At 53.4% G+C, this 133823-nt stretch overlaps 1 protein-coding gene across 1 annotated transcript; it reads left to right on the plus strand.

Annotated features, from left to right (window-relative positions):
• The first annotated feature begins 36596 nt into the window (after positions 1-36596).
• Positions 36597-94124, plus strand: LOC139254650 (putative uncharacterized protein DDB_G0290521). Its single transcript, XM_070873772.1, has 8 exons — positions 36597-36654; positions 53696-53745; positions 84670-84814; positions 85033-85109; positions 85793-85885; positions 88269-88364; positions 88612-88707; positions 94054-94124. The coding sequence occupies exons 1-8, from the start codon at positions 36650-36652 to the stop codon at positions 94122-94124; spliced, it is 633 nt and encodes a 210-aa protein (XP_070729873.1). The 5' UTR covers positions 36597-36649.
• The last annotated feature ends 39699 nt before the right edge of the window (positions 94125-133823 follow it).

The following is a 133823-nucleotide window of genomic DNA, read 5'->3' on the forward strand; positions in this document are numbered from 1 at the left end:
TTGGACTACTTCACTTTCCATCTCAATAAAGAATTCAATCATGTTATAGTCACTCTTCCTGAAAGGACCCCGCACAACAAGACTGTTAATTAACCCCTTCGCATTGCACAATACCCAATCCAGGATAGCCTGTTCCCTAGTAGGCTCCTCAACATACTGGTCTAAAAAAACATCTCGTACACACTCCAGGAATTCATCTGCCACAGTATTATTACTAATTTGGTTTAGCCAGTCTATATGTAGATTAAAGTCACCTACGATTACTGTAGTAGCCTTGCTACATGCATCTTTACCTTCCTGTTTGATGCCATCCCCTACACTACCAGTATTGTTTGGAGGCCTATAGAAAACTCCCACCAATGTCTTCAGTCCCTTGGTGCTCCATAGCTCCATCCAGACTGATTCTACATCATGATTTTCTGAGCCAATATCCTTTAAGAACATAAGAAATAGGAACAGGAGTAGGCCATACGGCCCCTCGAGCCTGCTCCACCATTTAATACGATCATAGCTGATCCGATCATGGACTCAGCTCCACTTCCCCGATAACATGGACTCAGCTCCACTTCCCCGCTCGCTCCCCATAACCCCTTATCATTTAAGAAACTGTCTTAAATTTATTCAATAGCCCAGCTTCCACAGCTCTCTGGGGCAGCGTATTCCACAGATTTACAACCCTCTGAGAGAAGAAATTCCTCCTCATCTCTGTTTTAAATGGGCGGCCCCTTATTCTAAGACCATGTCCTCTAGTTCTAGTCTCCCCCATCAGTGGGAACATCCTCTCTGCATCCACCTTGTCGAGCCCCCTCATATTCTGATACGTTTCCATAAGATCACCTCTCATTCTTCTGAATTCCAATGAGTTAGAGGCCCAACCTCCTCAACCTTTCCTCATAAGTCAACCCCCTCATCCCCGGAATCAACCGAGTGAACATTCTCTGAACTGCCTCCAAAGCAAGTATCTCCTTTCGTAAATATGGAAACCAAAACTGCACGCAGTATTCCAGGTGTGGCCTCACCAATACCCTGTATAACTGGAGCAAGACTTCCCTGCTTTTATACTCCATCCCCTTTGCAATAAAGGCCAAGATACCATTGGCCTTCCTGATCACTTGCTGTACCTGCATACTCTCTGTTGTGTATGTAAACCTTTAAATACCATGTCTAACCACTAGAGGGCTTATCCCTTGGAGTCCCAAGGGATCCCACAATCTCTTGGGAGCACCTGTATATATGGAGGCCTCACAGGCTGGAAAGGCATCCTGAGATCTGTAATAAAGGGCTACGATCATACCTTACTTTGAGCTTGCAGTATCTAGTCTGACTCTTTATTCAAGACATAACACTATCCTTTTGTGTTTCATGCACAAGTACCCCCAGGTCCCGCTGTACTGCGGCACTTTGCAATCTTTCTCCATTTAAATAATAACTTGCTTTTCGATTTTTTTCTGCCAAAGTGCATGACCTCACACTTTCCAACATTATACTCCAGCTGCCAAATGTTTGCCCACTCACTTAGCCTGTCTATGTCCATTTGCAGATTTTGTGTCCTCCTCACACATTGCTTTTCCTCCCATCTTTATATCATCAGCAAACTTGGCTACGTTACACTCAGTCCCTTCTTCCAAGTCGTTAATATAGATTGTAAATACTGATCCATTGTACATTGTACATTAATGATTTAGACGAGGGGATTAAAGGTAGTATCTCCAAATTTGCGGATGACACTAAGTTGGGTGGCAGTGTGAGCTGCGAAGAGGATGCTATGAGGCTGCAGAGTAACTTGGATAGATTAGGTGAGTGGGCAAATGCATGGCAGATGAAGTATAATGTGGATAAATGTGAGATTATCCACTTTGGTGGTAAAAACAGAGAGACAGACTATTATCTGAATGGTGACAGATTAGGAAAAGGGGAGGTGCAATGAGACCTGGGTGTCATGGTACATCAATCATTGAAGGTTGGCATGCAGGTACAGCAGGTGATTAAGAAAGCAAATGGCATGTTGGCCTTCATAGTGAGGGGATTTGAGTACAGGGGCAGGGAGGTGAGGCCACACCTGGAGTATTGTGTACAGTTTTGGTCTCCTAACTTGAGGAAAGACATTCTTCCTATTGAGGGAGTGCAACGAAGGTTCACCAGACTGATTTCCGGGATGGCGGGACTGAAATATCAAGAAAGACTGGATCAACTGGGCTTGTATTCACTGGAGTTCAGAAGAATGAGAGGGGATCTCATAGAAACATTTAAAATTCTGATGGGTTTAGACAGGTTAGATGCAGGAAGAATATTTCCAATGTTGGGGAAGTCCAGAACCAGAGGTCACAGTCTAAGGATAAGGGGTAAGCCATTTAGGACTGAGATGAGGAGAAACTTCTTCACCCAGAGAGTGGTGAACCTGTGGAATTCTCTACCACAGAAAGTTGTTGAGGCCAATTCACTAAATATATTCAAAAAAGTTAGATGTAGTCCTTACTACTAGGAGGATTAAGGGGTATGGCGAGAAAGCAGGAATGGGGTACTGAAGTTGCATGTTCAGCCATTAACTCATTGAACGGCGGTGCAGGCTAGAAGGGCCGAATGGCCTACTCCTGCACCTATTTTCTATGTTTCTATCCCTGCGGCACCTCACTAGTTACTGATTGCCAACCCGAGAATGACCCTTTTATCCCTAATCTCTGTTTTCTGTTAGTTAGCCAATCCTCTATCCATGCTAATATATTACCTCCAAACCCGGGAACTTTTATTTTGTGCAGTAACCTTTTATGTGGCACCTTGTCAAATGCTTTCTGGAAATCCAACTGCATCACATCCACTGGTTCCCCTTTATCCACCCTGTTCGTTACATCCTCAAAGAACTCCAGCAAATTTGTCAAACATGACTTCCCCTTCATAAATCCATGCTGACTCTGCCTGACCGAATTTTGCTTTACCAAATGTCCTGCTACTGTTTCTTTACTAATGGACTCTAACATTTTCCCAACCACAGATGTTAGGCTAACTGGTCTATAGTTTCCTGCTTTTTGTCTGCCTCCTTTTGTAAATAGGGGTGTTACATTTGCAGTTTTCCAATCTGCTGGGACCTCCCCAAAATCCAGGGAATTTTGGTAAATTGCAACCAATGCATCCACAATCCCTGCCGCTACTTCTCTTAAGACCCTAGGATACAAGCTATCAGGTCCAGGGGATTTCTCTGCCTTTAGTCCCATTATCTTCCTGAGTACCACCTCCTTAGTGATTGTGATTGTGTTAAGTTCCTCCCCCCTATAGCCCCTTGACTATCCACTGTCGTAATATTGTTAGTGTCCTCTACCGTAAAGCCTGATACAAGATTTTTGTTCAGAGTTTCTGCCATCTCCATGTTCCCTATTACTAATTCCCCGGTCTTGTCCTCTAAGGGACCAACATTTACTTTGGCCACTCTTTTCCTTTTTATATACCTATAGAAACTCTTGCTATTTCTCACTATTGCTCTGATTTCATCCTTTACTAACAACGCCACACCACTCCCTCATCCTTTTTGCCTGTCCTTCCTAAATATCGAATATCTTTGGATATTCAGTTCCCAACCCTGGTCACCCTGCAACCATGTCTCCGTAATTGCAACTATATCATATCCGTTTACATCTATTTGCACTGTTAATTCATCTACCTTATTAAAGATGCTTCATGCATTCAGATACAATTCTTTTAAATTTGTCTTTTTAACATTATTAGATATCTTAACATTATTTTGTACGAAAGCCCTATTTGTCTTATCACTATTTTTTATTATCTGGACCCTATTTGTTAATGCACACTTTTGTTTGCATGCTCTGTCCCTTCCTGACACAATCTGCTTATCCTTATCACAATCACTTTCCTTTACTTTTCTCTTTAGCATTCTAGATTGCTCGCGACTGCGACCGTCCTCCTCCCATCCCCCCATGCCCTCTCCCCCTTATTTAGTTTAAAGTCCTGTCTACCTCCCTAGTTATTCGGTTTGCTAGAACTCTGGTCCCAGCATAGTTCAGGTGTAGTCCGTCCCCATGGAACAGCTCTCTTTCCCGCGTGTTGGTGCCAATGCCCCACTTCTGCGCCACGCATTCATCTCCCTGATTTTATTGACCCTATGCCAATTTTCTCGTGGCTCAGGTAATAATGCAGAGATTATTACCTTTGTGGTTCAGCTTTTCAATTTAGTCTCTAGCTGTTCAAACAGAACCTCTGTCTTAGTCCTACCTATGTCATTAGTACCTACGTATACCCTGGCACTGGATAGGTAACACAGTCTTTGGGAGCACACACTCTCGGCTGCAGAAAACCCGATCTATCCCCCTAACTATACTCTTCCCTACTACAACCACCTGCCTCTTTACTCGCCCCACTTGAATGGCTTACTGTGCCACGGTGCCTTGGTCAGTCTGCTCATCCACCCCGCAGTCTGCACACTTGTCCTCAAGGGTTGCAAGAACCTCAAATCTATTGGACAAGTGCAGGGACTGAGGTTCCTGCAATACTACCTCCTGGATCCCCGTATCTGCCTCACTTGCCACACCCTCCTGTCCCTGACCACGTGTCAACTCTACAGCACTGGAGAACTAGAGAACTGGAGAACAGGAGCACCGGAGAACAGGAGCACCGGAGAACAGGAGCACCGGAGAACAGGAGCACCGGAGAACAGGAGCACTGGAGAACTGGAGACCATGAGAGCTGGAGAATAGGAAAATTGGAGAACAGGAGTGTTGTGTATGCAATAACTGTTAGACTGAGTACTGTTTAACTCCAAGAGGTATGACCTTGGCTGTGCTTTGTTAAGGTCCAAAATGACTAATATACAAAATGGCTGGCCTTTTATACTTGGCCTGCATACACGTGAGTGCAGCCCAATGGCCTCCAACAGTGACGCCATCTAGTGGCTAGTGATCTCAAAAGTACATACATGACAATGAGCACTGGGGAACTGGAGCACTGGAGAACTAGAGAACTGGAGAAACGAACTGGACAACAGGATAACTGAAGAACTGGAGAACAAGAGAACTGGAGCACTGGAGAACTGTAGCACTGAGGAACAGGAGCACTGGAGAACAGGAGCACTGGAGAACTGCAGAACTGGAGAACTGGAGAACTGTAGCACTGAGGAACAGGAGCACTGGAGAACAGGAGCACTGGAGAACTGGGGAACTGGAGCACTGGAGAACTGGAGAACAGGAGCACTGAGGAACAGGAGCACTGGAGAACAGGAGCACTAGAGCACTGCAGAACTGGGGAACTGGGGAACTGGAGCACTGGAGAACTGTAGCACTGAGGAACAGGAGCACTGGAGAACAGGAGCACTGGAGCACTGCAGAACTGGAGAACTGGGGAACTGGAGAACTGTAGCACTGAGGAACAGGAGCACTGGAGAACAGGAGCACTGGAGCACTGCAGAACTGGGGAACTGGAGCACTGGAGCACTGGAGAACAGTAGCATTGGAGCACTGGAGAACTGGAGTACTTGAGCAATGGAGCACTGGAGCACTGGAGAACAGGAGGACAGGAGAACTGGAGGACTGTAGAACTGGAGCACTGGAGAGTTATAGAACTGAAGCACTGGAGAACAGTAGCACTGGAGAACTGGACCACATGGAGAACTGGAGAACAGAAGAACTGGGCACTGGAGAACTGGACCACATGGAGAACTGGAGAACAGAAGAACTGGGCACTGGAGCACTGGAGAACTTGAGCACTGGCGAACAGGAGAACTGGAGCGCAGGAGAATTGGAGATCTGTAGAACAGGAGCACTGCAGAATTGGAGCAATAGAGAACGTGAGCACTGGAGAACGAGCTTGGAGAACTGGAGTACTGGAGAAGAGGAGCAGATGAGAACTAAAGCACTGGAGAACTAGACCACTGGAGAACATGAGAACAGGAGCACTGGAGAACGGGAGCACGGGAGAACTAACTGAGGAACAGGAGAATTGGACCACTGGAGAACTGGAGCACTGGAGAACTGGAGAACTGGAGCACTGGTGAACTTTAGAACAGGACCACTGGAGAACTGTAGCACTGAAGAACTGGATCACTGGAGAACTGTAGCACTGGTGAACTGGAGCATTCGAGAACAGGAGCACTGGTGCACCGGAGAACTGGAGAAATGGGGCAAAGGAACACAGCAGAACTGGAGCACTGGAGAACTGGAGAACTTGAGCAATGGAGACTAGAGCACTGGAGCACTGGAGAACATGAGAACTGCAGGACTGTAGAACTACAGCATGGGAGCACTCGAGTGCTGGAGCACTGGAGAACTGGACCACTGGAGCACTGGAGAACTGGACCACTGGAGAACTGGAGCACTGGAGAACTGGGGAACAGGAAAACTGGACCACTGGAGACCTGGAACACTGGAGATCAGGACCACTGGAGAATTGGAGCACTGGATTACTGAAGATCTGGAGAACAAGAGACGTAGAGTACTTGAGCATTGGACAACTGGAGCACTGGAAAAAAAGGAGCATTGGTGAACTGGATAACTGTTGAACTGGAGAACTGGAGAACAGGAGAACTGGAGCACTGGAGAACTGGAGCATTGGAGCTTTCGCGAACAGGAGCACTGGTGCACTGGAGAACGGGAGCACTGGAGAATAGGATCACTGGTGAACTTCAGAACAGGAGCACTGGTGCACTGGAGAACTGAAGAAATGGGGCACAGAACACAGCAGAACTGGAGCACTGGAGAACGGGAGAACTTGGGCAATGGCGAACTAGAGCACTGGAGCACTGAACAACATGAGAACAGGAGGATTGGAGAACAGGAGAACTGGAGGACTGTAGAACTAGAGCACGGGAGCACTGGAGCATTGGAGAATTGGTGAACAGGAGAACTGGAGCACTGGAGAGTTACAGAACTGGAGAACAGTAGCACTGGAGAATTGGACTACTGGTGAACTGGAGAACAGGAGAAATGGAGCACTGGAGCACTGCAGAACTGGACCACATGGAGAACTGGAGCACTGGCGAACTGGAGCATTGGAAAACTGGGGAACAGGATCACTGGTGCACTGGAGAACTAGAGCACTGGGCAATTGGGGCACTACAGAACTGAAGCATTAGAGAACTGGAGCACTGGAGCACTTGAGCACTGGGGCATTGGAGAACTGGAGAATATGATAGCTGGATAATAGGAAAACTGGAGAAGAAGTGCACTGGAGCACTGGAGAACAGGGACACTGGAGAACTGGAGCACTCTGGAACTGGAGCACTGGAGAACTTGAGCACTGGAGCACTGTGTTACTGGAGCACTTGAGAACGTGAGCACTGGTGAACAGAGTTGGAGCACTGGAGCTTCCCCTGTCTGTCTGTCTGTCTCTCTCTTACCCCCACCCCCTCTCTCTCGCTCTCTCTCTCTTCCTCCCACCTCTCTCTCTCTTCGCCCCTCTCTCCCACTCTCTCCCCCTTCTGTATCTCTCTACCCCCGTCTCTCTCTTCCCTCTCTCTCTCTCTCTATTCTCCTCTCTCTCATTCTTTCTCTCTTCCCCCTCTCTCTCATCCCCTCTCTCTCTTCCCTCCCCTCGCTCTCTCTCTATTCTCCTCTCTCTCTCTCTTGCTCTCTTCCCCCTCTCTCTTCTCTCTCTCTTGCTCTCTTCCCCCTCTCTCTTCTCTCTCTCTTCCCCTTCGCTCTCATCCCCACCCCATCTTTCTTTCTCTCTTTATTTCCTTCTCTCTCTTCTCCACCTCTCTCTTTCTCTCCCTCCCCCCTCTCGCGCTCTCTCCCTCTCTCTGTCTTGCCCCCTCTCTCTCTCTCTTCCCCCCTCTCTCCCTCTCAATCCCCTCTCTCTCTCTTCTCTTCTCTTCTCTTTTTCTCTCTTCCCCCTGTCTCTCTCTCTTCCCCCTCACTCTATCGCTCTCTTCCCCCCTCTCTCCCTCTCTACCCCTCTCTCTCTCTCTCTCCCCTCTCTCTCTCCCTCTTTCTCTCTTCCCTCCCTCTCTCTCTCTCTCTCTTCCCCTCATTTTCTCTCTCTCTCTCTCTTCCCTCCCTCTCTCTTCTCCTCTCTCTCTCTCTCTGTTCCACCCATCTTTCTCTCTCTCTCTCTCTCTCTCTGCCACCCCTCCCTCGCTTTCTCTCTCTTCCTCCTCTCTCTCTCTCTTCCTGTCGAGGAAATTTTAGCTTAAATTAACTCAGGCGGAGTCTTTCAGAGCCGTGCTTCGAGAGAATTTTATTTCCTAACAAGATATCTCGGAGAGTCCGCTCAGTTCGCACTGAGGCAAAACTCTGAATTTTACAAGAATACCCCCTCTCTCTTTATACAGTTGAAACAGGAATTTTATCTAAAACACACCACACAAGTACATTAATCATATATTCTTGTAAATTCAATCAAAGCAAGAACTTTATCTAAAACACACCACACAAGTACATTAATCATATATTCTTGTAAATTCAATCAAAGCAAGAACTTTATCTAAAACACCTCATATGAGCATTAATCATACATCCTGTAAATACAATGGTCATTTCATGAGGCAGACTTTTATCTTGTCCTTGCATAGTTTCTCCCTGTCCGCATTCTGATAAGCGGGGTATCTGGAAACTCATGTAAACACGAGACAGTCATGTATTTACAACATTCTTTGTTCCAAGATCTGAGGGGTTTGGGTGTTTTCTTTTCTAGCTCCACTAATTTAATTAACTCAGCAAGAAGTGAACTTAACCCTTTCCTTAAAAATAGGGCTTAGATCATTTTCTTCCACAATTCCCTTCTTGTTGATCTTTTACCAGATCAACACAGTTTCTTATATATTCTTTTCTTGTTCAAAAGGGGGTTCATACCCCTCAGGGTAGGGTCGCATTTTAAGACATTCCTCTTCATTGTAATCATCTACTTTTCCCTCTATGCGATTTAACCTTCCTTTTATGGACACACTTTTCCTTTCTACTTGGGATACCGGGCTCATTACTTGACTAATTAATTTTTTCAACTTTATCCATATTCCACAAATGATTATTAATAATGTAAGCATCACTACACCCATGATTATTATGGGGTGTACAGCTAGTTTCAGTACTGCGGAAGCTTTTGGGGACCATCCGAAAAACACATCCCACCAGTGGTGTACTGTCAAAAGGTAACTTCATCTGCGATTCTCACTAGTTGCCCCTTCTTGTAACTCATTTCGACTCTAAATTGGTGGATGTCTCTGCCTTGCTTTGACAGAGCTTCCTCAATTTGCTTGTCATTATGTATCAAATTGTGCAGTCTGGTCAAATTAATTGCAGGGGGTAAGGGTTCAATCTTGTGCACAGACAGATATTTTTCTACATTTTGCCATTGCCCAAAGGTATAAGTTCTTTTTTCTTCAGGGTCATACAGGGTGTAGACTCCTCTCACGCATTTATTAATGGAGGGCCTATACAAAATTCCATCCAGATAGACAGGTTTATTTCCTGTCATACAGATCTCATTCTGTCCAATTTCCGTAATATCAGTGTCATTTGTTGGCTTCAGTTCCCACTTACATACTCCAATGGAGTGCTGGTAGTGAGCATGGTTTGTGTATGGCAGTTTGATAGGGACATACCATTCCGAATGGCCACCTAGCACATCCCCTCTGGTGATGTGTCAAATTCTTCTCATCAACCCAATCTCCTTTAAACTCTGGGTACCAAAAGTTCTGTCCAAATAACTGGGGCATTACTTGGAACTGACACCAAATTTCTTGTCTCGTCTTATTTACTATTTCCATAGTTATGTTACATCCCTTTGAATCACAACTGGTATATCTTTCTTGGGGTTTAATGGTCAAATTAAGAAGCCTATCCTTCTGATTGATTTTCAGCAACCCTTCCCACGTGTCAGCATGGAAGGATAATATCTTCCTTTCTAGCTCGGCTCTCAATAGCTGTCTGATCGTTTCTTTAAACATGCAATGGGTGTACCTGTTTACTCCCTGTTGTTCCTTCATCAGGTTCTCTATTTCCTTTTCGATCCTTTCGTTCTGCTCCCAGGTCATTACGTCCGTGACGTAACCTGATACCTGCAACTGCTGTAATCCTTCATCCCAGGCATTTCCCTACCAGTCCTCCGATGACCTGGATTTTATTTTGTAGGGTTTCGATATCCATGGAGTTCAATGCTCCTATTCCTGCTCCCACTCCATTTAACACAGTCCCTAACACATCCCGTTTCCTTTTCGGGGGTCTTTCTTTTCTAAAAGATACCTCAACACTGGTTGTGTTGCAGCCGCCTTTCTCCTTCGGGGGATATTTAATTTGTATTGTTAAATTTAATACGCCTGGGGACTTTACCACTGGGATTCAGGTGGTCAATATCCGTTTCAGGTGTCCCGGATCTCACGGGGAATGCTTATTTTTATTATGGGTCCATTGTTTAGTATAGGTTATTCCATTTATTATTTTCGTGAGGTTCATACACTTTACCCATTCTCTGTTTCCTAATTCAAAGGAGCAATTCTCTTCCGGTCCACACAATGTTCCATTGGTCTCCCGACTCCCACCCTGGTCCGTGCTGGTCAGGCAAGTCATATCCCCCTTCCAGTTCAGGGATATATTAAATCCTTCCTCACTGGTCACTTTCACTTCTCCTGATCGCTGATCTATTCCTACTCCACAAGCTTTACACATCACTGTGAAATTCCCTATCTTACAATTTTTTCCCTCTGGGCATGTAAAGTTACCTTGCTGCGTTGCCTTATCAATTTTCTCCCACTTTACATCTCCCTTCCATACTTTTCCTTCTTCAAGTAATTCTTCCTCCTGTCTGATTCTCCTTACTGCTAAAATGATCAGAACACCCAATGTCCATTTATAGTTTTTCCAAAAGTCCCACCTCATCTTCTCTTTTCTGTTTACTTCTATAACACTCTTGAACTAATTTGTTACAATAACAACACGCAAGCGCGATGGTAACCGTAACCAAAATAATAAATGCCCAGGCTGGCGCACAAATGAGTTCTGACATTCGTCCCTGGATTTTTTTAGTAACTATAGATACTTTTAAGTCCAAAATACCCAAAATAAGTGAACACAAAATAAGGGCAGGTACAGTTCTTTAGCGAGAAGATGGCTGTTTTCTTAGTCGGGCGAATGTAGTAAGTCCTGGTTCAATGTCTTTTCTCTCGGCTGTGATTCGTCGGGGAAATAATATTTACAGCGGGTCGCATGCACCCAGTTCGGGTGTTTTTCCAACTTCAAAGCGGTTCGTGTTGTGAGGATTATCTGATATGGTCCTTTCCACCTAGGAGAAAAGGATTCTTTGTTTAATGTTTTTACTAACACTTGATCTCCAGGCCTGAAAGGTGCATATTTCCTTCTGACGGGGGCACCTGTGTCTGCTTTATTTGTTCATGCAGACTCCTCGCTATTTCACACATGGCCTGAGCATACTTTAGTGATTTTTCATCATTCCAAATTAATGCTATTTCTTCAGCCACCAGTGGTGGTTTTACACCGGTAGGCATTGGTCTTCCCAACAAGGCTTCATGTGGTGTCAACCCAGTGTTTCGGTTTTTTTGGTTTCTAATTTTATACAGTACCAATGGTAAGGCATCTGGCCACTTTAGTCCTGTCTCCTGACATACCTTGGTGAGGGTAGATTTTATTATCCCATTTACTCTCTCTACCATTCCCGAGGACTGTGGTTGATATGGTATATCTAACTTCCACTGGAATCCTAATGCTTCTGCAAGATTTTGCACTATTTTTCCTGTGAAATGTGTTCCCCTGTCACTGTTGATTCCCATAGGTATCCCATATCTTGGTACTATTTCTTTAAATAGAATTTTTACTACTGTTCGGGCATCGTCTCTCCTAGTGGCGTACGCTTCTACCCAACTTGTGAACATATCTACTATAACTAATAGATACTTGAGACCTGATACTGAAAATTTTCAAAGGGCATACTTGGCTGTGGTAGATGATCATATTCAGCAGGTGTTTTACCTCTGTTGTTTTGTTGACAAATTTGGCATGTTCTAGCAATTTTTTCAATTACTACTGTTATTCCTGGTGCATACCACTGTGCATTAATAGCATGTATCATCCCTCCTTTGCCCATGTGAGCCTGACCGTGTGCTAGGCGAGACAGGGGCAAAAATAGAGACCTAGGGCAAACAGTTCGCCCATCAGGGTGATACCAAATGTCATTTTTTAGAAAACAACCCTGGTGTTCCCAAGTCCTTCTTTCTTGTATAGTAACTTGTTGTTGGGCTGTTTTAAGTTGTTGGATGTCAAGTACCTGTGGAGGGGAGACTGAGACTGCTTGAAGGCAGTCTGCCTGTGCCGAAGCGGCCTGTTTTGCTGCTGCGTCAGCCCTCCTATTTCCTACTGATACTTCATCCTCACCGGTTGTGTGAGCTGCACATTTGATAACGGCTACCTTACTTGGCAACTGAATGGCGTCTAATAGACTAAGCACCAGTTGAGAGTGCTTAATATGCTTTCCACCAGAGGTGATAAAGCCTCTGTTTTTCCAAGTTGTCCAAAATCATGGACCACACCGAATGCATATCTAGAATCAGTATAGATATTAGCAGTATGGTCTTTAGCTATTATACAAGCTCTAGTGAGGGCAAACAATTCAGCAGCCTGAGCCGAGGTTCCGGGAGGCAGGGCGAATGCTTCAACAGTTTCGTGGGGATTTACAATAGCATAGCCTGCCAACAGCAAGTCATCCGACGGCCTGTGTGATGATCCATCCGTATAGAGAATAAGATCAGGATTGTCCATGGGCTCTGTGAGCAAATCGGGTCTTGGTAAGGTGGCTACTTCCACCGTTAACAGACAATCATGCTGGTCTGGATCCTCTACTTCTTTAGTAGGAAGAAAGGTGGCTGGGTTTACTACCGGTGCACGTCGAAAGGTATAGTTAGGGTGTGACAGCAGTAATACTTCATAACCTGTTCTTCTAGACGCTGTAAAGTGTTGTGTGGCAGCTGAATTCTAAAGTAATAACACAGCATGGGCTGTAATGACAGTACATGGATGATCCAAAACAATAGGTACCGACTTCTCCACCATGACCGCAGTAGCAGCTACAGCACGTAGACATGCTGGCATTCCCCTTACTACTGGAGGCAGCAAAACCGAATAATAAGCAACTGGTCTATTTCCCCCACCATGTTCTTGGGTTAGTACTGCTGTTGCAAATCCTTCTTTCTCATTCACATACATCTGAAAAGGTTTACCATAATTCGGAAGTCCCAACGCCGGACCATTAGTAATGACTTTCTTTAACTGTTTAAATGCCTCCTCTCTCTCTGGGGTCCACTCCACCTTGGGTGGGGCATCATTTAGGGCAGCTGATCTTAGGACCGCATCCCATTCTCGATAATTCTTTCTGGTCCTAGCTGCCTCTGCCCTTGAGATATGTGAAAACTCAGGTACTGGACTTGAGTCTGACAAAATTGTAACTTTGGTAACGACACTCGGTGCCCTCTCTCACATAGGTGCTGTAACAGTTTCAGGGAATCTTGCATGCACCTGTATCCGTGGCTAGAAGCCACAAGCAAATCGTCCGCACACTGCAGCAGTACAGACTGGTCTGATAATGAACAGTCTTCTAGGTCTCTTTTTACTGCTGCTGCATATACTGCGGGGCTTTCGGTGTATCCTTGGGGCAATCTGGTCCATGTGTACTGCTGCTTCTTGTGGGTGAAAGCAAACAGATACTGACTTTCTTGATTTAGTGGGATGGAGAAAAAAGCTGAACACATGTCTATTACAGTAAAGACAGTTTCTGTTGGTGGTTTAGCAGATAGTATAATGTTGGTGTCCGGTACCACAGGGGTGATAGGGACTACTATCTTATTAATAGCTCTCAGATCTTGCACAAATCTCCACTCATTCGGCCGATGAACCTTTGGTATGGGCAGTATCAATTGTACCCGATGGGGTACTGCAGAATGTACTTGCCCAACATGATTCTTATGCTTTGCCCAAAGTTCAGAAGATACTTGATTCAATGCCATTGTCAGCTTAGGGCTTGGTTGTTCCGGGGGTTGCTGTTTTTCAAAAGTGGAGGCCTGATTTTTACCTTTCCACTGGAGAATCCCCCTGTTGTGGGTGATAAAGTCTATCTGAACATTTTGCAGTTTTATTACTGCCCAAGGTTGATAGCCGTGTTGGTGTTTTTCTTTTTCTATTCCTACAATCATCGGACCCATATCTTTAGGTTTCGCTGGCGGTTTTACAGCCAAGGTCAGATGGGGTGTCGAGTTCACTTCTCTAAACCGCTGTTGCTGTAAGGGTGTCAAATCGATGGCTACCCCCAATCCTTCTGGTCCAAAATAAATGCGGGGCGTAGCTTCTACTATTTCTTCTCTATTTAAAAAGGAATGTACCAAACACTGGTAAGTTTCAGCTTTTTGTCGAGTGTACCAGGCTGTACAGTGAAGCTGAACTGCCTCAAAGCTTGTCAAAATTATATACATCAATTCTTCAGTATTAAAGTCAAATTTAGCTTTTAAGTTTTGTATAACTTCATGTATCAAGGGGGAATAGAAGTTGCCAATCAATTGCCAACAATAGAGGGCAGCCTTTTCTTTGTTATCTTCCCTTTTCTCTTCTTCAATCCTCTTAAAGAACTGATGGATTTTATTTTTCCATCTGCCTGCAAAATCTATCATCGATTCTTCTGCTTTCTGCAAGCAGCGGGTGACTTCCCCTATATCCCCATGCTTTTTAGCTCCCTTTAGTATGGCATCCTTGCCCCTGTGCTGCAACCAATATTCCCGGGACTCATTTCCTTCTTCCTCATTATCTTCCCGCCAATCTCCGTTTTCGCCGGCGGGGATAGGGAACATATCTTTTACCCCCTGCCAAGAGGACCCATATGCTGCCTGCAGTAATAATTTCACATCTCCGGGGAGGGGGTTATATATGGTACAGGTTTGCTCAAGCCAGTTGTGAAAGGCTACTGGCTTCTGAACAGGATTAGGGGCGGCTGATATCATATCCCGAGCTTCCCCCGGTGTCCAGGGCTTTAGGACAGCCGTTGTTCCGATCATTACACGGGGGGCCTGTAACGGGGGGGTAATGGTGGAATCGGCCTGTCTTACAGTTGCCCTGGTATTCATTCCTGGGGCAGGGGTTGTGCCATCATCCTCGACTCCTCCCCCAGCCCCCCCCGTCTCCATTCCCATCTTCTGGTGGGTCTTGTGGATGGACTCATCGCCCAGAGGCCTGATCCAGCTGAGCGGCCACTATTTCTATAATCTCCTGCCAATCATCCGGCTTGGTGGTTGGAAGAGGGGGATATAAGCCGACAGGGGAAGCGGTCATAACCGGGGCACTCGGGGGGGCTGTAAGAGGGAGGGGGCTTTTCCTTACCCTCCTCCTCTTTCTTTTTATTTTTAGGGGGCTGGTGCCTCTTTGCCACCTCTGTCCATTTTTTAAAACAATTCTCCATATAATCTTTATCCCAAGTGGCGTCCCCCGCCCCATCTTTGGTGGTCTGTCTCCATTCCTCAATTAAGGACAATTTAAAACTTCCTCCATATGGCCAATCCCCATCAGACCAACCGTACAAATCACTCCTAAACATTACCGTGTATCTGTCGTCTCCTGTTTCTTTAATTACAGTGTCCGCCGGCGAGCCGGGCGCCACAATGGGATCTCCTACCTTCTCTCGTTGCTTTACTACCTTATGGATTCTTTTCTCAGTCTTAGGATGTGCTTTCATTCTTTCAGTTGAGAGGTCGTCTTTCTTTCCTTTTCTAGGAGCTGGGCGCGAGCGCCCTGCTCGACTCGAGCCGTTTCCCATTCTTCCGGGTGCAACGTCTCGCGATCTTTTCTGAAATGAGAGTTAGGACAATCCTACAAAATATACAATAATTTACAAAGCGCTCACCGGTGTTCTCTTTTCCGCTCAGCTCGGGGTCTCCTTTTGCCTTTTTGTTATTTTAGCTTCTTTGCGGTAGCTACCTTAAATGCCTCACCCCCTCCAGGGGATCTCGGCGGCACTTTCCTCCTTCCAGCTAGGAAGGTCCTTAAAATTCCTCTTTTCTCTTTAAAAGTTACATTTAGTTCTTTTGGATCTCGTTTTTTAGAGATCCTGCCGGACTACGCCAGAATCTGTCGAGGAAATATTCAGCTCAAATTAACTCAGGCGGAGACTTTCAGAATCGTGCTTCGAGAGAATTTTATTTTAAAAAAGCGAGATATCTCGGAGAGCCTGCTTGGACTGTACCAAGGCAAAAACTCTCCTGTACAAGCAAATTGTCCCTATCTTTATACAGAAATAGAATACAGAAATAGAAAAGGAATCTTATTCATTAGTTCCGTGAGTACAAAGGTCGTCTCGGGAGGTACACACTCTATCTGTCCTGGCATAGTTTCTCCCTGTTCACAGTCTGATAAGCAGAATATCAGGAGACTCCCTTTTAATACCAGATAGTCATTTAATTACATTTCTAAGTTTCAAGGCTAAAAAGTGTGGGTGTTGTTCTAGTCCTATTATTTCTTCAAATATAGCAAAAACAGAATTTAACCCTTCCCTTTACGGTAAGCCATAGATTCATAGATTCTTTCTTCCACAGTCTGCGTATGTCTCGGTATCTCTATCAGTGTGTGTGCCTATGTCTGTCTCTCTCTCTCTCTCTCTCTCTCTTTAAGATTATTAATATTTAATTAATGGCTTTGGCTCCTGATGCAGACCCGGGAGGCCGGGGATTGACTGGATTATTTCTGAGTGGCAGTCGGTGAGATGAGGCTGAGGGACTGGGACCTGGGTGGCTGGGATAGTGAGGGTGCAGTCCAAGCTGGGAGCAAGGAGAGAGTCCTGGGGGGTGGGTGAGTGTCTCAGGCCAGAGAGGCCGCAGGTCCCGGTCAAAGTTGGGACTGATGCAGTGTTGCACGAGTTTCCATTGAGATTTAAACCCTCTGGGTGGAATTTTTCTGTCATGTATTCAACCAGCATTGTAACCCATGTATAATCTGACCTAAGTTGTACACTATGAGAACACTGACCACTAGGTGGGAGACACTCCTAACCTGGACCTTCAGGTACAAAAGGGGAAGCTCCACCCACCTTCATCACTTGAGTGCTAAGGAATAAAGGACAGGTCACAGACTGACCTTCTCTCAAGCATGGGCCTCGTGTGCATTTATACTGTATAGTAAGGACGTATCAATGGCGACAAGAAACTGGGATTTAAACCACGTGAGCATGGCCACTAGCAGAACAGACGAGAGGTACTGTGTTAAGGAATGGTTGGGACAGAGATTCAACATTGTTAAAGCAGCACACAGTTCTCCAGGCAGACAAGGGCAGTCGGGCATGCCCCAACATGTAGTCGAACCCAGAGGGGGAGTTCGACAGAGACAACGGCAAGCTGAACAGCGATTTACGCCATTGCAAGGGACAATGCGGCCAGTAATGGGGCCATCAACACCTGTTAATGACGCATTCAAGGACAGTCACAGGGGCCGTCAGGGACGATCGACTGGCAAGGGACCTTTTGTTTCCAACAACAGCTCATGCTGGAGGCGTGGAGTCACTCACTCAGCCGGAGTTTGCAGAGATGAGCAAAATACCTGCAGAAATTGCGTGGGCCCACCAGCCGGTGGCGGTCTTTGTGGAGGACTCCATGGACCTGCAGTGCCAGCGCCCAGCAGACGGTGGCGATGTTTGAGGAGGACTCCATGGACCGACAGTGTGGGCGCCCATCAGCAGGTGGCGGTGTTTGTGGAAGACTCCATGGACCTGCAATGTGGAGCCCCACCAGCTGGTGGCGGTGTATTTGGAGGACTCTATGTGGACCTGCAGTGCGAGGGCCCACCAGAAGGTGGCGATGTTTGTGGAGGACTCCCTGTGGACCTGCAGTGCGGGGGCCCACCAGCGGGTGGCGGTGTCGGTGTGTGTCTGTAACTGTGTGTGTGTGTGTGAGAGAGAGAATGTTTCTGTCTCTATCTGCCCTCCCTCTGCCCCTGTGTGTGTGTGTCTCTGTGTGTATGTGACTCTCTGCCTATGTCTGTGTGTGTCTGCCTCAGCCTTCGGTCGCTTGAGAGTGTTTGAAGACCAGGACTTCAAATCTGGCACCAAGCTCATGGTCTACAGGGCTGTAGTAATACCCGCCCTGCTGTATGGCTCAGAGACTTGGACTATATACAGCAGACATCTCAAAACACTGGAGAAATACCACCAACGCACACTCCGCACCAACATTAGTGTTCTCGCTCAGGCCAACATCCCCAGCATCGAAGCATTGACCACACTCGACCAGCTCCGCTGGGCAGGGCCACATCATCCGCATGCCCGACACGAGACTCACAAAACAAGCGCTCTACTCGGAGCTTCGACATGGCATGCGAGCCAAAGGTGGGCAGAGGAAATATTACAGGGACACCCTCAAAGCCTCCCTGATAAAGTGCAACATCCCCACCGACACCTGGGAGTCCCTGGACAAAGACCAGTCCGTCCTAAGTGGAGGAAGTGCATCCGGGAGGGCGCTGAGCACCTCGAGTCTCGTCACCGAGAGCATGCAGAAAACAAGCGCAGACAGAGGAAGGAGCGTGTGGCAAACCAGGCCACCTTTACCTTCAACCACCATCTGCCCCACCAGTGACAGAGACTGTAGGTCCCGCATTGGTCTCATCAGTCACCTGAGAACTCACTTTTAGAGTGGAAGCAAGTCATCCGCGCCTCCGAGGGACTGCCTATGATGATGGTGATGTGTGTGTGTGTATCTTTTTGTGTCTCTGCATCTGTGTGTGTCTCTGTACGTGTCTCTGTCTCTCTCTGTGTGGCTGTCTCTGTATCTGTGTGTGGGTGGGTGGGTGTGTGTGTGTGTGTGTCTCTCTCTGTATCTCTGTGTGTATGTGTGTGTGTTTATCTCTCTCTCTGTCTGTGTGTGTATGTATGTGTCTCTATCTCTGCGTGTGTGTGTGTTTATCTTTGTGTATGTGTATCTGTGTGGGAGTGTGTGTGTGTCTATCTCTCTCTGTGTGTATGTATGGGTCTATGTATCTCTGTGTGTGTGTTTATCTGTATGTGTATGCGTCTCTGTATTTGTGTGTGTGTCTCTCTCTGTATATGTGTGTGTGTCTCTCTGTATATGTGTGTGTGTCTCTCTCTGTATATGTGTGTGTGTCTCTCTCTGTATATGTGTGTGTGTCTCTCTCTGTATATGTGTGTGTGTCTCTCTCTGTATATGTGTGTGTGTCTCTCTGTATATGTGTGTGTGTCTCTCTCTGTATATGTGTGTGTGTCTCTCTCTGTATATGTGTGTGTGTCTCTCTCTGTATATGTGTGTGTCTCTCTCTGTATATGTGTGTGTGTCTCTCTCTGTATATGTGTGTGTCTCTCTCTGTATATGTGTGTGTGTCTCTCTCTGTATATGTGTGTGTGTCTCTCTGTGTAAGCGAGAGAGAGAATCTGTGTCTCTGACTGTCTCTGGATGTGTCTCTCCCTTTGCCCGTGAGTGCACGTGTGTGCGAGAGTCTGTGTGTGTCTCGGTTTCTCTATCAGTGTGTGTGCCTATGTCTGTCTCTCTCTCGCTCTGCCTTTGTCTCTCTCTCTCTCTCTCTCTTTAAGATTATTAATATTTAATTAATGGCTCTCGCTCCTGATGCAGACCCGGGAGGCTGGGGATTGACTGGATTATTTCTGAGTGGCAGTCGGTGAGATGATGCTGAGGGACTGGGACCTGGGTGGCTGGGATAGTGAGGGTGCATCCAAGCTGGGAGCAAGGAGAGAGTCCTGGGGGGTGGGTGAGTGTCTCAGGCCAGAGAGGCCGCAGGTCCCGGTCAAAGTTGGAACTGATGCAGTGTTGCACGAGTTTCCATTGAGATTTAAACCCTCTGGGTGGAGTTTTTCCACTGCGGAGATGCTGTTTAAAGGCAATCGTTTGAGAATGAATGCATTTTTAACACACAGCTGGGGTGAGGAATCTGGGTGGGAATTGTGCCTACATATTTATAAATTATCTCTTTTTCAGTGTGAGTCAGTGAGAATAATCTCCTCCAGCCTTGGCTCAATGGGCTGCACTCCCTCCGCTCTGACTCAAATGTTGCGAGTTCCAGTCCCACTCCAGAGACTTGAACACAGAAATCTAGGCCGACATTCCCAACGTTAGTACTGAGGGAGCGCCGCACTGTCGGAGGGGCAGTACTGAGGGAGCACCGCACTGTCGGAGGGGCAGTACTGAGGGAGTGCCGCACTGTCGGAGGGGCAGTACTGAGGGAGCGCCGCACTGTCGGAGGGGCAGTACTGAGGGAGCGCCGCACTGTCGGAGGGTCAGTACTGAGGGAGTGCCGCACTGTCGGAGGGGCAGTACTGAGGGAGTGCCGCACTGTCGGAGGGGCAGTACTGAGGGAGTGCCGCACTGTCGGAGGGGCAGTACTGAGGGAGTGCCGCACTGTCGGAGGGGCAGTACTGAGGGAGTGCCGCACTGTCGGAGGGGCAGTACTGAGGGAGTGCCGCACTGTCGGAGGGGCAGTACTGAGGGAGCACCGCACTGTCGGAGGGTCAGTACTGAGGGAGTGCCGCACTGTCGGAGGGGCAGTACTGAGGGAGCGCCGCACTGTCGGAGGGGCAGTACTGAGGGAGCACCGCACTGTCGGAGGGTCAGTACTGAGGGAGTGCCGCACTGTCGGAGGGGCAGTACTGAGGGAGCGCCGCACTGTCGGAGGGGCAGTACTGAGGGAGCGGCGCACTGTCGGAGGGGCAGTACTGAGGGAGTGCCGCACTGTCAGAGGGTCAGTACTGAGGGAGCGCCGCACTGTCGGAGGGGCAGTACTGAGGGAGTGCCGCACTGTCGTAAGGTCAGTACTGAGGGAGCGCCGCACTGTCGGAGGGGCAGTACTGAGGGAGCGGCGCACTGTCGGAGGGGCAGTACTGAGGGAGTGCCGCACTGTCGGAGGGGCAGTACTGAGGGAGCGCCGCACTGTCGGAGGGGCAGTACTGAGGGAGCGGCGCACTGTCGGAGGGGCAGTACTGAGGGAGTGCCGCACTGTCGTAAGGTCAGTACTGAGGGAGCGGCGCACTGTCGGAGGGGCAGTACTGAGGGAGTGCCGCACTGTCGGAGGGGCAGTACTGAGGGAGCGCCGCACTGTCGGAGGGGCAGTACTGAGGGAGCGGCGCACTGTCGGAGGGGCAGTACTGAGGGAGTGCCGCACTGTCGGAGGGGCAGTACTGAGGGAGCGCCGCACTGTCGGAGGGGCAGTACTGAGGGAGTGCCGCACTGTCGTAAGGTCAGTACTGAGGGAGCGGCGCACTGTCGGAGGGGCAGTACTGAGGGAGTGCCGCACTGTCGGAGGGGCAGTACTGAGGGAGCGCCGCACTGTCGGAGGGGCAGTACTGAGGGAGCGGCGCACTGTCGGAGGGGCAATACTGAGGGAGCGGCGCACTGTCGGAGGGGCAGTACTGAGGGAGTGCCGCACTGTCGGAGGGGCAGTACTGAGGGAGCGCCGCACTGTCGGAGGGGCGGTACTGAGGGAGTGCCGCACTGTCGGAGGGGCAGTACTGAGGGAGCGGCGCACTGTCGGAGGGGCAGTACTGATGGAGTGCCGCACTGTCGTAAGGTCAGTACTGAGGGAGTGCCGCACTGTCGGAGGGTCAGTACTGAGGGAGTGCCGCACTGTCGGAGGGTCAGTACTGAGGGAGTGCCGCACTGTCGGAGGGGCAGTACTGAGGGAGTGCCGCACTATCGGAGGGGCAGTACTGAGGGAGCGGCGTACTGTCGGAGGGGCAGTACTGAGGGAGTGCCGCACTGTCGTAAGGTCAGTACTGAGGGAGTGCCGCACTGTCGGAGGGTCAGTACTGAGGGAGTGCCGCACTGTCGGAGGGGCAGTACTGAGGGAGTGCCGCACTGTCGGAGGGTCAGTACTGAGGGAGTGCCGCACTGTCGGAGGGGCAGTACTGAGGGAGTGCCGCACTATCGGAGGGACAGTAATAAGGGAGTGCCGCACTGTTGGAGGGGCAGTACTGAGGGAGCGCCGCACTGTCGGAGGGGCAGTACTGAGGGAGTGCCGCACTGTCGGAGGGGCAATACTGAGGGAGTACTGCACTGTCGGAGGGGCAGTACTGAGGGAGTGCCACACTGTCAGAGGAGCGGTACTGAGGGAACGCCGCACGGTCGGAGGGGCAGTACTGAGGGAGCGCCGCACTATCAGATATTTTTAGTATAAGGGGTGTTGCACAGGTGTGGGGCAGACTGGTTGGGCTGGGTGCTCTTTGCCTTTCCGTCATTGTTCATGGGTTGGTATGTAACCTTTCGGCCTGCTGACCGAGGGCCGTGCGGCTCTTTGTCGGCCGGTGCAGACACGATGGGCCGGAATGGCCTCCTTCTGCCCTGTAAATTTCTATGTTTCTATGTTTCTATCTCTGTAACCTCCTCCAGCTCCTCCATCCCTCCCTAACCTCCTCCAGCCCCAAACCCCTCCCTATCTCTGTAACCTCCTCCAGCCCCAAACCCCTCCCTATCTCTGTAACCTCCTCCAGCCCCTACACCTCTCCCTATCTCTGTAACCTCCTCCAGCCCCGACACCCCTCCCTATCTCTGTAACCTCCTCCAGCCCCAAACCCCTCCCTATCTCTGTAACCCCCTCCTGCCCCTACACCCCTCCCTATCTCTGTAACCCCCTCCAGCCCCAAACCCCTCCCTATCTCTGTAACCTCCTCCAGCTCCTCCATCCCTCCCTAACCTCCTCCAGCCCCAAACCCCTCCCTATCTCTGTAACCTCCTCCAGCCCCAAACCCCTCCCTATCTCTGTAACCTCCTCCAGCCCCTACACCCTCCCTATCTCTGTAACCTCCTCCAGCCCCAAACCCCTCCCTATCTCTGTAACCCCCTCCTGCCCCTACACCCCTCCCTATCTCTGTAACCCCCTCCAGCCCCAAACCCCTCCCTATCTCTGTAACCTCCTCCAGCTCCTCCATCCCTCCCTAACCTCCTCCAGCCCCAAACCCCTCCCTATCTCTGTAACCTCCAGCCCCTACACCCCTCCCTATCTCTGTAACCTCCTCCAGCTCCTCCATCCCTCCCTAACCTCCTCCAGCCCCAAACCCCTCCCTATCTCTGTAACCTCCTCCAGCCCCAAACCCCTCCCTATCTCTGTAACCTCCTCCAGCCCCTACACCCTCCCTATCTCTGTAACCTCCTCCAGCCCCAAACCCCTCCCTATCTCTGTAACCCCCTCCTGCCCCTACACCCCTCCCTATCTCTGTAACCCCCTCCAGCCCCAAACCCCTCCCTATCTCTGTAACCTCCTCCAGCTCCTCCATCCCTCCCTAACCTCCTCCAGCCCCTACACCCCTCCCTATCTCTGTAACCCCCTCCAGCCCCAAACCCCTCCCTATCTCTGTAACCTCCTCCAGCTCCTCCATCCCTCCCTAACCTCCTCCAGCCCCAAACCCCTCCCTATCTCTGTAACCCCCTCCAGCCCCAAACCCCTCCCTATCTCTGTAACCCCCTCCTGCCCCTACACCCCTCCCTATCTCTGTAACCTCCTCCAGCCCCAAACCCCTCCCTATCTCTGTAACCCCCTCCTGCCCCTACACCCCTCCCTATATCTGTAACCCCCTCCAGCCCCAAACCCCTCCCTATCTCTGTAACCTCCTCCAGCTCCTCCATCCCTCCCTAACCTCCTCCAGCCCCTACACCTCTCCCTATCTCTGTAACCTCCTCCAGTCCCTACACCCCTCCCTATCTCTGTAACCTCCTCCAGCTCCTCCATCCCTCCCTAACCTCCTCCAGCCCCTACACCTCTCCCTATCTCTGTAACCTCCTCCAGCTCCTCCATCCCTCCCAAACCTCCTCCAGCCCCTACACCTCTCCCTATCTCTGTAACCTCCTCCAGCCTCAAGTCCCTCCCTATCTCTGTAACCTCCTCCAGCTCCTCCATCCCTCCCTATCTCTGTAACCCCCTCCAGCCCAAAACCCCTCCCTATCTCTGTAACCTCCTCCAGCCCCAAGTCCCTCCCTATCTCTGTAACCTCCTGCAGCTCCTCCATCCCTCCCTAACCTCCTCCAGCCCCTACACCCCTCCCTATCTCTGTAACCCCCTCCAGCCCCTACATCCCTCCCTATCTCTGTAACCCCCTCCAGCCCCTACACCCCTCCCTATCTCTGTAACCCCCTCCAGCCCCTACACCCCTCCCTATCTCTGTAACCTCCTCCAGCCCCTAACCCCTCCCTATCTCAGTAACCCCCTCCAGCCCCTACACCCCTCCCTATCTCTGTAACCTCCTCCAGCCCCTAACCCCTCCCTATCTCTGTAACCCCCTCCTGCCCCTACACCCCTCTCTATCTCTGTAACCCCCTCCAGCCCCTACACCCCTCCCTATCTCTGTAACCTCCTTCAGCCCCTACACCCCTCCCTATCTCTGTAACCTCCTCCAGCCCCTACACCCCTCCCCATCTCTGTAACCTCCTCCAGCCCCAAACCCCGCCCTATCTCTGTAACCTCCTCCAGCTCCTCCATCCCTCCCTAACCTCCTCCAGCCCCTACACCTCTCCCTATCTCTGTAACCTCCTCCAGCCCGGACACCCCTCCCTATCTCTGTAACCTCCTCCAGCCCCAAACCCCTCCCTATCTCTGTAACCCCCTCCAGCCCCTACACCACTCCCTATCTCTGTAACCCCCTCCAGCCCCTACATCCCTCCCTATCTCTGTAACCCCCTCCAGCCCCTACATCCCTCCCTATCTCTGTAACCCCCTCCAGCCCCAACACCCCTCCCTATCTCTGTAACCCCCTCCAGCCCCTACACCCCTCCACATCTCTGTAACCACCTCCAGCCTCTACACCCCTCCTCATCTCTGTAACCCCCTCCAGCCCCAAACCCCTCCCTATCTATGTAACCTCCTCCAGCCCCAAACCCCTCCCTATCTCTGTAACCTCCTGCAGCTCCTCCATCCCTCCCTAACCTCCTCCAGCCCCAAACCCCTCCCTATCTCTGTAACCTCCTCCAGCTCCTCCATCCCTCCCTAACCTCCTCCAGCCCGGACACCCCTCCCTATCGCTGTAACCTCCTCCAGCCCCAAACCCCTCCCTATCTCTGTAACCCGCTCCAGCCCCGACACCCCTCCCTATCTCTGTAACCTCCTCCAGCCCCAAACCCCTCCCTATCACTGTAACCCCCTCCAGCCCCAAACCCCTCCCTATCTCTGTAACCCCCTCCAGCCCCTACATCCCTCCCTATCTCTGTAACCCCCTCCAGCCCCAACACCCTTCCCTATCTCTGTAACCCCCTCCAGCCCCTACACCCCTCCCTATCTCTGTAACCCCCTCCAGCCCCTACACCCCTCCCTATCTCTGTAACCTCCTCCAGCCCCTAACCCCTCCCTATCTCAGTAACCCCCTCCAGCCCCTACACCCCTCCCTATCTCTGTAACCTCCTCCAGCCCCTAACCCCTCCCTATCTCTGTAACCCCCTCCAGCCCCTACACCCCTCTCTATCTCTGTAACCCCCTCCAGCCCCTACACCCCTCCCTATCTCTGTAACCTCCTCCAGCCCCTACACCCCTCCCTATCTCTGTAACCTCCTCCAGCCCCTACACCCCTCCCCATCTCTGTAACCTCCTCCAGCCCCAACACCCCTCCCTATCTCTGTAACCTCCAGCCCCTACACCCCTCCCTATCTCTGTAACCTCCTCCAGGTCCTCCATCCCTCCCTAACCTCCTCCAGCCCCAAACCCCTCCCTATCTCTGTAACCTCCTCCAGCCCCAAACCGCTCCCTATCTCTGTAACCTCCAGCCCCTACACCCCTCCCTATCTCTGTAACCTCCTCCAGCCCCAAACCCCTACCTATCTCTGTAACCTCCAGCCCCTACACCCCTCCCTATCTCTGTAACCTCCTCCAGGTCCTCCATCCCTCCCTAACCTCCTCCAGCCCCAAACCCCTCCCTATCTCTGTAACCTCCTCTAGCCCCTACACCCCTCCCTATCTCTGTAACCTCCTCCAGCCCCTACACCCCTCCCTATCTCTGTAACCTCCTCCAGCCCCTACACCCCTCCCCATCTCTGTAACCTCCTCCAGCCCCAACACCCCTCCCTATCTCTGTAACCTACACCCCTCCCTATCTCTGTAACCTCCTCCAGGTCCTCCATCCCTCCCTAACCTCCTCCAGCCCCAAACCCCTCCCTATCTCTGTAACCTCCTCCAGCCCCAAACCGCTCCCTATCTCTGTAACCTCCAGCCCCTACACCCCTCCCTATCTCTGTAACCTCCTCCAGCCCCAAACCCCTACCTATCTCTGTAACCTCCAGCCCCTACACCCCTCCCTATCTCTGTAACCTCCTCCAGGTCCTCCATCCCTCCCTAACCTCCTCCAGCCCCAAACCCCTCCCTATCTCTGTAACCTCCTCCAGCCCCTACACCCCTCCCTATCTCTGTAACCCCCTCCAGCCCCTACATCCCTCCCTATCTCTGTAACCCCCTCCAGCCCCTACACCCCTCCCTATCTCTGTAACCCCCTCCAGCCCCTACACCCCTCCCCATCTCTGTAACCACCTCCAGCCTCTACACCCCTCCCTATCTCTGTAACCACCTCCAGCCCCTACACCCCTCCCTATCTCTGTAACCTCCTCCAGCCCCAAACCCCTCCCTATCTCTGTAACCTCCTGCAGCTCCTCCATCCCTCCCTAACCTCCTCCAGCCCCAAACCCCTCCCTATCTCTGTAACCTCCTCCAGCTCCTCCATCCCTCCCTAACCTCCTCCAGCCCCTACACCTCTCCCTATCTCTGTAACCTCCTCCAGCCCGGACACCCCTCCCTATCGCTGTAACCTCCTCCAGCCCCAAACCCCTCCCTATCTCTGTAACCCGCTCCAGCTCCGACACCCCTCCCTATCTCTGTAACCTCCTCCAGCCCCAAACCCCTCCCTATCTCTGTAACCCCCTCCAGCCCCAACACCCTTCCCTATCTCTGTAACTCCCTCCAGCCCCTACACCCCTCCCTATCTCTGTAACCCCCTCCAGCCCCTACACCCCTCCCTATCTCTGTAACCTCCTCCAGCCCCTAACCCCTCCCTATCTCTGTAACCCCCTCCAGCCCCGACACCCCTCTCTATCTCTGTAACCCCCTCCAGCCCCTACACCCCTCCCTATCTCTGTAACCTCCTCCAGCCCCTACATCCCTCCCTATCTCTGTAACCTCCTCCAGCCCCGACACCCCTCCCCATCTCTGTAACCTCCTCCAGCCCCAACACCCCTCCCTATCTCTGTAACCTCCAGCCCCTACACCCCTACCTATCTATAACCTCCTCCAGGTCCTCCATCCCTCCCTAACCTCCTCCAGCCCCAAACCCCTCCCTATCTCTGTAACCTCCTCCAGCCCCAAACCGCTCCCTATCTCTGTAACCTCCAGCCCCTACACCCCTCCCTATCTCTGTAACCTCCTCCAGCCCCAAACCCCTACCTATCTCTGTAACCTCCAGCCCCGACACCCCTCCCTATCTCTGTAACCTCCTCCAGGTCCTCCATCCCTCCCTAACCTCCTCCAGCCCCAAACCCCTCCCTATCTCTGTAACCTCCTCCAGCCCCTACACCCCTCCCTATCTCTGTAACCTCCTCCAGCCCCTACACCCCTCGCTATCTCTGTAACCTCCTCCAGCCCCTACACCCCTCCCCATCTCTGTAACCTCCTCCAGCCCCTACACCCCTCCCTATCTCTGTAACCTCCTCCAGCCCTACACCCCTCCCTATCTCTGTAACCCCCTCCAGCCCCGACACCCCTCCCCATCTCTGAAACCACCTCCAGCCCCTACACCCCTCCCTATCTCTGTAACCTCCTCCAGCCCCAAACCCCTCCCTATCTCTGTAACCCCCTCCAGCCCCAAACCCCTCCCTATCTCTGTAACCTCCTCCAGCCCCAAACCCCTTCCTATCTCTGTAACCTCCTCCAGCCCCAAACCCCTCCCTATCTCTGTAACCCCCTCCAGCCCCAAACCCCTCCCTATCTCTGTAACCACCTCCAGCCCCTACACCCCTCCCCATCTCTGTAACCACCTCCAGCCCCTACACCCCTCCCCATCTCTGTAACCTCCTCCAGCCCCAAACCCCTCCCTAGCTCTGTAACCCCCTCCAGCCCCAAACCCCTCCCTATCTCTGTAACCTCCTCCAGCCCCAAACCCCTCCCTATCTCTGTAACCTCCTCCAGCCCCAAACCCCTCCCTATCTCTGTAACCCCCTCGAGCCCCAAACCCCTCCCTGTCTCTGTAACCTCCTCCAGCCCCAAACCCCTCCCTATCTCTGTAACCTCCTCCAGCTCCTCCATCCCTCCCTAACCTCCTCCAGCCCCAAACCCCTCCCTATCTCTGTAACCTCCTCCAGCTCCTCCATCCCTCCCTAACCTGCTCCAGCCCCTACACCTCTCCCTATCTCTGTAACCTCCTCCCGCCCGGACACCCCTACCTATCTCTGTAACCTCCTCCAGCCCCAAACCCCTCCCTATCTCTGTAACCCCCTCCAGCCCCGACACCCCTCCCTATCTCTGTAACCTCCTCCAGCCCCAAACCCCTCCCTATCTCTGTAACCCCCTGCAGCCCCTACACCCCTCCCTATCTCTGTAACCCCCTCCAGCCACTACACCCCTCCCTATCTCTGTAACCTCCTCCAGCCCCTACACCCCTCACTATCTCTGTAACCCCCTCAAGCCCCTACACCCCTCCCTATCTCTGTAACCCCCTCCAGCCCCGACACCCCTCCCTATCTCTGTAACCCCCTCCAGCCCCTACACCCCTCCCTATCTCTGTAACCTCCAGCCCCTACACCCCTCCCTATCTCTGTAACCTCCTCCAGCCCCGACACCCCTCCCTATCTCTGGAACCCCCTCCAGCCCGGACACCCCTCTCTATCTCTGTAACCCCCTCCAGCCCCTACACCCATCCCTATCTCTGTAACCCCCTCCAGCCCCTACACCCCTCTCTATCTCTGTAACCCACTCCAGCCCCTACACCCATCCCTATCTCTGTAACCCCCTCCAGCCCCTACACCCCTCCCTATCTCTGTAACCCCCTCCAGCCCCTACAGCCCTCCCTATCTCTGTAACCTCCTCCAGCTCCTCCATCCCTCCCTAACCGCCTCCAGCCCCTACACCTCTCCCTATCTCTGTAACCTCCTCCAGCTCCTCCATCCCTCCCTAACCTCCTCCTGCCCCTACACCTCTCCCTATCTCTGTAACCTCCTCCAGCCTCAAGTCCCTCCCTATCTCTGTAACCTCCTCCAGCTCCTCCATCCCTCCCTATCTCTGTAACCCCCTCCAGCCCAAAACCCCTCCCTATCTCTGTAACCTCCTCCAGCCCCAAGTCCCTCCCTATCTCTGTAACCTCCTGCAGCTCCTCCATCCCTCCCTAACCTCCTCCAGCCCCTACACCCCTCCCTATCTCTGTAACCCCCTCCAGCCCCTACATCCCTCCCTATCTCTGTAACCCCCTCCAGCCCCTACACCCCTCCCTATCTCTGTAACCCCCTCCAGCCCCTACACCCCTCCCTATCTCTGTAACCTCCTCCAGCCCCTACACCCCTCCCTATCTCTGTAACCCCCTCCAGCCCCTACACCCCTCCCTATCTCTGTAACCTCCTCCAGCCCCTAACCCCTCCCTATCTCTGTAACCCCCTCCTGCCCCTACACCCCTCTCTATCTCTGTAACCCCCTCCAGCCCCTACACCCCTCCCTATCTCTGTAACCTCCTTCAGCCCCTACACCCCTCCCTATCTCTGTAACCTCCTCCAGCCCCTACCCCCCTCCCCATCTCTGTAACCTCCTCCAGCCCCAAACCCCGCCCTATCTCTGTAACCTCCTCCAGCTCCTCCATCCCTCCCTAACCTCCTCCAGCCCCTACACCTCTCCCTATCTCTGTAACCTCCTCCAGCCCGGACACCCCTCCCTATCTCTGTAACCTCCTCCAGCCCCAAACCCCTCCCTATCTCTGTAACCCCCTCCAGCCCCTACACCCCTCCCTATCTCTGTAACCCCCTCCAGCCCCTACATCCCTCCCTATCTCTGTAACCCCCTCCAGCCCCTACATCCCTCCCTATCTCTGTAACCCCCTCCAGCCCCAACACCCCTCCCTATCTCTGTAACCCCCTCCAGCCCCTACACCCCTCCACATCTCTGTAACCACCTCCAGCCTCTACACCCCTCCTCATCTCTGTAACCCCCTCCAGCCCCAAACCCCTCCCTATCTATGTAACCTCCTCCAGCCCCAAACCCCTCCCTATCTCTGTAACCTCCTGCAGCTCCTCCATCCCTCCCTAACCTCCTCCAGCCCCAAACCCCTCCCTATCTCTGTAACCTCCTCCAGCTCCTCCATCCCTCCCTAACCTCCTCCAGCCCGGACACCCCTCCCTATCGCTGTAACCTCCTCCAGCCCCAAACCCCTCCCTATCTCTGTAACCCGCTCCAGCCCCGACACCCCTCCCTATCTCTGTAACCTCCTCCAGCCCCAAACCCCTCCCTATCACTGTAACCCCCTCCAGCCCCAAACCCCTCCCTATCTCTGTAACCCCCTCCAGCCCCTACATCCCTCCCTATCTCTGTAACCCCCTCCAGCCCCAACACCCTTCCCTATCTCTGTAACCCCCTCCAGCCCCTACACCCCTCCCTATCTCTGTAACCCCCTCCAGCCCCTACACCCCTCCCTATCTCTGTAACCTCCTCCAGCCCCTAACCCCTCCCTATCTCAGTAACCCCCTCCAGCCCCTACACCCCTCCCTATCTCTGTAACCTCCTCCAGCCCCTAACCCCTCCCTATCTCTGTAACCCCCTCCAGCCCCTACACCCCTCTCTATCTCTGTAACCCCCTCCAGCCCCTACACCCCTCCCTATCTCTGTAACCTCCTCCAGCCCCTACACCCCTCCCTATCTCTGTAACCTCCTCCAGCCCCTACACCCCTCCCCATCTCTGTAACCTCCTCCAGCCCCAACACCCTTCCCTATCTCTGTAACCTCCAGCCCCTACACCCCTCCCTATCTCTGTAACCTCCTCCAGGTCCTCCATCCCTCCCTAACCTCCTCCAGCCCCAAACCCCTCCCTATCTCTGTAACCTCCTCCAGCCCCAAACCGCTCCCTATCTCTGTAACCTCCAGCCCCTACACCCCTCCCTATCTCTGTAACCTCCTCCAGCCCCAAACCCCTACCTATCTCTGTAACCTCCAGCCCCTACACCCCTCCCTATCTCTGTAACCTCCTCCAGGTCCTCCATCCCTCCCTAACCTCCTCCAGCCCCAAACCCCTCCCTATCTCTGTAACCTCCTCTAGCCCCTACACCCCTCCCTATCTCTGTAACCTCCTCCAGCCCCTACACCCCTCCCTATCTCTGTAACCTCCTCCAGCCCCTACACCCCTCCCCATCTCTGTAACCTCCTCCAGCCCCAACACCCCTCCCTATCTCTGTAACCTCCAGCCCCTACACCCCTCCCTATCTCTGTAACCTCCTCCAGGTCCTCCATCCCTCCCTAACCTCCTCCAGCCCCAAACCCCTCCCTATCTCTGTAACCTCCTCCAGCCCCAAACCGCTCCCTATCTCTGTAACCTCCAGCCCCTACACCCCTCCCTATCACTGTAACCTCCTCCAGCCCCAAACCCCTACCTATCTCTGTAACCTCCAGCCCCTACACCCCTCCCTATCTCTGTAACCTCCTCCAGGTCCTCCATCCCTCCCTAACCTCCTCCAGCCCCAAACCCCTCCCTATCTCTGTAACCTCCTCCAGCCCCTACACCCCTCCCTATCTCTGTAACCCCCTCCAGCCCCTACACCCCTCCCTATCTCTGTAACCCCCTCCAGCCCCTACATCCCTCCCTATCTCTGTAACCCCCTCCAGCCCCTACACCCCTCCCTATCTCTGTAACCCCCTCCAGCCCCTACACCCCTCCCCATCTCTGTAACCACCTCCAGCCTCTACACCCCTCCCTATCTCTGTAACCACCTCCAGCCCCTACACCCCTCCCTATCTCTGTAACCTCCTCCAGCCCCAAACCCCTCCCTATCTCTGTAACCTCCTGCAGCTCCTCCATCCCTCCCTAACCTCCTCCAGCCCCAAACCCCTCCCTATCTCTGTAACCTCCTCCAGCTCCTCCATCCCTTCCTAACCTCCTCCAGCCCCTACACCTCTCCCTATCTCTGTAACCTCCTCCAGCCCGGACACCCCTCCCTATCGCTGTAACCTCCTCCAGCCCCAAACCCCTCCCTATCTCTGTAACCCGCTCCAGCTCCGACACCCCTCCCTATCTCTGTAACCTCCTCCAGCCCCAAACCCCTCCCTATCTCTGTAACCCCCTCCAGCCCCAACACCCTTCCCTATCTCTGTAACCCCCTCCAGCCCCTACACCCCTCCCTATCTCTGTAACCCCCTCCAGCTCCTACACCCCTCCCTATCTCTGTAACCTCCTCCAGCCCCTAACCCCTCCCTATCTCTGTAACCCCCTCCAGCCCCGACACCCCTCTCTATCTCTGTAACCCCCTCCAGCCCCTACACCCCTCCCTATCTCTGTAACCTCCTCCAGCCCCTACATCCCTCCCTATCTCTGTAACCTCCTCCAGCCCCGACACCCCTCCCCATCTCTGTAACCTCCTCCAGCCCCAACACCCCTCCCTATCTCTGTAACCTCCAGCCCCTACACCCCTACCTATCTCTGTAACCTCCTCCAGGTCCTCCATCCCTCCCTAACCTCCTCCAGCCCCAAACCCCTCCCTATCTCTGTAACCTCCTCCAGCCCCAAACCGCTCCCTATCTCTGTAACCTCCAGCCCCTACACCCCTCCCTATCTCTGTAACCTCCTCCAGCCCCAAACCCCTACCTATCTCTGTAACCTCCAGCCCCGACACCCCTCCCTATCTCTGTAACCTCCTCCAGGTCCTCCATCCCTCCCTAACCTCCTCCAGCCCCAAACCCCTCCCTATCTCTGTAACCTCCTCCAGCCCCTACAACCCTCCCTATCTCTGTAACCTCCTCCAGCCCCTACACCCCTCGCTATCTCTGTAACCTCCTCCAGCCCCTACACCCCTCCCCATCTCTGTAACCTCCTCCAGCCCCTACACCCCTCCCTATCTCTGTAACCTCCTCCAGCCCTACACCCCTCCCTATCTCTGTAACCCCCTCCAGCCCCGACACCCCTCCCCATCTCTGAAACCACCTCCAGCCCCTACACCCCTCCCTATCTCTGTAACCTCCTCCAGCCCCAAACCCCTCCCTATCTCTGTAACCCCCTCCAGCCCCAAACCCCTCCCTATCTCTGTAACCTCCTCCAGCCCCAAACCCCTTCCTATCTCTGTAACCTCCTCCAGCCCCAAACCCCTCCCTATCTCTGTAACCCCCTCCAGCCCCAAACCCCTCCCTATCTCTGTAACCACCTCCAGCCCCTACACCCCTCCCCATCTCTGTAACCACCTCCAGCCCCTACACCCCTCCCCATCTCTGTAACCTCCTCCAGCCCCAAACCCCTCCCTAGCTCTGTAACCCCCTCCAGCCCCAAACCCCTCCCTATCTCTGTAACCTCCTCCAGCCCCAAACCCCTCCCTATCTCTGTAACCTCCTCCAGCCCCAAACCCCTCCCTATCTCTGTAACCCCCTCGAGCCCCAAACCCCTTCCTGTCTCTGTAACCTCCTCCAGCCCCAAACCCCTCCCTATCTCTGTAACCCCCTCCAGCCCCGACACCCCTCCCTATCTCTGTAACCCCCTCCAGCCCCTACACCCCTTCCTATCTCTGTAACCTCCAGCCCCTACATCCCTCCCTATCTCTGTAACCTCCTCCAGCCCCGACACCCCTCCCTATCTCTGTAACCCCCTCCAGCCCCGACACCCCTCCCTATCTCTGTAACCCCCTCCAGCCCCTACACCCCTCCCTATCTCTGTAACCTCCTCCAGCCCCTACACCCCTCCCTATCTCTGTAACCTCCTCCAGCCCCTACACCCCTCCCTATCTCTGTAACCCCCTCCAGCCCCGACACCCCTCCCTATCTCTGGAACCCCCTCCAGCCCGGACACCCCTCTCTATCTCTGTAACCCCCTCCAGCCCCTACACCCATCCCTATCTCTGTAACCCCCTCCAGCCCCTACACCCCTCTCTATCTCTGTAACCCCCTCCAGCCCCTACACCCATCCCTATCTCTGTAACCCCCTCCAGCCCCTACACCCCTCCCTATCTCTGTAACCCCCTCCAGCCCCTACACCCCTCCCTATCTCTGTAACCCCCTCCAGCCCCTACACCCCTCCCTATCTCTGTGATCTCCTCCAGGCCCACAATCTACCCCGAGATCTCTGCACTCCTCTAATTCTGCCCTTGACCAGGGACACCCTCAAAGCCTCCCTGATAAAGTGCAACATCCCATTCTATTAAGCTCCACCCCTTCCGTCCAGGCTTGCTAAATACATTATATTCTGATGCAATTTGATGCCAGTGGAGTGGGCTGATTCTCTGAGAGTTAGATCTTTACTTCAATGATCACAGATCGACTGCAGTAAGCGGGAAATAAACTCCGCCCCCCACCTCCCCCCAAGCTCTGGAATTCACTCCCTAAACCTCTCCTGTCTCTCTCTCTCTCGCTCTCCTCCTTTAAGACGCTCCTTAAAAGCGACCCCTTTGAGCAGGTTGTTGGACACCTGCGCCAATATCTCCACATGTGGCTCGGTGGGTGAGGATAGGGGGCACTTGGGGTTCCGGTTTGAAGTCAGGATTAGGGTTTGCTCTCAGGGTTGGGAGCAGACTTTGTGATTTGCATGTTAGGGTTAGGATAACGTTTGTGAATATGATTCTGACTACTCGATTAGAGTGGAGTTTAAAAGCTGGGATAAAGAGACCAGAACTGTAACCAGTGCTCCAGATGTGGCCTCAACAGAGCCCTGTATAGTTGGAGTAACATTTCTTTGCTCTTATACTCCAATCCCTTTGTAACACAAGCTAACATACCATTTGCCTTTCTCATTGCTTGCTGTAACAAACGCTTGTGTTCGAAGATCAGGCCCTGAAATCTGACACCAAGCTCGGTCTACAGGACTGTAGTGATACCCGCCCTCCTGTATGGCTCAGAGACGTGGACCATATACAGCTGACATCTCAAATCGCTGGATAAATACCATCAACGATGCTCCACAAGATCCTACAAATCCCCTGGGAGGACAGATGTGCCAAGGTTAGCGTCCTCGACCAGGCCAACATCCCCAGAATCGAAGCACTGACCACACTCGACCAGCTCCGCTGGGCAGGGCCACATTGTCCGCATGCCCGACATGTGACTCCCAAAACAAGCGCTCTACTCGGAGCTTCGACACGGCATGCGAGCCAAAGGTGGTCAGAGGAAACGTTACAGGGACACCCTCAAAGCCTCCCTGATAAAGTGCAACATCCCCACCGACACCTGGGAGCCCCTGGCCAAAGACCAGTCTGCCCTAAGTGGAGGAAGTACAACCGGGAGGGCGCTGAGCACCTTGAGTCTTGTCGCCGAGAGCGTGCAGAAACCAAGTGCAGGCAGCGGAAGGAGCGTGCTGCAAACCAGTCCCACCCTCCCCTTCCATCAACCACTGTCTGTCCCACCTGTGACAGGGTCTGTGGTTCCCAAATTGGACTGTTCAGTCACCTGAGAACTCACTTTTGGAGTGGAAGCAAGTCTTCCTCAATACTGAGGGACTGCCTATGATGATGGCTTGCTGTAACAGCATGTTAACTTTCTGTGATTGGTGTACAAGTACATCCAGGTCCCTCCGAACACCAATATATTTTCCAATCTCTCACCATTCAATAAATATCTCACTCCCCCTCCTGGTGTCTCCCTGTATTACAGCTCATTCCTAAATCCATTGAGACAGAGAGAGAGGGAGGGAGGGAGGGAGAGAGAGAGAGAGAGAGAGGGAGAGAGGGTGGGATGGAGAGAGACAAAGAGAGAGTGAGAGAGGGAGGGAGGGAGGGAGAGAGGGTGGGATGGAGAGAGACAAAGAGAGAGTGAGGGAGAGAGAGGGAGGGAGAGAGGGTGGGATGGAGAGAGACAAAGAGAGAGTGAGGGAGAGAGAGGGAGGGACAGACAGAGAGAGAGAGAGAGAGGGAGCGACAGAGAGAGGGAGAGAGAGGGAGGGACAGACAGAGAGAGAGAGAGAGAGACAGAGCGAGGGAGGGAGGGAGAGAGAGAGGGGGACGGACAGAGAGAGGGAGAGAGGGAAAAAGAGAGAGAGGGAGGGACAGAGAGAGAGGCAGAGAGAGGGAGGGAGAGAGAGAGAGAGAGGGAGGGAGGGAGAGAGAGAGAGAGAGACAGAGAGAGGGAGGGAGGGAGAGAGAGAGAGAGGGACGGACAGACAGAGAGAGACAGAGAGAGGGAGGGAGGGAAAAAGAGAGAGAGGGAGGGACAGAGAGAGAGGCAGAGAGAGGGAGGGAGGGAGAGAGAGAGAGAGAGAGAGAGGGAGGGAGGGAGAGAGAGAGAGAGAGGGAGCGACAGAGAGAGGGAGAGAGAGGGAGGGACAGACAGAGAAAGAGAGAGAGAGACAGAGAGAGGGAGGGAGGGAGAGAGAGAGAGAGGGACGGACAGAGAGAGACAGAGAGAGGGAGGGAGGGAAAAAGAGAGAGAGGGAGGGACAGAGAGAGGCAGAGAGAGGGAGGGAGGGAGAGAGAGAGAGAGAGAGAGAGGGAGGGACAGAGAGAGAGAGAGAGAGGGAGGGACAGAGAGAGAGAGAGAGAGAGAGGACACAGAGAGACAGACTGTGTCCCTGAGAGGACGAAGACTTGGATAAGAGGCTTTGATCGATGCAGTGAGTTTTATTTCTCAGCAATGCCAATTAAGCGGACAGAGGTTTTACAGGGTCGGGGGTCGCGGGGCCTGCACAATCAAACGGAGCCTGAATTCTGAATTGCAGAGTGATTACAGACTGTTCTACAGAAGTAACATAGGAACAGGAGGAGGCCATTCAGCCCCTCGAGCCTGTTACACAGGAACAGGAGGAGGCCCATTCAGTCCCTCGAGCCTGTTACACAGGAACAGGAGAAGGCCATTCAGCCCCTCGAGCCTGTTACACAGGAACAGGAGGAGGCCATTCAGCCCCTCGAGTCTGTTACATTAGGAACAGGAGGAGGCCGTTCAGCCCCTCGAGCCTGTTACATTAGGGACAGGAGGAGGCCGTTCAGCCCCTCGAGCCTGTTTCATTAGGAACAGGAGGGGACCATTCAGCCCCTCGAGCCTGTTACATTAGGAACAGGAGGAGGCCATTCAGCCCCTCGAGCCTGTTACATTAGGAACAGGAGGAGGCCGTTCAGCCCCTCGAGCCTGTTACATTAGGAACAGGAGGAGGCCATTCAGCCCCTCGAGCCTGTTACATTAGGAACAGCAGGAGGCCATTCAGCCCCTCGAGCCTGGTACATTAGGAACAGGAGGAGACCATTCAGCCCCTCGAGCCTGTTACACAGGAACAGGAGGAGGCCATTCAGCCCCTCGGGCCTGTTACATTAGGAACAGGAGGAGGCCGTTCAGCCCCTCGAGCCTGTTACACAGGAACAGGAGGAGGCCATTCAGCCCCTCGAGCCTGTTACATTAGGAACAGGAGGAGGCCATTCAGCCCCTCGATCCTGTTACATTAGGAACAGGAGGCCATTCAGCCCCTCGAGCCTGGTACATTAGGAACAGGAGGAGGCCATTCAGCCCCTCGAGCCTGGTACATTAGGAACAGGAGGAGGCCATTCAGCCCCTCGAGCCTGGTACATTAGGAACAGGAGGAGGCCATTCAGCCCCTCGAGCCTGTTACACAGGAACAGGAGGAGGCCATTCAGCCCCTCGAGCCTGTTACATTAGGGACAGGAGGAGGCCGTTCAGCCCCTCGAGCCTGTTACATTAGGGACAGGAGGAGGCCGTTCAGCCCCTCGAGCCTGTTACACAGGAACAGGAGGAGGCCATTCAGCCCCTCGAGCCTGTTACATTAGGAACAGGAGGAGGCCGTTCAGCCCCTCGAGCCTGTTACATTAGGAACAGGAGGAGGCCATTCAGCCTCTCGAGCCTGTTACATTAGGGACAGGAGGAGGCCATTCAGCCCCTCGAGCCTGTTACATTAGGAACAGGAGGAGGCCATTCAGCCCCTCGAGCCTGTTACATTAGGAACAGGAGGAGGCCATTCAGCCCCTCGAGCCTGTTACATTAGGAACAGGAGGAGGCCATTCAGCCCCTCGAGCCTGTTACACAGGAACAGGAGGAGGCCGTTCAGCCCCTCGAGCCTGTTACATTAGGAACAGGAGGCCATTCAGCCCCTCGAGCCTGTTACATTAGGAACAGGAGGAGGCCGTTCAGCCCCTCGAGCCTGTTACATTAGGAACAGGAGGAGGCCCATTCAGCCCCTCGATCCTGTTACATTAGGAACAGGAGGAGGCCGTTCAGCCCCTCGATCCCCTTACCCAGGAACAGGAGGAGGCCCATTCAGCCCCTCGAGCCTGTTACATTAGGATAGGAGGAGGCCATTCAGCCCCTCGAGCCTGTTACATTAGGATAGGAGGAGGCCATTCAGCCTCTCGAGCCTGTTCCGCCTTTCAATCCCACCATGGATGATCTGTGACCTCAGATTCCCTGCAGTCGAGGGATATTTTTGAGGCTGCACTTCAATGTGAGTTTGTTAAAGGGGAAGTGACGAGGATATTTCTCCCCCTGACAGCCCAAATTCACCCCCTCTTCCCCCCCGTCCCCCCCCCCACAAACCCCACCGCTCTTCCACCTTCCATCACAAAGTTGTCCAACAAATGTAGCTGAATTTAGCAACTTTCTCCGAGGGACAGGGGAAGCTAATGTTGCCCCTCCCTGGGGTAAAGATTGGAGGGGGGGATGGGGAGGTGGGGTTGGAGGAGGGAGAAATCAGTCAAGGTATTCCACTCCGAACCGCCTACTCGTGCCGCAATGTGCACATTAGGGTGGGGCAGGTGTCCGAGGGAGGGTCTCCGGTGATCAGCGAGGCCTCGCACAGTCAAATAGTGCAAAGCTTTCCCCCCTATGCCTTGAGCTCGCGGGCCGGGGGGGTGGTGGGGTCTGTCGAGGGGCAGAGGGGGAGAATGTCTGGTGAAGGGTTAGTCCCCGCACCGTGGGGCCCCGAGCCGTTCCCTGGTGTCCTGTGCCAAGCGGTTTATCCGGGTTTGGGGGGTTGTGTGAGTGTGTCAGCAGTGGCTCAGTGGGCAGCACCTCGCAGGGAGCCCCTCGCTGCCGGAGGGGCGGTACTGAGGGAGTGTCACACTGTCGGAGGGGCGGTACTGAGGGAGAGCCGCACTGTCGGAGGGGCAGCACCTCGCAGGGAGCCCCTCACTGTCGGAGGGGCGGTACTGAGGGAGTGCCGCACTGTCGGAGGGGCAGTACTGAGGGAGTGTCACACTGTCGGAGGGGCAGTACTGAGGGAGTGCCTCACTGTCAGAGGGGCAGTACTGAGGGAGCGCCGCACTGTCGGAGGGGCAGTACTGAGGGAGTGCCGCACTGTCGGAGGGGCAGTACTGAGGGAGAGCCGCACTGTCGGAGGGGCAGTACTGAGGGAGTGCCGCACTGTCGGAGGGGCAGTACTGAGGGAGTGCCGCACTGTCGGAGGGGCAGTACTGAGGGAGCGCTGCACTGTCGGAGGGGCAGTACTGAGGGAGTGCCGCACTGTCGGAGGGGCAGTACTGAGGGAGTGCCACACTGTCAGAGGGGCAGCACTGAGGGAGCGCCTCACTGTCAGAGGGGCAGTACTGAGGGAGTGCCGCACTGTCAGAGGGGCAGTACTGAGGGAGCCCCGCACTGTCGGAGGGGCAGTACTGAGGGAGAGCCGCACTGTCGGAGGGGCAGTATTGAGGGAGTGCCGCACTGTCAGAGGGGCAGCACTGAGGGAGCGCCTCACTGTCAGAGGGGCAGTACTGAGGGAGTGCCGCACTGTCAGAGGGGCAGTACTGAGGGAGCCCCGCACTGTCGGAGGGGCAGTACTGAGGGAGTGCCGCACTGTCGGAGGGGCAGTACTGAGGGAGTGCCGCACTGTCGGAGGGGCAGTACTGAGGGAGTGCCGCACTGTCGGAGGGGCAGTACTGAGGGAACGCCGCACTGTCGGAGGGGCAGTAGTGAGGGAACGCCGCACTGTCGGAGGGGCAGTACTGAGGGAGTGCCGCACTGTCGGAGGGGCAGTACTGAGGGACCGCCTCACTGTCGGAGGGGCAGTACTGAGGGAGCGCCGCACTGTCGGAGGGGCAGTACTGAGGGAGCGCCGCACTATCAGATATTTTTAGTATAAGGGGTGTTGCACAGGTGTGGGGCAGACTGGTTGGGCTGGGTGCTCTTTGCCTTTCCGTCATTGTTCATGGGTTGGTATGTAACCTTTCGGCCTGCTGACCGAGGGCCGTGCGGCTCTTTGTCGGCCGGTGCAGACACGATGGGCCGGAATGGCCTCCTTCTGCCCTGTAAATTTCTATGTTTCTATGTTTCTATCTCTGTAACCTCCTCCAGCTCCTCCATCCCTCCCTAACCTCCTCCAGCCCCAAACCCCTCCCTATCTCTGTAACCTCCTCCAGCCCCAAACCCCTCCCTATCTCTGTAACCTCCTCCAGCCCCTACACCCCTCCCTATCTCTGTAACCTCCTCCAGCCCCTACACCCCTCCCTATCTCTGTAACCTCCTCCAGCCCCTACACCCCTCCCTATCTCTGTAACCCCCTCCAGCCCCTACACCTCTCCCTATCTCTGTAACCTCCTCCAGCCCCAACACCCCTCCCTATCTCTGTAACCTCCAGCCCCAACACCCCTCCCTATCTCTGTAACCTCCTCCAGCCCCAAACCCCTCCCTATCTCTGTAACCTCCTCCAGCCCCTACACCCCTCCCCATCTCTGTAACCACCTCCAGCCCCTACACCCCTCCCTATCTCTGTAACCTCCTCCAGCCCCAAACCCCTCCCTATCTCTGTAACCCCCTCCAGCCCCAAACCCCTCCCTATCTCTGTAACCTCCTCCAGCCCCAAACCCCTCCCTATCTCTGTAACCTCCTCCAACTCTTCCATCCCTCCCTAACCTCCTCCAGCCCCAAACCCCTCCCTATCTCTGTAACCTCCTCCAGCTCCTCCATCCCTCCCTAACCTCATCCAGCCCCTACACCTCTCCCTATCTCTGTAACCTCCTCCCGCCCGGACACCCCTCCCTATCTCTGTAACCTCCTCCAGCCCCAAACCCCTCCCTATCTCTGGAACCCCCTCCAGCCCCGACACCCCTCCCTATCTCTGTAACCTCCACCAGCCCCAAACCCCTCCCTATCTCTGTAACCCCCTCCAGCCCCTACATCCCTCCCTATCTCTGTAACCCCCTCCAGCCCCTACACCCCTCCCTATCTCTGTAACCTCCTCCAGCCCCTACACCCCTCCCTATCTCTGTAACCCCCTCCAGCCCCTACACCCCTCCCCATCTCTGTAACCACCTCCAGCCCCTACACCCCTCCCTATCTCTGTAACCTCCTCCAGCCCCAAACCCCTCCCTATCTCTGTAACCCCCTCCAGCCCCAAACCCCTCCCTATCTCTGTAACCTCCTCCAGCCCCAAACCCCTCCCTATCTCTGTAACCTCCTCCAGCTCCTCCATCCCTCCCTAAGCTCCTCCAGCCCCTACACCCCTCCCTATCTCTGTAACCCCCTCCAGCCCCTACACCCCTCCCTATCTCTGTAACCTCCAGCCCCTACACCCCTCCCTATCTCTGTAACCCCCTCCAGCCCCTACACCCCTCCCTATCTCTGTAATCTCCTCCAGGCCCACAACCTACCCCGAGATCTCTGCACTCCTCTAATTCTGCCCTTGACCAGGGACACCCCCAAAGCCTCCCTGATAAAGTGCAACATCCCATTCTATTAAGCTCCACCCCTTCCGTCCAGGCTTGCTAAATACATTATATTCTGATGCAATTTGATGCCAGTGGAGTGGGCTGATTCTCTGAGAGTTAGATCTTTACTTCAATGATCACAGATCGACTGCAGTAAGCGGGAAATAAACTCCGCCCCCCACCCCCCCCCCTCCAAGCTCTGGAATTCACTCCCTAAACCTCTCCTGTCTCTCTCTCTCTCGCTCTCCTCCTTTAAGACGCTCCTTAAAAGCGACCCCTTTGAGCAGGTTGTTAGACACCTGCGCCAATATCTCCACATGTGGCTCGGTGGGTGAGGATAGGGGGCACTTGGGGTTCCGGTTTGAAGTCAGGATTAGGGTTTGCTCTCAGGGTTGGGAGCAGACTTTGTGATTTGCATGTTAGGGTTAGGATAACGTTTGTGAATATGATTCTGACTACTCGATTAGAGTGGAGTTTAAAAGCTGGGATAAAGAGACCAGAACTGTAACCAGTACTCCAGATGTGGCCTCGACAGAGCCCTGTATAGTTGGAGTAACATTTCTTTGCTCTTATGTTCCAATCCCTTTGTAACACAAGCTAACATACCATTTGCCTTTCTCATTGCTTGCTGTAATAAACGCTTGTGTTCGAAGACCAGGCCCTGAAATCTGGCACCAAGCTCATGGTCTACAGGACTGTAGTGATACCCGCCCTCCTGTATGGCTCAGAGACGTGGACCATATACAGCTGACATCTCAAATCGCTGGATAAATACCATCAACGATGCTCCACAAGATCCTACAAATCCCCTGGGAGGACAGATGTGCCAAGGTTAGCGTCCTCGACCAGGCCAACATCCCCAGAATCGAAGCACTGACCACACTCGACCAGCTCCGCTGGGCAGGGCCACATTGTCCGCATGCCCGACATGTGACTCCCAAAACAAGCGCTCTACTCGGAGCTTCGACACGGCATGCGAGCCAAAGGTGGTCAGAGGAAACGTTACAGGGACACCCTCAAAGCCTCCCTGATAAAGTGCAACATCCCCACCGACACCTGGGAGCCCCTGGCCAAAGACCAGTCTGCCCTAAGTGGAGGAAGTGCATCCGGGAGGGCGCTGAGCACCTTGAGTCTTGTCGCCGAGAGCATGCAGAAACCAAGTGCAGGCAGCGGAAGGAGCGTGCGGCAAACCAGTCCCACCCTCCCCTTCCCTCAACCACTGTCTGTCCCACCTGTGACAGGGACTGTGGTTCCCATATTGGACTGTTCAGTCACCTGAGAACTCACTGTTAGAGTGGAGGCAAGTCTTCCTCAATACTGAGGGACTGCCTATGATGATGGCTTGCTGTACCTGCATGTGAACTTTCTGTGATTGGTGTACAAGTACATCCAGGTCCCTCCGAACACCAATATTTTCCAATCTCTCACCATTCAACAAATATCTCACTCCCCCTCCTGGTGTCTCCCTGTATTACAGCTCATTCCTAAATCCATTGAGACAGAGAGAGAGGGAGGGAGGGAGGGAGAGAGAGAGAGAGAGGGAGGGAGAGAGGGTGGGATGGAGAGAGACAAAGAGAGAGTGAGGGAGAGAGAGAGAGAGAGGGAGGGACAGAGAGAGAGAGAGAGAGAGGGAGGGACAGAGAGAGGGAGAGAGAGGGAGGGACAGACAGAGAGAGAGAGAGAGAGACAGAGAGAGGGAGGGAGGGAGAGAGAGAGAGAGGGACGGACAGAGAGAGACAGAGAGAGGGAGGGAGGGAAAAAGAGAGAGAGGGAGGGACAGAGAGAGAGAGGCAGAGGGAGGGAGGGAGAGAGAGAGAGAGAGGGAGGGGGGGACAGAGAGAGAGAGAGGCAGAGAGAGGGAGGGAGGGAGAGAGAGAGAGAGAGAGGGAGGGACAGAGAGAGAGAGAGGCAGAGAGAGGGAGGGAGGGAGGGACAGAGAGAGAGAGAGAGGACACAGAGAGACAGATAGTGTCCCTGAGAGGACGAAAACTTGGATAAGAGGCTTTGATCGATGCAGTGAGTTTTATTTCTCAGCAATGCCAATTATTCGGACAGAGGTTTTACAGGGTCGGGGGTCGCGGGGCCTGCACAATCAAACGGAGCCTGAATTCTGAATTGCAGAGTGATTACAGACTGTTCTACAGAAGTAACATAGGAACAGGAGGAGGCCATTCAGCCCCTCGAGCCTGTTACATTAGGGACAGGAGGAGGCCGTTCAGCCCCTCGAGCCTGTTACATTAGGAACAGGAGGAGGCCGTTCAGCCCCTCGAGCCTGTTACACAGGAACAGGAGGCCCATTCAGCCCCTCGAGCCTGTTACATTAGGGACAGGAGGAGTCCATTCAGCCCCTCGAGCCTGTTACATTAGGGACAGGAGGAGTCCATTCAGCCCCTCGAGCCTGTTACATTAGGAACAGGAGGAGGCCGTTCAGCCCCTCGAGCCTGTTACATTAGGAACAGGAGGAGGCCATTCAGCCCCTCGAGCCTGTTACATTAGGAACAGGAGAAGGCCATTCAGCCCCTCGAGCCTGTTACATTAGGAACAGGAGGAGGCCATTCAGCCCCTCGAGCCTGTTACATTAGGAACAGGAGGAGGCCGTTCAGCCCCTCGAGCCTGTTACATTAGGAACAGGAGGAGGCCATTCAGCCCCTCGAGCCTGTTACATTAGGAACAGGAGAAGGCCATTCAGCCCCTCGAGCCTGTTACATTAGGAACAGGAGGAGGCCATTCAGCCCCTCGAGCCTGTTACATTAGGAACAGGAGGCCATTCAGCCCCTTGAGCCTGTTACATTAGGAACAGGAGGAGGCCATTCAGCCCCTCGAGCCTGGTACATTAGGAACAGGAGGAGGCCGTTCAGCCCCTCGAGCCTGTTACATTAGGAACAGGAGGAGGCCATTCAGCCCCTCGAGCCTGTTACATTAGGAACAGGAGGAGGCCGTTCAGCCCCTCGAGCCTGTTACATTAGGAACAGGAGGAGGCCATTCAGCCCCTCGATCCTGTTACATTAGGGACAGGAGGAGGCCGTTCAGCCCCTCGAGCCTGTTACATTAGGGACAGGAGGAGTCCATTCAGCCCCTCGATCCTGTTACATTAGGGACAGGAGGAGGCCGTTCAGCCCCTCGAGCCTGTTACATTAGGGACAGGAGGAGTCCATTCAGCCCCTCGATCCTGTTACATTAGGGACAGGAGGAGGCCATTCAGCCCCTCGAGTCTGTTACATTAGGGACAGGAGGAGGCCGTTCAGCCCCTCGAGTCTGTTACCCAGGAACAGGAGGAGGCCATTCAGCCCCTCGAGCCTGGTACATTAGGGACAGGAGGAGGCCCATTCAGCCCCTCGAGCCTGTTACACAGGAACAGGAGGAGGCCATTCAGCCCCTCGAGCCTGTTACACAGGAACAGGAGGAGGCCCATTCAGCCCCTCGAGCCTGGTACATTAGGGACAGGAGGCCATTCAGCCCCTCGAGCCTGTTACATTAGGGACAGGAGGAGTCCATTCAGCCCCTCGATCCTGTTACATTAGGGACAGGAGGGGGCAGTTCAGCCCCTCGAGCCTGTTACATTAGGAACAGGAGGAGGCCATTCAGCCCCTCGAACCTGTTACATTAGGGACAGGAGGAGTCCATTCAGCCCCTCGATCCTGTTACATTAGGGACAGGAGGAGGCCATTCAGCCCCTCGAGTCTGTTACACAGGAACAGGAGGAGGCCCATTCAGCCCCTCGAGCCTGTTACACAGGAACAGGAGGAGGCCCATTCAGCCCCTCGAGCCTGTTACATTAGGGACAGGAGGAGTCCATTCAGCCCCTCGATCCTGTTACACAGGAACAGGAGGAGGCCCATTCAGCCCCTCGAGCCTGTTACATTAGGGACAGGAGGAGTCCATTCAGCCCCTCGAGCCTGTTACATTAGGGACAGGAGGAGTCCATTCAGCCCCTCGAGCCTGTTACACAGGAACAGGAGGAGGCCATTCAGCCCCTCGAGCCTGTTACATTAGGGACAGGAGGAGTCCATTCAGCCCCTCGAGCCTGTTACACAGGAACAAGAGGCCATTCAGCCCCTCGAGCCTGTTACACAGGAACAGGAGGAGGCCATTCAGCCCCTCGAGCCTGTTGCACAGGAACAGGAGGAGGCCCATTCAGCCCCTCGAGCCTGTTACATTAGGAACAGGAGGAGGCCATTCAGCCCCTCGAGCCTGTTACACAGGAACAAGAGGCCATTCAGCCCCTCGAGCCTGTTACATTAGGGACAGGAGGAGTCCATTCAGCCCCTCGAGCCCCTTACCCAGGAACAAGAGGAGGCCATTCAGCCTCTCGAGCCTGTTCCGCCTTTCAATCCCACCATGGATGATCTGTGACCTCAGATTCCCTGCAGTCGAGGGATATTTTTGAGGCTGCACTTCAATGTGAGTTTGTTAAAGGGGAAGTGACGAGGATATTTCTCCCCCTGACAGCCCAAATTCACCCCCTCTTCCCCCCCGTCCCCCCCCCACAACCCCCACCGCTCTTCCACCTTCCATCACAAAGTTGTCCAACAAATGCAGCTGAATTTAGCAACTTTCTCCGAGGGACAGGGGAAGCTAATGTTGCCCCTCCCTGGGGTAAAGATTGGAGGGGGGGGGACGGGGAGGTGGGGTTGGAGGAGGGAGAAATCAGTCAAGGTATTCCACTCCGAACCGCCTACTCGTGCCGCAATGTGCACATTAGGGTGGGGCAGGTGTCCGAGGGAGGGTCTCCGGTGATCAGCGAGGCCTCGCACAGTCAAATAGTGCAAAGCTTTCCCCCTTATGCCTTGAGCTCGCGGGCCGGGGGGGAGGTGGGGTCTGTCGAGGGGCAGAGGGGGAGAATGTCTGGTGAAGGGTTAGTCCCCGCACCGTGGGGCCCCGAGCTGTTCCCTGGTGTCCTGTGCCAAGCGGTTTATCCGGGTTTGGGGGGATGTGTGAGTGTGTCAGCAATGGCTCAGTGGGCAGCACCTCGCAGGGAGCCCCTCGCTGTCGGACGGTCAGTACTGAGGGAGTGCCGCACTGTCGGAGGGACAGTACTGAGGGAGTGCCGTACTGTCGGAGGGGCAGTACTGAGGGAGCACCTCACTGTCGGACGGTCAGTACTGAGGGAGTGCCGCACTGTCGGAGGGACAGTACTGAGGGAGTGCCGCACTGTCGGAGGGGCAGTACTGAGGGAGCCCCTCACTGTCGGACGGTCAGTACTGAGGGAGTGCCGCACTGTCGGAGGGACAGTACTGAGGGAGTGCCGCACTGTCGGAGGGGCAGTACTGAGGGAGTGCCGCACTGTCGGAGGGGCAGTACTGAGGGAGCGCCGCACTGTCGGAGGGGCAGCACCTCGCAGGGAGCCCCTCACTGTCGGAGGGGCGGTACTGAGGGAGCACCTCACTGTCGGAGGGGCAACACTGAGGGAGAGCCGCACTGTCGGAGGGGCAGTACTGAGGGAGCGCCGCACTGTCGGAGGGGCGGTACTGAGGGAGAGCCGCACTGTCGGAGGGGCAGTACTGAGGGAGCACCTCACTGTCGGAGGGGCGGTACTGAGGGAGAGCCGCACTGTCGGAGGGGCAGTACTGAGGGAGAGCCGCACTGTCGGAGGGGCAGTACTGAGGGAATGCCGCACTGTCGGAGGGGCGGTACTGAGGGAGTGCTGCACTGTCGGAGGGGCGGTACTGAGGGAACCCCTCACTGTCGGAGGGTCAGTACTGAGGGAGTGCTGCACTGTCGGAGGGGCGGTACTGAGGGAACCCCTCACTGTCGGAGGGTCAGTACTGAGGGAGTGCTGCACTGTCGGAGGGGCGGTACTGAGGGAACCCCTCACTGTCGGAGGGGCAGTACTGAGAGAGCCCCTCACTGTCGGAGGGGCAGTACTGAGGGAACCCCTCACTGTCGGAGGGGCAGTACTGAGGGAGTGCCGCACTGTCGGAGGGGCAGTACTGAGGGAGCGCCGCACTGTCGGAGGGTCAGTACTGAGGGAGTGCTGCACTGTCGGAGGGGCGGTACTGAGGGAACCCCTCACTGTCGGAGGGGCAGTACTGAGGGAGCAACTCACTGTCGGAGGGGCGGTACTGAGGGAGTGCTGCACTGTCGGAGGGGCAGTACTGAGGGAGTGCCGCACTGTCGGAGGGGCAGAACTGAGGGAGCGCCTCGCTGTCGGAGGGGCAGTACTGAGGGAGCGCCTCACTGTCGGAGGGGCAGTACTGAGGGAGTGCCGCACTGTCGGAGGGGCGGTACTGAGGGAGTGCCGCACTGTCGGAGGGGCAGTACTGAGGGAGCGCCTCACTGTCGGAGGGGCAGTACTGAGGGAGCAACTCACTGTCGGAGGGGCGGTACTGAGGGAGTGCTGCACTGTCGGACGGTCAGTACTGAGGGAGCACCTCACTGTTGGAGGAGCAGTATTGAGGGAGCGCCTCACTGTTGGAGGGGCAGTACTGAGGGAGCGCCTCACTGTCGGAGGGGCGGTACTGAGGGAGAGCCACACTGTCAGAGGGGCAGTACTGAGGGAGTGCCGCACTGTCGGAGGGGCAGTACTGAGGGAGCGCCGCACTGTCGGAGGGGCAGTATTGCGGGAGCGCCTCACTTTTGGAGGGGCGGTACTGAGGGAGCGCCGCACTGTCGGAGGGGCAGTACTGAGGGAGTGCCGCACTGTCGGAGGGGCAGTACTGAGGGAGAGCCGCACTGTCGGAGGAGCCGTCTTTCAGATGAGGTGTTAAACCGAGGCCCCGTCCTGGATCAATCTGAAACTAATCCCACTGCCCCGCTCTCTCGCCATAGCTCTTCCAACAGTGCGGCGCTTCCTCAGTACTGCTCCTCTGACAGCGCGGGGGAAGTCTAGAACCAGGGGCACAGTCTAAGGATAAGGGGTAAGCCATTTAGTACTGAGATGAGGAGAAACTTCTTCACTCAGAGAGTTGTTAACCTGTGGAATTCCCTGCCGCAGAGAGTTGTTGATGCCAGTTAGATGTGGCCCTTACGGCTAAAGGGATCAAGGGGTATGGAGAGAAAGCAGGAAAGGGGTACTGAGGTGAATGATCAGCCATGATCATATTGAATGGTGGTGCAGGCTCCAAGGGCAGAATGGCCTCCTCCTGCACCTATTTTTGATGTTCCTATGTTTCTATGCTCCCTCAGTACTGCCCCTCTGACTGTGTGGCACTCCCTCAGTACCGCCCCTCCGACAGTGCGGCACTCCCTCAGCACTGCCCCTCCGACAGTGCGGCGCTCCCTCAGTACTGCCCCTCCGACAGTGCGGCGCTCTCTCAGCACTGCCCCTCCGACAGTGCGGCGCTGCCTCAGTACTGCCCCTCCGACAGTGAGGGGCTCCCTCAGTACTGCCCCTCCGACAGTGCGGCACTCCCTCAGTACTGCCCCTCCGACAGTGCGGCACTCCCTCAGTACTGCCCCTCCGACAGTGCGGCTCTCCCTCAGTACCGCCCCTCTGACAGTGCAGCGCTCTCTCAGTACTGCCCCTCTGACAGTGCGGTGCTCTCTCAGTACTGCCCCTCTGACAGTGCGGTGCTCTCTCAGTACTGCCCCTCCGACAGTGCGGCTCTCCCTCAGTACCGCCCCTCTGACAGTGCAGCGCTCCCTCAGTACTGCCCCTCCGACAGTGCGGCTCTCCCTCAGTACTGCCCCTCTGACAGTGCGGTGCTCTCTCAGTACTGCCCCTCTGACAGTGCGGCACTCCCTCAGTACTGCCCCTCCGACAGTGTGGCGCTCTCTCAGCACTGCCCCTCTGACAGTGCGGCTCTCCCTCAGTACTGCCCCTCTGACAGTGCGGTGCTCTCTCAGTACTGCCCCTCTGACAGTGCGGCACTCCCTCAGTACTGCCCCTCCGACAGTGTGGCGCTCTCTCAGCACTGCCCCTCTGACAGTGCGGCTCTCCCTCAGTACTGCACAGGGAGTGTCAGCCTAGATTTTTGTGCCCGAGTTCCTGGAGTGGGACTTGAACCCACAACCTTCTGACTCAGAGGCGAGTGCTGCCCACTGAGCCACGGCTGACAGTTGTAGCTGGTAATCAGCAGGAGGTTTCCTTGCCCGTGCTTGACCTGAAGCCATGAGACGTCGTGGGGTCTGGAGTCAATGTTGGGGACTCCCAGGGTCACTCCCTCCCGACTGTACCGACTGTATACCACTGTGCCCCACCCCTGGTGGGTCTGTCCTGCCGGTGGGACAGGATGTACCCAGGGATGGTGATGGAGGAGTCTGGGACATTGGTGGAAAGGTCTGATTCTGTGAGTATGACTGTGTCAGGCTGTGGTTTGACTAGTCTGTGGGATATCTCTCCCAATTTTGACACAAGTCCCAAGATCTCCCATTCTCTGGACCAATAGTGCAGTGACATGAGCACTGTGCTACCCTCCCTCAATGGTCTCAGTCCCTCTGTAACACCTGCTTGCTCAGTGTTACAGTGTGTGTGTGCAAAGGCCCAGCCCACAATAAACTCCACAACCTCCTTTCTCCCCAGATTGCCGAAGCTGGCAATCCCCGTGCGTGAGCACCAGTGTACAAGGAAGTTACTCGAAGCGACTATCGACCCATTGTCTATTCTGTGTCGGGCTGATCTTTGCATCCCTGTGGCTAACGGATTTGAATGTTGCGTGCTGTGTTGCAGGTAGGACAATGCCTGGCTTCAAAAAGGTGGGAGCTTGTTGTTTGTCAGAGGATGCTGAGAGACTGAGAACAATGCACTGTTCAAGTCAGAAGCACGGATATGTTCTGCTAATGGCCACAGGAGCACATTTCACAACTAATGCAAAGTAGAGTGTAGAGAGAGAATTCTGAGAGTCATAGCAACACGGAAACAAGGGAACAGGAAGGGGCAACTTAACCCTTCCAGCTTACTCCAGCATTCAATTCGACCATGGCCCATCTGTACCTTTTACCCATCGACCCGCCTAGTTCCATAACCTTTTATTTCCTTACCCAACAAAAAGCTATCAATCCCACATTTGACTATTTTCCATTGAACCCCAGCCTCAGCAGCATGGCGAGGGATAGAGAGGTCCAGATTCCCACTTTGTGTGAAGAAGTGCTTCCTGACATCACCCCTGAACAGCCGGGCTCTAATTCTGAGCTCCTGCTCCCTTGTCCTGGTCTCCCTCACGAGAGGAAACAGTTTCTCTCTGCCTACCCCAAACTCATTCAATCATCTTACACACCTCAATTCGTTAATCGTTTAATCTTCTAGAGACTACAAGGTCAGTCTATGGAACCTACCAGAAGCAAAATATTTTTTGTAAATGTTGGTATTCAGAGGAACCTGGGGGTCCTTGCACATGAATCATAGAAACTTAACATGCAGGTACAGCAAGTAATTGGGAAGGCAAAGGGTATGTTGGGTTTTATTGCAAAGGGGTTGGAGTGTAATAGTAAGCAAATCCTGCTCCAATTATACAGGGCTTTCGTGAGACCACACTGGAGCACTGTTCGATCTCCTTACTAAGGAAGGATATACTTCCCTTGGAAGGAGTGCAATGAAGGTTTGCTAGATTGATCCCTGGGTTGAGAAATTGAGTAGATTGGGCCAATATTCTTTGGAGTTTAGAAGAATGAAATTTGATCTCGTTGAAACATATAAACTTCTTCGAGGACTTGACAGGGTTAATGCTGAGAGGTTGTTTCCTCTGGCTGAGGAGTCCAGAACTAGGTGTTGGACAATTAGGACTGAGATGAGGAGAAATTTCTTCACAGGGGGTGGTGAATCTTTGGAATGTTCTACCCCAGAGGGCTGTGGATCTTCAGTTGTTGAGTATATTCAAGGCTGATATTGATTGATCTTTGGGCACGAAGGGACCCAACATATTAGGGGATGGTGCGGGAAGGTGGAGTTGAGGTAGAAGATCAGCCAAGATCTTACTGAAGGGCGGAGCAGGCTCAGGGGCCCTATTTTTTTAAATTCGTTCCAGAATGTGGGTATCTCTGGCAAGGCCGGCATTTATTGCCCATCCCTAATTGCCCCTTGAGAAGGTGGTGGTGAGCCGCCTTCTTGAACCGCTGCAGTCCGTGTGGTGAAGGTGCTCCCACAGTGCTGTTAGGGAGGGAGTTCCCGGATCGTGACCCAGCGACGATGAAGGAACGGCCGATATATTTCCAAGTTGGGATGGTGTGTGACTGGGAGGGGAACGTGGAGGTGATGGTGCTCCCATGCACCTGCTGCCCTTGTCCTTCTAGGTGGTAGAGGTCGCGGGTTTGGGAGGTGCTGCCGAAGAAGCCTTGGCGAGTTGCCGCAGTGCATCTTGTAGATGGTACACACTGCAGCCACGGTGCGCCGGTGGTGGAGGGAGTGAGTGTTGAAGGTGGTGGATGGGGAGCCGAGCAAGCGGCTGCTTTGTCCTGGAAGGTGTCGAGCTTTTTCAGTGTTTTTGGAGCTACACTCATCGAGGCAAGTGGAGAGTGTTCCATCACACTCCTGACTTGTGCCTTGTAGATGGTGGAAAGGCTTTGGGGAGTCAGGAGGTGAGACACTGGCCCTCCAGTAATGGAGGGGGTCTACACAGGGAGACTGGACCTAGAGACAAGGTATTGGTGTTTATCAAGGACATGTAAGGAGGTGGAGCTCAGCTCTGTCTGTTAGGTCCCAGTGAGGGAGAGATAGAGCTCACCTCTGTCTGTAGGGACCCAGTGAGGGAGAGATAGAACTCACCTCTGTCTGTAGGGTCCCAGTGAGGGAGAGATAGAGCTCACCTCTGTCTGTAGGGTCCCAGTGAGGGAGAGATAGAACTCACCTCTGTCTGTAGGGTCCCAGTGAGGGAGAGATAGAGCTCACCTCTGTCTGTAGGGACCCAGTGAGGGAGAGATAGAACTCACCTCTGTCTGTAGGGTCCCAGTGAGGGAGAGATAGAGCTCACCTCTGTCTGTAGCGTCCCAGTGAGGGAGAGAGATAGAGCTCACCTCTGTCTGTAGGGTCCCAGTGAGGGAGAGAGGGAGAGCTCACCTCTGTCTGTAGGGTCCCAGTGAGGGAGAGAGGGAGAGCTCACCTCTGTCTGTCGGGTCCCAGTGAGGGAGAGAGGGAGAGCTCACCTCTGTCTGTAGGGTCCCAGTGAGGGAGAGAGGGAGAGCTCACCTCTGTCTGTAGGGTCCCAGTGAGGGAGAGAGGGAGAGCTCACCTCTGTCTGTAGGGTCCCAGTGAGGGAGAGAGGGAGAGCTCACCTCTGTCTGTAGGGTCCCAGTGAGGGAGAGAGGGAGAGCTCACCTCTGTCTATTAGGTCCCAGTGAGGGAGAGAGATCGAGCTCACCTCTGTCTGTAGGGTCCCAGTGAGGGAGGGAGGAAGAGCTCACCTCTGTCTGTAGGGTCCCAGTGAGGGAGAGAGATAGAGCTCACCTCTGTCTGTAGGGTCCCAGTGAGGGAGAGAGGGAGAGCTCACCTCTGTCTGTAGGGTCCCAGTGAGGGAGAGAGGGAGAGCTCACCTCTGTCTGTAGGGCCCCAGTGAGGGAGAGAGGGAGAGCTCACCTCTGTGTGTAGGGTCCCAGTGAGGGAGCGAAGGAGGGCTCAGTTCTGTCTGTAAGGACCCAGTGAGGGAGAGAGGGAGAGCTCACCGCTGTCTGTAGGGTCCCAGTGAGGGAGGGAGGGAGAGCTCACCTCTGTCTGTAGGGCCCCAGTGAGGGAGAGAGGGAGAGCTCACCTCTGTGTGTAGGGTCCCAGTGAGGGAGAGAGTGAGAGCTCACCTCTGTCTGTAGGGTCCCAGTGAGGGAGAGAGGGAGAGCTCACCTCTGCACTGTGAGTGTGAGTCTGGATTTATTTCTCGAGTCCCTGGAGTTGGGCTTGAACCCAGCACCTACTGACTGAGAGGCGAGTGCTAGTCACCGAGACGTGGCGGGCAATGCCTTCGGGCAGTTTGAGGGCTGTGGTGGGGCGGAATATGGAGTTTATGTCGAAAGTATGTCGGTGTCCCAGTGAGGGAGAGAGGTGTAGTTCCCCGATTGTAAATTGATTTACCCACCTGTCCAACTCCCTGTTTAAAGTTCCCTCTGATCTCCCAACTCTCTCTAATAATAATTCCTTGTGTTCACTTCCAGAATATCCCCCAGTACGATGAGGACTCTGCTGCAGATTCTGGGTTACCTGAGTAAGTCATTTTCATTATAAACAAACTGCACTGTGCTTATTTAATGTCTTTATGTAGAAAAACTTCCCAAGGCACTTCTGGTTTGTGACTTGCATCAGGACAGTTTCAGGGCTGTGGCAGGGGCGGAAATCTGAGTGGGAAGGTTCAAACATGGAGTTTAAAGTGAAATTCTTACACTTATTATTTATACTTTTAATTACTGATCAGATTGAAAACCTTTGGATTTGTGATAGGTATTCCATGATTTGGTCTCCATATTACACAAAAAGGATGTCGAGGCAATGGAGAGGGTGCGATGAAGGATTGCCAAGATGATACCAGAACTGAGATGTTATAACTCTCAGCAAAGACTGAACTGGTGGGGGCTCTTTTCTCTGGTAAGGAGAAGGCTGAAGGGGGGGAACATGATACAGGTCTTTAAAGTGATGGCGGTAAACGTATAGGAGATGTTTCCACTTAGGGGCGAGACGAGATCTCGGGAGCCACCAATATAAGATCAGCACTGATAAATCCAGTGGGGAATTTGGGAGAAACTTCTTTACCCAGAGAGGGGTGAGAATGTGGAGCTCGCCACCACACAGAGAGGCTGAGGCGAGAGGCAGAGATTATTCATGGCTGAGCTCCATGAACACACAGAGGGAAAGGAATAGAAGGAGATGTTGATAGGGTTCGATGTAGACGGATGGGAGGAGGCTCGTGGGGAACATAAACAGCGTTAGGACCAGTTCGGTAAAATGTTCTCTTTCTGTGCTGCAAATTCATCGTAATTCCATGCTGTACATAATTACACAATATTATACATGTATTCTTAATTACTGAACAGATGTAAACATTCAGCATTTGTAATATAGCATTAATATTTGCATTATTGATATTCCTTATTATGCATTTGTTACAGATATTTAATATTTGCATTATTGATTGTCAGACTGCTTGTCTGACATCCAGTACTGGATGAGCAGAAATTTTCGCCAATTATATATTGGGAGGACCAAAGCCATTGTCTTCTGTCCCCGCCACAAACTCCCTTGCCACTGACTTCACCCTTCTCCCGAGCATCTGTCTGAGGCTGAACCAGACTCTTCGCAACTTTGGTCATTTTTGACCCTGAAATGAGCTTTCGACCACATACCCGCGGAATAACTAAAAGCCCCATTTCCACCTCCGTAACATCGCCCGCCTCCGCCCCTGCCTCAGCTTATCTGCTGCTGAAACCCTCATCCATGCCTTTGTTAAATCTAGACCTGACTGCTCCAAAGCACTCCTGGCTGGCCTCCCACATTTTACCCCACGTAAACTAGAGGTGATCCAAAACTCGGCTGCCCCGCCGTGCAGCAAACAAACCTGAGCACTGGGAGACATTCAGAATTCAGCAGAGGACTAAGGGTTTAATTAGGAAAGGGAAAATAGAGTATGAAAGAGTAAGCTTGCAGGGAACATAAAAACTGACTGCAAAAGCTTCTATAAATATGTGAAGAGAAAAAGATCAGTGAAGACTAATGTCGGTCCTTTGCAGTCAGAATCAGGTGAATTTATAATGGAGAACAAAGAAATGGCAGACTAATTGAACAAATACTTTGCTTCTGCCTTCACTAAGGAAGACACAAATAACCTCCCGAAAATACTAGGGGACCAAGGGTCTAGCGAGAAGGGGGAACTGAGGGAAATCTTTATTTGTCAGGAAATGGTGTTAGGAAAATTGAAGAGACTGAAGGCCTATAAATCCCCAGGGCCTGATAGTCTGCATTCCAGAATACTTAAGGAAGTGGCCCTAGAAATAGTGGATGCATTGGTGGTAATTTTCCAACATTCCATGGACTCTGGATCAGTTCCTATGGACTGGAGGGTAGCTAATGTAACCCCACTTTTTAAAAAAGGAGGGAGAGAGAAAATGGGTAATTATAGACCAGTTAGCCTGACATCAGTGGTGGGGAAAATGTTGCAATCAATTATTAAAGATGAAATAGCAGCACATTTGGAAAGCAGTGACAGGATCAGTCCAGGTCAGCATGGACTTATAAAAGGGAAATCATGCTTGACAAATCTTCTAGAATTTTTTGAGGATGTAACTAGTAGAGTGGATAAAGCAGAACCAGTGGGTGTGGTGTATTTGGACTTTCAAAAGGCTATTGACAAGGTCCTACACAAGAGATTGGTGTGCAAAATCAAAGCACATGGTATTGGGGGTAATGTATTGACGTGGATAGAGAACTGGTTGGCAGACAGAAAGCAAAGAGTGGGAATAAACGGGACCTTTTCAGAATGGCAGGCAGTGATGCAGGGTTCAGTGCTGGGACCCCAGCTATTTACAATATACATTCATGATTTAGACGAAGGAATTGAATATAATATCTCCAAGTTTGCAGATGACACTAAGCTGGGTGGCAGTGCGAGCTGAGAGGAGGATGCTAAGAGGCTGCAGGGGGACTTGGACAGGTTAGGTGAATGGGCAAATGCATGGCAGATGTGAGGTTATCCACTTTGGTGGCAAAAACACGAAGGCAGATTATTATCTGAATGGTGACTGATTAGTAAAAGGGGAGATGCAACGAGACCTGGGTGTCATGGTACATCAGTCATTGAAGGTAGGCTTGCAGGTACAGCAGGCGGTGAAGAAAACAAATGGATGCTGGCCTTCATAGCGAGAGGATTTGAGTACAGGAGCAGGGAGGTGTTGCTGCAGTTGTACAGGGCCTTGGTGAGATCACACCTGAAATATTGGCCCCAAGTTTCGGCCCGTGCCGAAAACGGCGCACCTCCGAGCTGGACGCCTGTTCTTCGCGCCTAAAAGTGCGCTCGAAAAAACTTCGATATTCTCCGCCTCCTCGGAGCTCGATCTCAGCTTGGCGCGTCGCGCTCTTCACAGCGGGGGGCGGAGCCAAACACTCGCACCGATTCTGTAAGTAGTGGGGGGCGGGTCACATTTAAATGAGCCAACGTGGTGCCGGCAACCCTGCGTGTGTGCGTTGGAGTGTGTGTGTTGGACCGTGTGTGTTGGAGTGTGCGCGTTGGAGTGTGCGCGTTGGAGCGTGCGTGTTGGAGCGTGTGCGTTGGAGTATGTGTTGGAGCGTGTGCGTTGGAGCGTGCGCGTTGGAGCGTGCGTGTTGGAGCGTGCGTGTTGGAGCGTGCGCGTTGGAGCGTGCGTGTTGGAGCGTGTGTGTTGGAGTGTGCGCGTTGGAGCGTGCGTGTTGGAGCGTGCGCGTTGGAGCGTGCGCGTTGGAGCGTGGGCGTTGGAGCGTGCGCGTTGGAGCGTGCGTGTTGGAGCGTGCGTGTTGAAGAGTACGTGTTGGAGCGTGCGCGTTGGAGCGTGCGCGTTGGGGCGTGTGCATTGCGGCGTGCGCGTTGGAGCGTGTGTGTTGGAGAGTGCGCGTTGGAGTGTGTGCGTTGGAGCGTGTGCGCGTTGGAGTGTGTGCGTTGGAGCGTGCGCGTTGGAGCGTGCGTTGGAGCGTGTGCGTTGGAGCGTGTGCGATGGAGCGTGCGCGTTGGAGCGTGCGTTGGAGCGTGCGCGTTGGAGCGTGCGTTGGAACGTGTGCGTTGGAGCGTGCGTTGGAGCGCGTGCTTTGGAGCGTGTGCGTTGGAGCGTGTGCGTTGGAGCGTGCGCGTTGGAGCGTGTGCGTTGGAGCGTGCGTTGGAACATGCGCATTGGAGCGTGCGCGTTGGAGCGTGCGTTGGAGCGTGCGCGTTGGAGCGTGCGTTGGAGCGTGTGCGTTGGAGCATGTGCGTTGGAGCGTGCGTTGGAGCGTGTGCGTTGGAGCGTGCGTTGGAGCGTGCGCGTTGGAGCGTGCGCGTTGGAGCGTGCGCGTTGGAGCGTGGGCGTTGGAGCGTGCGCGTTGGAGCGTGCGTGTTGGAGCGTGCGTGTTGAAGAGTACGTGTTGGAGCGTGCGCGTTGGAGCGTGCGCGTTGGGGCGTGCGCGTTGGGGCGTGTGCATTGCGGCGTGCGCGTTGGAGCGTGTGTGTTGGAGAGTGTGCGTTGGAGCGTGCGCGCGTTGGAGCGTGTGCGTTGGAGCGTGTGCGTTGGAGCGTGCGTTGGAGCGTGTGCGTTGGAGCGTGTGCGTTGGAGCGTGTGCGATGGAGCGTGCGCGTTGGAGCGTGCGTTGGAGCGTGCGCGTTGGAGCGTGCGTTGGAACGTGTGCGTTGGAGCGTGCGTTGGAGCGCGTGCTTTGGAGCGTGCGCGTTGGAGCGTGTGCGTTGGAGCGTGCGCGTTGGAGCGTGTGCGTTGGAGCGTGCGTTGGAGCATGCGCATTGGAGCGTGCGCGTTGGAGCGTGCGTTGGAGCGTGCGCGTTGGAGCGTGCGTTGGAGCGTGTGCGTTGGAGCATGTGCGTTGGAGCGTGCGTTGGAGCGTGTGCGTTGGAGCGTGCGTTGGAGCGTGTGCGTTGGAGCGTGTGCGTTGGAGCGTGCATTGGAGCTTGTGCGTTGGAGCGTGCGCGTTGGAGCGTGCGTTGGAGCGTGTGCGTTGGAGCGTGCGTTGGAGCGTGTGCGTTGGAGCGTGCGCGTTGGCGCGTGCGCGTTGGAGTGTGCGCGTTGGAGCGTGCGTTGGAGCGTGTGCGTTGGAGCGTGCGTTGGAGCGTGTGCGTTGGAGCGTGCGCGTTGGAGTGTGCGCGTTGGAGCGTGCATTGGAGCGTGTGCGCGTTGGAGTGTGTGCGTTGGAGCGTGCGCGTTGGAGCGTGCTGCGTTGGAGCGTGCTGCGTTGGAGCGTGTGCGTTGGAGCGTTCGCGTTGGAGCGTGCGTTGGAGCGTGCGCGTTGGAGCGTGCGTTGGAGCGTGTGCGTTGGAGCGTGCACGTTGGAGCGTGCGTTGGAGCGTGCGCGTTGGAGCGTGCGTTGGAGCGTGCGCGTTGGAGCGTGCGCGTTGGAGCGTGCGCTTTGGAGCGTGCGTTGGAGCGTGCGCGTTGGAGCGTGCGCGTTGGAGCGTGTGCGTTGGAGCGTGCGTTGGAGCGTGTGCGTTGGAGCGTGCGTTAGAGCGTGCGTTGGAGCGTGAGTTGGAGCGTGTGAGTTGGAGCGTGTGAGTTGGAGCGTGCGTTGGAGCGTGTGTTGGAGCGTGTGCGTTGGAGCGTGAGTTGGAGCGTGTGAGTTGGAGCGTGCGTTGGAGCGTGTGCGTTGGAGCGTGAGTTGGAGCGTGTGAGTTGGAGCGTGTGTGTTGGAGCGTGCGTTGGCGTGCGTTGGAGCATGTGCGTTGGAGCGTGTGCGTTGGAGCGTGCGCGTTGGAGCGTGAGTTGGAGCGTGTGCGTTGGAGCGTGCGCGTTGGAGCGTGAGTTGGAGCGTGTGCGTTGGAGCGTGTGCGTTGGAGCGTGCGTTGGAGCGTGTGCGTTGGAGCGTGCGCGTTGGAGCGTGCGTGTTGGAGCGTGCGTGTTGGAGCGTGCGCGTTGGAGCGTGCGTGTTGGAGCGTGTGTGTTGGAGTGTGCGCGTTGGAGCGTGCGTGTTGGAGCGTGCGCGTTGGAGCGTGCGCGTTGGAGCGTGGGCGTTGGAGCGTGCGCGTTGGAGCGTGCGTGTTGGAGCGTGCGTGTTGAAGAGTACGTGTTGGAGCGTGCGCGTTGGAGCGTGCGCGTTGGGGCGTGTGCATTGCGGCGTGCGCGTTGGAGCGTGTGTGTTGGAGAGTGCGCGTTGGAGTGTGTGCGTTGGAGCGTGTGCGCGTTGGAGTGTGTGCGTTGGAGCGTGCGCGTTGGAGCGTGCGTTGGAGCGTGTGCGTTGGAGCGTGTGCGTTGGAGCGTGTGCGTTGGAGCGTGTGCGATGGAGCGTGCGCGTTGGAGCGTGCGTTGGAGCGTGCGCGTTGGAGCGTGCGTTGGAACGTGTGCGTTGGAGCGTGCGTTGGAGCGCGTGCTTTGGAGCGTGTGCGTTGGAGCGTGTGCGTTGGAGCGTGCGCGTTGGAGCGTGTGCGTTGGAGCGTGCGTTGGAACATGCGCATTGGAGCGTGCGCGTTGGAGCGTGCGTTGGAGCGTGCGCGTTGGAGCGTGCGTTGGAGCGTGTGCGTTGGAGCATGTGCGTTGGAGCGTGCGTTGGAGCGTGTGCGTTGGAGCGTGCGTTGGAGCGTGCGTGTTGGAGCGTGCGCGTTGGAGCGTGCGCGTTGGAGCGTGGGCGTTGGAGCGTGCGCGTTGGAGCGTGCGTGTTGGAGCGTGCGTGTTGAAGAGTACGTGTTGGAGCGTGCGCGTTGGAGCGTGCGCGTTGGGGCGTGCGCGTTGGGGCGTGTGCATTGCGGCGTGCGCGTTGGAGCGTGTGTGTTGGAGAGTGTGCGTTGGAGCGTGCGCGCGTTGGAGCGTGTGCGTTGGAGCGTGTGCGTTGGAGCGTGCGTTGGAGCGTGTGCGTTGGAGCGTGTGCGTTGGAGCGTGTGCGATGGAGCGTGCGCGTTGGAGCGTGCGTTGGAGCGTGCGCGTTGGAGCGTGCGTTGGAACGTGTGCGTTGGAGCGTGCGTTGGAGCGCGTGCTTTGGAGCGTGCGCGTTGGAGCGTGTGCGTTGGAGCGTGCGCGTTGGAGCGTGTGCGTTGGAGCGTGCGTTGGAGCATGCGCATTGGAGCGTGCGCGTTGGAGCGTGCGTTGGAGCGTGCGCGTTGGAGCGTGCGTTGGAGCGTGTGCGTTGGAGCATGTGCGTTGGAGCGTGCGTTGGAGCGTGTGCGTTGGAGCGTGCGTTGGAGCGTGTGCGTTGGAGCGTGTGCGTTGGAGCGTGCATTGGAGCTTGTGCGTTGGAGCGTGCGCGTTGGAGCGTGCGTTGGAGCGTGTGCGTTGGAGCGTGCGTTGGAGCGTGTGCGTTGGAGCGTGCGCGTTGGCGCGTGCGCGTTGGAGTGTGCGCGTTGGAGCGTGCGTTGGAGCGTGTGCGTTGGAGCGTGCGTTGGAGCGTGTGCGTTGGAGCGTGCGCGTTGGAGTGTGCGCGTTGGAGCGTGCATTGGAGCGTGTGCGCGTTGGAGTGTGTGCGTTGGAGCGTGCGCGTTGGAGCGTGCTGCGTTGGAGCGTGCTGCGTTGGAGCGTGTGCGTTGGAGCGTTCGCGTTGGAGCGTGCGCGTTGGAGCGTGCGTTGGAGCGTGTGCGTTGGAGCGTGCACGTTGGAGCGTGCGTTGGAGCGTGCGCGTTGGAGCGTGCGTTGGAGCGTGCGCGTTGGAGCGTGCGCTTTGGAGCGTGCGTTGGAGCGTGCGCGTTGGAGCGTGCGCGTTGGAGCGTGTGCGTTGGAGCGTGCGTTGGAGCGTGTGCGTTGGAGCGTGCGTTAGAGCGTGCGTTGGAGCGTGAGTTGGAGCGTGTGAGTTGGAGCGTGTGAGTTGGAGCGTGCGTTGGAGCGTGTGTTGGAGCGTGTGCGTTGGAGCGTGAGTTGGAGCGTGTGAGTTGGAGCGTGCGTTGGAGCGTGTGCGTTGGAGCGTGAGTTGGAGCGTGTGAGTTGGAGCGTGTGTGTTGGAGCGTGCGTTGGCGTGCGTTGGAGCATGTGCGTTGGAGCGTGTGCGTTGGAGCGTGCGCGTTGGAGCGTGAGTTGGAGCGTGTGCGTTGGAGCGTGCGCGTTGGAGCGTGAGTTGGAGCGTGTGCGTTGGAGCGTGTGCGTTGGAGCGTGCGTTGGAGCGTGTGCGTTGGAGCGTGTGCGTTGGAGCGTGCGCGCACGCGCAGTGTCAAACAAACATTGGCACTCGGCCATTTTTTAAAGGACTGGAGAAAAAGTGAAGATTTGTCTCTTGGACCCCTGGAAAGGCTTGTAATTTAATTTTTGTGATATTTCTGTGTGTGAGGGAGTGCTTTTAGCAGCACTGTTGAATAAATCACCTGCTGAAATCAGTGAGTTCAGCTTTTCACTGCTAAACTTGCAGAACCGGTGCTGCATTGGTGCATGCAAATTAAGGACTGTGTGTTTTGAGAAATAAGAGTGCCAATTCAACTTTGCAATGGATCAACGTCCACCAAGAACAAAGAATTTCTTGCATGAGGAAGTAGAGATATTAGTCAACGTAATTGAGCAGAGATGGCAGGAGCTAGATACAAGCAACAGAGGTCGCATAAAAGTGCCACCAAAAGAAATGAAGAAACACTGGAACCAAGTTGCAGAAGATTACTGCGCAGTGGTACATACCATGAGATCTGGAAGCCAGTGTAAAAAGAAATGGCACGACCTTGGTCAAGTAGTTAGTGTAAGTAATATTTCCCATTTTTAATTCAATCGTAATTGTAACCTGGCTATCTGTATGTCCCACCTTGCAGACTGACACACTCTGTAAAAAGTTATATTTTACTCTTTGCAGAAGAAATTGGCCCACAACAAAAGGGAGGCAACTCGGACAGGAGGAGGCACGCCCAATCTGCATCCACTGACACCCTTGGAACAAAGGGTAGCTGCTATGATGAGTCGTACATGGAGAAAAGCAATCGGTACAGCACAAGCTGGGCCCGCACGCGAGGAAGAGGGTAAGTCCTGAAAATGCATCATGGCCCTTTAAATCAACCTGCTGCCTGGCCTGCTATGTGTGAGAGTACTCATGTCACCCATCCGGCCCCCTCCCTCGCTGTTAAACATTTGACTGTTCTGATGCATTTTGCAGAACATGGTGATGATGATGATGATGATGACGATGATGATGATGACGATGATGATGATGATGATGATGATGATGATGATGACGATGACGATGATGATGATGGTGATGATGGTGGTGATGATGGTGATGATGATGATGATGATGGTGGTGATGATGATGATGGTGATGATGATGATGATGGTGGTGATGATGATGATGGTGATGATGATGATGATGATGATGACGATGATGATGATGACGATGATGATGATGTTGATGATGACGATGATGATGATGATGATGATGATGATGGTGGTGGTGGTGATGATGATGGTGGTGATGGTGATGATGATGATGATGGTGATGATGATGATGATGATGACGATGATGATGGTGATGGTGATGGTGATGATGGTGATGGTGATGATGATGATGATGATGATGATGATGATGACGATGGTGATGGTGATGGTGATGATGATGATGATGATGATGATGCTGCTGCTGCCAACCCTGAGGATCCTGAGGGTACAGAACAAGAACCAGTACAACCAGCTGCAGATGATCCAGACTGGATGATGGCAGTGATGACTGAAATGTCTGCAGGGGAGAGCTTCCAAATCAATGTTTATGAGCCCCCATCAAGGGTCATCAGAGTTTCAACCCCGAGCATAGGTCTTGGTTCCACCTTCCATGCTTTCGCTTCCGATGTTGCGGGTCCCAGTGGTGCTGCTGGTATAATGCAGCATTCTACAGTCAGTGCACTACCATCCGATCCTGCGCCTCCCTCTCGCATAGGTTCTGGTTCCACCTACTATGGTTTTGATTCCGACGCTTCGGGTCCCAGTGCTGCTGCTGATATCATGGAGCAGTTTACACCCATTCGTCCAACATCCCAGCCCATGGCTCGCACTCGAGTGCTGTCGTCTGGAACACCGAGCGCCCCACCATCCCAGCCCTAGCCTCCCTCTCTTGTACTGCCGTCTGCAACACAGAGCGTCCCACCGTTCCAGCCCAAGCCTCTCACTCTAGTTCTGCCGTCTGCAACACAGAGCATCCCACCGTTCCAGCCCAAGCCTCTCCCTCTAGTTCTGCCGTCTGGAACACAGAGCATCCCACCATTCCAGCCCAAGCCTCTCCCTCCAGTTCAGCCGTCTGGAACACAGAGCATCCCACAGTCCCAGCCCGCGCCTCCCAGTGTAGTGGTTACACGAGGCAGACCCAGGCAGAGGAGAAGGAGATTGGAGACACGCTCTCCTGAGATGCAGCGTGCAACAGATGCGGATCAGGTTGTGGCATTGGGTATGGAGACCAATGAGCTTACCCGATCACTCATCGGTGTCATCAGTGCAGTGGGTGAAGAGGTGACGGTCCTGACGGGAGAAATAGCAGTAATGACACGGGAACTTAGGGAGGGAATGTCCGAGGGAGTGCAATCGATGGCACAGGCCGTCAGGGAGGGCCTGGTTGAGGTAGCTGCTGCAATAAGGGCACACAGCCCAGCCAATCAAATGACACCCCCATGAGGAAGTGAACATTCACTGAGATGTGGATGAGACATGGTTGCAGCCTTTCTTTGCTGCTTTTGTTCTTGTTCTTGGTGTAACTGCAGTAGAGTTTTTCAAATTGAAATTGTTTTGTAAGTTTTGTAACTTTACAACTTATAAGTGATCTTATGGTTTTTAAGTGATCTTATAGTGTAAATGCTCTCACATTTTTTTGTATCTTATTTAATTTTGCACCTAAAAAGTGATCCTGAAGTTTAAGTGTTCTTCAGAGTGTAAGATTTTTCACAATGAAACTGTTTTGTAAGTTTTGTAACTTAACAACATATAAGTGATCTCAGGGTTTTCAAGTGATCTTATAGTGTAAATGCTCTCACATTCTGTAAATTATTTAATTTTGCATCTAAAAAGTGATCTTGAAATGTAAGTGATCTTAGAGTGTAAAACTTTTCACATAGAAAGTGTTTTGTAACTTTTGAAACTTTACAAGTTTATAAGTGATCTTCAAGAGTCATATTAAAAAGTATAGTTTGATACAACAAATATTTTATTAGAGTGACGTTAACTTTTCAATAAAATATTTTTTCATTAAAACTGTTTCATGTTCCATTAACACAACACAACGTAGGAACAACTGCAAAGAATAAACATGTCCATTTGCAAAAGTGGTTGCAGAGCCCTCAGGCATCAGTAGTTGAAGCGTTCATGGATGAGCTGTTGGCGCAAGGCTCAAGCAATCATTAAAGGGGCACGATGGACGGCCCTCCTCCGACCTCGTGCTCCGGCATCAGGCACTTGCATGCTTTCCTGATCGTCGTTATCATCCACATCCTGCTCTTCCATAATACTATCATCATGCACTGGACCCTCACGTAGGTCTTCTGGTTCCACTACCAGCTCCTGCTGCCTCATGATGGCTAAGTTATGAAGCATGCAGCACACAACAGTGAAGTGACCGACAATCTGAGGAGAGTATAGCAACTGTCCTCCGGAATGGTCCAGGCATCGGAATCGCTGTTTCAATATGCCAATGGACCCCTCAATGATGCTGCGTGTCGCAATGTGCGCCATGTTGTACTGACGGTCAGCTTCTGTCCGTGTCAGGCGTAGGGGCGACATGAGCCAGGTGGTCAGGCCGTACCCTTTGTCTCCCAGTAGCCAGCTCTGCCCTTCTGGCTGCTGCTCAAACATGTCAGATAGAACGCTGTCGCGTATGATGAACGCATCGTGGGTGCTGCCAGGGTATCTCGCATTGACTGACATGATGTGCTGCTTGTCGTCACACACGAGCTGCACACTGATAAAGTGGAAACCTTTTCTATTTCAGTACTGCTCAGAATCCTCCACAGGTGCTCGCAAGGCTATGTGGGTACAATCAATGCAGCCCTGTACCTTTGGGAAGCCGGCAATCCTGAAGAAGCCCACAGCCCTCTCATGGGTCGTTTGTGCAGTCATTGGGAAATTGATGAAGTCATTCCTTCGTGCATACAGTGCAGCCGTGACCTGGTAAACGCAGGCATGTATTGCACGTTGAGAGATGGCACACACATCTCCAGTTGTAGCCTGAAACGATCCCGAGGCATAGAAAGAAAGTGCAGCTGTTACCTTCACTGCAACAGACAGGGCAGTTGGTGTTCTGCTTCTGGGCTGCAAATCTGCTCTCACCATATCACAGATCTCAGTGACAACTTCTCTGCGAAAATGCAGCCTTTTCACACAATCAGCCTCGCTCATGTCCAGGTACGAGCGCCTGGCTCGATATTGTCGACGTGGGTAAGGTCTCCTGCCCATCAACCTACGGGCTACGACATTCCTGGTGCGGTGAGCTCTAATCAATTCTCTCCTATGCAGTGAATTGATGGCGAACCATTGCATAATACGTGGTGTTGACAATGCAGCACCCATTCTGCAAATTTAAGTATAAAACTGTCGATGTGGCCGACTCTCCCTGTCCAAATGGCCTCAGTCCCCCTCACAGCTCGAAGGCTGCTGCTGTATCTTCGGCTGCCGGCCAGCCACTGACGCCGCCCCTAAAGCGTGGCCGAATGGCCTCAAGCACCTTAAAGAGCTGCGTGTGTCCTGTGTTGATCCTTCGGCTGCCAGCCAGCCACTGACGCCGCTGCTATCCCATGGCCGAATGGCCTCACGTCGGTCCGGTGCTGTATCTTCGGCTGCCGGCCAGCCACTGACGCCGCTGCTATCCCATGGCCGAATGGCCTCAAGCACCATAAAGAGCTGCGTGCGTCCAGTGTTGATCCTTCGGCTGCCGGCCAGCCACTAACAGAATGAAGGCCTGCCTGCAGCACCGCAGCTCAGCTCGAAGGCTGCTTGCTGCCGCTGTTGGGGTTGCCGTCGAGACACTGACGCCACACCCCTGCCTGTCTCCAACATGAAAGGCCTGCCTGAAGCACAGCAGCTCGAAGGCTGCTGCTGTTTCACACAGGTAGGAACATGGTTTATTTAATCTTTTCTTTGCTTATAAATTTTTATTCAGGTTGGATCTATTTGTATAATATTTGTATAAGTATAACTCAGGATTGATTGTAAAATTTAATGACTTCCCTTCCCCCCCCCCATTCCCTACGCCTAATTTGTAACCTACGCCTGATTTTCTAAAGTGTAGACAAGGTTTTTTCGAGCGGACAAAAATCTTCACTTACTCCATTCTAAGTTAGTTTGGAGTAAGTTTTCACTGCCGAAATTTTGAAAACAGGTGTAAGTGGCCGGACACGCCCCCTTTTGGAAAAAAAAATTCTGTTCCAAAGTGAAACTGTTCTAACTGACTAGAACTGGAGCAAACTAAATGCCGAGAATTTGAATTTCTAAGATACTCCGTTCCACACCAGTTGCTCCAAAAAATCAGGAGCAACTGAGGCCGAAACTTGGGCCCATTGTGTGCAGTTTTAGTCTCCTAATCTGAGGAAGGACGTTCTTGCTATTGAGGGAGTGCAGCGAAGGTTCACCAGACTGATTCCCGGGATGGCAGGACTGACATATGAGGAGAGACTGGATCGACTGGAGTTTAGAAGGATAAGAGGGGATCTCATAGAAAAGTATAAAATTCTGACGGGGCTGGACAGGTTAGATGCAGGAAGAATGTTCCCGATGTTGGGGAAGTCCAGAACCACGGGACACAGTCTAAGGATAAGGGATAAGCCATTTAGGACCAAGTTGAAGAGAAACTTTTTCACTCAGAGAGTTGTGAACCTGTGGAATTCCCTGCCACAGAAAGTTGTTGAGTCCAGTTTGTTAGATATATTCAAAAGGGAGTTAGATGTGGTCCTTATGGCTAAAGAGATCAAGGGGTATGGAGAGAAGGCTGGGGTGGGGTACTGAGGTTGAATGATCAGCCATGATCATATTGAATGGCGGTGCAGGCTCGAAGGGCCGAATGGCCTACTCCTGCACCCATTTTCTATGTTTCTATGTTTCTAACTGGCACCAAGTCCCGTTCACTCATCACCCCCTGTGCTCGCTGACCTACATTGGCTTCCGGTTAAGCAACGGCTCAATTTCAAAATTCACATCCTTATTTTCAAATCCCTCCATGGCCCCTCCCTATCTCTGTATCCCCTCCAGCTCCTACACCCCTCCCTATCTCTGTAACCTCCTCCAGCCCCTACACCCCTCCCTATCTCTGTAACTCCTCCAGCCCCTACACCCCTCCCTATCTCTGTAACCTCCTCCAGCCCCTACACCCCTCCCTATCTCTATGACCCCCTCCAGCCCCTACACCCCTCCCTATCTCTGTAACCCCTCCAGCCCCTAACCCCTCCCTATCTCTGTAACCCCCTCCAGCCCCTACACCCCTCCCTATCTCTGTAACCTCCTCCAGCCCCAACACCCCTCCCTATCTCTGTAACCTCCTCCAGCCCCTAACCCCTCCCTATCTCTGTAACCCCTCCAGCCCCTAACCCCTCCCTATCTCTGTAACCCCTCCAGCCCCTACACCCCTCCCTATCTCTGTAACCTCCTCCAGCCCCTAACTCCTCCCTATCTCTGCAACCTCCAGCCCCTACACCCCTCTCTATCTCTGTAACCCCCTCCAGCCCCAACACCCCTCCCTATCTCTGTAACCTCCTGCAGCCGCTACACCCCTCCCTATCTCTGTAACCCCCTCCAGGCCCAACACCCCTCCCTATCTCTGTAACCCCTCCAGCCCCTAACCCCTCCCTATCTCTGTAACCCCTCCAGCCCCAACACCCCTCCCTATCTCTCTAACCCCTCCAGCCCCTACACCCCTCCCTATCTCTGTAACCCCCTCCAGCCCCGACACCCCTCCCTATCTCTGTAACCTCCAGCCCCTACACCCCTCCCTATCTCTGTAACCTCCTCCAGCCCCTACACCCCTCCCTATCTCTGTAACCCCCTCCAGCCCCTACACCCCTCCCTATCTCTGTAACCCCTCCAGCCCCTAACCCCTTCCTATCTCTGTAACCTCCTCCAGCCCCTACACCCCTCCCTATCTCTGTAACCCCCTCCAGCCCCTACACCCCTCCCTATCTCTGTAACCCCTCCAGCCCCTAACCCCTCCCTATCTCTGTAACCCCCTCCAGCCCCTAACCCCTCCCTATCTCTGTAACCTCCTCCAGCCCCTAACCCCTCCCTATCTGTGTAACCCCCTCCAGCCCCTACACTCCTCCCTATCTCTGTAACCTCCTCCAGCCCCACAACGCCCCGAGATGTCTGCACCCCTCTAATTCTGCCCTTGACCATTCCTGATTATAATCGCTCCACCATGGATGACCGTGCCTTCAGCTGCTTGGGCCCCAGCTCTAAATCCCCTCCCTAAAGCTCTCCACCTCTGTTGCTCTTTTTCCTTCTTTAAAACTGACCTCTCTGACCAAGCTTTTGGTCACCTGGTTATTTGGTGTCGAATTGTTGTCTTATAACAACTTGTGAAACATCCTGGGAGGTTTTACTCTATTAAAGGCGCTGGATAAATACAGGCTGTAGTTGTAGTTGTTGATATTTATTATTGATTTGTAATCGATATTTAATATTTGCATTACTGATTCATATTATATAATATGCATTTTTAATACATCATTAATTTTGGCTTTACTGATTGATATAATTTATTAATCCTTTGTAATATATCTTTAATATTTTTATGACTGATTTATGTTATTTATTATGCATTTGTAATCTACCTTTAATTTTGGCATTCCTAATTCATGGTATTTATTATACATTTGTCATAGAAATGTTTTATTTGCAATTCTGATTGGTATTATTTATTATGCATTTATAAAACTTTATTCCTTGCATTATTGATTCATGTTATATAATAAGCATTTTAAATATATCTTTAATATTTGCATTATTGATTTATATTATTTATTTATTATGCATTTGTGATAGACATTTAACACTTGCATTGTTGATTTATATTAATTATTGTGCACCTGTAATAGTATTTAAGATTTGCATTACTGATTAATATTAATTATTATGCATTTGTAACATATCTTTAACTTTTGCATTTCAGGTTGATATAATTGATTATACATTTGTTATATATCTTTATTTTTTTCATTACTAATTCATATTATGCATTTGTAATGATTCTTGAATATGTTCAGCATTGATTCATATTATTTATAATGCATGTGTGATAGATGTTTCACATTTTCATCTTTGATTTATATTAATTATGATGCATTTGCTATAGTATTTAATATTTGCAATACTGTGACATTATTTATTATGCATTTGTGATCTATCTTTAATTTTTGCATAACTAATTCATGGTATTTTATGCATTTGTAATAGATATTTAATATTTGCAATTCTGATTGATATTATTCATTATACATTGATAATAAAGCTGAAATATTGCATTATTGATTGATATAATTGATTATTCCTTTGTAATATATCTTTACTATTTGCATTGTTGATTTATTTTATTCATTATGCATTTGTAATATATCGTTAATATTTAGATTATCAATTCATATTATTTATTATGCAGTTGTAATAGAACATAAGAACATAAGAAATAGGAGCAGGAGTAGGCCATACGACCTCTCGAGCCTGCTCCGCCATTTAATACGATCATGGCCGGTCTGATCATGGACTCAGCTCCACTTCCCCGCCCGCTCCCCAGATCCCTTCACTCCCTTATCGCTCAAAAATCTGTCTATCTCCGCCTTAAATATATTCAATGACCCGGCCCCCACAGCTCTCTGGGGCAGAGAATTCCACAGATTTACAACCCTCTGAGAGAAGAAATTCCTCCTCATCTCAGTTCTAAATGGCGACCCCTTATTCTGAGACTATGCCCCCATGATTGATATTATTTATTATGGATTTGCAATAGATAGTTAATATTTGTATTATCGATTCATATTATGTATAATGTATTTATGATGGATATGTAATATTTGCATTGTTGATCGATATTATTTATTCCCCTCCTTCCTGGAGTCTGTTTACACCTCAAGAGATTTGAGAATGTTTTCTGTCTTTAAGATGCCCTTAAATCATTGATCTTTATTTGCACAGAAACGGATATTTACTGTAAATATTATAGTTATATTGACACAATTCTTTCTAATATTTAGACAGTTGCATTTGTTTTTTTTAATGTAATACTGATACTTAAGTATTGTGTACGTTTAAATTCTCATTTACATCCGTATGTTTGTTTATATTTTCCATTGTCATTAATTTGTCATCTTTACATTCAGTTCTTAAATTTATCTTAAAATTTAGATTTCAAATTCATGAGTTGCGTCCCAGCTGAAGAATTGTGTCCAATTCTGGGCAGCACACTTTAGGAAGCACGTGAAGGCTTTGGAGAGGGTGCAGAGAGATTTACTCGAATGGGTACCGAGATGTGGGATTGTCATTACGTTGATAGACTGAAGAAACTGGGGTTCGTCTTAGAGTAAAGAAGGCGAAGAGGAGATTTGAGAGAGGTGCTTAAAATCATGAAGGATTTCGATAGAACGATTTAAACATTCTCTCCCTCCACCACCGGCGCACCATGGCTGCAATGTGCACCATCTCATCATCACAGGCAGTCCCTCGGAATCGAGGAGGACTTGCTTCCACTCCCAAAGTGAGTTCTTTGATGGCTGAACAGTCCGATATGAGAGCCACAGACCCTGTTACAGGTGGGACAGACATTGGTCAGGGGAAGGGGTGGGTGAGGCTGGTTTGCCGTGTGCTCCTTCCGCTGCCTGTGCCTGTCCTCTTCATGCTCCTTGCGTCTAGACTCGAAGAGCTCAACACCCTCCCGGATGGACTTTCTCCACCTCGGGCGGTCTGCGGCCAGGGTCTCCCAGGTGTCAGTGGTGATGTCACACTTTACCAGAGAGGCTTTGAGGGCGTCATTATAACATTTCCGCTGTCCTCCTTTGGCTCGTTTACCATGAAGGAGCTTCGTATAAAGCATTTGTTTAGGGAGTCTCGTATCTGGCATGTGAACTCTGTGGCCTGCCCAGCGAAGCTGATCGAGTGTGGTCAGTGCTTCAATACTGGGGATGTTGGCCTGGTCGAGGACACTGATGTTGGTGCACCTGTCCTCCCAGGAGATTTGCAGGATCTTGTGGAGACATCGTTGGTGATATATCTCCAGCGACTTGAGGTGCCTTCTGTACATCGTCCATGCCTCAGACCCATACAGGAGGGCGGGTATTACTACAGCCCTGTAGACCATGAGTTTGGTGGTAGATTTGAGGGCCTGGTCTTCAAACACACTTTTCCGCAGACGGCCGAGGGTTGCACTGGCGCACTGGAGGCGATGCAGAATCTCCGCATCAATGTCTGCCTTTGTTGATAAGAGGCTCCCGAGGTATGGGAAATGGTCCACGTTGTCCAGGGCCGTGCCGTGAATCTTGATGATTGGAGGGCAGTGCTGTGCAGCGATGACAGGCTGGTGAAGGACCTTTGTCTTACGGATGTTAAGCGTAAGGCCCATGCTTTCATATGCCTCAGTGAATACATTGACTATATCCTGGAGTTCAGTCTCTGAATGTGCACAGATACAAGCATCGCCCGCATACTGCAGCTCAACGCCAGAGGTTGGAGTGATCCTGGAGGCGGTGTAGGTTAAACAGCTTCCCACTGGTTCTGTAGTTTAATTCCACTCCAACGGGGAGCTTGTTGATTGTGAGGTGGAGCATGGCGGTGAGGAAGATTGAGAAGAGGGTTGGAGCGATAACGCAGCCCTGTTTGACCCCGGTCCGGACGTGGATTGGGTCTGTAATGGATCCGCTGGTAAGGATCACGGCCTGCATGTCATCGTGAAGCAGGCGAAGGATGTTGACAAACTTTTGGGGGCATCCGAAACGGAGGAGGACGCTCCATAGACCCTCACGGTTGACAGTGTCAAAGGCCTTTGTAAGATCGAAGGCCATTTATAAGGGCTGGCGCTGCTCCCTGCAATTTTCCTGCAGCTGTCGCGCTGCAAAGATCATGTCCGTTGTGCCCGTAGGGGACGAAATCCGCACTGTGATTCCGGGAGGAGCTCCTTGGCCACAGGGAGAAGACGATTGAGGAGAACTCTAGCGACAACTTTCCCAGTGGCTGAAAGCAGGGAGATTCCCCTGTAGTTGCCGCAGTCGGACTTGTCCCCCTTTTTAAAGATGGTCACGATCACTGCATCTCTGAGATCTCCCGCCATGCTCTCCTCCCTCCAGATGAGAGAGATGAGGTCATGTATCCGCGCCAACAGTGCCTCTCCGCCATACTTTAGCGCCTCAGCAGGGATTCCATCAGCACCCGTAGCCTTGTTATTCTTAAGCTGTTTTATGGCTTTGCCTACTTCGTGCAACGTTGGAGTTTCACTGAGTTGTGGCGGATGGCATGCTGCGGGATGGAGTCGAGAACACTCAAGTCAAAGGCAGAGTCTCGATTGAGGAGATCTTCAAAGTGCTCCTTCCATTGGACACTGACAGCCTCGGTGTCCTTGATGAGTGTTTCCCCATTCTTGGCCAGGAGTGGGGTGAGGCCTTGGGAGTTTGGACCGTAGGTGGCCTTGACTGCAGTGAAGAATCCTCACATATCGTGGCAGTCGACCAGTTGTTGTATCTCCTGTGCTTTCACCATCCACCACCTGTTCTTTAGGTCTCAAGTTTTTTGTTGGACCTGAGCCTTGAGCTGTCTGTAATGTTGTTTTGCAGCTCCCGAGTTGGGCTGTTGCTTGAGGCTCAGAAATGCTTTGCGCTTGCGATCTATTAGATGCACTGCAGCAACTCGCCAAGGCTTCTTCAGCAGCACCTCACAAACCCGCGACCTCTACCACCTATAAGGACAAGGGCAGCAGGCGCATGGGAACACCACCACCTTCACGATCCCCTCCAAGTCACACACCATCCTGACTTGGAACTATAATCGGTCGTTCCTTCATTGTCGCTGGGTCAAAATCCTGGAACTCCCACCTTAGCAGCACTGTGGGAGCACCTTCACCACACGGACCACGGACTGCAGCAGTTCAAGAAGGCGGCTCACCAGCACCTTCTCGAGCGCAATTAGGGATGGTCAATAAATGCCGGCCTTGGCTGTGACGCCACATCCCAGGAACGAATAATAGAAAAGTTGGAATGCACTGCCCGATAGGATGATGGAAACAGATTCAATAGTAACCTTCAAAAGGGAATTGGATGAAAAGTGGAAGGAGTGATGTGGGGAAAGAGCGGGGAGTGAGACTGACGGGATTTCGGTTTAAAAGAGCAAGCACAGATTCGATGGGCCGAATGGCCTCCTGTGTGTACTATTCTATGATTCTATGATTCATATACTCAAAAATTCTATCAGTATATTTATCAGGCAATTTGTAGAATATATTATGAAAATACTTTTGATCGTCAGCCACCAATTGATTTATATATTCAGTATTAATATTCACATATATACAAAAATATAGTTTTATCAATGAAGAACCAAGAACAGCAAATTATTTCTAATCTAATTTCACCCCAGGACTGAGCCACTGATCATTGAGTGTCCCCACCATCTACACTCAGTGTTCACCCGGGGACTGAGATACCCCATGGTATCCCCCACTGATGATCGAATGTCCCCACCCTCTACACTCAGTGTTCACCCAGGGACTGAGATACCCATGGTATCTCTCACTGACCATCCAGTGTCCCCACCCTCTACACTCAGTGTTCACCCAGGGACTGAGATACCCCATGGTATCGCCCACTGACCATCCAGTGACCCACCCTCTACACTCAGTGTTCACCCAGGGACTGAGATACCCATGGTATCTCTCACTGATCATCCAGTGTCCTCACCCTCTACACTCAGTGTTCACCCAGGGACTGAGATACCCATGGTATCTCTCACTGATCATCCAGTGTCCTCACCCTCTACACTCAGTGTTCACCCAGGGACTGAGATACCCATGGTATCTCTCACTGACCATCCAGTGTCCCCACCCTCTACACTCAGTGTTCACCCAGGGACTGAGATACCCCATGGTATCTCCCACTGACCATCCAATGTCCCCACCATCTACACTCAGTGTTCACCTGGGGACTGAGATACCCCATGGTATCGCCCACTGACCATCCAGTGTCCCCACCGTCTACACTCAGTGTTCACCCAGGGACTGAGATACCCCATGGTATCTCTCACTGACCATCCAATGTCCCCACCCTCTACACTCAGTGTTCACCCAGGAACTGAGATACCCCATGGTATCTCTCACTGATCATCCAGTGTCCCCACCCTCTACACTCAGTGTTCACCCAGGGACTGAGATACCCCATGGTATCCCCCACTGACCATCCAATGTCCCCACCATCTACACTCAGTGTTCACCCGGGGACTGAGATACCCCATGGTATCGCCCACTGACCATCCAGTGTCCTCACCCTCTACACTCAGTGTTCACCCAGGGACTGAGATACCCCATGGTATCTCCCACTGACCATCCAATGTCCCCACCCTCTACACTCAGTGTTCACCCAGGGACTGAGATACCCCATGGTATCTCTCACTGACCATCGAGTGTCCCCACCCTCTACACTCAGTGTCCACCCAGGGACTGAGATACCCCATGGTATCTCTCACTGACCATCCAGTGTCCCCACCCTCTACACTCAGTGTTCACCCAGGGACTGAGATACCCCATGGTATCCCCCACAGACCATCCAGTGTCCCCACCCTCTACACTCAGTGTTCACCCAGGGACTGAGATACCCCATGGTATCCCCCACTGACCATCGAGTGTCCCCACCCTCTACACTCAGTGTTCACCCAGGGACTGAGATACCACATGGTATCCCCCACTGACCATCGAATGTCCCCAGCCTCTACACTCAGTGTTCACCCGGGGACTGAGATACCCCATGGTATCCCCCACTGACCATCGAATGTCCCCACCCTCTACACTCAGTGTTCACCCGGGGACTGAGATACCCCATGGTATCTCCCACTGACCATCCAATGTCCCCACCCTTTACACTCAGTGTTCACCTGGGGACTGAGATACCCCATGGTATCTCTCACTGACCATCGAGTGTCCCCACCATCTACACTCAGTGTTCACCCGGGGACTGAGATACCCCATGGTATCCCCCACTGACCATCGAATGTCCCCACCCTCGACACTCAGTGTTCACCCGGGGACTGAGATACCCCATGGTATCCCCCACTGACCATCGAATGTACCCACCCTCTACACTCAGTGTTCACCCGGGGACTGAGATACTCCATGGTATCTCCCACTGACCATCCAATGTCCCCACCCTTTACACTCAGTGTTCACCTGGGGACTGAGATACCCCATGGTATCTCTCACTGACCATCGAGTGTCCCCACCATCTACACTCAGTGTTCACCCGGGGACTGAGAAACCCCATGGTATCCCCCACTGACCATCGAATGTCCCCACCCTCTACACTCAGTGTTCACCTGGGGACTGAGATACCCCATGGTATCGCCCACTGACCATCCAGTGTCCCCACCCTCTACACTCAGTGTTCACCCAGGGACTGAGATACCCCATGGTATCCCCCACTGACCATCCAATGTCCCCACGCTCTACACTCAGTGTTCACCCAGGGACTGAGATACCCCATGGTATCGCCCACTGACCATCCAGTGCCCTCACCCTCTACACTCAGTGTTCACCCAGGGACTGAGATACCCCATGGTATCCCCCACAGACCATCCAGTGTCCCCACCCTCTACACTCAGTGTTCACCCAGGGACTGAGATACCCCATGGTATCCCCCACTGACCATCGAGTGTCCCCACCCTCTACACTCAGTGTTCACCCAGGGACTGAGATACCACATGGTATCCCCCACTGACCATCGAATGTCCCCAGCCTCTACACTCAGTGTTCACCCGGGGACTGAGATACCCCATGGTATCCCCCACTGACCATCGAATGTCCCCACCCTCTACACTCAGTGTTCACCCGGGGACTGAGATACCCCATGGTATCTCCCACTGACCATCCAATGTCCCCACCCTTTACACTCAGTGTTCACCTGGGGACTGAGATACCCCATGGTATCTCTCACTGACCATCGAGTGTCCCCACCATCTACACTCAGTGTTCACCCGGGGACTGAGATACCCCATGGTATCCCCCACTGACCATCGAATGTCCCCACCCTCGACACTCAGTGTTCACCCGGGGACTGAGATACCCCATGGTATCCCCCACTGACCATCGAATGTACCCACCCTCTACACTCAGTGTTCACCCGGGGACTGAGATACTCCATGGTATCTCCCACTGACCATCCAATGTCCCCACCCTTTACACTCAGTGTTCACCTGGGGACTGAGATACCCCATGGTATCTCTCACTGACCATCGAGTGTCCCCACCATCTACACTCAGTGTTCACCCGGGGACTGAGAAACCCCATGGTATCCCCCACTGACCATCGAATGTCCCCACCCTCTACACTCAGTGTTCACCTGGGGACTGAGATACCCCATGGTATCGCCCACTGACCATCCAGTGTCCCCACCCTCTACACTCAGTGTTCACCCAGGGACTGAGATACCCCATGGTATCCCCCACTGACCATCCAATGTCCCCACGCTCTACACTCAGTGTTCACCCAGGGACTGAGATACCCCATGGTATCGCCCACTGACCATCCAGTGCCCTCACCCTCTACACTCAGTGTTCACCCAGGGACTTGGATACCCATGGTATCTCCCACTGACCATCCAGTGTCCCCACCCTCTACACTCAGTGTTCACCCAGGGACTGAGATACCCCATGGTATCGCCCACTGACCATCCAGTGTCCCCACCCTCTACACTCAGTGTTCACCCAGGGACTGAGATACCCCATGGTATCGCCCACTGACCATCCAGTGCCCTCACCCTCTACACTCAGTGTTCACCCAGGGACTGAGATACCCCATGGTATCTCTCACTGATCATCCAGTGTCCCCACCCTTTACACTCAGTGTTCACCCAGGGACTGAGATACCCATGGTATCTCTCACTGACCATCCAGTGTCCCCACCCTCTACACTCAGTGTTCACCCAGGGACTGAGATACCCCATGGTATCTCCCACTGACCATCCAATGTCCCCACCATCTACACTCAGTGTTCACCTGGGGACTGAGATACCCCATGGTATCGCCCACTGACCATCCAGTGTCCCCACCGTCTACACTCAGTGTTCACCCAGGGACTGAGATACCCCATGGTATCTCTCACTGACCATCCAATGTCCCCACCCTCTACACTCAGTGTTCACCCAGGAACTGAGATACCCCATGGTATCTCTCTCTGATCATCCAGTGTCCCCACCCTCTACACTCAGTGTTCACCTGGGGACTGAGATACCCCATGGTATCTCCCACTGACCATCCAATGTCACCACCCTCTACACTCAGTGTTCACCCAGGGACTGAGATACCCCATGGTATCTCTCACTGACCATCCAATGTCCCCACCCTCTACACTCAGTGTTCACCCAGGGACTGAGATACCCATGGTATCTCTCACTGACCATCCAGTGTCCCCACCCTCTACACTCAGTGTTCACCCAGGGACTGAGATACCCATGGTATCTCTCACTGATCATCCAGTGTCCTCACCCTCTACACTCAGTGTTCACCCAGGGACTGAGATACCCATGGTATCTCTCACTGATCATCCAGTGTCGTCACCCTCTACACTCAGTATTCACCCAGGGACTGAGATACCCATGGTATCTCTCACTGACCATCCAGTGTCCCCACCATCTACACTCAGTGTTCACCCAGGGACTGAGATACCCCATGGTATCTCCCACTGACCATCCAATGTCCCCACCCTCTACACTCAGTGTTCACCCAGGGACTGAGATACCCCATGGTATCTCTCACTGACCATCGAGTGTCCCCACCCTCTACACTCAGTGTTCACCCGGGGACTGAGATACCCCATGGTATCTCTCACTGACCATCCAGTGTCCCAACCCTCTACACTCAGTGTTCACCCAGGGACTGAGATACCCCATGGTATCGCCCACTGACCGTCCAGTGTCCCCACCCTCTACACTCAGTGTTCACCTGGGGACTGAGATACCCCATGGTATCTCTCACTGATCATCCAGTGTCCCCACCCTCTACACTCAGTGTTCACCCAGGGACTGAGATACCCCATGGTATCGCCCACTGACCATCCAGTGTCCCCACCCTCTACACTCAGTGTTCACCTGGGGACTGAGATACCCCATGGTATCTCCCACTGACCATCCAGTTTCCTCACCCTCTACACTCAGTGTTCACCCAGGGACTGAGATACCCCATGGTATCTCCCACTGACCATCCAATGTCCCCACCCTCTACACTCAGTGTTCACCCAGGGACTGAGATACCCCATGGTATCTCTCACTGACCATCGAGTGTCCCCACCCTCTACACTCAGTGTTCACCCAGGGACTGAGATACCCCATGGTATCTCTCACTGACCATCCAATGTCCCCACCCTCTACACTCAGTGTTCACCCAGGGACTGAGATACCCCATGGTATCTCTCACTGACCATCCAGTGTCCTCACCCTCTACACTCAGTGTTCACCCAGGGACTGAGATACCCCATGGTATCTCTCACTGACCATCCAGTGTCCCCACCCTCTACACTCATTGTTCACCCGGGGACTGAGATACCCCATGGTATCTCCCACTGACCATCCAGTTTCCTCACACTCTACACTCAGTGTTCACCCAGGGACTGAGATACCCCATGGTATCTCTCACTGACCATCCAGTGTCCCCACCCTCTACACTCAGTGTTCACCTGGGGACTGAGATACCCCATGGTATCTCTCACTGACCATCCAGTGTCCTCACCCTCTACACTCAGTGTTCACCCAGGGACTGAGATACCCCATGGTATCTCCCACTGACCATCCAGTGTCCCCACCCTCTACACTCAGTGTTCACCTGGGGACTGAGATACCCCATGGTATCTCCCACTGACCATCCAGTTTCCTCACACTCTACACTCAGTGTTCACCCAGGGACTGAGATACCCCATGGTATCTCTCACTGACCATCCAATGTCCCCACCCTCTACACTCAGTGTTCACCCAGGGACTGAGATACCCCATGGTATCTCTCACTGACCATCCAGTGTCCTCACCCTCTACACTCAGTGTTCACCCAGGGACTGAGATACCCCATGGTATCTCTCACTGACCATCCAGTGTCCCCACCCTCTACACTCAGTGTTCACCTGGGGACTGAGATACCCCATGGTATCTCCCACTGACCATCCAGTTTCCTCACACTCTACACTCAGTGTTCACCCAGGGACTGAGATACCCCATGGTATCTCCCACTGACCATCCAATGTCCCCACCCTCTACACTCAGTGTTCACCCAGGGACTGAGATACCCCATGGTATCTCTCACTGACCATCGAGTGTCCCCACCCTCTACACTCAGTGTTCACCCAGGGACTGAGATACCCCATGGTATCTCTCACTGACCATCCAGTGTCCCCACCCTCTACACTCAGTGTTCACCCAGGGACTGAGATACCCCATGGTATCGCCCACTGACCATCCAGTGTCTCCACCCTCTACACTCAGTGTTCACCCAGGGACTGAGATACCCCATGGTATCTCTCACTGACCATCCAGTGTCCTCACCCTCTACACTCAGTGTTCACCCAGGGACTGAGATACCCCATGGTATCTCTCACTGACCATCCAGTGTCCCCACCCTCTACACTCATTGTTCACCCGGGGACTGAGATACCCCATGGTATCTCCCACTGACCATCCAGTGTCTCCACCCTCTACACTCAGTGTTCACCCAGGGACTGAGATACCCCATGGTATCCCCCACTGACCATCCAATGTCCTCACCATCTACACTCAGTGTTCACCCAGGGACTGAGATACCCCATGGTATCGCCCACTGACCATCCAGTGTCCTCACTATCTACACTCAGTGTTCACCCAGGGACTGAGATACCCCATGGTATCTCTTACTGACCATCGAGTGTCCCCACACTCTACACTCAGTGTTCACCCAGGGACTGAGATACCCCATGGTATCTCTCACTGACCATCCAGTGTCCTCACCCTCTACACTCAGTGTTCACCTGGGGACTGAGATACCCCATGGTATCTCTCACTGACCATCCAGTGTCCCCACCCTCTACACTCAGTGTTCACCTGGGGACTGAGATACCCCATGGTATCTCCCACTGACCATCCAGTTTCCTCACACTCTACACTCAGTGTTCACCCAGGGACTGAGATACCCCATGGTATCTCTCACTGACCATCCAATGTCCCCACCCTCTACACTCAGTGTTCACCCAGGGACTGAGATACCCCATGGTATCTCTCACTGACCATCCAGTGTCCTCACCCTCTACACTCAGTGTTCACCCAGGGACTGAGATACCCCATGGTATCTCTCACTGACCATCCAGTGTCCTCACCCTCTACACTCAGTGTTCACCCAGGGACTGAGATACCCCATGGTATCTCCCACTGACCATCCAGTGTCCCCACCCTCTACACTCAGTGTTCACCTGGGGACTGAGATACCCCATGGTATCTCCCACTGACCATCCAGTGTCTCCACCCTCTACACTCAGTGTTCACCCAGGGACTGAGATACCCCATGGTATCTCTCACTGACCATCCAGTGTCCCCACCCTCTACACTCAGTGTTCACCTGGGGACTGAGATACCCCATGGTATCTCCCACTGACCATCCAGTTTCCTCACACTCTACACTCAGTGTTCACCCAGGGACTGAGATACCCCATGGTATCTCCCACTGACCATCCAATGTCCCCACCCTCTACACTCAGTGTTCACCCAGGGACTGAGATACCCCATGGTATCTCTCACTGACCATCGAGTGTCCCCACCCTCTACACTCAGTGTTCACCCAGGGACTGAGATACCCCATGGTATCTCTCACTGACCATCCAGTGTCCCCACCCTCTACACTCAGTGTTCACCCAGGGACTGAGATACCCCATGGTATCGCCCACTGACCATCCAGTGTCTCCACCCTCTACACTCAGTGTTCACCCAGGGACTGAGATACCCCATGGTATCTCTCACTGACCATCCAGTGTCCTCACCCTCTACACTCAGTGTTCACCCAGGGACTGAGATACCCCATGGTATCTCTCACTGACCATCCAGTGTCCCCACCCTCTACACTCATTGTTCACCCGGGGACTGAGATACCCCATGGTATCTCCCACTGACCATCCAGTGTCTCCACCCTCTACACTCAGTGTTCACCCAGGGACTGAGATACCCCATGGTATCCCCCACTGACCATCCAATGTCCTCACCATCTACACTCAGTGTTCACCCAGGGACTGAGATACCCCATGGTATCGCCCACTGACCATCCAGTGTCCTCACTATCTACACTCAGTGTTCACCCAGGGACTGAGATACCCCATGGTATCTCTTACTGACCATCGAGTGTCCCCACACTCTACACTCAGTGTTCACCCAGGGACTGAGATACCCCATGGTATCTCTCACTGACCATCCAGTGTCCTCACCCTCTACACTCAGTGTTCACCTGGGGACTGAGATACCCCATGGTATCTCTCACTGACCATCCAGTGTCCCCACCCTCTACACTCAGTGTTCACCTGGGGACTGAGATACCCCATGGTATCTCCCACTGACCATCCAGTTTCCTCACACTCTACACTCAGTGTTCACCCAGGGACTGAGATACCCCATGGTATCTCTCACTGACCATCCAATGTCCCCACCCTCTACACTCAGTGTTCACCCAGGGACTGAGATACCCCATGGTATCTCTCACTGACCATCCAGTGTCCTCACCCTCTACACTCAGTGTTCACCCAGGGACTGAGATACCCCATGGTATCTCTCACTGACCATCCAGTGTCCCCACCCTCTACACTCAGTGTTCACCTGGGGACTGAGATACCCCATGGTATCTCCCACTGACCATCCAGTTTCCTCACACTCTACACTCAGTGTTCACCCAGGGACTGAGATACCCCATGGTATCTCCCACTGACCATCCAATGTCCCCACCCTCTACACTCAGTGTTCACCCAGGGACTGAGATACCCCATGGTATCTCTCACTGACCATCGAGTGTCCCCACCCTCTACACTCAGTGTTCACCCAGGGACTGAGATACCCCATGGTATCTCTCACTGACCATCCAGTGTCCCCACCCTCTACACTCAGTGTTCACCCAGGGACTGAGATACCCCATGGTATCGCCCACTGACCATCCAGTGTCTCCACCCTCTACACTCAGTGTTCACCCAGGGACTGAGATACCCCATGGTATCTCTCACTGACCATCCAGTGTCCCCACCCTCTACACTCATTGTTCACCCGGGGACTGAGATACCCCATGGTATCTCCCACTGACCATCCAGTGTCTCCACCCTCTACACTCAGTGTTCACCCAGGGACTGAGATACCCCATGGTATCCCCCACTGACCATCCAATGTCCTCACCATCTACACTCAGTGTTCACCCAGGGACTGAGATACCCCATGGTATCGCCCACTGACCATCCAGTGTCCTCACTATCTACACTCAGTGTTCACCCAGGGACTGAGATACCCCATGGTATCTCTTACTGACCATCGAGTGTCCCCACACTCTACACTCAGTGTTCACCCAGGGACTGAGATACCCCATGGTATCTCTCACTGACCATCCAGTGTCCTCACCCTCTACACTCAGTGTTCACCTGGGGACTGAGATACCCCATGGTATCTCTCACTGACCATCCAGTGTCCCCACCCTCTACACTCAGTGTTCACCTGGGGACTGAGATACCCCATGGTATCTCCCACTGACCATCCAGTTTCCTCACACTCTACACTCAGTGTTCACCCAGGGACTGAGATACCCCATGGTATCTCTCACTGACCATCCAATGTCCCCACCCTCTACACTCAGTGTTCACCCAGGGACTGAGATACCCCATGGTATCTCTCACTGACCATCCAGTGTCCTCACCCTCTACACTCAGTGTTCACCCAGGGACTGAGATACCCCATGGTATCTCTCACTGACCATCCAGTGTCCCCACCCTCTACACTCAGTGTTCACCTGGGGACTGAGATACCCCATGGTATCTCCCACTGACCATCCAGTTTCCTCACACTCTACACTCAGTGTTCACCCAGGGACTGAGATACCCCATGGTATCTCCCACTGACCATCCAATGTCCCCACCCTCTACACTCAGTGTTCACCCAGGGACTGAGATACCCCATGGTATCTCTCACTGACCATCGAGTGTCCCCACCCTCTACACTCAGTGTTCACCCAGGGACTGAGATACCCCATGGTATCTCTCACTGACCATCCAGTGTCCCCACCCTCTACACTCAGTGTTCACCCAGGGACTGAGATACCCCATGGTATCGCCCACTGACCATCCAGTGTCTCCACCCTCTACACTCAGTGTTCACCCAGGGACTGAGATACCCCATGGTATCTCTCACTGACCATCCAGTGTCCCCACCCTCTACACTCATTGTTCACCCGTGGACTGAGATACCCCATGGTATCTCCCACTGACCATCCAGTGTCTCCACCCTCTACACTCAGTGTTCACCCAGGGACTGAGATACCCCATGGTATCCCCCACTGACCATCCAATGTCCTCACCATCTACACTCAGTGTTCACCCAGGGACTGAGATACCCCATGGTATCGCCCACTGACCATCCAGTGTCCTCACTATCTACACTCAGTGTTCACCCAGGGACTGAGATACCCCATGGTATCTCTTACTGACCATCGAGTGTCCCCACACTCTACACTCAGTGTTCACCCAGGGACTGAGATACCCCATGGTATCCCCCACTGACCATCCAGTGTCCCCACCATCTGCACTCAGTGTTCACCCAGGGACTGAGATACCCCATGGTATCGCCCACTGACCATCGAATGTCCCCACCCTCAACACTCAGTGTTCACCCAGGGACTGAGATACCCCATGGTATCTCTCACTGACCATCGAGTGTCCCCACCCTCTACACTCAGTGTTCACCCAGGGACTGAGATACCCCATGGTATCGCCCACTGACCATCCAGTATCCCCACCATCTACACTCAGTGTTCACCCAGGGACTGAGATACCCCATGGTATCCCCCACTGACCATCCAGTGTCCCCACCATCTACACTCAGTGTTCACCCGGGGACTGAGATACCCCATGGTATCCCCCACTGACCATCCAGTGTCTCTGACCATCTACACTCAGTGTTCACCCAGGGACTGAGATATCCATGAGGTCTGTCTGTGAGCAGTGAGTTGGAGGGGAGGCTGAGCTGGGAGACAGATGGAAACCTGGTTTAGAGAAGGAGGAAAGGATCCAGCCAGGTTTGATTTGGGGGATTTACTACGAGGGCGGAGAGTGAGCCTGAGGTTATTGGTGCTTCAGGGGTACACGCCGCTGTGTAACATTAACTGTGCTTTATATTAACATTAAATATCTTTCTGTCACTCAGTCGCAGACTTCGCACTCACTGACCCGTGTGTAAATCACACAGTCCTGGACCAGTCCTGGAGGAGCACGGATTGTAATGGGACTGAGTGCATCGGAACCCTTCAGTGTGATGGGGATCTTGTCCAAGGATGGTACAGATTTAAAAGGTAACGTGAGGGGAAAATGACAGATAAACTAGTCAATAAGCCAGAAGTAAATGTAGAAAAGAGAGCAGAGTGTGGGATTAGGAAGCGGTTGTGTAGAGAGAGCGGGATCATCAGTCAGAGCAATGGGGCAGGGTGTGAGTGGATACAGGGAAAGGGGAACGGTTTCTATCGGTTGATCATTGAATCAGTTCAGGGGCTGACTCTGATTGTTGTTTCAGTTCTGGCGGATGGAAGATTCCGGAGACTGTGATCTCAGACACTCACTGCTCCACATGGGCCCCCGGCTGGTTAAACGGTACTGTCAGACTTTATAATCTCAGATTTACATTCACTGTCCAGCACTGTTCACCTCGGTTACATTCTTCAATATTTATAATCCTCATTTCTGGAGCTCATCCCACTGTGGGCCAGGGAGAAGCGACGAGGACAGTTTGTTTTAACTGGGCTGGAAATCGCTGCTTCAAGACCTGGGAGATAAAGATCAAAAACTGCACCAGTTACTACGTTTACCAGTTGAAGCCGACAAGCACCGGTTGCGATGCTTATTGCACAGGTACATTGCGGAATGTGAATGGCCCAGAAGAGTGACTCTGGGATGTCCCGTGTCACCCACCCACAGCAATAAGACAGTTACACACGGCGGGCCTCCCCTGGTTGTAAGGGACACCACAGACAAAGGACCTGAAACACAAAGTGGTCTTTTCACCAAAGCTCCAGGGAGCTGAATCAGACACTGTTCTCTGTGTGTGTCGGACACTGTTCCCTGTGGTGTCCCCTGATGGTGATAGACCCCCAGTGTAGCCCTGGGTACCCCACCCTCCCTCTCCAGGCGTTACAGGTCACGGGGAATGGGATTGGGATATTTGGGGTTATAGAAAGACTGGTGTCTGGCAATCTCGGGGTTCTAGTACCAGAATTATGACCTGATCTGGTGTTCTCCTCTCTGCACGCTTCCAAGTCTCTCTTCCTTTATTACAGACCCAGGGACATCTCCAACTCAGGGGCCCGAGGAACAATCCCGTGAAACCACTGACCATCCATCCACTATCCCAGCGGGGCCGACACCCTCAGGTATCTGCCTTGTGGGGTCCATTCTACACAAACTGCTCACCCGGTGTGACTGCTGAAATCCTCAGTCACAGAGATTCATCCATCTGTAACTGAGGGGAGTGGCCTGCAGTGACTGAGGGGCGATGGATTGTAATATGGGCAATGGCAGACATTTAGAGACCGCATGGATGAAATACAACAATTGTACATCCCTGTCTGGCGTAAAAATAAAAAAGGGAAGGTGGCTCAACCGTGGCTATCAAGGGAAATCAGGGATAGTATTAAAGCCAAGGAAGTGGCATACAAATTGGCCAGAAATAGCAGCGAACCCGGGGACTGAGAGAAATTTAGAACTCAGCAGAGGAGGACAAAGGGTTTGATTAGGGCTGGAAAATAGAGTACGAGAGGAAGCTTGCATGGAACATTAAAATGGACTGCAAAAGCTTCTATAGATATGTAAAGAGAAAAAGGTTAGTAAAGACAAATGTAGGTCCCCTGCAGTCAGAATCAGGGGAAGTCATAACGGGGAACAAAGAAATGGCAGACCAATTGAACAAGTACTTTGGTTCGGTATTCACTAAGGAGGACACAAACAACCTTCCGGATATAAAAGGGGTCGGAGGGTCTAGTAAGGAGGAGGAACTGAGGGAAATCCTTATTAGTCGGGAAATTGTGTTGGGGAAATTGATGGGATTGAAGGCCGATAAATCCCCAGGGCCTGATGGACTGCATCCCAGAGTACTTAAGGAGGTGGCCTTGGAAATAGCGGATGCATTGACAGTCATTTCCCAACATTCCATTGACTCGGGATCAGTTCCTATGGAGTGGAGGGTAGCCAATGTAACCCCACTTTTTAAAAAAGGAGGGAGAGAGAAAACAGGGAATTATAGACCGGTCAGCCTGACATCGGTAATGGGTAAAATGATGGAATCAATTATTAAGGATGTCATAGCAGCGCATTTGGAAAGAGGCGACATGATAGGTCCAAGTCAGCATGGATTTATGAAAGGGAAATCATGCTTGACAAATCTTCTGGAATTTTTTGAGGATGTTTCCAGTAGAGTGGACAAGGGAGAACCAGTTGATGTGGTATATTTGGACTTTCAGAAGGCTTTCGACAAGGTCCCACACAAGAGATTAATGTGCAAAGTTAAAGCACATGGGATTGGGGGTAGTATGCTGACGTGGATTGAGAACCGGTTGTCAGACAGGAAGCAAAGAGTAGGAGTAAATGGGTACTTTTCAGAATGGCAGGCAATGACTAGTGGGGTACCGCAAGGTTCTGTGCTGGGGCCCCAGCTGTTTACCTTGTAAATTAATGATTTAGATGAGGGGATTAAATGTAGTATCTCCAAATTTGCGGATGACACTAAGTTGGGTGGCAGTGTGAGCTGCGAGGAGGATGCTATGAGGCTGCAGAGTGAATTGGATAGGTTAGGTGAATGGGAAAATGCATGGCAGATGAAGTATAATGTGGATAAATGTGAGGTTATCCACTTTGGTGGCAAAAACAGAGAGACAGACTATTATCTGAATGGTGCCAGATTAGGAAAAGGGGAGGTGCAACGAGACCTGGGTATCATGGTACATCAGTCATTGAAGGTTGGCATGCAGGTACAGCAGGCGGTTAAGAAAGTAAATGGCATGTTCGCCTTCATAGTGAGGGGATTTGAGTACAAGGGCAGGGAGGCCTTACTACAGTTGTACAGGGCCTTGGTGAGGCCACACCTGGAGTATTGTGTACAGTTTTGGTCTCCTAACTTGAGGAAGGACATTCTTGCAATTGAGGGAATGCAGCGAAGGTTCACCAGACTGATTCCCGGGATGGCGGGACTGACATATCAAGAAAGACTAGATGAACTGGGCTTGTATTCACTGGAGTTCAGAAGAATGAGAGGGGATCTCATAGAAACGTTTAAAATTCTGACGGGTTTAGACAGGTTAGATGCACGGAAAATGTTCCCAATGTTGGGGAAGTCCAGAACCAGGGGTCACAGTCTAAGGATAAGGGGTAAGCCATTTAAGACCGAGATGAGGAGAAACTTCTTCACCCAGAGAGTGGTGAACCTGTGGAATTCTCTACCACAGAAAGTTGTTGAGGCCAATTCACTAAATATATTCAAAAAGGAGTTAGATGTAGTTCTTACTACTAGGGGGATCAAGGGGTATGGCGAGAAAGCAGGAATGGGGTACTGAAGTTGCATGTTCAGCCATGAACTCATTGAATGGCGGTGCAGGCTAGAAGGGCCAAATGGCCTACACCTGCACCTATTTTCTATGTTTCTATGTTTCGATATTCTGGGTTATATAAAGACTGGTATCTGACATTCTCCAGATCTAGCATCAGCCTGATGGCCTGTTCTGTCATTCACCACTCTCCCATGTCTCTCTTCCTTTATTACAGACCCAGAGACATCCCCAACTCAGGGGCCTGAGGATCAATTGACTCTCCAATCCACTGACCATCCATCCACTATCCCAACGGGGTCTACAACCTCAGGTATCTGCCTTGTGGGGCCTATTCTACACAGACTGCTCACCCGGTGTAACTGCTGAAATCCTCAATCCCAGAGATTCATCCATCTGTTACTAAGGGGAGTGGCTTGCCGTGACTGAGGGGCGAGGGATTATAATATTTGGGTTATATAAAGACTGGTATCTGACATTCTTCGCATCTAGCATCAGCCTGATGAACTGTTCGTGTTCTCCACTCTGCATTCGCCCATGTCTCTCTTCCTTTATTACAGATACAGAGACATCCCCAACTCAGGGACCCGAGGAACAATCGACTCGTGAAACCACTGATCATCCATCCACTACCCCACAGGGGTCAACAACCTCAGGTATCTGCCTTGTGGGGCCTATTCTAAATGTTCCTTTCTCCCAGAAATATTCAGTCCCTCAGATTAATTCTGGTCTCTTACTGAGGGGAGTGGGATGCAATGACTGAGGGGAGTGGGATGCAGTGACTGAGGGGAGTGGGATGAGGAGACTAAGGGGAGTGGGATGCAGTGACTGAATGGAGTGGGATGAGGAGAGTGAGGGGAGTGGGATGCAGTGACTGAGGGGAGTGGGATGCAGTGACTGAGGAGTGGGATGAGGAGAGTGAGGGGAGTGGGTTTGGATGATTGTGAGTTATATGTCGACTGGTATCTGACATTTGGCTTCGGAATCTGCCTTCTGGGCTCCATTCTACACAGACTGTTCATCCTAATAACTGCTGAAATCATCAGTCTCCCTTTCTCTCATATATATATATATATATATATCTGTCTCTCTCTCTCTCTCTGTATCTGTCTCTCTCTCTCTTACTCCTGTGTTCCCTCTCTCTCTCTTTCTCTCTGTGTCCCTGTCTCCCATCTTTCAGGAGGGTGGGAACATTGCAGGTTCTCAACAATTCAGGGAAATTAAATCCCTCCCTCTGTCTTAGTCAGGCGCAAATATATCGGCCCGAGTGTCCCAAAGCAGGCGTGTCATCAGTCTGTGCACGCAGAGCCATCACTGTCAGTCACTGGCTTTGCCCGGTCGGTGCTGTCACAACACAAGTTGCTGTCTCTTGTATTCGCTGTGTAAAATCATTGGGGCAAACACGGGACTATATAATATGCTGCTTCACTAATCTTCTCTCTCTGTCCCTCTGTCTGTCTCTCTCTTTCTCTGTGTCCCTGTCTCTATAACTATGTCTCTTTCTCTCTGTGTCCCTGCCTGTAGCTCTCTCTGTCCCTCTCTCTGTCTGTCTCTCTTTCTGTCTCTCTTTCTCTGTGTCACTATCTCTATAATCATGCTTTCTCTCTGCCTCTCGCGGACTCCCTGTAATTACCAACACACTCCCGGAACCTTTGAAAATACTGACATATTCCCAGGGACCCCTTGTAAATTATGACACATTCCTGGGACCCCCTGTAAATACGGACAGACTACTGGGGACCCCCTGTAAATACTGACACACTCCCAGGGACCCCCTGTAAATACTGACACACTCCCGGAGACCCCCTGTAAATAGTGACACACTCCTGGGGACTCCCTGTAAGTACTGACACACTTCTGGGGACCCTCTGTAAATATTGGCACAGTCCCGGGGACCTCCGTGTAAATACTGACAAAATCCAGGAATCCCTGTAAATACCAACACACTCCCGAGGACCCCCTATAAATACTGACACACTCCCGGGGACCCCCTGTAAATACTGACACACTCCCTGGGACCCTGCTGTAAATACTGACACATTCCCGGGGGCCCCCTGTAAATACTGACACCCTCTCCCAGGGACTCCCTGTAAACACTGACACACTCCCGAGGACCCCCTATAAATACTGACACACTCCCGGGGACCCCCTGTAAATACTGACACACTCCCTGGGACCCTGCTGTAAATACTGACACATTCCCGGGGGCCCCCTGTAAATACTGACACCCTCTCCCAGGGACTCCCTGTAAACACTGACACACTCCCGAGGACCCCCTATAAATACTGACACACTCCCCGGGGACCCCCTGTAAATACTGACACACTCCCGGGACCTCCCTGTAAACACTGACACACTCCCGAGGACCCTCTGTAAATACTGACACACTCCCGAAGATCCCCTATAAATAGTGACACACTCCCGGGGACCCCCTGTAAATAATGACACACTCCTGGGGACCCCCTGTAAATACTGACACACTCCCGGGGACCCCCTGTAAATACAGACACACTCCCGGGGACCCCCTGTAAATACTGACACACTCCTGGGGACCCCCTGTAAATACTGACACACTCCCGGGAACCCCCTGTAAATACTGACACACTCCCGGGGACCCCCTGTAAATACTGACACACTCCCGGGGACCCCCTGTAAATACTGACACACTCCCGGGGACCCCCTGTAAATACTGACACACTCCCGGGGGCCTCCTGTAAATACTGACACCCTCTCCCAGGGACTCCCTGTAAATACTGACACACTCCTGAGGACCCCCTGGAAACACTGACACACTACTGGATGTTGTAAGGCTGTCTTGCTCTTTTCGCTTCGTTGCTTTAAATGTCCAATTACGCACACACTCAGTTGTAGTAAAGGCAGGATCGGGTCTTTTATTTCGACATTCATACTAAACAAACCCAGTATGGAAGTTACTGACATACTTTACAAAGGCAGCTCTCTAGCTTGCCCAGAGTTCTGTGGCTGCTTGTGACACACCTTCCAAGATTCCAGTGTGTGAACAGTCCGTGTGTGTCTGTGTGTGACAAAAGTCAGTTCCATACCTAAAAAGCCTTTGAACCCTTATTTGTTTGCACAGTACATTTACACAATTAACATGCAGACAATGTGGAATCAAAAATGGCATTGTCCTGAAATCACGGCGTACTGCTTTCTGAATCGTTTAACATACAGACAATGTAATCAAATGATTATTCGCATAGTAACAAGGTACATCATCATCGTAGGCAGTCCCTCGAGTCGAGGATGACTTGCTTCCACGTCAAAAAGTTCACAGGTGTTTCAATAATGGACCTAAAATTCCAGGTCCGACTAAATCCTGAAGGATGGAAGATGCCTGTGTGTGGATTGTTTAACGTGGGGTGACCGTTGCACACCAGCCACCACACGGGTTTGACAGAGCGAGGTCTTGGCCTAGTGGCAAGGATCAACCAAGACGACTGGAGACCAGCTCTGCTGCACGGACCTAGTGCGCACATATCGCAGTGTGGGCTGGGCCCGTGCTGCCTCTGGGCCCTCGCCTCCCCTGGGCCCCGCCCTCACGCCTCTCCTGGGCTCCAATCACGTCCTCTACAGTCTCTCACCGCTTCTTCGCCCCGACCTCGCCGCTCCTGCTGTACCTGCCCACGCTCCAATCACCGACCTGGACCTTAGTGACGTCCCTTTTCACTGTCGTCGCTCTCTTGGTGCTCACAGGCCGGAGACACACAGACTGCTGGGCCAGGCTGCCACACTGCTCCCCCTGCTCCCCGGCCTGCTCCGATGGTGCTCGCAGGCCGGGGGCGCACAGACTGCTGGGCCAGGCTGCCACACTGCTCCCCCTGCTCCCCGGCCTGCCCCGATGGTGCTCGCAGGCCGGGGGCGCACAGACTGCTGGGCCAGGCTGCCACACTGCTCCCCCTGCTCCCCGGCCTGCTCCGATGGTGCTCGCAGGCCGGGGGCGCACAGACTGCTGGGCCAGGCTGCCACACTGCCCCCCCTGCTCCCCGGCCTGCCCCGATGGTGCTCGCAGGCCGGGGGTACACAGACTGCTGGGCCAGGCTGCCACACTGCCCCCCCTGCTCCCCCTGCTCCAGTGGTGCTCGCAGGCCGGGGAGCACAGACTGCTGGGCCAGGCCGCCACACTGCCCCCCCTGCTCCCCGGCCTGCTCCGGTGGTGCTCGCAGGCCGGGGGTGCACAGACTGCTGGGCCACACTGCTCCCCCTGCTCCCCCTGCTCCAGTGGTGCTCGCAGGCCGGGGGCGCACAGACTGCTGGGCCAGGCCGCCACACTGCTCCCCCTGCTCCCCGGCCTGCCCCGATGGTGCTCGCAGGCCGGGGGCGCACAGACTGCTGGGCCAGGCTGCCACACTGCTCCCCCTGCTCCCCGGCCTGCCCGATGGTGCTCGCAGGCCGGGGGCGCACAGACTGCTGGGCCAGGCTGCCACACTGCCCCCCCTGCTCCCTGGCCTGCCCCGATGGTGCTCGCAGGCCGGGGGCACACAGACTCAACAAGGTACATTCAAATACAGACAATGTCATGAATTACTATACACAACTCACATGATCAGTGGAGGAGTTTCTTTGATTCTATGCATAGATTATTATTCGCATAGTAACAAGTTACACTCAAAACTCAACATTTTATTGGCTAAAAGGCATCATATCGTCTAGCAGCCTCTTTCGATCCAAGCATCCTGTTTTTAATCCAAACTTCAGTCTTCCACTTTTAACCCTTTTGATTTCTCCAGATTGCGCCGAAGCAAAGAGTTTCAGAAATGTCGGCTTGCCCTCCCTCACTGCCCCACTTCTTCTCTTTGCCTCTCTGCAGGTCCTATCTGGGTAACATTTTCCAAAGTTGTGTGAATGTTCTTACTTTCCGCAGTGTGATGGTTAATGTCCACAATTGCTTGATTCAAACTCTGTAGCTGTTGAAATCCTGTCTCCATTTCTGCACTTCCTTCTTCCGAATAGCAGCACGATTAGGGTCAAAGTAGGGTTGCTGCAGACTCGGATTCTCAGGATACCATTTTAAAGTCCGGAGGTCTGTGATCACCATATCCATTTTCACTTAAAAGTCAACTTTCAATTTTTGATGTTTCCGACTGAATTCCGTGCTGTTTCCATTCAGAAATGTAAACTCCCAATCGGTGTCTTCGACCAAGTCTGTTGCCCTCGGCAAGGTTTTTCACAATTGTCTCTGCTTTATGGGAGAAGTGTAACAACATAGAGTAAAGGATGACAGAAATGCTGAATAGTCAGTCGAGAGACCCAGTCCTTCTCTCAGTTCACCCTTCGGAACTGCTGTAACTTCCTCTCTCGACATTTGCAACGCTCCAACTTCTATTTCACATCCTTTAAGATCATGTTTGTAACTCCCACATTTGAGCGTTTCTCTGAACATCTCATCAGTTCTGAGACAGCCCATTCCTGCAGAAACTTTAAATGTTTCTGAACAAGCTTCTCCCACTGCTTCCATCTCTGACTGTTCAGTAACTGTTCCTCGTGTATCTGGGGTGTTGGGGAACTGTCTCTGAAGGGGGGAATCCCCTTCCTCCAGGAGCCCCTTCATTTGTCCAGCAGACCCTGTGTCCATTACCCACTGCCCGTCCACACAAGCCTCGATAAGGGTATGGCCACCCCTATCCTGAAGTAAGGGTCTGAAAGAAACGATGTGTGTGGTTGAGGTGCGGCATCCCGATCGCAATTCCCCCTCACCTGCAGAATCTACCCCCGACCTCAGCAACTGAACCCAGGTATCATTCCTGTCTGTGACTCCAGCTTCTCGTTCCTCATTCTTCAACTTTTCTTTTAACTTTTCTAATTCTTTAGTCAGTCTATCTCTGTCCTCTATCAACTGACGGGTCTGGATCCAGGCACCACCAGGTCCTGCTCCTTTTACGCGACTCCTCGCGGGATTCATCCACTCCGGCCCTTCTGCCTTCCATCGCTGTAACCCCGGTCTCACTTCCATGACTGAGATTCCTGCATCTCTCTGACACAAGCTTTCTACCCTCGCCAACCATTTATCAAAACCATCGTCCCCGCCCCAGGCAACTACTTCCAGAACTACTGAAGGGGTTAGGAAAGTCAAAATGGTCTCGATGTGTATCATCCCCGTAATGACTGATATCAATCCAATTACTTCCCAAACTTTTACATAACTGGAATATATGTTCCCCCGCTTCCCTGGGTCCTTCCCCTGGTAATAATGCAAGCCGCTTTATTAACTGTGGCCCTGAGTGAGCACCAAAGATTGCAGCTATGATTTGACCAAGCAGAGCCCTGGAAGTTGTTTCAAAACCGACTACCTTTTCCCGGTGATTCCCTAAAGCTCACAGAATTGTGTGATCCCTCTGTTTCTCTGATATGTTCCCTGACTGCCACCATCCCAGAATATTACACCACCATTGGGCAAACTTATTAAGATCCTGAACTGGTGCAGGTCCCACATCACCAAGGATAGCTCTCATGTCCTGTAACTTTATCTCTCCTCACTCATACTAGGAATCCCCAAAACCACTTAAGAACATCAGAACATAAGAAATAGGAACAGGAGTAGGCCATACGGCCCCTCGAGCCTGCTCCGCTATTTAATACGATCATGGCTGATCTGATCATGGACTCAGCTCCACTTCCCCGCCCGCTCCCCATAACCCTTCACTCCCTTATCGCCCAAAAATCTGTCTATCTCCACCTTAAATATATTCAATGTCCCAGCCTCCACAGCTCTCTGGGGCAGAGAATTCCACAGATTTACAACCCTCTGAGAGAAGAAATTCCTCCTCATCTCAGTTTTAAATGGGCGGCCCCTTATTCTAAGACCATGCCCCCTAGTTCTAGTCTCCCCCATCAGTGGGAACATCCTCTCTGCATCCACCTTGTCGAGCCCCCTCATAATCTGATACGTTTCCATAAGATCACCTCTCATTCTTCTGAACTCCAATGAGTAGAGGCCCAACCTCCTCAACCTTTCCTCATAAGTCAACCCCCTCATCCCCGGAATCAACCGAGTGGCTGATGGGGGCCCGCACTGCAGGTCCATGGAGTCCACCAGCGACATCGCCACCCCCTGGTGGGCGGCAGCACTGCAGGTCCATGGAGTCCTCCACAAACATCGCCACCCCCTGGTGGGTGCCGGCACTGCAGGTCCATGGAGTCCTCCACAAACATCGCCACACCCTGGTGGGCGCCAGCACTGCAGGTCCACAGGGAGTCCTCCACAAACATCGCCACCCCTTGGTGGGCGCCAGCACTGCAGGTCCATGGAGTCCTCCACAAACATCGCCACCCCCTGGTGGGTGCCGGCACTGCAGGTCCATGGAGTTTACCAGCGACATCGCCACCCCCTGGTGGGCGCCAGCACTGCCGGTCCATGGAGTCCTCCACAAACATCGCCACACCCTGGTGGGCGCCAGCACTGCAGGTCCACAGGGAGTCCTCCACAAACATCGCCACCGTCTGGTGGGACCTCGAATTGCAGGTACACAGGGAGTCCTCCACAAACACCGCCCCTGGCTGGTGGGGGCCCGCACTGCAGGTCCACGGAGTCCTCCACAAACACCGCCCCTGGCGGGTGGGGGCCCGCATTGCAGGTCCACGGAGTCCTCCACAAACACCGCCACTGGCTGGTGGGCCCCGAATTGCAGGTCCACAGGGAGTCCTCCACAAACAACGCCACCGGCTGGTGGGCTCCCGCATTGCAGGTCCATGGAGTCCTCCACAAACACCGCCACTGGCTGGTGGGCCCCGAATTGCAGGTCCATGGAGTCCTCCACAAACATCGCCACCGGCTGGTGGGCCCACGCAATGCGCGGCCCTGGACAACGCGAAGCATTTCCCAGACCTCGGGAGCCTCTTATCAACAAGAGCAGACATTGACGGCGAAGTCCAGCACCGCCTCCAGTGCAGCCTTCGGTCGCCTTCGGAAACATAGAAACACAGACAATAGGTGCAGGAGTCGGCCATTCGGCCCTTCGAGCCTGCACCACCATTCAATAAGATCATGGCTGATCATTCCCTCAGTACCCCTTTCCTGCTTTCTCTCCATACCCCTTGATCCATTTAGCCGTAAGGGCCACATCTAATTCCCTTTTGAATATATTTAGTGAATTGGCCTCAACAACTCTCTGCGGTAGAGAATTCCACAGGATCACCACTCTCTCAGTGAAGAAGTTTCTCCTCATCTCGGTCCTAAATGGCTTACCCCTTATCCTTAGACTGTGTCCCCTGGTTCTGGACTTCCCCGTCATCGGGAACATTCTTCCTGCATCTAACCTGTCCAATCCCGTCAGAATTTTATATGTTTCTATGGGAGCCTCTATGAAATGCCCTCCTTGCAGGCTGTAAACTTCGCTATGATTCTATGACTGCATTGTATAACATATTTAGAAACGATAAAGAGGGTGGAAAGGGCAGGTGAAGTCGCTGTACTGATTAGGGACAACGTAATGGCAGTCGGAAAAAGTGACGCAGCTTTCAGCAAGACAGAAATGTTGTTGTTGTAATTCTATGTAGTTCCAGCAGAGGGGGCTGGTTGTCCACCAGTTCCAGCCGAGGATGTTGACACACAAGAACACAAGAATTAGGAGCAGGAGTCGGTCATATGGCTCCTTGAGCCTGCTCCGCCATTCGATAAGATCATGGCTGATCTTCTACCTCAATTCCACTTCCCTGCCCGATCCCCATATCCCTCGATTTCCTCAGTGCTCAAATATCTATTGATCTCTGCCTTGAATTTACTCAAATCGCTGGATAAATACCACCAACGATGTCTCCACAAGATCCTGCAAATCCCCTGGGAGGACAGGCGCACCAACGTTAGCGTCCTCGTTCAGGCCAACATCCCCAGCATCGAAGCACTAACCACACTCGACCAGCTCCGCTGGGCAGGGCCACATTGTCCGCATGCCAGACACAGAACTCCCAAAGCAAACGCTCTACTCGGAACTCCTTCAGGACAAGCGAGACCCAGGTGGGCAGAGGAAACATTCCAGGGACCACCCTCAAAGCCCACCCTGATAAAGTGTAACATCCCCACCGGCACTTGGGAGTCACTGGCCAAAGACCACCCTAACATAAAAACATAGAAACATAGAAAATAGGGGCAGGAGTAGGCCATTAGGTCCTTGGAGCCTGCACCACCATTCAATAAGATCACGGCTGATCATTCACCTCAGTACCCCTTTCCTGCTTGCTCTCCATACCCCTTGATCCCTTTAACCGCAAGGGCCATATCTAACTCCCTCTTGAATATATCCAATGAACTGGCATCAACAACTCTCTGCAGTAGGAAATTCCACAGGTTAACAACTCTCTGAGTGAAGAAGTTTCTCCTCATCTCAGTACTAAATGGCCTACCCCTTATCCTAAGACTGTACCCCTGGTTCTGGACTTCCCCATCATCGGGAACATTCTTCCCGCATCTAACCTGTCCAGTCCCGTCAGAATCTTGATAAGTTTCTATGAGATCCCCTCTCATCCTTCCAAACTCCAGTGTATAAAGGCCCAGTTGATCTAGTCTCTCCTCATATGTCAGTCCCGCTATCCCGGGAATCAGTCTGGTGAACCTTCGCTGCACTCCCTCAATAGCAAGAACGTTCCACACAAGAGATAAATGTGCAAAGTTAAAGCACATGGGATTGGGGGTAGTGTGCTGATGTGGATTGAGAACCGGTTGTCAGACAGGAAGCAAAGAGTAGGAGTAAATGGGGACTTTTCAGAATGGCAGGCAGTGACTAGTGGGGTACCGCAAGGTTCTGTGCTGGGGCCCCAGCTGTTTACATTGTACATTAATGATTTAGACGAGGGGATTAAATGTAGTATCTCCAAATTTGCGGATGACACTAAGTTGGGTGGCAGTGTGAGCTGCGAGGAGGATGCTATGAGGCTGCAGATTGACTTGGATAGGTTAGGTGAGTGGGAAAAAGCATAGCAGATGAAGTATAATGTGGATAAATGTGAGGTTATCCACTTTGCTGGTAAAAACAGAGAGACAGATTATTATCTGAATGGTGACAGATTAGGAAAAGGGGAGGTGCAATGAGGTGTCATGGTACATCAGTCATTGAAGGTTTGCATGCAGGTACAGCAGGCGGTGAAGAAAGTAAATGGCATGTTGGCCTTCATAGCGAGGGGATTTGAGTCCAGGGGCAGGGAGGTGTTGCTACAGTTGTACAGGGCCTTGGTGAGGCCACACCTGGAGTATTGTGTATAGCTTTGGTCTCCTAACTTGAGGAAGGATATTCTTGCTATTGAGGGAGTGCAGCGAAGGTTCACCAGACTGATTCCTGGTATGGCAGGACTGACATATCAAGAAAGACTGGATCAACTGGGCTTGTATTCACTGGAGTTCAGAAGAATGAGAGGGGACCTCATAGAAACGTTTAAAATTCTGACGGGTTTTGACAGGTTGGGTGCAGGAAGAATGTTCCCAATGTTGGGGAATTCTAGAACCAGGGGTCACAGTCTAAGGATAAGGGGTAAGCCATTTAGGACCCAGATGAGGAGAAACTTCTTCACCCAGAGAGTGGTGAACCTGTGGAATTCCCTACCACAGAAAGTTGTTGAGGCCAATTCACTAAATATATTCAAAAAGGAGTTAGATGTAGTCCTTACTACTCGGGGGATCAAGGGGTATGGTGAGAAAGCAGGAATGGGGTACTGAAGTTGCATGTTCAGCCATGAACTCATTGAATGGTGGTGCAGGCTCGAAGGGCCGAATGGCCTACTCCTGCACCTATTTTCTATGTTTCTATGTCCTTCCTCAGATTCGGAGACCGAAACTGAGCACAATATTCCAGGTGAGGCCTCACAAAGGCCCTGTACAATTCCAGTAAGATCTCCCTGCTCCTGTACTCAAATCCTCTCGCTATGAAGGCCAACATACCATTTGCCTTCTTCACCGCCTGCTGTACCTCCATGCCAACTTTCAATGCCACTAAGTGGAGGAAGTGCATCCGGGAGGGCGCTGAGCACCTCGAGTCTCGTCGTCAGAGCATGCGGAAATCAAGCGCAGGCAGCGGAAGGAGCGTGCAGCAAACCAGTCCCACCCTCCCCTTCCCTCAACGACTATCTGTCCCACCTGTGACAGGGACTCATAGGCAGTCCTTCGGAATCGAGGAGGACTTGCTTCCACTCCCAAAGTGAGTTCTTTGATGGCTGAACAGTCCGATACGAGAGCCACAGACCCTGTTACAGGTGGGACAGACATTGGTCAGGGGAAGGGGTGGGTGAGGCTGGTTTGCCGTGTGCTCCTTCCGCTGCCTGCGCTTGGCCTCTTCATGCTCCTTGCGTCGAGACTCGAAGAGCTCAACACCCTCCCGGATGGACTTTCTCCACCTCGGTCGATCTGCGGCCAGGGTCTCCCAGGTGTCAGTGGTGATGTCGCACTTTACCAGGGAGGCTTTGAGGGCGTCATTATAACATTTCCGCTGTCCTCCTTTGGCTCGTTTACCATGAAGGAGCTTCGCATAAAGCATTTGTTTAGGGAGTCTCGTATCTGGCATGTGTACTCTGTGGCCTGCCCAGCGAAGCTGATCGAGTGTGGTCAGTGCTTCAATACTGGGGATGTTAGCCTGGTCGTGGACACTGATGTTGGTGCGCCTGTCCTCCCAGGGGATTTGCAGGATCTTGTGGAGACATTGTTGGTGGTATATCTCCAGCGACTTGAGGTGCCTTCTGTACATCGTCCATGCCTCAGACCCATACAGGAGAGCGGGTATTACTACAGCCCTGTCGACCATGAGCTTGGTGCCAGATTTGAGGGCCTGGTCTTCCTCAAGCGACCGAAGGCTGAGGCAGACACACACAGACATAGGCAGAGAGTCACATACACACAGAGACACACACACACAGGGGCAGAGGGAGGGCAGATAGAGACAGAAACATTCTCTCTCTCACACACACACACAGTTACAGACACACACCGACACCGCCACCCGCTGGTGGGCACAGGCACTGCAGGTCCACAGGGAGTCCTCCACACACACCGCCATCCGCTGGTGGGCGCAGGCACTGCAGGTCCACAGGGAGTCCTCCACACACACTGCCACTCGCTGGTGGGCTCCACCTTTGCAGGTCCATGGAGTCCTCCACAAACATCGCCACCTTCTGGTGGGCGCCGTCACTGCAGGTCCATGGAGTCCTCCAAAAACACCGCTACCGGCTGCTGGGCGCTGGCACTGCAGGTCCACAGGGAGTCCTCCACAAACACCGCCACTGGCTGGTGGGCCCCGAATTGCAGGTCCACAGGGAGTCCTCCACAAACAGCGCCACCGGCTGTTGGGCCCCCGCACTGCAGGTCCACAGGGAGTCCTCCACAAACAGCGCCACCGGCTGCTGGGCCCCCGCATTGCAGGTCCACAGGGAGTCCTCCACAAACACCGCCACCGGCTGGTGGGCCCCCGCACTGCAGGTCCATGGAGTCCTCCACAAACACCACCACCAGCTGGTGAGCCCACGCAATGCGCGGCCCTGGACAACGCGGACTATTTCCCAGACCTCAGGAGCCTCTTATCAACAAGAGCAGACATTGACGGCAAAGTCCAGCACCGCCTCCAGTGCAGCCTTCGGTCGCCTTCGGAAACATAGAAACATAGAAAATATGTGCAGGAGTCGGCTATTCGGCCCTTCGAGCCTGCACCACCATTCAATAAGATCATGGCTGATCATTCCCTCAGTACCCCTTTCCTGCTTTCTCTCCATACTCCTTGATCCATTTAGCCGTAAGGGCCACATCTAACTCCCTTTTGAATATATCCAATGAACTGGCCTCAACAACTCTCTGCGGTAGAGAATTCCACAGGTTCACAATTCTCTGAGTGAAGAAGTTTCTTCTCGTCTCGGTCCTAAATGGCTTATCCCTTATCCTTAGACTGTGTCCCCTGGTTCTGGACTTCCCCGTCATCGGGAACATTCTTCCTGCATCTAACCTGTCCAATCCCGTCAGAATTTTATATGTTTCTATGGGAGCCTCTATGAAATGCCCTCCTTGCAGGCTGTAAACTTCGCTATGATTCTATGACTGCATTGTATAACATATTTAGAAACGAGAAAGAGGGGGGAAAGAGCAGGTGAAGTCGCTGTACTGATTAGGGACAACGTAATGGCAGTCGGAAAAAGTGACGCAGCTTTCAGCAAGACAGAAATGTTGTTGTTGTAATTCTATGTAGTTTCAGCAGAGGGGGCTGGTTGTCCACCAGTTCCAGTCGAGGATGTTGACACACAAGAACACAAGAATTAGGAGCAGGAGTCGGTCATATGGCTCCTTGAGCCTGCTCCGCCATTCGATAAGATCATGGCTGATCTTCTACCTCAATTCCACTTCCCTGCCTGATCCCCATATCCCTCGATTTCCTCAGTGCTCAAATATCTATTGATCTCTGCCTTGAATTTACTCAAATCGCTGGATAAATACCACCAACGATGTCTCCACAAGATCCTGCAAATCCCCTGGGAGGACAGACGCACCAACGTTAGCGTCCTCGTTCAGGCCAACATCCCCAGCATCGAAGCACTAACCACACTCGACCAGCTCCGTTGGGCAGGGCCACATTGTCCGCATGCCAGACACAGAACTCCCAAAGCAAACGCTCTACTCGGAACTCCTTCAGGGCAAGCGAGACCCAGGTGGGCAGAGGAAACATTACAGGGACCACCCTCAAAGCCTCCGTGATAAAGTGTAACATCCCCACCGGCACTTGGGAGTCACTGGCCAAAGACCACCCTAACATAGAAACATAGAAACATCGAAAATAGGGGCAGGAGTAGGCCATTGGGCCCTTGGAGCCTGCACCACCATTCAATAAGATCACGGCTGATCATTCACCTCAGTACCCCTTTCCTGCTTGCTCTCCATACCCCTTGATCCCTTTAACCGCAAGGGCCATATCTAACTCCCTCTTGAATATATCCAATGAACTGGCATCAACAATGCTCTGCGGTAGGGAATTCCACAGGTTAACAACTCTCTGAGTGAAGAAGTTTCTCCTCATCTCAGTACTAAATGGCCTACCCCTTATCCTAAGACTGTACCCCTGGTTCTGGACTTCCCCATCATCGGGAACATTCTTCCCGCATCTAACCTGTCCAGTCCCGTCAGAATCTTGATAAGTTTCTATGAGATCCCCTCTCATCCTTCCAAACTCCAGTGTATAAAGGCCCAATTGATCTAGTCTCTCCTCATATGTCAGTCCCGCTATCCCGGGAATCAGTCTGGTGAACCTTCACTGCACTCCCTCAATAGCAAGAACGTTCCACACAAGAGATAAATGTGCAAAGTTAAAGCACATGGGATTGCGGGTAGTGTGCTGACATGGATTGAGAACCGGTTGTCAGACAGGAAGCAAAGAGTAGGAGTAAATGGGTACTTTTCAGAATGGCAGGCAGTGACTAGTGGGGTACCGCAAGGTTCTGTGCTGGGGCCCCAGCTGTTTACACTGTACATTAATGATTTAGACGAGGGGATTAAATGTAGTATCTCCAAATTTGCGGATGACACTAAGTTGGGTGGCAGTGTGAGCTGCGAGGAGGATGCTATGAGGCTGCAGATTGACTTGGATAGGTTAGGTGAGTGGGAAAAAGCATGGCAGATGAAGTATAATGTGGATAAATGTGAGGTTATCCACTTTGCTGGTAAAAACAGAGAGACAGATTAGGAAAAGGGGAGGTGCAACGAGGTGTCATGGTACATCAGTCATTGAAGGTTTGCATGCAGGTACAGCAGGCGGTGAAGAAAGTAAATGGCATGTTGCCCTTCATAGCGAGGGGATTTGAGTACAGGGGCAGGGAGGTCTTACTACAGTTGTACAGGGCCTTGGTGAGGCCACACCTGGAGTATTGTGTACAGTTTTGGTCTCCTAACTTGAGGGAGGACATTCTTGCTATTGAGGGAGTGCAGCGAAGGTTTACCAGACTGATTCCTGGTATGGCAGGACTGACATATCAAGAAAGACTGGATCAACTGGGCTTGTATTCACTGGAGTTCAGAAGAACGAGAGGGGACCTCATAGAAACGTTTAAAATTCTGACGGGTTTAGACAGGTTGGGTGCAGGAAGAATGTTCCCAATGTTGGGGAATTCCAGAACCAGGGGACACAGTCTAAGGATAAGGGGTAAGCCATTTAGGACCGAGATGAGGAGAAACTTCTTCACCCAGAGAGTGGTGAACCTGTGGAATTCTCTACCACAGAAAGTTGTTGAGGCCAATTGACGAAATATATTCAAAAAGGAGTTAGATGTAGTCCTTACTACTAGGGGGATCAAGGGGTATGGTGAGAAAGCAGGAATGGGGTACTGAAGTTGCATGTTCAGCCATGAACTCATTGAATGGTGGTGCAGGCTCGAAGGGCCGAATGGCCTACTCCTGCACCTATTTTCTATGTTTCTATGTCCTTCCTCAGATTAGGAGACCGAAACTGAGCACAATATTCCAGGTGAGGCCTCACTAAGGCCCTGTACAATTCCAGTAAGATCTCCCTGCTCCTGTACTCAAATCCTCTCGCTATGAAGACCAACATACCATTTGCCTTCTTCACCGCCTGCTGTACCTCCATGCCAACTTTCAATGCCACTAAGTGGAGGAAGTGCATCGGGGAGGGCGTTGAGCACCTCGAGTCTCGTCGTCAGAGCATGCGGAAATCAAGTGCAGGCAGCGGAAGGAGCGTGCGGCAAACCAGTCCCACCCTTCCCTCAACGACTATCTGTCCCACCTGTGACAGGGACTCATAGGCAGTCCTACGGAATCGAGGAGGACTTGCTTCCACTCCCAAAGTGAGTTCTTTGATGGCTGAACAGTCCGATACGAGAGCCACAGACCCTGTTACAGGTGGGACAGACATTGGTCAGGGGAAGGGGTGGGTGAGGCTGGTTTGCCGTGTGCTCCTTCCGCTGCCTGTGCCTGGCCTCTTCATGCTCCTTGCGTCTAGACTCGAAGAGCTCAACACCCTCCCGGATGGACTTTCTCCACCTCGGGCGGTCTGCGGCCAGGGTCTCCCAGGTGTCAGTGGTGATGTCGCACTTTACCAGGGAGGCTTTGAGGGCGTCATTATAACATTTCCGCTGTCCTCCTTTGGCTCGTTTACCATGAAGGAGCTTCGTATAAAGCATTTGTTTCGGGAGTCTCGTATCTGGCATGTGAACTATGTGGCCTGCCCAGCGAAGCTGATCGAGTGTGGTCAGTGCTTCAATACTGGGGATGTTAGCCTGGTTGTGGACACTGATGTTGATGCACCTGTCCTCCCAGGAGATTTGCAGGATCTTGTGGAGACATCGTTGGTGGTATATCTCCAGCGACTTGAGGTGCCTTCTGTACATCGTCCATGCCTCAGACCCATACAGGAGGGCGGGTATTACTACAGCCCTGTAGACCATGAGCTTGGTGCCAGATTTGAGGGCCTGGTCTTCCTCAAGCGACCGAAGGCTGAGGCAGACACACACAGACAAAGGCAGAGAGTCACATACACACAGAGACACACACACACAGGGGCAGAGGGAGGGCAGATAGAGACAGAAACATTCTCTCTCTCACACACACACACACTTACAGACACACACCGACACCGCCACCCGCTGGTGGGCGCAGGCACTGCAGGTCCACAGGGAGTCCTCCACACACACCGCCACCCGCTGGTGGGCTCCAACTTTGCAGGTCCATGGAGTCCTCCACAAACATCGCCACCTTCTGGTGGGCGCCGTCACTGCAGGTCCATGGAGTCCTCCAAAAACACCGCCACCGGCTGCTGGGCGCTGGCACTGCAGGTCCACAGGGAGTCCTCCACAAACATCGCCACCGGCTGGTGTGCCCCTGCATTGCAGGTGCACAGTGAGTCCTCCACAAACATCGCCACCGGCTGGTGCGACCTCGAATTGCAGGTACTCAGGGAGTCCTCCACACACACCGCCCCTGGCGGGTGGGGGCCCGCACTGCAGGTCCATGTAGTCCTCCACAAACATCGCCATCGTCTGGTGGGATCTCGAATTGCAGGTACACAGGGAGTGCTCCACAAACACCGCCACTGGCTGGTGGGCTCCAGCACTGCAGGTCCATGGAGTCCTCCACAAACACCGCCACTGGCTGGTGGGCCCCGAATTGCAGGTCCACAGGGAGTGCTCCACGAACACCGCCACCGGCTGGTGGGCTCCCGCACTGCAGGTCCATGGAGTCCTCCACAAACACCGCCACCGGCTGGTGGGCCCCGAATTGCAGGTCCACAGGGAGTGCTCCACAAACACCGCCACTGGCTGGTGGGCTCCCGCACTGCAGGTCCATGGAGTCCTCCAGCGCCACCGCCACCGGCTGGTGGGCCCCCGCACTGCAGGTCCATGGAGTCCTCCAGCGCCACCGCCACCGGCTGGTGGGCCCCCGCATTGCAGGCCCATGGAGTCCTCCACAAACACCGCCACCAGCTGGTGAGCCCACGCAATGCGCGGCCCTGGACAACGCAGACCATTTCCCAGACCTCGGGAGCCTCTTATTAACAAGAGAAGACATTGACGGCAAAGCCCAACACCGCCTCCAGTGCAGCCTTCGGTCGCCTTTGGAAACATAGAAACATAGACAATAGGTGCAGCAGTCGGCCATTCGGCCCTTCGAGCCTGCACCGCCATTCAATAAGATCACGGCTGATCATTCCCTCAGTACCCCTTTCCTACTTTCTCTCCATACCCCTTGATCCATTTAGCCGTAAGGGCCACATCTAACTCCCTTTTGAATATATCCAATGAACTGGCCCCAACAACTCTCTGCGGTAGAGAATTCCACAGGATCACCACTCTCTCAGTGAAGAAGTTTCTTCTTGTCTCGGTCCTAAATGGCGTATCCCTTATCCTCAGACTGTGACCCCTGGTTCTGGACTTCCCCGTCATCGGGAACATTCTTCCTGCATCTAACCTGTCCAATCCCGTCAGTTCTCCAAAGCAAGTATATCCCGTCAGTTCTCCAAAGCAATATATCCTTTCGTAAATATGGAAGTCAAAACTGCTCACAGTATTCCCGGTGTGGCCCCACCAATACACTGTATAACTGTAGCAATACTTCCCTGCTTTTAAACTCCATCCCCTTTGCAATAAAAGCCAAGATACCATTGGCCTTCCTGATCACTTGCTATACCTGCATACGAACCTTTTGTGTTTCATAGAAACATAGAAAATAGGTGCAGGAGTAGGCCAGTTGGCCCTTCGAGCCTGCACCACCATTCAATAAGATCATGGCTGATCATTCACCTCAGTACCCCTTTCCAGCTTTCTCTCCATACTCCTTGATCCCTTTAGCCGTAAGGGCCACATCTAACTCCCTCTTGAAAAAATCCAATGAACTGGCATCAACAACTCTCTGCGGTAGGGAATTCCACAGGTTAACAACTCTCTGAATGAAGAAGTTTCTCCTCATCTCAGTCCTGCATGGCTTACCCCTTATCCTTAGACTATGTCCCCTGGTTCTGGACTTTCCCAACATTGGGAACTTTCTTCCTGCATCTAACCTGTCCAGTCCTGTCAGAATTTTATATGTTTCTATGAGATCCCCTCTCATCCTTCTAAACTCCAGTGAATACAGGCCCAGTCGATCCAATCTCTCCTCATATGTCAGTCCTGCCATCCCGGAAATCAGTCTGGTGAACCTTTGCTGCACTCCCTCAATAGCAAGAACGTCCTTCCTCAGATTAGGAGACCAAAACTGGACACAATATTCCAGGTGAGGCCTCACCAAGGCCCTGTACAACTGCAGTAACACCTCCCTGCTCCAGTACTCAAATCCCCTAGCTATGAAGGCCAAAATACCATTTGCCGCCTTCACCGCCTGCTGTACCTGCATGCCAACTTTCAATGACTGATGTACCATGACATCCAGGTCGTTTTGCATCTCCCCTTTTCCTAATATGCCACCATTCAGATAATATTCTGCCTTCGTGTTTTTGCTACCAAAGTGGATAACCTCACATTTATCCACATTATACTGCATCTGCCATGCATTTGCCCACTCACCTAACCTGTCCAAGTCACCCTGCAGCCTCTTAGCAGCCTCCTCACAGCTCACATCGCCACCCAGTTTAGTGTCATCTGCAAACTTGGAGATATTACACTCAATTCCTTCATCTAAATCATTAATGTATAATGTAAATAACTGGGCTCCCAGCACTGAGTCCTGTGGCACCCCATTAGTTACTGCCTGCCATTCTGAAAAGGACCCGTTTATCCCAACTCTCTGCTTCCTGTCTGCCAACCAGTTCTCTATCCACGTCAGTACATTACCCCCAATACCTTGCGCTTTAATTTTGCACACCAATCTCTTGTGTGGGACCTTGTCAAAAGCCTTTTGAAAGTCCAAATACACCCCATCCACTGATTCTCCCTTGTCCACTCTACCAGTTACATCCTCAAAAAATTCCAGAAGATTTGTCAAGCTTGATTTCCCTTTCATAAATCCATGCTGGCTTGGACCGATCCTGTCACTGCTTTCCAAATGCGCTGCTATTTCATCTTTAATAATTGATTCCAACATTTTCCCCACGACTGATGTCAGGCTAACCGGTCTATAATTACCCGTTTTCTCTCTCCCTCCTTTCTTAAAAAGTGGTGTTACATTAACTAGTCTCCAGTCCATAGGTTCAGATCCAGATTCGATAGACTGTTGGAAAATGATCACCAATGCATCCACTATTTCTAGGGCTACTTCCTTAAGTACTCTGGGATGCAGATTATCAGGCCCCAGGGATTTATTGGCCTTCAATCCCATCAATTTCCCTAACACAATTTCCCATCTAATAAGGATTTCCTTCAGTTCCTCCTTCTCAGTAGACCCTCGGTCCCCTAGTTTTCCGGAAGGTTATTTGTGTCTTCCTTCGTGAAGACAGAACCAAAGTATTTGTTTAACTGGTCCGCCATTTCTTTGTTCCCTGTTATAAATTCACCTGAATCTGACTGCAAGGGACCTACGTTTGTCTTCACTCATCTTTTTCTCATGCACAAGTACCCCCAGGTCCTGTTGTACTGCGGCACTTTGCAATCTTTCTCCATTTAAATAATAACTTGCTCTTTGATTTTTTTTCTGCCAAAGTGCATGACCTCACACTTTCCAACATTATACTCCATCTGCCAAATTTTTGCCCACTCACTTAGCCTGTCTATGTCCTATTGAAGATTTTGTGTGTCCTCCTCACACATTGCTTTTCCTCCCATCTTTGTATCATCAGAAAACTTGGTTATGTTACACTCAGTCCCTTCTTCCAAGTCGTTAATATAGATTGTAAATAGTTGGAGTCCCAGCACTGATCCCTGCGGCACATCACTAGTTACTGATTACCAACCAGAGAATGAACCATTTACCCCGACTCTCTGTTCTGTTAGTTAGCCAGTCCTCTATCTATGCTAATATATTACCCCCAACCCCGTGAACTTTTATCTTGTGCAGTAACCTTTTATGTGGCACCTTGTTGGGCCTATACTCTTTGGAGTTTAGAAGAATGAGAGGTGATCTTATTGAAACGTATAAGATAATGAGGGGGCTCAGCAGGGTAGATGCTGAGAGGATGTTTCCCCTCGTTGGGGAATGTAGTACCAGGGGGCTTTGTTTCAGAATAAGGGCTCGCCCATTTAAGATGGAGATGAGGAGGAATTTATTCTCTCAGCGGGTTGTGAATCACTGGAACTCTCTGCCGCAGACTGATTATTGCACTATAGAGGAGTTAAGGGTTATGGGGATGGCGCGGAGAAATGTGGACTTGAGGCCCAGATTCGATCAGTCACGATCTTATTGAATGGCAGAGCAGGCTCGAGGGGCCAAATGGGCTATTCCTGTTCCTATTTCTTATGTTCTTAAGGGGCATAACCTCAAAAATTAGAGCTAGACCGATCAGGGGGTGATGTCAGTCCAAACTTCTTCACACAAAGGGTAGTTGAAATCTGGGACTCTCTCCCCACAGAAACCTGTTGGGGCTGGGGGTTCATTGCAAATTTCAATACTGAGAATTTTGTTGGGTGAGGGTATCAAGGGATATGGGACCATGGCAGGTAGACGGAGTTAAGGTACAGATCAGCCATGATCTCATTGAGTGGGGGAACACGCTCGAGAGGCTCAACCGCCGACTCCCGTCCCTATGTCTCAGTGTCAGCCATTTTGAGTGAGATGGATCAGCCAAGGTGAGCACAATACAATGGGGAGGGGCACACTGAGTGCTGGGATGGACAGACCCCTCCCACCGGTTACACTGGGGGGGGGGGGTCACTGGGTGCTGGGGATAGACCCCTCCCACCGGTTACACTGGGGGGGGGGCACACTGGGTGCTGGGGATGGACAGACCCCACCCACTGGTTACACTGGGGGGGCACACTGAGTGCTGGGGATGGACAGACCCCACCCACTGGTTACACTGGGGAGGGGCACACTGAGTGCTGGGATGGACAGACCCCTCCCACCGGTTTCACTGGGGAGGGGCACACTGAGTGCTGGGATGGACAGACCCCTCCCACCGGTTACACTGGGGGGGGGCACTGGGTGCTGGGGATAGACCCCTCCCACCGGTTACACTGGGGGGGGGGGCACACTGGGTGCTGGGGATGGACAGACCCCACCCACTGGTTACACTGGGGGGGCACACTGAGTGCTGGGGATGGACAGACCCCACCCACCGGTTACACTGGGGGGGGCACACTGGGTTCTGGGATGGACAGACCCCACCCACCGGTTACACTGGGTGGGGGGCACTGAGTGCTGGGATGGACAGACCCCACCCACTGGTTACACTGGGGGGGGGCACTGAGTGCTGGGATGGACAGACCCCACCCACCGGTTACACTGGAGGGGGGGAATAGACCCCTCCCACTGGTTACACTGGAGGGGGGGGGGGAATAGATCCCACCCACCGGTTACACTGGGGGGGGGGACACTGGGTGCTGGGATGGACAGACCCCACCCACCGGTTACACTGGGGGGGGGGGGGAATGGACAGACCCCACACACCGGTTACACTGGAGGGGGGGGGGGAATAGACTCCTCCCACTGGTTACACTGGAGGGGGGGGGAATAGACCCCACCCACCGGTTACACTGTGGGGGGAGGCACTGGGTGCTGGGATGGACAGACCCCACACACCGGTTACACTGTGGGGGGAGGCACTGGGTGCTGGGATGGACAGACCCCACACACCGGTTACACTGGAGGGGAGGTGGACAGACCCCTCCCACCGGTTACACTGGGGGGGGGGGGCAGTGGGTGCTGGGATGGACAGACCCCACCCACCGGTTACTGTGACATCCCATCTGACCCCAGCCTCCCTCCACCAATCACTGGACAGCGAGTGTTCCTTACCGGGGGAAAAACACTGACTTTTCCTGATCAGCTGATCCCGCCATTCCTCCCAGATCAATAAGCTTCTTGACACGTGCAGGTTAAGTGTTGGTTGATTTATTGAGCGGTACAGACCATGCAGTAACACTTAAACACACACTAAACAGATGGGGCTTACAGACACAGCCGATGGGCGGGGGATGAAAGGGGCTTCCAGTTCTGGGCTCAGTATTCTGGCCCCACAAACCCTTACAGTACAATGCCCCACTCCCGTCCCCCACGTTATTGCTCCTTTCTAAGCTCCAGGTTCCCCCTTGTCCAAATATCCATCAACGGGAGCTACAACTGTCCTGACCATGTCTGGCTCATGTCTGCAGCTTTCCACCGTCACACCACAGAACGGGGAACAACCACTGGGTCATTTCCACAACACGTCTGTTCACTGACGTGGGTCAAAATACAAACCTTTGGCTTTCCACTTCCTCAGGAAAAATCTCTGTGTCAGGAGAATCTCACTGAATCCACCCGTTACCAGTAACTTCGGTTAATAAAGCTGGCTCCCTTACCTATTTTACACTGAGCTCATGAGCTTGGTATAACTTCATTCCTCCCTCATCTTATCAAAACGTTTAGCTTTTGTCTCATATAATTGCTGTTCTACCAAAGAAAATCTTTATTATAAGTCTATAATTAATTCTGTAAGCACCACAACCAACTACTTGCCCCCACTCTAGAGAAACCCCAATGATAAACATAAGAACATAAGAACATAAGAATTAGGAACAGGAGTAGGCCATCTAGCCCCTCGAACCTGCTCCGCCATTCATCAAGATCATGGCTGATCTGGCCGTGGACTCAGCTCCACTTACCCGCCCACTCCCCATAACCCTTAATTCCCTTATTGGTTAAAAATCTATCTATCTGTAACTTGAATACATTCAATGAGCTAGCCTCAACTGCTTCCTTGGGCAGAGAATTCCACAGATTCACAACCCTCTGGGAGAAGAAATTCCTTCTCAACTCGGTTTTAAATTGGCTCCCCCGTATTTTGAGTCTGTGCCCCCTAGTTCTAGTCTCCCCGACCAGTGGAAGCAACCTCTCTGCCTCTATCTTGACTATCCCTTTCATTATTTTAAATATTTCTATAAGATCACCCCTCATTCTTCTGAACTCCAACGAGTAAAGACCCAGTCTACTCAATCTATCATCATAAGGTAGCCCCCTCATCTCCAGAATCAGCCTAGTGAATCGTTTCTGTACCCCCTCCAAAGCTAGTATATCCTTCCTTAAGTAAGGTGACCAAAACTGCACGCAGTACTCCAGGTGCGGCCTCACCAATACCCGATACAGTTGCAGCAGGACCTCCCTGCTTTTGTACTCCATCCCTCTCGCAATGAAGGCCAACATTCCATTCGCCTTCCTGATTACCTGCTGCACCTGCAAACTAACTTTTTGGGATCCATGCACAAGGACCCCCAGGTCCCTCTGCACCACAGCATATTGTAATTTCTCCCCATTCAAATAATATTCCCTTTTACTGTTTTTTTCCCCAAAGTGGATGACCTCACACTTTCCCACATTGTATTCCATCTGCCAAACCTTAGCCCATTCGCTTAACTTATCTAAATCTCTGTATCCTCTACACAACCCGCTTTCCCACTAATCTTTGTGTCATCTGCAAATTTTGTTACACTACACTATGTCCCCTCTTCCAGGTCATCTATGTATATTGTAAACAGTTGTGGTCCCAGCACCGATCCCTGTGGCACACCACTATCCACCGATTTCCAACCCGAAAAGGACCCATTTATCCCGACTCTTTGCTTTCTGTTCGCCAGCCAATTCTCTATCCATGCTAATACATTTCCTCTGACTCCGCGTACCTTTATCTTCTGCAGTAACCTTTTGTGTGGCACCTTATCGAATGCCTTTTGGAAATCTAAATACACCACATCCATCGGTACACCTCCATCCACCATGCTCGTTATAGCCTCAAAGAATTCCAGTAAATTAGTTAAACATGATTTCCCCTTCATGAATCCATGTTGCGTCTGCTTGATTGCACTATTCTTATCTAGATGTCCCGCTATTTCTTCCTTAATGACAGTTTCAAGCATTTTCCCCACTACAGATGTGAAACTAACCGGCCTATAGTTACCTGCCTTTTGTCTGCCCCCTTTTTGTAAACAGAGGCGTTACATTAGCTGCTTTCCAATCCGCTGGTACCTCCCCAGAGTCCAGAGAATTTTGGTAGATTATAACGAATGCATCTGCTATAACTTCTGCCATCTCTTTTAATACCCTGGGATGCATTTCATGAGGACCAGGGGACTTGTCTACCTTGAGTCCCATTAGCCTGTCCAGCACCACCCCCCTAGTGATAGTGATAGTGAGGGAGAGAGGGAGAGCTCACCTCTGTCTGTAGGGTCCCAGTGAGGGAGAGAGGGCGAGCTCACCTCTGTCTGTAGGATTCCAGTGAGGGAGGGAGGGAGATCTCGCCTCTGTCTGTAGGGTCCCAGTGAGGGAGAGAAGGAGAGCTCACCTCTGTCTGTAGGGTCGCAGTGAGGGAGAGAGAGAGAGGTCACCTCTGTCTGCAGAGTCCAAGTGAGGGAGCGAGGGAGAGCTCACCTCTGTCTGTAGGATCCCAGTGAGGAAGAGAGGGAGAGCTGACCTCTGTCTGTAGGGTCCCAGTGAGGGAGAGCTCACCTCTGTCTGTAGGGTCCCAGGGAGAGAGAGAGAGACAGAGCTCAGCACTGTGTGTAGGGTCCCAGTGAGGGAGAGAGGGAGAGCTCGCCTCTGTCTGTAGGGTCCCAGTGAGGGAGAGAGAGAGAGGTCACCTCTGTCTGTAGGAACCCAGTGAGGGAGAGATAGAGCTCACCTCTGTCTGTAGGGTCCCAGTGAGGGAGAGAGTGAGAGCTCACCTCTGTCTGTAGGGTCCCAGTGAGGGAGAGATAGAGATCACCTCTGTCTGTAGGGTCCCAGTGAGGGAGAGAGTGAGAGCTCACCTCTGTCTGTAGGGACCCAGTGAGGGAGAGAGGGAGAGCTCACCTCTGTCTGTAGGGACCCAGTGAGGGGGAGAGTGAGAGCTCACCTCTGTCTGTAGGGACCCAGTGAGGGAGAGATAGAGATCACCTCTGTCTGTAGGGACCCAGTGAGGGAGAGAGTGAGAGCTCACCTCTGTCTGTAGGGACCCAGTGAGGGAGAGCTCACCTCTGTCTGTAGGGACCCAGTGAGGGAGAGATAGAGATCACCTCTGTCTGTAGGGATCCAGCGAGGGAGAGAGATAGAGCTCACCTCTGTCTGTCGGGACCCAGTGAGGGAGAGAGATAGAGCTCACCTCTGTCTGTAGAGACCCAGTGAGGGAGAGAGGGAGAGCTCACCTCTGTCTATCGGGACCCAGTGAGGGAGAGAGATAGAGCTCACCTCTGTCTGTAGGGACCCAGTGAGGGAGAGAGGGAGAGCTCACTTCTGTCTGTCGGGTCCCCGTGAGGGAGAGAGGGAGAGCTCACCTCTGTGTGTAGGGTCCCAGTGAGGGCGAGAGGGAGAGCTCACCTCTGTCTGTAGGGTCCCAGTGAGGGAGTGAGATAGAGTTCGCCTCTGCCTGTAGGGTCACATGAGGGAGAAACGGAGAGCGCACCTCTGTCTCTTGGGTCCCAGGGAGAGAGAGAGACAGAGCTCACCTCTGTGTGTAGTGTCCCAGTGAGGGAGAGAGGGAGAGCTCGCCTCTGTCTGTAGGGTCCCAGTGAGGGAGAGAAGGAGCGCTCGCCTCTGTCTGTAGGGTCCCAGTGAGGGAGAGAGAGAGATTTCACCTCTGTCTGCAGAGTCCAACTGAGGGAGCGAGGGAGAGCTCGCCTCTGTCTGTAGGGTCCCAGTGAGGGAGAGAGGGAGAGCTCACCTCTGTGTGTAGGGTCCCAGTGTGGGAGAGAGGTAGAGCTCACCTCTGTCTGTAGGGATCCAGTGAGGGAGAGAGATAGAGCTCACCTCTGTCTGTAGGGATCCAGTGAGGGAGACAGTGAGAGCTCACCTCTGTCTGTAGGGATCCAGTGAGGGAGAGAGATAGAGCTCACCTCTGTCTGTATGATCCCAGTGAGGGAGAGAGTGAGAGCTCACCTCTGTCTGTAGGGTCCCAGTGAGGGAGAGAGGGAGAGCTCACCTCTGTGTGTAGGGTCCCAGTGTGGGAGAGAGGTAGAGCTCACCTCTGTCTGTAGGGTCCCCGTGAGGGAGAGAGATAGAGCTCACCTCTGTCTGTAGGGTCCCAGTGAGGAAGAGAGATAGAGCTCACCTCTGTCTGTAGGGTCCCAGTGATGGAGAGAGGGAGAGCTCACCTCTGTCTGTAGGGACCTAGTAAGGGAGAGAGATAGAGCTCACCTCTGTCTGTAGGGTCCCAGTGAGGAAGAGAGATAGCGCTCACCTCTGTCCGTAGGGTCCCCGTGAGGGAGAGAGATAGAGCTCACCTCTGTCTGTAGGGGCCCAGTGAGGGAGAGAGGGAGAGCTCATCTCTGTCTGTAGGGTCCAATGAGGCAGAGCGATAGAGCTCACCTCTCTGTAGGGTCCCAGTGAGGGAGAGGGGCAGAGCTCACCTCTGTCTGTAGGGTCTCAGTGAGGGAGAGAGGGAGAGCTGACCTCTGTCTGTAGGGACCCAGTGAGGGAGAGAGGGAGAGCTCACCTCTGTCTGTAGGGTCCCAGTGAGGGAGAGAGGGAGAGCTCACCTCTGTCTGTCGGGTCCCAGTGAGGGAGAGAGAGAGAGCTCACCTCAGTCTGTAGGGTCTCAGTGAGGGAGAGAGGGAGAGCTGACCTCTGTCTGTAGGGACCCAGTGAGGGAGAGAGGGAGAGCTCACCTCAGTCTGTAGGCTCCCAGTGAGAGAGAGAGATAGAGGTCACCTCTCTGTCGGGTCCCAATGAGGGAGAGAGATAGAGCTCACCTCTGTCTGTAGGGTCCCAGTGAGGGAGAGAGATAGAGCTCACCTCTCTGTCGGGTCCCAGTGAGGGAGAGAGATAGAGCTCACCTCTGTCTGTAGGGTCCCAGTGAGGGAGAGAGATAGAGCTCATCTCTGTCTGTAGGGCCCCAGTGAGGGAGCGAGATAGAGCTCACTTCTGTCTTTAGCTTCCCAGTGAGGGAGAGAGATGGAGCTCACCTCTGTCTGTCGGGTCCCAGTGAGGGAGAGAGGGAGAGGTCATCTGTCTGTAGGGTCCCATTGAGGGAGAGATAGAGCTCACCTCTGTCTGTAGGCTCCCAGTGAGAGAGAGAGATTGAGGTCACCTCTCTGTCGGGTCCCAGTGAGGGAGAGAGATAGAACTCACCTCTGTCTGTAGGGTCCCAGTGAGGGAGAGAGATAGAGCTCACCTCCGTCTGTCGGGTCCCAGTGAGGGAGAGATAGAGCTCACCTCTGTCTGTAGGGTCCCAGTGAGGGAGAAAGGGAGAGCGCACCTCTGTCTGTAGGGTCCCAGTGAGGGAGAGAGGGAGAGCTCGCCTCTGTCTGTAGGGTCCCAGTGAGGGAGAAAAGGAGCGCTCGCCTCTGTCTGTAGGGTCCCAGTGAGGGAGAGAGAGAGATTTCACCTCTGTCTGCAGAGTCCAAGTGAGGGAGCGAGGGAGAGCTCGCCTCTGTCTGTACGGACCCAGTGAGGGAGAGAGGGAGTGCTCACCTCTGTCTGTACGGACCCAGTGAGGGAGAGAGGGAGAGCTCACCTCTGTCTGTAGGGATCCAGTGAGGGAGAGAGGGAGAGCTCACCTCTGTCTGTAGGGTCCCAGTGAGGGAGAGAGTGAGCTCACCTCTTCCTGTAGGGTCCCAGTGAGGGAGAGAGGGAGAGCTCACCTCTGTGTGTAGGGTCCCAGTGTGGGAGAGAGGTAGAGCTCACCTCTGTCTGTAGGGACCCAGTGAGGGAGAGAGGGAGAGCTCACCTCTGTGTGTAGGGTCCCAGTGTGGGAGAGAGGTAGAGCTCACCTCTGTCTGTAGGGTCCCAGTGAGGGAGAGATAGAGATCGCCTCTGTCGTAGGGTCCAAATGAGGGAGAGAGATAGAGCTCACCTCTGTCTGTAGGGACCCAGTGAGGGAGAGAGATAGTGCTCACCTCTGTCTGTACGGACCCAGTGAGGGAGAGAGGGAGAGCTCACCTCTGTCTGTAGGGATCCAGTGTGGGAGAGAGGTAGAGCTCACTTCTGTCTGTAGGATCCCAGTGAGAGATAGAGATAGAGCTCACCTCTGTCTGTAGGGTCCCAGTAAGGGACAGAATGAGAGCTCACCTCTGTCTGTAGGGACCCAGTGAGGCAGAGAGGGAGAGCTCACCTCTGTCTGTAGGGTCCCAGTGAGGGAGAGAGATAGTGCTCACCTCTGTCTGTAGGGTCCCAGTGAGGGATAGAGGGAGAGCTCACCTGTCTGTAGGGTCCCTGTGAGGGAGAGAGGGAGAGCTCACCTCTGTCTGTAGGGCCCCAGTGAGGGAGAGAGGGAGAGCTCACCTGTCTGTAGGGTCCCTGTGAGGGAGAGAGGGAGAGCTCACCTCTGTCTGTCGGGTCACAGTGAGGGAGAGAGATAGCGCTCACCTCTGTCTGTCGGGTCCCAGTGAGGGAGAGAAGGAGAGCTCACCTGTCTGTAGGATCCCGGTGAGGGAGAGAGATGGAGCTCACCTCTGTCTGTAGGGACCCAGTGATGGAGAGAGATAGAGCTCACCTCTGTCTGTAGGTTCCCAGTGAGGGACAGATAGAGCTCACCTCTGTCTGTAGGGTCCCAGTGAGGGAGAGAGAAAGAGCTCACCTGTCTGTAGGGACCCAGTGAGGGAGAGAGGTAGAGCTCACCTCTGTCTGTAGGGTCCCAGTGAGGGAGAGAGGTAGAACTCACCTCTGTCTGTAGGGTCCCAGTGAGGGAGAGAGATAGAACTCACCTCTGTCTGTAGGGTTCCAGTGAGGGAGAGAGATAGAGCTCACCTCTGTCTGTAGAAACCCAGTGAGGGAGTGAGATAGCGCTCACCTCTGTCTGTAGAAACCCAGTGAGGGAGAGCTCACCTCTGTCTGTAGGGTCCCAGTGAGGGAGAGAGGGAGAGCTCATCTCTGTCTGTAGGGTCCCAGTGAGGGAGAGAGGGAGAGCTCACTTTTGTCTGTAGGGTCCCAGTGAGGGAGAGAGGGAGAGCTCACCTCTGTCTGTAGGGTCCCAGTGAGGGATAGAGGGAGAGCTCACCTGTCTGTAGGGTCCCTGTGAGGGAGAGAGGGAGAGCTCACCTCTGTCTGTCGGGTCACAGTGAGGGAGAGATAGAGATCACCTCTGTCTGTAGGGTCCCAGTGAGGGAGAGAGTGAGAGCTCACCTCTGTCTGTAGGGACCCAGTGAGGGAGAGAGGGAGAGCTCACCTCTGTCTGTAGGGACCCAGTGAGGGGGAGAGTGAGAGCTCACCTCTGTCTGTAGGGACCCAGTGAGGGAGAGATAGAGATCACCTCTGTCTGTAGGGACCCAGTGAGGGAGAGAGTGAGAGCTCACCTCTGTCTGTAGGGACCCAGTGAGGGAGAGCTCACCTCTGTCTGTAGGGACCCAGTGAGGGAGAGATAGAGATCACCTCTGTCTGTAGGGATCCAGCGAGGGAGAGAGATAGAGCTCACCTCTGTCTGTCGGGACCCAGTGAGGGAGAGAGATAGAGCTCACCTCTGTCTGTAGAGACCCAGTGAGGGAGAGAGGGAGAGCTCACCTCTGTCTATCGGGACCCAGTGAGGGAGAGAGATAGAGCTCACCTCTGTCTGTAGGGACCCTGTGAGGGAGAGAGGGAGAGCTCACTTCTGTCTGTCGGGTCCCAGTGAGGGAGAGAGGGAGAGCTCACCTCTGTGTGTAGGGTCCCAGTGAGGGCGAGAGGGAGAGCTCACCTCTGTCTGTAGGGTCCCAGTGAGGGAGTGAGATAGAGTTCGCCTCTGCCTGTAGGGTCACATGAGGGAGAAACGGAGAGCGCACCTCTGTCTCTTGGGTCCCAGGGAGAGAGAGAGAGACAGAGCTCACCTCTGTGTGTAGTGTCCCAGTGAGGGAGAGAGGGAGAGCTCGCCTCTGTCTGTAGGGTCCCAGTGAGGGAGAGAAGGAGCGCTCGCCTCTGTCTGTAGGGTCCCAGTGAGGGAGAGAGAGAGATTTCACCTCTGTCTGCAGAGTCCAACTGAGGGAGCGAGGGAGAGCTCGCCTCTGTCTGTAGGGTCCCAGTGAGGGAGAGAGGGAGAGCTCACCTCTGTGTGTAGGGTCCCAGTGTGGGAGAGAGGTAGAGCTCACCTCTGTCTGTAGGGATCCAGTGAGGGAGAGAGATAGAGCTCACCTCTGTCTGTAGGGATCCAGTGAGGGAGACAGTGAGAGCTCACCTCTGTCTGTAGGGACCCAGTGAGGGAGGGAGCGAGAGCTCACCTCTGTCTGTATGATCCCAGTGAGGGAGAGAGTGAGAGCTCACCTCTGTCTGTAGGGTCCCAGTGAGGGAGAGAGGGAGAGCTCACCTCTGTGTGTAGGGTCCCAGTGTGGGAGAGAGGTAGAGCTCACCTCTGTCTGTAGGGTCCCCGTGAGGGAGAGAGATAGAGCTCACCTCTGTCTGTAGGGTCCCAGTGAGGAAGAGAGATAGAGCTCACCTCTGTCTGTAGGGTCCCAGTGATGGAGAGAGGGAGAGCTCACCTCTGTCTGTGGGGACCTAGTAAGGGAGAGAGATAGAGCTCACCTCTGTCTGTAGGGTCCCAGTGAGGAAGAGAGATAGCGCTCACCTCTGTCCGTAGGGTCCCCGTGAGGGAGAGAGATAGAGCTCACCTCTGTCTGTAGGGGCCCAGTGAGGGAGAGAGGGAGAGCTCATCTCTGTCTGTAGGGTCCCAGTGAGGGGGAGAGTGAGAGCTCACCTCTGTCTGTAGGGACCCAGTGAGGGAGAGATAGAGATCACCTCTGTCTGTAGGGTCCCAGTGAGGGAGAGAGATAGCGCTCACCTCTGTCTGTAGGGTCCCAGTGAGGGAGAGAGTGAGAGCTCACCTCTGTCTGTAGGGACCCAGTGAGGGAGAGAGGGAGAGCTCACCTCTGTCTGTAGGGACCCAGTGAGGGGGAGAGTGAGAGCTCACCTCTGTCTGTAGGGACCCAGTGAGGGAGAGATAGAGATCACCTCTGTCTGTAGGGACCCAGTGAGGGAGAGAGTGAGAGCTCACCTCTGTCTGTAGGGACCCAGTGAGGGAGAGCTCACCTCTGTCTGTAGGGACCCAGTGAGGGAGAGATAGAGATCACCTCTGTCTGTAGGGATCCAGCGAGGGAGAGAGATAGAGCTCACCTCTGTCTGTCGGGACCCAGTGAGGGAGAGAGATAGAGCTCACCTCTGTCTGTAGAGACCCAGTGAGGGAGAGAGGGAGAGCTCACCTCTGTCTATCGGGACCCAGTGAGGGAGAGAGATAGAGCTCACCTCTGTCTGTAGGGACCCAGTGAGGGAGAGAGGGAGAGCTCACTTCTGTCTGTCGGGTCCCAGTGAGGGAGAGAGGGAGAGCTCACCTCTGTGTGTAGGGTCCCAGTGAGGGCGAGAGGGAGAGCTCACCTCTGTCTGTAGGGTCCCAGTGAGGGAGTGAGATAGAGTTCGCCTCTGCCTGTAGGGTCACATGAGGGAGAAACGGAGAGCGCACCTCTGTCTCTTGGGTCCCAGGGAGAGAGAGAGACAGAGCTCACCTCTGTGTGTAGTGTCCCAGTGAGGGAGAGAGATAGAGCTCACCTCTGTCTGTAGGGGCCCAGTGAGGGAGAGAGATAGAGCTCACCTCCGTCTGTCGGGTCCCAGTGAGGGAGAGATAGAGCTCACCTCTGTCTGTAGGGTCCCAGTGAGGGAGAAAGGGAGAGCGCACCTCTGTCTGTAGGGTCCCAGTGAGGGAGAGAGGGAGAGCTCGCCTCTGCCTGTAGGGTCCCAGTGAGGGAGAAAAGGAGCGCTCGCCTCTGTCTGTAGGGTCCCAGTGAGGGAGAGAGAGAGATTTCACCTCTGTCTGCAGAGTCCAAGTGAGGGAGCGAGGGAGAGCTTGCCTCTGTCTCTAGGGATCCAGTGAGGGAGAGAGATCGAGCTCACCTCTGTCTGTTGTGTCCCAGTGAGGGAGAGAGGGAGTGCTCACCTCTGTCTGTACGGACCCAGTGAGGGAGAGAGGGAGTGCTCACCTCTGTCTGTACGGACCCAGTGAGGGAGAGAGGGAGAGCTCACCTCTGTCTGTAGGGATCCAGTGAGGGAGAGAGGGAGAGCTCACCTCTGTCTGTAGGGTCCCAGTGAGGGAGAGAGTGAGCTCACCTCTTCCTGTAGGGTCCCAGTGAGGGAGAGAGGGAGAGCTCACCTCTGTGTGTAGGGTCCCAGTGTGGGAGAGAGGTAGAGCTCACCTCTGTCTGTAGGGACCCAGTGAGGGAGAGAGGGAGAGCTCACCTCTGTGTGTAGGGTCCCAGTGTGGGAGAGAGGTAGAGCTCACCTCTGTCTGTAGGGTCCCAGTGAGGGAGAGATAGAGATCGCCTCTGTCGTAGGGTCCAAATGAGGGAGAGAGATAGAGCTCACCTCTGTCTGTAGGGACCCAGTGAGGGAGAGAGATAGTGCTCACCTCTGTCTGTAGGGTCCCAGTGAGGGATAGAGGGAGAGCTCACCTGTCTGTAGGGTCCCTGTGAGAGAGAGAGATGGAGCTCACCTCTGTCTGTCGGGTCACAGTGAGGGAGAGAGATAGCGCTCACCTCTGTCTGTCGGGTCCCAGTGAGGGAGAGAAGGAGAGCTCACCTGTCTGTAGGATCCCGGTGAGGGAGAGAGATGGAGCTCACCTCTGTCTGTAGGGACCCAGTGATGGAGAGAGGGAGAACTCACCTCTGTCTGTAGGGACCCAGTGATGGAGAGAGGGAGAGCTCACCTCTGTCTTTAGCTTCCCAGTGAGGGAGAGAGATAGAGATCACCTCTGTCTGCTGGGTCCCAGTGAGGGAGAGAGGGAGAGCTCACCTCTGTCTGTATGGTCCCAGTGAGGGACAGATAGAGCTCACCTCTGTCTGTAGGGTCCCAGTGAGGGAGAGCTCACCTCTGTCTGTAAGGACGCAGTGAGGGAGAGAGGTAGAGCTCACCTCTGTCTGTAGGGTCCCAGTGAGGGAGAGAGGGAGAGCTCATCTCTCTCTGTAGGGTCCCAGTGAGGGAGAGAGGTAGAACTCACCTCTGTCTGTAGGGTCCCAGTGAGGGAGAGAGATAGAGCTCACCTCTCTGTCGGGTCCCAGTGAGGGAGAGAGATAGAGCTCACCTCTGTCTGTAGGGTCCCAGTGAGGGAGAGAGATAGAGCTCACCTCTGTCTGTAGGGTCCCAGTGAGGGAGAGATAGAGCTCACCTCTGTCAGTAGGGTCCCAGTGAGGGATAGAGGAAGAGCTCACCTGTCTGTAGGGTCCCGGTGAGGGAGAGAGATAGAGCTCACCTCTGTCTGTCAGGTCCCAGTGAGGGAGAGAGATAGAGCTCACCTCTGTCTGTAGGGACCCAGTGAGGGAGAGAGATAGAGCTCACCTCTGTCTGTATGGTCCCAGTGAGGGAGAGAGGGAGAGCTCACCTCTGTCTGTAGGGTCCCTGTGAGGGAGAGAGATAGAGCTCACCTCTGTCTGTCAGGTCCCAGTGAGGGAAAGAGATAGAGCTCACCTCTGTCTGTAGGGTCTCAGTGAGGGAGAGAGATAGAGCTCACCTCTGTCTGTAGGGTCCCAGTGAGGGAGAGAGATAGAGCTCACCTCTGTCTGTAGGGTCCCAGTAAGGGACAGAGGGAGAGCTCACCTCTGTCAGTAGGGACCCAGTGAGGGAGAGAGGGAGAGCTCACCTCTGTCTGAAGGTTCCCAGTGAGGGAGCGAGATAGCGCTCACCTCTGTCTGTAGGGTCCCAGTGAGGGAGAGAGATAGAGCTCACCTCTGTCTGTAGGGTCCCAGTAAGAGACAGAGTGAGAGCTCACCTCTGTCTATAGGGACCCAGTGAGGGAGAGAGATAGAGCTCACCTCTGTCTGTCGGGTCCCAGTGAGGGAGAGAGATAGAGCTCACCTCTGTCTGAAGGGTCCCAGTGAGGGAGAGCTCACCTCTGTTTGTAGGGACCCAGTGAGGGAGAGAGGTAGAGCTCACCTCTGTCTGTAGGGTCCCAGTGAGGGAGAGAGGGAGAGCTCATCTCTGTCTGTAGGGTCCCAGTGAGGGAGAGCGATAGAGCTCACCTCTGTCTGTAGGGTCCCAGTAAGAGACAGAGTGAGAGCTCACCTCTGTCTATAGGGACCCAGTGAGGGAGAGAGATAGAGCTCACCTCTGTCTGTCGGGTCCCAGTGAGGGATAGAGGGAGAGCTCACCTGTCTGTAGGGTCCCGGTGAGGGAGAGAGATAGAGCTCACCTCTGTCTGTCGGGTCCCAGTGAGGGAGAGAGATAGAGCTCACCTCTGTCTGTAGGGTCCCAGTGATGGAGAGAGGGAGAGCTCATCTCTCTCTGTCGGGTCCCAGTGAGGGAGAGAGTTAGAACTCACCTCTGTCTGTAGGGTCCCAGTGAGGGAGAGAGATAGAGCTCACCTCTCTGTCGGGTCCCAGTGAGGGAGAGAGATAGAACTCACCTCTGTCTGTAGGGTCCAAGTGAAGGAGAGAGGGAGAGCTCACCTTTGTCTGTCGGGTCCCAGTGAGGGATAGAGATAGAGATCACCTCTCTGTCGGGTCCCAGTGAGGGAGAGAGATAGAGCTCACCTCTGTCTGTAGGGTCCCAGTGAGGGAGAGAGATAGAGATCACCTCTCTGTAGGGTCCCAGTGAGGGAGACAGATAGAGCTCACCTCTGTCTGTAGGGTCCCAGTGAGGGAGAGATAGAGCTCACCTCTGTCAGTAGGGTCCCAGTGAGTGATAGAGGGAGAGCTCACCTGTCTGTTGGGTCCCGGTGAGGGAGAGAGATAGAGCTCACCTCTGTCTGTCGGGTCCCAGTGAGGGAGAGAGATAGAGCTCACCTCTGTCTGTATGGTCCCAGTGAGGGAGAGAGGGAGAGCTCACCTCTGTCTGTAGGGTCCCTGTGAGGGAGAAAGATAGAGCTCACCTCTGTCTGTAGGGTCCCAGTGAGGGAGAGGGAGAGCTCACCTCTGTCTGTCGGGTCCCAGTGAGGGAGCGAGATAGCGCTCACCTCTGTCTGTAGGGTCCCAGTGAGGGAGAGAGATAGAGCTCACCTCTGTCTGTAGGGTCCCAGTGAGGGAGAGAGGGAGAGCTCACCTCTGTCTGCAGGGTCCCATTGAGGGCGAGAGATAGCGCTCACCTCTGTCTGTAGGGTCCCAGTGAGGGAGTGAGATAGCGCTCACCTCTGTCTGTAGAGTCCCAGTGAGGGAGAGAGGGAGAGCTCACCTGTCTGTAGGGTCCCAGTGAGGGAGAGAGGGAGAGCTCACTTCTGTCTGTAGGGTCTCAGTGAGGGAGAGAGATAGAGCTCACCTCCGTCTGTAGGGTCCCAGTGAGGGAGAGAGGGAGAGCTGACCTCTGTCTGTAGGGTCCCAGTGAGGGAGAGGGATAGAGCTCACCTCTGTCTGTAGGGTCCCAGTGAGGGAGAGAGATAGAGCTCATCTCTGTCTGTAGGGCCCCAGTGAGGGAGCGAGATAAAGCTCACCTCTGTCTGTAGAAACCCAGTGAGGGAGAGAGGGAGAGCTCACCTCTCTCTGTAGGGTCCCAGTGAGGGAGAGAGGGAGAGGTCATCTGTCTGCAGGGTCCCATTGAGGGAGAGATAGAGCTCACCTCTGTCTGTAGGCTCCCAGTGAGGGAGAGAGATAGAGCTCACCTCCGTCTGTAGGGTCCCAGTGAGGGAGAGAGGGAGAGCTGACCTCTGTCTGTAGGGTCCCAGTGAGGGAGAGGGATAGAGCTCACCTCTGTCTGTAGGGTCCCAGTGAGGGAGAGAGATAGAGCTCATCTCTGTCTGTAGGGCCCCAGTGAGGGAGCGAGATAAAGCTCACCTCTGTCTGTAGAAACCCAGTGAGGGAGAGAGGGAGAGCTCACCTCTGTCTGTAGGGTCCCAGTGAGGGAGAGAGGGCGAGCTCACCTCTGTCTGTAGGATTCCAGTGAGGGAGGGAGGGAGATCTCGCCTCTGTCTGTAGGGTCCCAGTGAGGGAGAGAAGGAGAGCTCACCTCTGTCTGTAGGGTCGCAGTGAGGGAGAGAGAGAGAGGTCACCTCTGTCTGCAGAGTCCAAGTGAGGGAGCGAGGGAGAGCTCACCTCTGTCTGTAGGATCCCAGTGAGGAAGAGAGGGAGAGCTGACCTCTGTCTGTAGGGTCCCAGTGAGGGAGAGCTCACCTCTGTCTGTAGGGTCCCAGGGAGAGAGAGAGAGACAGAGCTCAGCACTGTGTGTAGGGTCCCAGTGAGGGAGAGAGGGAGAGCTCGCCTCTGTCTGTAGGGTCCCAGTGAGGGAGAGAGAGAGAGGTCACCTCTGTCTGTAGGAACCCAGTGAGGGAGAGATAGAGCTCACCTCTGTCTGTAGGGTCCCAGTGAGGGAGAGAGTGAGAGCTCACCTCTGTCTGTAGGGTCCCAGTGAGGGAGAGATAGAGATCACCTCTGTCTGTAGGGTCCCAGTGAGGGAGAGAGTGAGAGCTCACCTCTGTCTGTAGGGACCCAGTGAGGGAGAGAGGGAGAGCTCACCTCTGTCTGTAGGGACCCAGTGAGGGGGAGAGTGAGAGCTCACCTCTGTCTGTAGGGACCCAGTGAGGGAGAGATAGAGATCACCTCTGTCTGTAGGGACCCAGTGAGGGAGAGAGTGAGAGCTCACCTCTGTCTGTAGGGACCCAGTGAGGGAGAGCTCACCTCTGTCTGTAGGGACCCAGTGAGGGAGAGATAGAGATCACCTCTGTCTGTAGGGATCCAGCGAGGGAGAGAGATAGAGCTCACCTCTGTCTGTCGGGACCCAGTGAGGGAGAGAGATAGAGCTCACCTCTGTCTGTAGAGACCCAGTGAGGGAGAGAGGGAGAGCTCACCTCTGTCTATCGGGACCCAGTGAGGGAGAGAGATAGAGCTCACCTCTGTCTGTAGGGACCCAGTGAGGGAGAGAGGGAGAGCTCACTTCTGTCTGTCGGGTCCCCGTGAGGGAGAGAGGGAGAGCTCACCTCTGTGTGTAGGGTCCCAGTGAGGGCGAGAGGGAGAGCTCACCTCTGTCTGTAGGGTCCCAGTGAGGGAGTGAGATAGAGTTCGCCTCTGCCTGTAGGGTCACATGAGGGAGAAACGGAGAGCGCACCTCTGTCTCTTGGGTCCCAGGGAGAGAGAGAGACAGAGCTCACCTCTGTGTGTAGTGTCCCAGTGAGGGAGAGAGGGAGAGCTCGCCTCTGTCTGTAGGGTCCCAGTGAGGGAGAGAAGGAGCGCTCGCCTCTGTCTGTAGGGTCCCAGTGAGGGAGAGAGAGAGATTTCACCTCTGTCTGCAGAGTCCAACTGAGGGAGCGAGGGAGAGCTCGCCTCTGTCTGTAGGGTCCCAGTGAGGGAGAGAGGGAGAGCTCACCTCTGTGTGTAGGGTCCCAGTGTGGGAGAGAGGTAGAGCTCACCTCTGTCTGTAGGGATCCAGTGAGGGAGAGAGATAGAGCTCACCTCTGTCTGTAGGGATCCAGTGAGGGAGACAGTGAGAGCTCACCTCTGTCTGTAGGGATCCAGTGAGGGAGAGAGATAGAGCTCACCTCTGTCTGTATGATCCCAGTGAGGGAGAGAGTGAGAGCTCACCTCTGTCTGTAGGGTCCCAGTGAGGGAGAGAGGGAGAGCTCACCTCTGTGTGTAGGGTCCCAGTGTGGGAGAGAGGTAGAGCTCACCTCTGTCTGTAGGGTCCCCGTGAGGGAGAGAGATAGAGCTCACCTCTGTCTGTAGGGTCCCAGTGAGGAAGAGAGATAGAGCTCACCTCTGTCTGTAGGGTCCCAGTGATGGAGAGAGGGAGAGCTCACCTCTGTCTGTAGGGACCTAGTAAGGGAGAGAGATAGAGCTCACCTCTGTCTGTAGGGTCCCAGTGAGGAAGAGAGATAGCGCTCACCTCTGTCCGTAGGGTCCCCGTGAGGGAGAGAGATAGAGCTCACCTCTGTCTGTAGGGGCCCAGTGAGGGAGAGAGGGAGAGCTCATCTCTGTCTGTAGGGTCCAATGAGGCAGAGCGATAGAGCTCACCTCTCTGTAGGGTCCCAGTGAGGGAGAGGGGCAGAGCTCACCTCTGTCTGTAGGGTCTCAGTGAGGGAGAGAGGGAGAGCTGACCTCTGTCTGTAGGGACCCAGTGAGGGAGAGAGGGAGAGCTCACCTCTGTCTGTAGGGTCCCAGTGAGGGAGAGAGGGAGAGCTCACCTCTGTCTGTCGGGTCCCAGTGAGGGAGAGAGAGAGAGCTCACCTCAGTCTGTAGGGTCTCAGTGAGGGAGAGAGGGAGAGCTGACCTCTGTCTGTAGGGACCCAGTGAGGGAGAGAGGGAGAGCTCACCTCAGTCTGTAGGCTCCCAGTGAGAGAGAGAGATAGAGGTCACCTCTCTGTCGGGTCCCAATGAGGGAGAGAGATAGAGCTCACCTCTGTCTGTAGGGTCCCAGTGAGGGAGAGAGATAGAGCTCACCTCTCTGTCGGGTCCCAGTGAGGGAGAGAGATAGAGCTCACCTCTGTCTGTAGGGTCCCAGTGAGGGAGAGAGATAGAGCTCATCTCTGTCTGTAGGGCCCCAGTGAGGGAGCGAGATAGAGCTCACTTCTGTCTTTAGCTTCCCAGTGAGGGAGAGAGATGGAGCTCACCTCTGTCTGTCGGGTCCCAGTGAGGGAGAGAGGGAGAGGTCATCTGTCTGTAGGGTCCCATTGAGGGAGAGATAGAGCTCACCTCTGTCTGTAGGCTCCCAGTGAGAGAGAGAGATTGAGGTCACCTCTCTGTCGGGTCCCAGTGAGGGAGAGAGATAGAACTCACCTCTGTCTGTAGGGTCCCAGTGAGGGAGAGAGATAGAGCTCACCTCCGTCTGTCGGGTCCCAGTGAGGGAGAGATAGAGCTCACCTCTGTCTGTAGGGTCCCAGTGAGGGAGAAAGGGAGAGCGCACCTCTGTCTGTAGGGTCCCAGTGAGGGAGAGAGGGAGAGCTCGCCTCTGTCTGTAGGGTCCCAGTGAGGGAGAAAAGGAGCGCTCGCCTCTGTCTGTAGGGTCCCAGTGAGGGAGAGAGAGAGATTTCACCTCTGTCTGCAGAGTCCAAGTGAGGGAGCGAGGGAGAGCTCGCCTCTGTCTGTACGGACCCAGTGAGGGAGAGAGGGAGTGCTCACCTCTGTCTGTACGGACCCAGTGAGGGAGAGAGGGAGAGCTCACCTCTGTCTGTAGGGATCCAGTGAGGGAGAGAGGGAGAGCTCACCTCTGTCTGTAGGGTCCCAGTGAGGGAGAGAGTGAGCTCACCTCTTCCTGTAGGGTCCCAGTGAGGGAGAGAGGGAGAGCTCACCTCTGTGTGTAGGGTCCCAGTGTGGGAGAGAGGTAGAGCTCACCTCTGTCTGTAGGGACCCAGTGAGGGAGAGAGGGAGAGCTCACCTCTGTGTGTAGGGTCCCAGTGTGGGAGAGAGGTAGAGCTCACCTCTGTCTGTAGGGTCCCAGTGAGGGAGAGATAGAGATCGCCTCTGTCGTAGGGTCCAAATGAGGGAGAGAGATAGAGCTCACCTCTGTCTGTAGGGACCCAGTGAGGGAGAGAGATAGTGCTCACCTCTGTCTGTACGGACCCAGTGAGGGAGAGAGGGAGAGCTCACCTCTGTCTGTAGGGATCCAGTGTGGGAGAGAGGTAGAGCTCACTTCTGTCTGTAGGATCCCAGTGAGAGATAGAGATAGAGCTCACCTCTGTCTGTAGGGTCCCAGTAAGGGACAGAATGAGAGCTCACCTCTGTCTGTAGGGACCCAGTGAGGCAGAGAGGGAGAGCTCACCTCTGTCTGTAGGGTCCCAGTGAGGGAGAGAGATAGTGCTCACCTCTGTCTGTAGGGTCCCAGTGAGGGATAGAGGGAGAGCTCACCTGTCTGTAGGGTCCCTGTGAGGGAGAGAGGGAGAGCTCACCTCTGTCTGTAGGGCCCCAGTGAGGGAGAGAGGGAGAGCTCACCTGTCTGTAGGGTCCCTGTGAGGGAGAGAGGGAGAGCTCACCTCTGTCTGTCGGGTCACAGTGAGGGAGAGAGATAGCGCTCACCTCTGTCTGTCGGGTCCCAGTGAGGGAGAGAAGGAGAGCTCACCTGTCTGTAGGATCCCGGTGAGGGAGAGAGATGGAGCTCACCTCTGTCTGTAGGGACCCAGTGATGGAGAGAGATAGAGCTCACCTCTGTCTGTAGGTTCCCAGTGAGGGACAGATAGAGCTCACCTCTGTCTGTAGGGTCCCAGTGAGGGAGAGAGAAAGAGCTCACCTGTCTGTAGGGACCCAGTGAGGGAGAGAGGTAGAGCTCACCTCTGTCTGTAGGGTCCCAGTGAGGGAGAGAGGTAGAACTCACCTCTGTCTGTAGGGTCCCAGTGAGGGAGAGAGATAGAACTCACCTCTGTCTGTAGGGTTCCAGTGAGGGAGAGAGATAGAGCTCACCTCTGTCTGTAGAAACCCAGTGAGGGAGTGAGATAGCGCTCACCTCTGTCTGTAGAAACCCAGTGAGGGAGAGCTCACCTCTGTCTGTAGGGTCCCAGTGAGGGAGAGAGGGAGAGCTCATCTCTGTCTGTAGGGTCCCAGTGAGGGAGAGAGGGAGAGCTCACTTTTGTCTGTAGGGTCCCAGTGAGGGAGAGAGGGAGAGCTCACCTCTGTCTGTAGGGTCCCAGTGAGGGATAGAGGGAGAGCTCACCTGTCTGTAGGGTCCCTGTGAGGGAGAGAGGGAGAGCTCACCTCTGTCTGTCGGGTCACAGTGAGGGAGAGATAGAGATCACCTCTGTCTGTAGGGTCCCAGTGAGGGAGAGAGTGAGAGCTCACCTCTGTCTGTAGGGACCCAGTGAGGGAGAGAGGGAGAGCTCACCTCTGTCTGTAGGGACCCAGTGAGGGGGAGAGTGAGAGCTCACCTCTGTCTGTAGGGACCCAGTGAGGGAGAGATAGAGATCACCTCTGTCTGTAGGGACCCAGTGAGGGAGAGAGTGAGAGCTCACCTCTGTCTGTAGGGACCCAGTGAGGGAGAGCTCACCTCTGTCTGTAGGGACCCAGTGAGGGAGAGATAGAGATCACCTCTGTCTGTAGGGATCCAGCGAGGGAGAGAGATAGAGCTCACCTCTGTCTGTCGGGACCCAGTGAGGGAGAGAGATAGAGCTCACCTCTGTCTGTAGAGACCCAGTGAGGGAGAGAGGGAGAGCTCACCTCTGTCTATCGGGACCCAGTGAGGGAGAGAGATAGAGCTCACCTCTGTCTGTAGGGACCCTGTGAGGGAGAGAGGGAGAGCTCACTTCTGTCTGTCGGGTCCCAGTGAGGGAGAGAGGGAGAGCTCACCTCTGTGTGTAGGGTCCCAGTGAGGGCGAGAGGGAGAGCTCACCTCTGTCTGTAGGGTCCCAGTGAGGGAGTGAGATAGAGTTCGCCTCTGCCTGTAGGGTCACATGAGGGAGAAACGGAGAGCGCACCTCTGTCTCTTGGGTCCCAGGGAGAGAGAGAGAGACAGAGCTCACCTCTGTGTGTAGTGTCCCAGTGAGGGAGAGAGGGAGAGCTCGCCTCTGTCTGTAGGGTCCCAGTGAGGGAGAGAAGGAGCGCTCGCCTCTGTCTGTAGGGTCCCAGTGAGGGAGAGAGAGAGATTTCACCTCTGTCTGCAGAGTCCAACTGAGGGAGCGAGGGAGAGCTCGCCTCTGTCTGTAGGGTCCCAGTGAGGGAGAGAGGGAGAGCTCACCTCTGTGTGTAGGGTCCCAGTGTGGGAGAGAGGTAGAGCTCACCTCTGTCTGTAGGGATCCAGTGAGGGAGAGAGATAGAGCTCACCTCTGTCTGTAGGGATCCAGTGAGGGAGACAGTGAGAGCTCACCTCTGTCTGTAGGGACCCAGTGAGGGAGGGAGCGAGAGCTCACCTCTGTCTGTATGATCCCAGTGAGGGAGAGAGTGAGAGCTCACCTCTGTCTGTAGGGTCCCAGTGAGGGAGAGAGGGAGAGCTCACCTCTGTGTGTAGGGTCCCAGTGTGGGAGAGAGGTAGAGCTCACCTCTGTCTGTAGGGTCCCCGTGAGGGAGAGAGATAGAGCTCACCTCTGTCTGTAGGGTCCCAGTGAGGAAGAGAGATAGAGCTCACCTCTGTCTGTAGGGTCCCAGTGATGGAGAGAGGGAGAGCTCACCTCTGTCTGTGGGGACCTAGTAAGGGAGAGAGATAGAGCTCACCTCTGTCTGTAGGGTCCCAGTGAGGAAGAGAGATAGCGCTCACCTCTGTCCGTAGGGTCCCCGTGAGGGAGAGAGATAGAGCTCACCTCTGTCTGTAGGGGCCCAGTGAGGGAGAGAGGGAGAGCTCATCTCTGTCTGTAGGGTCCCAGTGAGGGGGAGAGTGAGAGCTCACCTCTGTCTGTAGGGACCCAGTGAGGGAGAGATAGAGATCACCTCTGTCTGTAGGGTCCCAGTGAGGGAGAGAGATAGCGCTCACCTCTGTCTGTAGGGTCCCAGTGAGGGAGAGAGTGAGAGCTCACCTCTGTCTGTAGGGACCCAGTGAGGGAGAGAGGGAGAGCTCACCTCTGTCTGTAGGGACCCAGTGAGGGGGAGAGTGAGAGCTCACCTCTGTCTGTAGGGACCCAGTGAGGGAGAGATAGAGATCACCTCTGTCTGTAGGGACCCAGTGAGGGAGAGAGTGAGAGCTCACCTCTGTCTGTAGGGACCCAGTGAGGGAGAGCTCACCTCTGTCTGTAGGGACCCAGTGAGGGAGAGATAGAGATCACCTCTGTCTGTAGGGATCCAGCGAGGGAGAGAGATAGAGCTCACCTCTGTCTGTCGGGACCCAGTGAGGGAGAGAGATAGAGCTCACCTCTGTCTGTAGAGACCCAGTGAGGGAGAGAGGGAGAGCTCACCTCTGTCTATCGGGACCCAGTGAGGGAGAGAGATAGAGCTCACCTCTGTCTGTAGGGACCCAGTGAGGGAGAGAGGGAGAGCTCACTTCTGTCTGTCGGGTCCCAGTGAGGGAGAGAGGGAGAGCTCACCTCTGTGTGTAGGGTCCCAGTGAGGGCGAGAGGGAGAGCTCACCTCTGTCTGTAGGGTCCCAGTGAGGGAGTGAGATAGAGTTCGCCTCTGCCTGTAGGGTCACATGAGGGAGAAACGGAGAGCGCACCTCTGTCTCTTGGGTCCCAGGGAGAGAGAGAGACAGAGCTCACCTCTGTGTGTAGTGTCCCAGTGAGGGAGAGAGATAGAGCTCACCTCTGTCTGTAGGGGCCCAGTGAGGGAGAGAGATAGAGCTCACCTCCGTCTGTCGGGTCCCAGTGAGGGAGAGATAGAGCTCACCTCTGTCTGTAGGGTCCCAGTGAGGGAGAAAGGGAGAGCGCACCTCTGTCTGTAGGGTCCCAGTGAGGGAGAGAGGGAGAGCTCGCCTCTGCCTGTAGGGTCCCAGTGAGGGAGAAAAGGAGCGCTCGCCTCTGTCTGTAGGGTCCCAGTGAGGGAGAGAGAGAGATTTCACCTCTGTCTGCAGAGTCCAAGTGAGGGAGCGAGGGAGAGCTTGCCTCTGTCTCTAGGGATCCAGTGAGGGAGAGAGATCGAGCTCACCTCTGTCTGTTGTGTCCCAGTGAGGGAGAGAGGGAGTGCTCACCTCTGTCTGTACGGACCCAGTGAGGGAGAGAGGGAGTGCTCACCTCTGTCTGTACGGACCCAGTGAGGGAGAGAGGGAGAGCTCACCTCTGTCTGTAGGGATCCAGTGAGGGAGAGAGGGAGAGCTCACCTCTGTCTGTAGGGTCCCAGTGAGGGAGAGAGTGAGCTCACCTCTTCCTGTAGGGTCCCAGTGAGGGAGAGAGGGAGAGCTCACCTCTGTGTGTAGGGTCCCAGTGTGGGAGAGAGGTAGAGCTCACCTCTGTCTGTAGGGACCCAGTGAGGGAGAGAGGGAGAGCTCACCTCTGTGTGTAGGGTCCCAGTGTGGGAGAGAGGTAGAGCTCACCTCTGTCTGTAGGGTCCCAGTGAGGGAGAGATAGAGATCGCCTCTGTCGTAGGGTCCAAATGAGGGAGAGAGATAGAGCTCACCTCTGTCTGTAGGGACCCAGTGAGGGAGAGAGATAGTGCTCACCTCTGTCTGTAGGGTCCCAGTGAGGGATAGAGGGAGAGCTCACCTGTCTGTAGGGTCCCTGTGAGAGAGAGAGATGGAGCTCACCTCTGTCTGTCGGGTCACAGTGAGGGAGAGAGATAGCGCTCACCTCTGTCTGTCGGGTCCCAGTGAGGGAGAGAAGGAGAGCTCACCTGTCTGTAGGATCCCGGTGAGGGAGAGAGATGGAGCTCACCTCTGTCTGTAGGGACCCAGTGATGGAGAGAGGGAGAACTCACCTCTGTCTGTAGGGACCCAGTGATGGAGAGAGGGAGAGCTCACCTCTGTCTTTAGCTTCCCAGTGAGGGAGAGAGATAGAGATCACCTCTGTCTGCTGGGTCCCAGTGAGGGAGAGAGGGAGAGCTCACCTCTGTCTGTATGGTCCCAGTGAGGGACAGATAGAGCTCACCTCTGTCTGTAGGGTCCCAGTGAGGGAGAGCTCACCTCTGTCTGTAAGGACGCAGTGAGGGAGAGAGGTAGAGCTCACCTCTGTCTGTAGGGTCCCAGTGAGGGAGAGAGGGAGAGCTCATCTCTCTCTGTAGGGTCCCAGTGAGGGAGAGAGGTAGAACTCACCTCTGTCTGTAGGGTCCCAGTGAGGGAGAGAGATAGAGCTCACCTCTCTGTCGGGTCCCAGTGAGGGAGAGAGATAGAGCTCACCTCTGTCTGTAGGGTCCCAGTGAGGGAGAGAGATAGAGCTCACCTCTGTCTGTAGGGTCCCAGTGAGGGAGAGATAGAGCTCACCTCTGTCAGTAGGGTCCCAGTGAGGGATAGAGGAAGAGCTCACCTGTCTGTAGGGTCCCGGTGAGGGAGAGAGATAGAGCTCACCTCTGTCTGTCAGGTCCCAGTGAGGGAGAGAGATAGAGCTCACCTCTGTCTGTAGGGACCCAGTGAGGGAGAGAGATAGAGCTCACCTCTGTCTGTATGGTCCCAGTGAGGGAGAGAGGGAGAGCTCACCTCTGTCTGTAGGGTCCCTGTGAGGGAGAGAGATAGAGCTCACCTCTGTCTGTCAGGTCCCAGTGAGGGAAAGAGATAGAGCTCACCTCTGTCTGTAGGGTCTCAGTGAGGGAGAGAGATAGAGCTCACCTCTGTCTGTAGGGTCCCAGTGAGGGAGAGAGATAGAGCTCACCTCTGTCTGTAGGGTCCCAGTAAGGGACAGAGGGAGAGCTCACCTCTGTCAGTAGGGACCCAGTGAGGGAGAGAGGGAGAGCTCACCTCTGTCTGAAGGTTCCCAGTGAGGGAGCGAGATAGCGCTCACCTCTGTCTGTAGGGTCCCAGTGAGGGAGAGAGATAGAGCTCACCTCTGTCTGTAGGGTCCCAGTAAGAGACAGAGTGAGAGCTCACCTCTGTCTATAGGGACCCAGTGAGGGAGAGAGATAGAGCTCACCTCTGTCTGTCGGGTCCCAGTGAGGGAGAGAGATAGAGCTCACCTCTGTCTGAAGGGTC

The sequence above is a fragment of the Pristiophorus japonicus genome, unplaced genomic scaffold (genome assembly GCF_044704955.1).
Source record: "Pristiophorus japonicus isolate sPriJap1 unplaced genomic scaffold, sPriJap1.hap1 HAP1_SCAFFOLD_565, whole genome shotgun sequence".
NCBI lineage: Eukaryota > Metazoa > Chordata > Chondrichthyes > Pristiophoridae > Pristiophorus > Pristiophorus japonicus.

Excerpts from the sequence above, each read along its gene's own strand:
- LOC139254650 (XM_070873772.1), top strand. Across the intron at positions 53,746-84,669 it reads GCAGATTCTGGGTTACCTGA|TCGCAGACTTCGCACTCACT; the intron begins GTAAGTCATTTT and ends TCTGTCACTCAG. Across the intron at positions 88,365-88,611 it reads AACGGGGTCTACAACCTCAG|ATACAGAGACATCCCCAACT; the intron begins GTATCTGCCTTG and ends CCTTTATTACAG.